Source organism: Leptodactylus fuscus, chromosome 8, assembly GCF_031893055.1.
Source record: "Leptodactylus fuscus isolate aLepFus1 chromosome 8, aLepFus1.hap2, whole genome shotgun sequence".
Taxonomy (NCBI): domain Eukaryota; kingdom Metazoa; phylum Chordata; class Amphibia; order Anura; family Leptodactylidae; genus Leptodactylus; species Leptodactylus fuscus.
The window spans coordinates 4,844,304-4,966,199 of record NC_134272.1 but is presented as its reverse complement, the minus strand read 5'-3'; the positions used below and the strand labels follow the sequence as shown (position 1 = coordinate 4,966,199).

At 44.8% G+C, this 121,896-nt stretch overlaps 1 protein-coding gene across 3 annotated transcripts; it reads left to right on the top strand.

The window, feature by feature from the left end:
- Positions 1 to 388: 388 nt before the first annotated feature.
- PRKAR1B (protein kinase cAMP-dependent type I regulatory subunit beta) lies at positions 389 to 107,616 on the top strand. 3 transcript variants are annotated; one of them, XM_075285082.1, is made up of 11 exons: positions 389 to 449; positions 7,535 to 7,738; positions 19,803 to 19,973; positions 24,600 to 24,691; positions 59,019 to 59,080; positions 63,497 to 63,543; positions 75,817 to 75,975; positions 83,226 to 83,286; positions 88,001 to 88,122; positions 103,824 to 103,905; positions 104,363 to 107,616. In XM_075285082.1, exons 2-11 carry the CDS (start codon positions 7,565 to 7,567, stop codon positions 104,533 to 104,535), a joined length of 1,143 nt encoding a protein of 380 aa, XP_075141183.1. In that variant the 5' UTR covers positions 389 to 449; positions 7,535 to 7,564; the 3' UTR covers positions 104,536 to 107,616. The 3 variants fall into 3 exon arrangements, with proteins under 3 accessions (XP_075141183.1, XP_075141185.1, XP_075141184.1); XM_075285084.1 differs by having other exon boundaries at positions 389 to 458; positions 7,543 to 7,738; XM_075285083.1 differs by lacking the exon at positions 389 to 449 and adding an exon at positions 511 to 578.
- Positions 107,617 to 121,896: the final 14,280 nt, after the last annotated feature.

Genomic DNA, 121,896 nt, shown 5'->3' with positions numbered 1-121,896 from the left:
CCTCAGTGACAGCAGTCTCGGTGATAATAGTGACAGTCACAGTGACAGCCTCAGTGACAGCAGTCTCGGTGATAATAGTGACAGTCACAGTGACAGCCTCAGTGACAGCAGTCTCGGTGATAATAGTGACAGTCACAGTGACAGCCTCAGTGACAGCAGTCTCGGTGATAATAGTGACAGCAGTGATAATAGTGACAGCAGTGACAGCCTCAGTGACAGCAGTCTCGGTGATAATAGTGACAGTCACAGTGACAGCCTCAGTGACAGCAGTCTCGGTGATAATAGTGACAGTCACAGTGACAGCCTCAGTGACAGCAGTCTCGGTGATAATAGTGACAGTCACAGCCAGTAGCAATAACAGAGATGCGCGAAAACGAGGTTGTGTGACGTCACCGGCAGCAGTGTCAGCGCTGGAGCCCGGGCCCCGACACCTCTCCATCCCCGCTCCGGTAAGAGCCGTATCCCGGCCCCGTATCCCCCCCAGTCCTGTAGCCCGGGCGTGTAGTGCGCCCCCCGGCCCCCCCCCAGACCCGCAGCATTCTCCTCCTCCTCCTCCCGTCTTCCTTGGATACCTAACGGTAAGGAGCCCCGTCCTCCTCCTCCTCCATCCCTGGTACACACACATATATATACACACACATATAGACACGTATATACACACGGTGCCCCCTCCCCCCACTACACACAATGTGCACCCGGTATAATAAGCCGCACTGTGCTGACCGTGCAGTGTGCAGTGCGCTGTAAACAACCCCCTCCCCCTCCTATCACTGCACACACATTGCTGCTGCTCCTCTGCTATACATCACGTTATATCTGTACAGGCCTAGCACTAGGGGACACACATGTAGCAGAGCTGACCGGCTATGTGGCCTCCTGTCACACTCAGCACTGCTACATCTGGACACTACACCCATGGCTATTATATTCATGGTGGAGGTGTATGTATACTGCTGTGTACTCCTGTATATAACTGTCGTAACATACTGAAAGTGGGAGCAGGGTATCAAGCAGAGGCATAGGGGTATACAGTATTGTCACACTAGTGATACAGTATACACAGCAGAGACATACAGTCATGGCCAAAAGTATCGCCCCCCCTGCAGTCCTGTCAGATAATCCTCGGTGTCCCCAGATAATGATTACACAGCACAGACTCTTATATAGTATATAAGTGACACAGGGTATATACAGTATAAGTATCGCCCCCTGCAGTCCTGTCAGATAATCCTCGGTGTCCCCCAGATAATGATTACACAGCACAGACTCTTATATAGTATATAAGTGACACAGGGTATATACAGTATAAGTATCGCCCCCTGCAGTCCTGTCAGATAATCCTCGGTGTCCCCAGATAATGATTACACAGCACAGACTCTTATATAGTATATAAGTGACACAGGGTATATACAGTATAAGTATCGCCCCCTGCAGTCCTGTCAGATAATCCTCGGTGTCCCCCAGATAATGATTACACAGCACAGACTCTTATATAGTATATAAGTGACACAGGGTATATACAGTATAAGTATCGCCCCCTGCAGTCCTGTCAGATAATCCTCAGTGTCCCCCAGATAATGATTACACAGCACAGACTCTTATATAGTATATAAGTGACACAGGGTATATACAGTATAAGTATCGCCCCCTGCAGTCCTGTCAGATAATCCTCGCTGTCCCCCAGATAATGATTACACAGCACAGACTCTTATATAGTATATAAGTGACACATGGTATATACAGTATAAGTATCGCCCCCTGCAGTCCTGTCAGATAATCCTCGCTGTCCCCCAGATAATGATTACACAGCACAGACTCTTATATAGTATATAAGTGACACAGGGTATATACAGTATAAGTATCGCCCCCTGCAGTCCTGTCAGATAATCCTCACTGTCCCCCAGATAATGATTACACAGCACAGACTCTTATATAGTATATAAGTGACACAGGGTATATACAGTATAAGTATCGCCCCCTGCAGTCCTGTCAGATAATCCTCGGTGTCTCCAGATAATGATTACACAGCACAGACTCTTATATAGTATATAAGTGACACAGGGTATATACAGTATAAGTATCGCCCCCTGCAGTCCTGTCATATAATCCTCGCTGTCCCCCAGATAATGATTACACAGCACAGACTCTTATATAGTATATAAGTGACACAGGGTATATACAGTATAAGTATCGCCCCCTGCAGTCCGGTCAGATAATCCTCGGTGTCCCCCAGATAATGATTACACAGCACAAACTCTTATATAGTATATAAGTGACACAGGGTATATACAGTATAAGTATCGCCCCCTGCAGTCCTGTCAGATAATCCTCGGTGTCCCCAGATAATGATTACACAGCACAGACTCTTATATAGTATATAAGTGACACAGGGTATATACAGTATAAGTATCGCCCCCTGCAGTCCTGTCAGATAATCCTCGGTGTCCCCCAGATAATGATTACACAGCACAAACTCTTATATAGTATATAAGTGACACAGGGTATATACAGTATAAGTATCGCCCCCTGCAGTCCTGTCAGATAATCCTCGCTGTCCCCAGATAATGATTACACAGCACAGACTCTTATATAGTATATAAGTGACACAGGGTATATACAGTATAAGTATCGCCCCCAGCAGTCCTGTCAGATAATCCTCGCTGTCCCCAGATAATGATTACACAGCACAAACTCTTATATAGTATATAAGTGACACAGGGTATATACAGTATAAGTATCGCCCCCTGCAGTCCTGTCAGATAATCCTCGGTGTCCCCAGATAATGATTACACAGCACAAACTCTTATATAGTATATAAGTGACACAGGGTATATACAGTATAAGTATCGCCCCCTGCAGTCCTGTCAGATAATCCTCGGTGTCCCCAGATAATGATTACACAGCACAAACTCTTATATAGTATATAAGTGACACAGGGTATATACAGTATAAGTATCGCCCCCTGCAGTCCTGTCAGATAATCCTCGCTGTCCCCAGATAATGATTACACAGCACAAACTCTTATATAGTATATAAGTGACACAGGGTATATACAGTATAAGTATCGCCCCCTGCAGTCCTGTCAGATAATCCTCGGTGTCCCCAGATAATGATTACACAGCACAAACTCTTATATAGTATATAAGTGACACAGGGTATATACAGTATAAGTATCGCCCCCTGCAGTCCTGTCAGATAATCCTCGCTGTCCCCCAGATAATGATTACACAGCACAGACTCTTATATAGTATATAAGTGACACAGGGTATATACAGTATAAGTATCGCCCCCTGCAGTCCTGTCAGATAATCCTCGGTGTCCCCCAGATAATGATTACAAGCACAAACTCTTTGGTAATATCTTCAGTTATTTTACTTGCAATGAAAAAACACAAAAGAGAATGAAAAAAAAGTCACATCATTGATCATTTTACACAAAACGTCAAAACTGGTGCGGACAGAAGTATTGGCGCCCTCAGCCTAATACTTGGTAGCACAACCTTTAGACACAATAACTGCGCACAACCGCTTCCGCTAACCAGCAATGAGTTTCTTACAAGGCTCTGCTGGAATCTTAGACCCTTCTTCTTTGGCAAACTGCTCGCGGTCCCCCCTGAGATGTGAAGGGGGCCTTCTCCAAACTGCCACCAAGAGATCTCTCCCCCTCCCCCACAGGTGTTCTATGGGATTCAGGGCTGGACTCATTGCTGCCACTTTACAAGTCTCCAGAGCTTTCTCTCACCACCATTTTCTAGTGCTGACCTGAAGTGTGTTTTGGGTCCTTGTCCTGCTGGAAGAGCCCTGACCTCTGAGGGAGACCCCGCTTTCTCACACTGGGCCCTACATGATGCTGCACAATGTGTTGGTCGTCTTCAGACTTCATAATGCCATGCACACGGTCAAGCAGTCCAGTGCCAGAGGCAGCAAAGCAACCCCAAACCATCAGGGACCTCCGCCATGTCTGACTGTAGGGGGCGTCTTCTTCTCTTTGAAGGCCTCTTTTTTCCTGTAATCTCTATGTTGAGGCCTTTTCCTACTTTAGTCTCCTCTGACCAGAGAACATTGTTCCAGAACGGTTTTGGCTTTCTCAGGTAAGTTTTGGCAAACTCCAGCCTGGCTTCTGTCTGTGGGTAAGAAGTGGGGTCTTCCTGGGTCTCCTACCATACAGTCCCTTCTCATTCAGACGCTGACGCTGGATAGTACGGGGTGACACTGTTGCACCCTCAGACTGCAGGGTAGCTTGGACTTGTTTGGATGTTAGTCGCGGTTCTTTATCCGCCATCCGCACAATCTTGCGGTGAAATCTCTCGTCAATGTTTCTTCTCCGTCCACATCTAGGGAGGTTAGCCACAGGGCCATGGGCTTTACACTTCTTACTGACACTGCGCACGGTAGACACAGGAACATTCAGGTCTTTGGAGATGGACTTGTAGCCTTGAGATTGCTCAGGCTTCCTCACAATTTCGCTTCTCAAGTCCTCAGACAGTTCTTTGGTCGTCTTTCTTTTCTCCGTGCTCAATGTGGTCACACAAGGACACAGGACAGAGGTGGAGTCAACTGTAATCCATTTCAACTGGCTGCAAGTGTGATTTAGTTATTGCCACCACCTGTTAGGTGCCTCGGGTAAGTAACAGGTGCTGTTAATGACACAAATTAGAGAAGCATGACATGATTTTTCAAACAGTGCCAATACTTTTGTCCACCCCCTTTTTATGTTTGCTATCCAATTTGGCTTTTTGACAATTCTTTTTTGGGTTTTCCATTGAAGACAAATTAAATGAAGAAAATACCAAAGAATTTGTGATCTGGAAGAAAATGAGTATTATCTGACAGAATTGCAGGGGGGCCAATACTTTTGGCCAATACTGTAAGTCACATAATAGTCATTAGTATTCATATAGTATGGTGATATATATTATGGTCATAGTGATACAGTAGCGGTTTGGTGTTCACTGTAACATAATAGCCATAATAACAATATAGTATTGTCTGTGACATAGAAGTGACTCATTCATAGCAATGATACAGTAGTGATATAATATTCATGTATATACCTAGTAGTGATACTGTATAGGCATGATAGTGATGTTGGTAGGGACATAGCATTGCTATAGGTAGGGCAGTGATATATACCCTCTTGTATTCAGTTATTATATAGTAGTAATAGTGATATAATGACATGCCAGTGATATTTTCATCATAGTAGGGATAAAATACCAATATAATAGTGACCCAATTTCTGGTAAATCCTTCCCTCTAGATGTGTCACCAGCGATCGGACAGGAACACGATGGCTTTTTTTAACTATACTTGGAAAATTCTATAATTTGCTTGTGGTCACGACCATGTTGTTCGCAGATAGGGAGCCCTCCAGATAGCGTCCTATAAATATTCGGTACGATCCCCGCCCTCCTGTCACGGGTGTGCTTATAATGTTTATTTGTATCCTTGGTCACCTCGGGGCATTTGCCTGGTTTGCAGCTCTAGAACACGGCGGGTTATGGGGCTGTGTAGCAATTGGGTCGGCGCCAAGGGTCCATGTACTTTACTGAGCATCCCAAACCCTACGGGGGTCTCAGAGACTGGAAGCCCACTGGTGAGAACACTGCCGGCATAGCTAAGTCATGTGCTTGGCTATTTATGTACAGAAATATTTCCAATAGATTTCCTATATAATTCTGGCATGTGTTCTGGCAGGAGTTATTGTAAATTTGCCTGGCCGATCCGTCCCCACCCTGGTCTGCCTTGGTCTCCGCCCACTTTTATAAAATCGGTGAGTGGGAACAGAACGAAGGAAGTGGCACAAAAGTGGTGCAAAAAAAATTGTGTACTCCGAACATGTGCCACAACTTTCCATCTATGCTAATAGAATAGTGAATCTCCCCGGTAATTCCCCCCAGTAGTGAATCCTCTCCAGTATTTCCTCCCTAGTAGTGAATCCCTACTAGTAGTGAATCCCTGCAGTAGTGAATCCCTCCTAGTAGTGAATCCCTCCTAGTAGTGAATCCCCCCCAGTAGTGAATCCCCCCCAGTAGTGAATCCCTCCTAATAGTGAATCCTTCCTAGTAGTGAATCCCCCCAGTAGTGAATCCCCCCCAGTAGTGAATCCCCCCAGTAGTGAATCCCCCCTAGTAGTGAATCCCTCCTAGTAGTGAATCCCCCTTATAGTGAATCCCCCCTAGTAGTGAATCCCCCCTAGTAGTGAATCCCTCCTAGTAGTGAATCCCTCCTAGTAGTGAATCCCCCCCAGTAGTGAATCCCTTCTAGTAATGAATCCCTCCTAGTAGTGAATCCCCCCAGTAGTGAATCCCCCTAGTAGAGTAGTGAATCCCCCCAGTAGTGAATCCCTTCTAGTAATGAATCCCTCCTAGTAGTGAATCCCCCCAGTAGTGAATCCCCCCAGTAGAGTAGTGAATCCCCCCTAGTAGTGAATCCCCCTAGTAATGAATCCCTCCTAGTAGTGAATCCCCCCAGTAGTGAATCCCCCCAGTAGAGTAGTGAATCCCCCCTAGTAGTGAATCCCCCTAGTAATGAATCCCTCCTAGTAGTGAATCCCCCCCAGTAGTGAATCCCTTCTAGTAATGAATCCCTCCTAGTAGTGAATCCCCCCAGTAGTGAATCCCCCCAGTAGAGTAGTGAATCCCCCCCAGTAGTGAATCCCTTCTAGTAATGAATCCCTCCTAGTAGTGAATCCCCCCAGTAGTGAATCCCCCCAGTAGAGTAGTGAATCCCCCTAGTAATGAATCCCTCCTAGTAGTGAATCCCCCCAGTAGTGAATCCCCCCAGTAGAGTAGTGAATCCCCCCTAGTAGTGAATCCCTCCTAGTAGTGAATCCCCCTTATAGTGAATCCCCCCCAGTAGTGAATCCCCCCAGTAGTGAATCCCTCCTAGTAGTGAATCCCCCCCAGTAGTGAATCCCTTCTAGTAATGAATCCCTCCTAGTAGTGAATCCCCCCAGTAGTGAATCCCCCCAGTAGAGTAGTGAATCCCCCCCAGTAGTGAATCCCTTCTAGTAATGAATCCCTCCTAGTAGTGAATCCCTTCAGTAGTGAATCCCCCCAGTAGAGTAGTGAATCCCCCCTAGTAGTGAATCCCCCTAGTAATGAATCCCTCCTAGTAGTGAATCCCCCCAGTAGTGAATCCCCCCAGTAGAGTAGTGAATCCCCCCTAGTAGTGAATCCCTCCTAGTAGTGAATCCCCCTTATAGTGAATCCCCCCCAGTAGTGAATCCCCCCAGTAGTGAATCCCTCCTAGTAGTGAATCCCCCCCAGTAGTGAATCCCTTCTAGTAATGAATCCCTCCTAGTAGTGAATCCCCCCAGTAGAGTAGTGAATCCCCCAGTAATTCCCCCTAGTATTGAGTCCCCCCAGTAGTGAATCCCCCCAGTAGTGACCCCCCCCCGTATGTCACGTCATGGATACATTTTACTTTTTTTGGATTATCAAATGCCAGATTAAAGGAATACCCCCCCCCCCGCCCCTCCTCCATTTCCAGATGCGGACACTCAGTAACTCAGACCTTCACTGTCTTCCTAGGCTTACAGCAGCTCGCTCCGATAATCCAAGATGGCTTCTTCATCTTCGTCCAATATAGAAGACGAAAGTTTAAAAGGCTGCGAAATCTACGTGCAGAAATTTAACATCCAGCAGATCCTGAAGGAATGTATTGTGAACCTGTGCATTGCCAAACCCGAGCGGCCCATGAAGTTCCTGAGAGAACACTTTGAGAAGCTGGAGAAGGTCAGTAGTCGGGCGGTGACGTCCTCCATATTGTGTCTGGTTGTGTTGTCAACCCGTTAAAGGGGTTTTGTGCAGAAATACAAAATGTATGGGGGGCGCTGGATGTGTCTGTGCTCTGCCCCCGTAGCACTGCCTGTGCCCGATCTGATGAAAGGTCCTCTTTAACAAATTTTGGCTGTTTTCTGTGAAATTGTGCAGATTTTTATTCTTACTTTGTTTCCCTGAAATCTGTCGACTGCTTTCACTCGGTGTGCAGACTCTAATACAAGGCCGGAGGGGCCACAGTTATATCTCAGGCCCTATAGGACACTATAGGACTGCACTTCTGGTGTCATGTGAAAGACAGGGCTCTCAGCTTTAATATAACACCAAAATCACCGGATTACCTCTATTATTTCCTGTTCTGGGGATACAGAGCGGTGAGCTGGCGGGAAAAGTGCTCTCAATTACCAGGGCAGGAGGGGGCACATGCGCAAAAGAAGAGAATAGGCCAGGACGATGCCAGGCATGCACGCGGCTCAGACGCGGCTGTGGAGGCAGGAGGGGACCCAGCTGACGTGGAAAACTCATCTATCGTGTCTTGTAGGTGTAATATAGCGCAGGAATGACCACCCAGGGACCGTGATCCCGAGGCTCAGGTACCGCCCACCATGACTAGTTCAGGTGGCTCCTAGGATACTGGGATAACTGGGGTTTGGCCATCAGGAATCTGACTCACGGACATGACTCTAAAGTGCGACTCTGGATGCAGGAGCCGCTGGTGATGTTCGAGGGTCCAAAATTAAGTTCCCTAATGCCTTTCTAGTCACTGTGACCAACATTTCAAATACTGTTGTATAGTTTGGTGCATCTTGGTAGATCTAGCTTGAGATAACGTTTTCCTGACATGTTAGACAAGTGGGAGTGGCTTAGCAGGAAAGGGGCATGGCTTAAATGGGCTAAAAAAATAAAAATGCATGAGACTGCTGCATCGTTTTCTGCGGTATTCAGCTGAGGCCAAAATAGACTGATGTGGGTCCCCACGACATGACGTCACCACCGCAGACAAGATGGCAGCCGGCCAGGCCATCGCAGGGTCAGGATCAGTGCAGATTTATGTTATAGGCCTTCCTTGGAGTGTGCATTTAATTTTTATCGTTCAAATGCACAAATTGCTCCAAAATTTTGGTGATAAATTCTGGCTGAAATTCAGCCAATTGATAGGGGGCGGACAATGCAAAGGTACCCCAGCTTTATCACCCCGCGCCAGACACTGTAATAAACCTGGTGCAGTTACACTGTCCACAACCTAACAATATTAGTAAATTTACCCCTCTGAGTTTGTAGGTAAATTCGACTTTTTACTGTCTATGGAGGCTTCTGTCTATAGTATACGGTGAGCAGGACTCCCTCTGCAGGGCATTAGTGGGTACTGCCCCCAATAAATGGAGAATTTGGTGGGTTTGATTCTGATCACACAGTCTCTTCCTGATTTTTGTACGTTCTCCTCTCATATGCCGGCGTGTCCATTCTCTTTCTATTATCGGAACCGCCTCTGCTTATGGTAGAGAGAGCTGAGTGCGGATGTGAACGGAATATGTTGGCGATATAAATAATGGTCACATACCGTAGATGGATAGATATCTGTGCATGCTTCCTCTTTTATGATCTTCCTCTTTTTACATTCCAGTATTGTATTCTCCATGGGGTGTCAGTGAGTAGAGGTCAATGATGTCATGTGAATGAGGAAGTCAGCCGAGATTCGAGGAGACCAGGGGACCAGCACTGTGGGTGACGCACCTTATAGGAGCCAAGATATTGATCTATTGTATCATTGATAGCGTTAGGGCCAGATCTAGGCTTTGTACGTGGCCACATCCGCAGTAACAATGTCATATAATGTGTGAATCTCTTAGGCTGGACAGAAACATTGGATCATGGTCAGCACAGCTCAGTCATGTCAGGATCTGCATTGGATATTTTATGCATGTCCTGAAATGGCAATAGCCAAAAAAGAAACGGAAGACCGTGCTTGATAGTGTTGGACCCCTAATGATCACACATTGATATCTGTTCTGGAGATCTCACCTTCAGGATTGGAAGCTGCTGCAGCTTTATATAACTTTATCAATCCTGACTGTTCTCATCTGATGATATCTCTGAAAGCAACACAGCTAGAACTGCCATCCTGGTGTCCTATGAGAGGAGAGGATCTCAACATGACCCGTCCACCTTCGTCCATTGTACAAACTTCAGCTAACGATAGAGAAACAACAATGGTCATAGCTATTGGCAAACAATCAAGACGAAAGTCATCACCGCTAAGATGGTTGGAGGAAATGTATTCATTATTTATAGTTGCAAAAATGTTGAACTTTTAATTGTCTACAAATGTAAAAAATTGTTGTGTTCTTGAGAAAACCCCTTTAGGCCCGGGCCCCACGGACCGGAAACGCCACGATTTGCCCGCAGCGGAGACGCTGGGGGAAAAATCACGGCATTGTACAGTGCGGGCAAAGTGGATGGGATTCATGCGAATCCCATCCCCACTTTGCGGAAAAGATTGCAGTGCGGACACGCTGCGATTTGTAAAGCTGTTGCAGCTTTGCAAATCGCAGCATGTCAATTATATCTATGGAAACGCTGGCGGCGTTCCCGTAGATATGTTAAGAGAAAGTACACTTTCCACTTTCTCTTAGAAGCGCTGCGGAAAGAACCGCAATGCGTTCATGCAGCGGTTCTTCCCGCAGCGCTTTAGTGCCCCACGTAGCGTCGTGCAACAAAAAAGTGCTGCGGGAAAAAACGCAAATTTTCCTGCGGCAATTTTCACAGAAAGTCTGCAGACTGTGGACTTTCTGTTGTCATTATATCTATGGGGAAACCCACGGTGTTTCTGTAAGTATAATTGGCATCCTGCGATTTACAAAAACGCAACGGTTTTGGAAATCGCAGTGGACACGTTGAGATCTCCAAAACCGTTGCGTTTTTGTAAATTGCAGGATGCCAATTATACCTACGGAAACACTGTATTTTTCCACTATATGTGGAGGGATTCGCTAAAATCCATTTTGCAAGGACTGTAAAACGCCATAGTTTTTGCAGTTTATGCCACATGGTGCCCCGGCCTTAAGTCATGGGTTGTGTGCTACCAGGCTGCTGTGAGTGTATGGCACGGGCGGCGCATGGGGATGTCATTCCTTTCATTCAATGAATAGGAGCCACGGAGCAGGGCCGCATAATCGGACAGGAATTGGACCTGTTCCATATTTTGCAGCCTGGACTGTCGGCCCGCACACACGAATGCGTCATTCACGGTCATGTGTACGGGCCCATAGAAGTGCATGGATCAGTATGCTACGTGGGAACAACCCGGACATCACACTGACCATTCATATAGCGGTCTCCAAGAGGGGCTTAGCGGTGTCTGTATTACCCCCCTGTCCATTATATGCTGTACTTGCAGGTACATTACACTACACCAGGCTGTACAGAAGTGCGGCTGTTCTTTCCAGGGTTGTTTCTGATTCTTTGTTCAATTCCTAAATTAACTTAATTAAAATAAAATGGATTCTAAATGCAGAACATGATGAGGTTGTATAGAATGCCGCCCACAGTATATACTTGGATGGGAGTGATCTGGGGACTCCTGGGCATCCAACCAATATGGGTAGGACTTGTCGTGCAGGGAGGGCAGGTGACTCAGTGAATAGGGCGTTTGTCACAACCATCCAATTTTATCCCAGAATCAAATATAACTCCTGTTTTTGCAGCAGGACAGTCTGTCTTGCTTGTGGGTAAGACGTGTAATACAAATGTCAATAGACTGAGGGCTGGAGTCCTGGGCGGCCCCCGTAAGGCTCTGGATACACCGCACAGCGCAGGTTATTTTAGGATGTCTGAAGATGCAATAATCTGATTTTACTTGAGTCACGTCTCTACAGCTTGGATACATTTATGGTAGCTGTGCCATGAATCCGTGAGGATCCCATCAAGTTCACCAGTTCTTTGCTGCTTTCTCCATACACGTCAGTGGGTAGATGTCCGCACCGCACATTTATTAGACCCCCTAGGGGTAAACTCCAGGGGGTCTGATCACTAATGCAATGCATTGCAATACATTGTAAAAAATCATCATTGTTTTGCAGGCTGCATAGAGCAACCTGCAAAAGAAAAGCACTGCAGACAGGCCGGGGAGCCTTTACAAGGCTCCTGGCTGACATGCCAACGTGACGACGGCCCTGGAGCTTGTTCCAGGCGCTGGCGATCACCGGCAAAATGGTGGTGCCCATGCGCCGCCGGGAAAATGGGCCTCAGCCCTCTCCATTGACATCTGCAGGAGTTACAGAAAGAGTCCAGTGCTCCTCGCCATATTCTTTCCGTCGCTTCCATAGACTTCAGTGGACACATGAACTCTCTGCATTAAATGGAGTGTTACTGGTTTTATTCCATTTCACTATTAGCATGTATTTACTTCTTATGGTGATCTCATTTGCATTGATTTTTAATTAGAGAAATTTTAGTTGCCCATTTTTACTGTATTATGAATGTGGAGCCGGGTCAGTTCGCCCCCTAGTGGTCTTCTAGATTACGGTAATTAAAAATTTTGGAGCTTGTTTTTACCCTACTGATAGATTTTCCCAGGCTTGGACTGGGCCGCAGGTGACCAGATGAATCCTCCAGTGGGCCCCTGAGTCAGCCGGGCCCCCTACCCCATCCTGGCATGGCCCAGGACACTCATTGCACTTCATACAGAAGCCAGGCTGTGTGCGTATAATATACAGGGCAGGTTATATAGAATACTCCCTAGTTTATTTCTATAGCCTGCTGACATATGGAGTGGGCGAGGTGACATCTAGGCCAAGCAGTGTCCTTCCCCCCCTACCTTATGCTATTTAGAATAACGGTATATATTATGTGACAGAGAGACCATTGGGGCCCCCTCAGGGTCAAGGGCCCATATATATTCACCATATCACTATAAGTACCCCCATGGTCCCCGCCACTATATATTCCCAACACTTCGCACCCCACCTTGCTGACGGCGGTCAGACCTCTTGCTCGCCTGGGGCCTGACATTCCTAATGGCGTCCCCATATACAGGTATATACTTTCTGCAGTGCCAACGAGCAGTAATCCAGGAAGTTTGAGCTTTTGCAATTTTCCGTCTTTTCGCCAAAGAAGCGTGCTATGTGCTCGGCGCGTCCGTGGAGCTTGTCTATGCCCTCCCACCCCCCCCCCAAATTACACGGTGCACACCCCAGGTGTAAATGGACAGGATTCGGAGCTATTTAACATGATCTGTGCAATTGAGAGAGTGAGACTCAGAACTGGCTCGTTGTCATGGTAACGTAAGAATAGCGAGCTGTTTACCGTAGAAATATTCCGCAATCGGGTCCACACGGCTCGCCTGATCGCTGATGTCTGGAGAGCTCCTCGTACACGAGCACTACAATCCCTACAAGTCGCCTGTCGCTGCCGGGCTTATGGGACAGCGGGATGTCTTGTGAAGGCAGCGGCCCCGGAGATCGCCGCCATGGCCCTGGAATTCATGGCTGGAAGTTGTACCCGGGCAAGACTCTGCTCAGACACAAGATCCCAGTAATGCTGTTTATTTAGGGTGCTCAGACTCGAGCCGTCGCTGTGTCACATGGTAAGCTCAACTTTTATCTTCATTGTCTCGTCACACGTGTTGCGTGTCTGTGATGTGTTTGGCCGCAGTTGTTGGGCGCCCGGGCTGTGGTCAGCTACCATCCTCCGCTGCTGCTGGTATATACTGGAAGGCTTGCCAACTCCTTGGAAGTTTCCGAAAGAGCGGGATGTTCCTTTGTAATCTCTTGACATCTGTTGTTTAGTTGCTTTTTATGCATTTACATGATTGGGACTTATTTTGGGTATTTGTGACTTATTTTGGGTATTTGTGACTTATTTTGCTGGAACATCTTCAGGCGCCGTCACCTCTCCTGACGTGCCGATCATAGTATATACTTGCATTCCCCAGAACATGATATTTCTCCATCATCTTTTCCTATAACTCTCTATTGTGCTGTTACTCTGTTATTCTTCCTGAAAATATATGAATTCCTTAGTATTGGGTGTTACTGCTCTCCTGGTAATCTGAATGTGTGCCTACATAGACTCATGGGACAATGTCAACCTGTGCACAGGCAGCCTCACCTGGTAACACCACCATGTCAGTTTATTTACAGGTTTCCAGGAGGAATAACAGAGGAACGGGGTATAAAAAGATGCTACAGAATTGGGATATGATGGTGAATACAAATATTTACTAAAACATGAGATTTCACTTCTCAGGGTAAACTGTTTTGTGTGTAGATGAGGGGTAAGACTATTTCTGGTCAGTATATGACTTATATTTTGCAGTTTTAGCAGTCTGCCCCTCTGCAGGCTCTATGTAAAGTCTGAGGAGTCTAGCTGTCATACTCTGCACTCAGTCAGTAGAGGAGAATCTGCTCTACAAATCATGCAGGACATATATAGAGAAGTACTGAACTGGACTCATGTGGATAATGTGCTTTGGTTGTCTTAGAAAACTGCTCCTTAGCTCCAGCATAAGTCTAAACCTTCTGCACTTCCCGTTCATTCCTCCTCCTCTGTATAGACTGTATAGACTCCTTTGTATAGACTTCTATAGAGTCATGTGACCGCCAGTCCATTTTGGCAGGGGGCGTTCAGAGTCAAAGTCAGTTTAGCAGGGGAGGTGAAGACGGGAAACAGCCTGATAAGAACAGAACGTGGCAATTTTCTCTGATAAGACATATTACAAAGTTTCTTACAATCCTCCCTACTATTCATTTATGCAAAATTTGTTATGACAAGAATGTCATGTGACGGTCATGCGGGTTACGCCTGGTTCACACCTGCACCGTTGTTTCTGTCCTTCTAGTCATTCGGGGGACCAAAAAAAAGGAAAAATTGACCCAATCTGATCCTTAAAATGACCCAATTGACTAGAGTGGTATTTGTTGGAAATTCATTTTTTAACTGAAGCTGCTGAACAAAAAAACGTTTCTGTTTGGCAGCACGGTGGCTCAGTGGTTAGCACTGCAGCGCTGGAGTCCTGGGTTCAAATCCTGCCAAGGACAACATCTGCAAGGAGTTTGTATGTTCTCCCCGGGTTTGCAATTTCCTCCCATACTTCAAAGCTGTAGATGTCCGTACAATGTGTCACTGAGCCTGAAGCTGTTAGCTCCGATCCTTGTTTGTACCATTTTATTCTTGCTCAGATCTGCGCTATATTCCGTCTTTTCAAGTTCGTAAATATGTAGAATAGTTAGATGGTTCTTAGCCATGACCATTTTGGTGCACAAATTTACCCATCTTCCAAAATTGTTCTTTTTAGGTGCAGTTTGTATGTCATATTTGATGTGCACTAGAGATGAGTGAGTAGTGTTTGATCGAGTAGGTATTGGATTGAATACTACGGTATTCGAAATATTCGTACTCGATCGAATACTATTAGCTATTCGCAATAAATATTCAATTCAGAACCAGCATTGATTGGCCGAATGCTATACAGTGTATAGCATTCGGCAAATCAACACTGGTTCTGCAGCAGGCTCGTCCTTGCTAGGAGCTGGCAGCTTGCTGTTATGAGGGAGCTTACTTTTTCTCATAGGAATGAATAGACCAGCGTTGATTGGCCAGTGTACAGCATTCGGCCAATCAACTCTGGTTCTGCTGGAGGCTCGTCTGTGAGGAGGCGGAGTCTAAGATCGGACCATAGCAGTCTCCATTTTGGTCCGATCTTAGACTCCGCCTCCTCACAGACGAGCCTCCGGCAGGACCAGCATTGATTGGCCGAATGCTGTACACTGGCCAATCAATGTTGGTCTGTTCATTCCTATGAGAAAAAGTAAGCTCCCTCGTAACAGCAAACTGACAGCTCTCCTGACTAGCAAGGACGAGCCTGCTGCAGAACCAGCGTTGATTTGCCGCAGGCTCGTCTTTGCTAGTCAGGAGAGCTGGCAGCTTGCTGTTACGAGGGAGCTTACTTTCTATCAGTGCAAATGCAAGCGCTGTGCAGTTATAGCACACAGACCCCATAGACTATAATGAGGTCCGTGCGCTCTGCACAGCGCTCCTCCTAAACACTCTCCTCCTGCTATTTGTGGACTTGGTGACTCTCCTTTAGTTGAATAGTGGTTTCCCCTGACACGAGCATTTTTTCCCATAGACTATAATGAGATTCGATATTGATGGGGTTGGTAACCCTATCAGGACATATGGACGTCATACTGGGTAGCCACCTGCTTGGACCCCTTTATGAGCTCGATCAGAAGCCTCCAACAAACAGCGGCCATTGCTTTGGCTGCCTCAAACCCTCCATTTTTTACAGTGTTGGCCATTCATCCGAATATTACTGCGCTCAGGTGATGAGACGGGATCTTCGTGGGGTTGTCTGAGCCGACCCTTTGCGCTGTCCTCAGCTACAAGGTTCAGCAGGTCCCATCTCATCATTGTAGCACAACTGCTAAACCACAGGGAGAAGGGATTACAAATTACTTCTCTGCTTGACCACGCCAGGCCGGCCGCACAATTTTGGATTTCCAAAATATGCTTTGATTGCCGTTTTTAATATCATTTTGTACCGGGTTTCATTTTTCGCCTCTTCTCTCATTTTCGTGGTCACGTTGGGTATCAATTTTTTAATAACTGTGGGGAGATCTGAGGAAAGTCTTTCAACATTGTTTTACGTCCATGAGCAGAAATTGCTTTGACATTTACCCAGGAAATCTGAGTGCGTAATCGTATTACTCGGATCTGGACTGACTCACTCGAGCCTCGCAGATAAATGGTTTATCCAGTGTTTAGAGACAATCTGATCTGCCATATCCTCAGACCCCGCTCTAGGGCGATGCTGGGGTGAAGGAAATTCAGGCTAAAAAAAAAAAGTCAGAATCTCCTAAAATTAAAAAAAAATCCAATAAAAATTAGCAAGGGGTCACATGAAAGCTCTAGAGCAGGGGTAGGGAACGTCCGGCTCTCCAGCTGGTGCAAAACTACAACTCCCAGCATGCATACTTGCTCTGCTGTTCTTGGAATTCCCATGGAAGTGAATGGAGCATGCTGGGAGTTGTAGTTTCACAGCCGAAGGTTCCCTACCCCTGGCCTAGACACAAGAGGGGGTGCATTGAAAAACACAGCTTGCATACTGACCCATTATATTCTATGGCCCCATACGTACGCCTGTGTATTATCATGAGCACCTGTAGGGGGTCCTATTCTTGCTCACTGCTGGAAATGAATGGGCCCATCCATGTGTTGTCCCTACCATGCACACTAAGGCTAAGTTCACACCTCCATTGCTGATTTCGACGAAATAGTTTTAAAAAATGTAATATTTTTCCAGGACCCCAATGATCAGCCCTTTCAAAGGGCCCCTTCTGTGTTTACATTGCATGATGTGATAACTACAAACTCGTCCCATAGAAGTCAATGGAGCACAGATGATGTGCAGTGTCAACAGAGAAGGGGCCCCTTCAAAGGGCTGATCATTGGGGGTCCTAAGAATAGATCCTATCCTACTAATCCTAGGATAGGATTTGTGGGTTTGGATGTTTGTTCCTCAATCACGCAAAAACGGCTGAACGGATTTGCATGAAATTTGCCACATACATAGATAGGAACCCCGATTAAAACATAGGCTACTTTTTATCCCAGTAAATGACGTCACTACACGACCACAGTGAAGGAATGTAGGTTCACACAATACTAAAGGACCTGTGATGACATCATCACAGGTCCTTGAGCTATTCTAGGATAGGATCCTGCTAGGCAGTGGGCGGAGCTACACACTATTTTGTGGGTGGAGCTATATAGGATGAAGCTGGACAGTGTGAAAGCTGAAGAAAATGGAGTCTCATTGAAGATCAGGAGACTACAGAACATGCAGGATGTGTCTGGACAAGAGGAGTATATTGGGTGTAGCTTCAGTGAGTATGACGGGGAATGTGTTGTTCTGCCTCTGATGGGGGAGGGGGGAGAACTTTTGCACATTTCAGCAACATCCAGAACCTGCTCACACACTGACATAAGAACACCCCTATAATCCAAATGGCCAGATGTAGCAGAGCTTAGGCAGCGCTGTAGCACAGCTGAGTACGCTCTCCATATGCAGAGATGTACATACAACTGAGTATGCCGCGCATATGCAGCGATGTAGCAGAGCCGAGACGCAGGAGCAGGTGGATCATCCACAACAGCAATTGGCTAAATATAAACGGCTCAGCACCAACACCAACTTGTAGTCGAAGCCGCGGGCATATGCTAGTCAGCAATAAAAATGAGTTGAAGAACCCCTTTAAAGTCGATCAGGTCCATTGGCCATTGTCGGGTAGGAGGGATAGTTTGTCTCGTTGAAAATCCCGCGGTAACCGTGTAGGACACTTAGTTGCTGCCTTTGGAATTCTGGGAAAAGTTATACAAATTAGTTTTCCTAGTTGGAAACATAATAACCGCGCCTCTACTGCCCCCTATAGGAAGGTAACTCCTATGAATCAATGACCGACTTTCACAGAAGTCGTATGAAATAAGGCTCATAAGCCAAAGCGGAAAATCTCTTCCAAAAGTAAAAGACCCCATGTACAGAAATTTTTGGATTCTTGCCCCTCGACTAAAGAATGCCATCAAACCATCCTGCAGACATTTGGGGATGAGTAAGGGTGCATTCACACGGAGTAAAATGGAGTGTAATTTGGAGCGTTTACGGAGCGTTTACGGAGCGTTTACGTAAATGCTCCGTATACGCTCCGTAAACGCTCCGTAAACGCTCCAAATTACACTCCATTTTACTCCATGTGAATGCACCCTAATTGTTTATTGCATTGTGATGATCTGACCACTAGGGGCGCTGTCGTATTGTACTATGTGTGGGGTGTTGAGTAACTTGGCTGTTTCTACATACATACACTGACATCTATATAAAGGTGTTTACACAAATTTTAGGACTGTTTTCATGTAATAGGGACAGCGTGAGGCTCCTGTTCATATGACATTTACTAGCCGTGTCACTGCTATGTGTGTATATGGCAGATCAGTGTTAGGAGGGGATTGTATGCAGTGTATACAGCGTATACAGTATACAGAGTACGATTAGTGATTGTCTTGTTTTAGTGAATTGTTTATTGTGCTATGTGATGATCTGACCACTAGGGGTGCCATCGTATTGTCCTATATGTAATGTAACTTATATAGGGGATTTCTGCCTCACTATATTCTACATTTAGGTGTTCATAGACATTTTCAGGATATATAGTCTTAGGCTAGGTTCACACTTGCACTCAGCTTTCCATCATTTGAGTCTGCCAGGGATCCGCCATAGACTTTAATGGGGTCTGCCAGGGATCCGCCATAGACTTTAATGGGGTCTGCCAGGGATCCGCCATAGACTTTAATGGGGTCTGCCAGGGATCCGCCATAGACTTTAATGGGGTCTGCCAGGGATCCGCCATAGACTTTAATGGGGTCTGCCAGGGATCCGCCATAGACTTTAATGGGGTCTGCCAGGGATCCGCCATAGACTTTAATGGGGTCTGCCCGGTGTCTGTTGAGTGTCCCAACTTTTTTATACTGAAACCGGCGGAGAAAAAATGGAAGAATCTGCAGCGTAGTCTCTTATGGAGAATCTGACGCAGGTGTGAACCCAGCCTTAGCCTCCCATCGCATCACATTTATTAGCAGTGTCACAACTTTATGTGCTTATAGCAAAAAAGGAATATCTTGTGCCTACACTGGAAGTACCAAAGGCTTTGCACATTCCTCCATATGCTGTATACGGTGCAGTTTTCTGCACGGAAAGTCAGTGGCAGATGTATGGAAGCGTGCTGCCCAAACCTGATGTGACTGGGACCCTAATGGAAGAAGCTGCCGATAACCCCTGTACTGTATTGTGATTATTTTGCAACGTTTAACCCCGTCATGGTCTTACTGAACAGGACATGCACCATATAGCGTTGGATGGGAGTCTTGTTCTCGTTCGCTATCTGCAGGTTCCATAGGATATGCTCGGCCATACTATTATATGGACAGGATATTCATTTACACCTTTGTCATTCTGTGTTTGCAGGAAGAATGCAAGCAGATATTGGCTCAGCAGAAGTCAAACTCTCAGTCGGATTCTCATGATGACGAAATCTCTCCTCCGCCTCCGAACCCCGTGGTTAAAGCCCGGCGCAGAAGAGGGGGAGTCAGCGCTGAAGTGTATACAGAGGAAGACGCCGTGTCTTATGTTAGAAAGGTAATAGAGGGGGGACCTGATGGGCGGTTTCTTAATCTTTGCATTGATGAATTAAAGGGATCCTATCATTTAAATACTTTTTTTTCTAGTTGACACGTCAGAATAGCCTTAAGAAAGGCTATTTGTCTCCTACCTTTATCAGTCGCCTCCGGCCCGCCGGAGGCAGAAATACCAGTTTTTACTGGTATGCAAATTAGTTCTTTTGCAGCACTGGGGGTGGGCCCCAGCACTCAGACAGCACTGGGGGTGTCCCCAATGCTACCAGAGAACTCTCTCCAGCGACGCCTCCATCTTCAACAGCAACCACCTCTTCTGCGTCTTCTTCCAGCTGGGGTCACAGTCTGGCGTCTGCGCAGTCGGGTCTGCCATCGGGACGCAGGCAAGAACCGAGTGCACAGGCTGGCCGGCAGCCATTTTTTTTTTAACCCGCTATACGCGCATGCGCAGTACACTCCTGTAGTTCTATGGAGAACAGGAGCGTACTGCGCATGCGCGTGTAAGCGGCCTCTAAAAAAATGGCTGCAGGTCGGCCTGTGCACTCAGCTTTGCCTGGGTCCCGATGTTAGAGCCGACTGCGCAGGAGCACAAGTCTGACCCCAGCCGCAAAAGAAGATGAAGAGGCGGATGTTGAAGATGGAAGCATCGCTGGAGAGAGTTCTCTCACAGCATTGGAAACGCCCCCAGTGCTGTCTGAGCGCAGGGGCCCGCCCCCAGTGCTGCGAAAGAACTCATTTGCATACCGGTAAAAACCAGTATTTCTACTGAACGGCGAGCCGGAGGCGACTGATAAAGGTAGGAGACAAATAGCATTTCTTAAGGCTATGCCGACGTGTCAACTAGAAAAAAAAGTGTTTAAATGGTAGAATCCCTTTAAAGGGGTTGTCCGGGACTGAGAAAACATGGCTGCTTTCTTCTTCTCAGGAAGTGACATCATGTCCTTTGGTGACATGGTCATGCTGCACCTTAGTCTTATCCATTTGAATGGGACTGAGCTGGAGCATGGCCGTATGATCAACAGATGTGATGTCACTTCCTGTGAAGAAGATGGCAGCCATGTTTTGTAAGCCTGGATAAGTGAGGGCCCCACTAATAAATTAGCAAGTTACACCCCTCATTGGTAATAATGGAGAAGGTCACAGACATCGCCCCCTGCTTACTTTATTATTCTGAATGATCTGATTGTTTCTTACAATTGAAGTCACGAAATGAATTCTATAAAACATCTATGTGTCTATTTTTGTTACATTGTTGCGTTCCGTCTTTTTGGTCTTCAGTCGTTGCTTTACACGGTGGAGAATTTCTCAAGTCTTTCATTACTTGGGACTGGGAGATTAGATTCACATCTTCACATTCCTCAGATATTGTTACCGCACAGAAATACATTTACTGCCCAAATTCAGGTTGCGCTAAGCTTTTGGCTTCTCACCACTAAAAGCGCACTCAGTAGATTTCACCGCACAAGTGTCCGTAATCCAGGAACCCCGTCGTGTTAATCTCTGTCCATTATAACATTACATTGATCCCGTTCCTTTAAAGGGACCTCATTTCTCATAGCTGTAGATGGGCCATTCATCTGGCAGTGGCCTCATGGAAGGTGGAAATTGCCTGTGGAAGGATCCCTTTAAGAGCGGCTTAACCTCTGTCACTGCCGAGCAATCTTATAATCACCCCAGGATATTGCTTTTGTCTACAGAGGAAGGATGCATAGTTTCTCAGACAGTGAGAATTGTTGGATGTCGATGGTAGTCGGATGATTTTCGTGCACGTTGGCATAGAACTTGTTGCCTCCGGGGCAGGTAGGAATTAAGTACAGGTGGCGTCTGATGGAAATATTCAAGTAAAAACAAGTCCGGTATCTCTGGACATATCTCTGCACTAGACCTCTGGGTTATCTTTCTGTTTTGGAGAGGTAGTGAATTATAATTAATCTGTAGGTGAATGTCATCGACCACAGAGCACGGGATGGAGAGAGCCGGGTATTACACAGTGTGAGGAATCCCTTGTAGCCTAAAGGGAATCTCAGGTTTGGAACGAACGGATTGAAACAATATGGCTGAGGGAGAGAAGCTGAGCTGTGTGATATATAGGGGTATAGGATAGAGGAGAGAAGCTGAGCTGTGTGATATATAGGGTTATATGATAGGAGAGAAGCTGAGCTGTGTGATATATAGGGGTATAGGATAGAGGAGAGAAGCTGAGCTGTGTGATATATAGGGTTATATGATAGGAGAGAAGCTGAGCTGTGTGATATATAGGGTTATATGATAGAGGAGAGAAGCTGAGCTGTGTGATATATAGGGGTATAGGAGAGAAGCTGAGCTGTGTGATATATAGGTTATATGATAGAGGAGAGAAGCTGAGCTGTGTGATATATAGGGGTATAGGATAGAGGAGAGAAGCTGAGCTGTGTGATATATAGGGGTATATGATAGAGGAGAGAAGCTGAGCTGTGTGATATATAGGGGTATAGGATAGAGGAGAGAAGCTGAGCTGTGTGATATATAGGGGTATAGGATAGAGGAGAGAAGCTGAGCTGTGTGATATATAGGTTTATAGGATAGAGGAGAGAAGCTGAGCTGTGTGATATATAGGGTGTATATAGGATAGAGGAGAGAAGCTGAACTGTGTGATATATAGGGGTATATGATAGAGGAGAGAAGCTGAGCTGTGTGATATATAGGGTTATAGGATAGAGGAGAGAAGCTGAGCTGTGTGATATATAGGGTTATAGGATAGAGGAGAGAAGCTGAGCTGTGTGATATATAGGGTTATAGGATAGAGGAGAGAAGCTGAGCTGTGTGATATATAGGGGTATAGGATAGAGGAGAGAAGCTGAGCTGTGTGATATATAGGGGTATAGGATAGAGGAGAGAAGCTGAGCTGTGTGATATATAGGGTTATAGGATAGAGGAGAGAAGCTGAGCTGTGTGATATATAGGGTTATAGGATAGAGGAGAGAAGCTGAGCTGTGTGATATATAGGGGTATAGGATAGAGGAGAGAAGCTGAGCTGTGTGATATATAGGGGTATAGGATAGAGGAGAGAAGCTGAGCTGTGTGATATATAGGGGTATAGGATAGAGGAGAGAAGCTGAGCTGTGTGATATATAGGGGTATATGATAGAGGAGAGGAGCTGACCTGTGTGATATATAGGGGTATATGATAGAGGAGAGGAGCTGACCTGTGTGATATATAGGGGTATAGGATAGAGGAGAGAAGCTGAGCTTTGTGATATATAGGGGTATAGGATAGAGGAGAGAAGCTGAGCTGTGATATATAGGGGTATATGATAGAGGACAATGTGGACATTTGTGGGTAATCCTAATGCTGAACACAACTTTTGGTAAAATCTAGTCTGCGCTGAGGATGAAATTCTCCTCTCTGGCTCCAATGTTATTTCCGCCACCCCGGCCACACACAGGACTTGACTCATAGGAGCTATTTTGTACTAAAATCCAATGATCTGTCAGCACAAACATCGCCCTGCGTGATCTAAATGCACTTAAATGGCTCCAGAACATTAGAGACGATTTACAGACCTGAAACGCGGCGAGGTAAAAGCTCCCATGTGGTGCCATTGTTAGCGCAGCCACGACTTACAGAACAAATCCACTTTTCAACAACATTGTACGTCATGTCACACAATGTATATCTACACAACGTCGAGTGACTCCGGAATGGCTTTTTACCTCTCTTGTACCGATGTCATGTGATGTCATGTAACCTGAGGTCAGTGCATTGTGAGGATAGACAATCCATCTGTGCAACTGGCGCGGCCCTGCGGGAGGAAACCAATGCTAAGTTATACTGGTTTTGCACTGGAACCCTCTGTGTGTCAGGACATTTCATACGGTGGAAGCCGTATGTAGTTAGATGTAGGGGGTTGCAATGGCAGCCATATTGGTTGTCAGATTACCTTACCAGTAACGCATATAACCAGGGCTGACAACCCTGATTGTATAGCACATAAATGGCTGACAGCCCTGGTCAGGGAAAAGCAGGAAAGATCCTCCAATGCAAGGGTAGGGAACGTACGGCTCTCCAGCTGTTGCAAAACTACAACTCCCAGCATGCATCCTTGCTCTGCTGTTCTTGGAACTCCCATAGAAGTGAATGGAGCATGCTGGGAGTTGTAGTTTCACAGCAGCTGGAGAGCCCAAGGTTCCCTACCCCTGGTCTAATGCATTAAAGTTTCAGTGATCGATTCCTATGACAGTAAATAAGTAACACATATCCCCCCTACCCCTGTAGCATGGCTATGCTTTACCCCTTACTAAGCTGGCCGTGTAACCCCTTACATAAGAATCTAGAGGAACGATTTCATGCTCCTTGAAGACAGATGCCAGGGAGATAGAGCGATATTCAGTTTAATTATATTCCGCGGCCAGGTAACCTACACGTGTAGCCGCAAACAATAAAATAATGGTTTTCTTATGAAAAGTAAGCGGCATCCCGGGGGGAAAAAAAAAAAATTCTATTAAATCTTCAGGATCTTCTACCCTTATGTGAAATGAGAGGTCCTGCCCTTTTGTCAGCTTGGATACGTTTTGCATTCTTCGCAGAATCGCTCGCTCGTCCATGCCAGGGACATGAAAATAATATTCCTCTTGTGATATTTTCCCGCAGGTTATTCCAAAGGACTACAAGACGATGACTGCGCTGGCGAAAGCCATCTCCAAAAACGTTCTCTTCGCCCACCTGGACGACAACGAGAGAAGGTACGAGGCCCGGTGGCTTGGGTTCGGGTGGGTCTCAAGGGGTTAACGTGCGCACCTTGGGGTATAAGAGGCCGGTTATACCAAAGCTCGTACAGCACGCGGTAATATTGATTGATTTCCTGCGACGCCTGGCAGAGGAATAACGCCAGGATTTATAAACACGATAAACTTCACATTTCTTATAATATTAATAGTTCATAGAAGAAATGATCGATATTCAGGGAATCCGGCAAATTCCTGAAATCCTCACGTCATGTCACTCCTGAGAAGTTACTGTAAGAAATTCCAAGCAGCAACACATCCGCCCGTTTCGGTAAACACATACTGACAGAGGGGGAAGTTCCCTAAATGTTACGAGGGGGTCAGACAGCAGGAGTCATGAGACAGGCAGAACCCACACACCAACGGGACGACACAAACATAGACATCGCTAAGGAAGTGCAGTTCAACCGTCTTTGACCCGACGCGTCCATCTGTGTCCACGCTATGGCCTTTCATGTGTGGAGGGGGGCGGCTGGCGACAGATCAGACTGATGGCTTTCACACGCTGCCTTTAATGAGTGAGCGAGAAGTCAGCGGTGACCTGCGTGACCGAGGCCGACCGACTAGAAGCCAGTAGTTATGGAGGGTCTCGTAAAGAGGACGATTGTTCTTCACTCCATCTTCAGATTCCTCACAAACTGTGTAAACCTTTTTACTGTTGGCTCCTGGAGGGTATTTGTGGTCGGATATTGAGTCAGTCGTCTGATATGAAGCGCCACGGCCCCTGATAACGTAACTGGGCTTGTGAAATTTAATGACATCGCAGCCATAAAGAACCTACATTGGTCAGACTCCGGCCGCTACACGGATCATCCGAGAAGTAGTGAGTGAACTTGAAGGATCTAGGTGAAGGATATAGTCAGTAAGTAGGGCAGTGGAGTCGGAGTCAGGGCTCGTTCACATCTGCGCCCGGGACTCCATTCTGCAGGTTTCCGTTTCCTGCACAAAACAGGGGCAGGAGACGGAAACCTGCCTTCATAGAATGGGCTTGAAAAGTCTCCGGCCGTGAGCGCTGGTGAGCGTTTTATGTTCTCCGCGGCGAAACCGTTTTTTTAAAAACGGACACAGAGTCAGACATGCAGTACTCTGTGTCCGGTTTAAAAACAAACGGTTTCACCGTGGAGCGCATAAAACACTCACCGGCGCTCACAGCTAGACTTGGCATGCATGCAGAAGACGGAAACCTGAAAATGGAGATCGAACGCTGGTGTGAACCCAGCGTCAGGGGTTTATCCTACAGACTCCACAGCCTGGTAGTAAGAGGAGGAAGCGCCACTTGTTTCTTCCATTATACAGTCTCTCCTTAGGTTTTTGGGGTGGTTTGGTTACTGCTGTACCCACTATCTTGAGGACACTTTTTTTGCTCCCTCATCTTCTTTCTTAAATGGGTTGTCAACTATTTTGTGGGGGCCCGAAACCATGCACATCAATGGATCAAACTGCTTTCAGGTCTAAGGCCGGGTTCACACGGAGTTACGTGCCGCGAGATTTGGCACGTAGACGCCGCGTGACCCTTTGCGTGCCGTACACGCTCCCATTCATTTCAATGGGAGCGGGGAGCGTATGCGCCGCGCTAGTTTGCGGCCGTGCATTTATTCACGGCCGCAAACTAGCGCGGCGCATACGCTCCCCGCTCCCATTGAAATGAATGGGAGCGTGTACGGCACGCAAAGGGTCACGCGGCGTCTACGTGCCAAATCTCGCGGCACGTAACTCCGTGTGAACCCGGCCTAAAAAGAAGCAAAAGTGGAAGAGGCCCTGCTCCTAATAAAATCGGAGCTGCACCAGAGCCACCACTATACAGTGGACTAGGCTTCCTTTCCCCGTCTGCTGCTTCTTCCAGGTCAGCTGATCTGTGTAGGGTCCAGGCGTCAGACCCCCGCAGATCACATACAGATGATCCTAACCTATGAATAGGTCATGAATGGGAAGTATGCATTTAGGGCCAGACAACCCTTTAAGGGAGCATTCACATGGGGCAAAATGGCTCGGATTCTGGCGCGACTCTGCGCGGAATTCATGCGGTGTCCAAACGAATGCCATGCAGGATTGCTGCCAGAATCCGCGTGGTGAAATAACCTCCACATAGAACTCTATTGAGAGGCTTTTTAACCGCGCGGATTCTGGTGGCAATCCCACACTGCGTGATTTCCGCGCCATTTTGCCCCTTGTGAATGCTCCCTTAGGGCGACTTTACATAGAGTTTTTGCAGGAGGATTTTGAGGCGGAATCCGCCATAGGCTGAAGCCCCCACGTTACAATAAGTCAACTTTTCTTGTTGCAAATTTTGTTGGAGGTTTTTTAAACAAAACCCAGGACTGGCTACAAAAGGAATAAGGAATATCTAGGAAGCTTCTTACACTTCTCCCTTCTGCTCAATCCAGTCCCGGCTTTGGCTAAAAAAACTGCAGCAAAATCTGCAACAACAAAAATGCTGCATATCCGCAACGTGGGGGCTGAGACTTAAAATCTGCCTACCATTCATTTCAATGGGGGTCAGTAGCAGATTTTTTCCTCTAGCTATGACCTATCTTTAGGTGGATTCCATCTTGAAATCAATGGGATGGAGAGAAAACGTGACGATGCAGCGTTTGCACTAGTGTTTTTTTGAAGCCGAATTTCCAAGTTCCCTTCTATACCGGCCAGGCCTCCAGATAAAGCCTTATTCACACGTCAGTGGTTGTACGCCAAAACCAGGAGCTGGTCAAAAACACAGGACAGGTGCAAACCTTTCCAAGAGCTCTGATATCGGTGCCTGGTTACACACATTGATGCAAAACACTGACATGTGAATGAGGCCCTAACGGGGTTTTCAGGGCAATTTCCTGTGTAAACCAAAAAGTTGCCCAAACAGTGAACGTTGGTCTGACTAATAGGATACGAGGCATTTCCACAATGTGATCTCAAAATACAGCTTGGAATTTGTGTCACGGATCAGTGTGTAAACCGGAACACACTCATCATCTTGTCACGTCCAAAAGAAAGCGACTCCCAGCGCGTTTCGTGCCGCGATGTCTCGAGATTAATGGCCCTAATAGGAGATGTCAGGGCTCTTGGCGGATATGACGGGAGGTTGTTATTTTACACTTTTATGGCTATTCTTTGCTTTAATTGAAGTGCGGAATGGAATTCTTTATATTTCCTTTACATAAAACACCTGCCGTATCGGTAACGTGAGAACGGCCGCAGCTGTGATGTCTTCTAACATGGAGGCGCTCTGACCGACCAGGTAATAATAACATCTGTATTAATCCTTAGCCGTATGGTTAAAGAAGTCCTCCAGCTAAAGGAGTTTACTGACTGATACTGCCGCCTGTGGTCAAGACGAGTATGACACGACGACCGTTACCAGTAACTGCGACCCGTTGCATTCTACACTTATTTTATACCCTGAGGTTATACAGTGAGGTTCCTATTTAGGATTCTCATCTAACCAATCTATAAAGAGTGTCCCATACCCTGGAGGACCTGACACGTCCGTGCATTACATGGACAGCCCAATGGATACCATGTAGTAATTCATTTCTCCTGCAGGGGCATTGTAGGAAATGTGGCCACATGGTGCCAGGATCTCCTACATGGGATCTACTATTGAAAAACTTCCCTTTGTTTTGACCGACAATGGATTGCCCAAAACGGGCATAAAGGGAATCTCCTGGATTTTATTATGGGACGGGACGTCATTGAAGGCAGTCTGGATGTGCCGGGACTATTCGGGACTATGCCATATGCCATAATATCATGAACTCTAGCTGCACAAAACCTCTTTAAGGGCAATTCCTGGGGTATTCTAGGATAATATTGATGACCCATCCCATATATACTGTAGGTCACTAATATTAATTTGGTGGAGGGGTCTGACACCCTGGAACCCCCACCGATCAGCTGTTCTCAGCAGTGGATACACATAGAATGTAGCAGGAAGTAGATAGCGCTGTCTAGTGGCAGAACCGAGTTACTGCATTCAAATGAAAGAGAGCTGATCTGCAGTACCTGGTCTGACCACTACATAGAGAACAGCGCTGTTTGCTTCCTGATTCATAAACACTGTATGTGCTGCTGAGAAGAGCTGATCGGTGAGGGTGCAGGGTCTCAGAGTGCCACTGTTCTGCTACTGATGACCTATCCTTAGGATACTTGTGTTTTTGGGAATGACAACATGTCAATTATACCTGCAGGACATATTTCCTATCACAGAGCTGTGTGCTGCTGTATGGTGCCCGCACGAGATGCCATGTTGTTCCCTAGATAATATACAATGGGTCCAGCCGCTACTTTAGCCCGTCGCAGGCGCTGTATTTAGGATTTCCACTGCATGTTCCTCTATTACACCCTAATATTTTACATATATACAGAGATGACCCCTCAGCCTAATCCTGAGCGATGACTGGAGATTATCCACATATGGCAGCATAAAAACACACTGGATACAGCTACAGTCAGCGCTCTCATCTTTCACATGGGAATTGAGCTAGGATTCCCTGCCTCACGCTTACGGTATTTTTTTTAGCAGTGAGAAATGCCTGAAGTCAGGAAAAGTTCAACAATTCCTGCAATTCTGCTTCATGGCTGCAAAGCGTCACTCTGTTACACAAGTCATCTGCAGAACTGAGCCCGGGATTACCAGGAGGGAAGGAATGTGCAATGTACGAGGGCCGTCCTATAGCGACATACGTCCGCCAGGGACAGGGCTCGGGGATTATATATACTTAGTGTACAGATAATTTGTAAAAGAGGTGACATCCCAAATATGGGGTAACAATGTCAGAGCTGTCGGAACGGGGCCAAAGACAAAAACTCTGCTCGAGCCCTGCCGTCTATTCCTTGCTATTTAGACTTTTCTGCTTACGGTAGTTTTTTTTTGGTCACTTTTCCCCTTTTGGGGTTTTCTATATAAAGTATATAAACGACATTTATAAGGATAGAGACAGTCCAAAACATCAGACCCCTTCCAAACATAGGTCTTACCTGTAGACTCCATGCAATGCAATAAATTGTAAGGTCACGTCTACAGGGCCCCTTAAAGGAGACTGTCAGAGATAACTGCAAAACCCGTGCAAGTGCTTTGAGGGCGGTCCAATTCCCTGAAGTGCTTTCTGCATGGAGCTGCTCAACAGCCCCTCCCCTGCGGTACGGGAAAGCGGTAACAGGCTTCCGATTGGGTAGTACAGCTTTCCCTCAGGGGCAGGGCTGTGGAGCACTTCAGGGTGAAGGACCGCCCTCAGGGCACTTGCAGGATTATAGATGTGATTGTCACAGACACTTAGATGGCTCTCCAGGATCTTGCCTAGAACTGTCAGCAGTTTTGCAAATTCCCTTTAAGTCACTTTTAAAGGGGCGGGATTATAGAATGCACACGACTCGGGACAGGTCTTATTCCTGCCGCTTTGTGGCCCAGGGTCATGGACTTGTACAAGGACACGTTGTTGGCTACACACGACACAATTTCTAGACAATTTGATATTGAATTTCCAAAAATTGTTTTTTGTGTGTTTTTGCTGCTTTTTGTCTTCCGGATACAAATTCCTGACAGGATCCTTCCTCCTAAGACAGCCGTGTTTTCCCACACACAGTTGTGTCAAGCACCGTCAGGTTCAGAGAAGTCTCCCAAACCCAAGCTGATGTTGACCTGAACTTCTCGGAGAACATCTTGTGAGGTAGCGGCTGCTCTTTCATTGTCCTTGGAAAAAAGTAAGAGTGGCTAAGATTTCACCTAACAAAGATGGCCTTTCAGGCCGCTACAACAGCTGGATGGGGCGTCACACACACCCGAGCCTGTCAGCTGCCGCAGCCACATATCCAGACTGATGGAAACTCAATACTTTAACCCTTTGGCGCCACCAATTTTATGTGTTTATAGTATAATGTAATGTTTAGCCTTCTGGAATTCTAGCTTTCAACTCCAGTTTGGTCACAATAATTGGGAAGTCGGGGAAATAATGGCGGCTTGTGAAGTGATCGCACCAGGCCGAGCTGCCGAGGGACACATGTAATACAGACTTTCTATCTATCTATCTATCTATCTATCTATCTATCTATCTATCTATCTATCTATCTATATATCTCCTATCTATCTATCTATCTATCTATCTATCTATCTCCTATCTATCATCTATTTATCTATCTATCTATCTATCTATCTCCTATCTATCTATCTATCTATCTATCTATCTATCTATCTATCTCCTATCTATCATCTATTTATCTATCTATCTATCTATCTATCTATCTCCTATCTATCTATCTATCTATCTATCTATCTATCTCCTATCTATCTATCTATCTATCTATCTATCTATCTATCTATCTATCTATTATCTATCTATCTATCTATCTATCTTCTATCTATCTATCTATCTATCTATCTATCTATCTATCTCCTATCTATCTATCTATCTATCTATCTATCTATCTATCTCCTGTCTATCTATCTATCTATCTATCTATCTATCTATCTATCTTCTATCTATCTATTATCTATCTATCTATCTATCTATCTCCTATCTATCTATCTATCTATCTATCTATCTATCTATCTCCTATCTATCATCTATTTATCTATCTATCTATCTATCTATCTATCTATCTATCTCCTATCTATCTATCTATCTATCTATCTATCTCCTATCTATCTATCTATCTATCTATCTATCTATCTATCTATCTATCTATTATCTATCTATCTATCTATCTTCTATCTATCTATCTATCTATCTATCTATCTATCTCCTATCTATCTATCTATCTATCTATCTATCTATCTATCTATCTCCTGTCTATCTATCTATCTATCTATCTATCTTCTATCTATCTATCTATCTATCTATCTATCTATCATCTATCTATCTATCTATCTATCTATCTCCTATCTATCTATCTATCTATCTATCTATCTATCTATTATCTATCTATCTATCTATCTATCTATCTCCTATCTATCTATCTATCTATCTCCTATCTATCTATTATCTATCTATCTATCTATCTATCTATCTCCTATCTATCTATCTATCTATCTATCTATCTATCTATCTCCTATCTATCATCTATCTATCTATCTATCTATCTATCTATCTATCTCCTATCTATCTATCTATCTATCTATCTATCTATCTCCTATCTATCTATCTATCTATCTATCTATCTATCTCCTATCTATCTATCTATCTATCTATCTATCTATCTCCTATCTATCTATCTATCTATCTATCTATCTATCTCCTATCTATCTATCTATCTATCTATCTATCTATCTATCTATCTATCTCCTATCTATCTCCTATCTATCTATCTATCTATCTATCTATCTATCTATCTATCTCCTATCTATCTATCTATCTATCTATCTATCTATCTATCTCCTATCTATCTATCTATCTATCTATCTATCTATCTATCTATCTATCTCCTATCTATCTATCTATCTATCTATCTATCTATCTATCTCCGATCTATTTCCTATCTATCTATCTATCTCCTATCTCTCTATCTATCTATCTATCTATCTATCTATCTATCTATCTATCTATCTATCTATCCATCATTCACAGCGGTCTTGCATTCGTGACATAAGACCCCTGAGTACTGACCTTCATCTATAAGACATTTATGTCTCACCTTGTGGATATGAATCTGCTTAGATCTAATGTGATGACCGAGGACAGATTTGGCGCGGTTTCAGATTGTCCGGTCAGACCGTATATTACCAGATAAGTCGCCGTCCGTGGCGATCGTGTGAGCATTGCTGGTGTTTTTCCCATTACACTATGTGACGCCTGTCCTGCTCCTGACTACAGGAAAGTCATTACGGCCTAGGTGTCCCCGCCATGTACTGAGTCATGGAGTCGCTTATCAGGGCTGCGGGTGGGTGATATCCTTCCTTCTAGGCCAAGTCTTTGTATATGGCGGCTGTGCTGGCACAAAGAACTTATAATGACCAAATAATGATGTGGGTGAGAGTCGGGACAAGGTGTGGGGTGAAATCAGATAGTACAGGGGGAGAATTGTAGCCTGGTCTAGATAACTACATACATATATCTATTATATTATTGTATATACATACTCCCTGTGTCAGTCTTCACTGTGCTTCTGGTATTCTGTTCATAAACCAATACGACTAGTGGTAGTGTGTATATCTGTGCCATGGTGGATAATATTGTGTAGGGACAGGTCTATGGGGTTATTTTGGCAGCCCCTTTCATCGACATGACAACATTAACATTTATCTTAAGATCCCATGTTGTGTCTTAGTGATTACGACACTGAAAATAAAGCAGGCGAGCGGACGGGCACTTACTGGGCAGCCACCTGCCATGTTTATGGTTCTGGTAAATCTATACTTAGCCCCCGTGTTATACCCCGAGCAACCACAGCTGCTGCACAATATGGCCAGAAACACTAAGACCCTTAAAGACGCAGCGCCTTAAATATTGTATTTACATTTCTCAGGCTTAGACACCTATAAATATAGTTTAGTTGCGCCCGGTGGCGCAGTGTCCAGTTGGTGGCCCGTGCGCCCTATATCAGGCCATTCACCTGTTATTTTGGAGGACACCAACATGGGGAGATCATACAGACTCCATATACATGGAACCCTTTACCGAAGACTCTTTTTTCCTTAAAATGTTCCGTTTTTCCGACATATCCTATTTGCAGGAGCAGCCGCCATGTCGGTGGCCGCCACCTGGGGGCACTGTGCTCATAGTCATCGGGTTCAGGCCGGTGCCAGCATTGCAGCCGACAAGCTCGGGAAGGAATGTAAATAGCAATTATTAAATGTTCTGCTTTGACGGGAACGTATTGAAAATTCAATTTTCTTAGTAATAGCATTCATCCACTAGAAAGAACAGTTTGCATCCAGTCACTGGGGCACAAAGTGGATTTCTGCCGGCTTACACAAAGAGCCGCAATTGTGGCATTTCAGGACGCCTGGACCCGGCATGAAAATATGTGATGGCGATATTTCAGACTTAGCACAAATCCTCATAGCGCAGAGCATTACTATTGTTTTATGGCCGGGTTTGAGCTATCAGTGTAAGGGTATAATGCTTGTTGTCGCTGAGATTTTACTCAATCTTGGCAAATTCTGAGACGGATCATCAGGAAAGTGATAACATTTAACTCCTCGCCTTGCTCAGTTGTATAGAGAAAGTCCTAATCTACCCATAGTAATGCCGAATAGTGCACATGACCCCCCTCTGCATCGCCCCCCAATGAATACACACCTGAAATCAGCTCTCTGAAGCTAATACAGGCCCTAGACCAGACCCCATAAATACAGACTCTAGACCACAAAGACCAAACTAATACAGATCCCAGACCAGACCCTTTAAGTAGAGGCCCTAGACCGAACCCCTTAAATATAGACTCCAGACCGAACCCCTTAAATATAGACTCCAGACCGAACCCCTTAAATATAGACTCCAGACAGAACCACTTAAATATTACCCCTAGTATATCAGCTATAAGATATAAGCTCGGTATAAGGATCGGTCCTGGTATATCAGCTATAAGGTATAAGCTCGGTATAAGGATCGGTCCTAGTATATCAGCTATAAGGTATAAGCTCAGTATAAGGATCGGTCCTAGTATATCAGCTATAAGGTATAAGCTCAGTATAAGGATCAGTCCTAGTATATCAGCTATAAGGTATAAGCTCAGTATAAGGATCGGTCCTGGTATATCAGCTATAAGGTATAAGCTCAGTATAAGGATCGGTCCTAGTATATCAGCTATAAGGTATAAGCTCAGTATAAGGATCGGTCCTAGTATATCAGCTATTAGGTATAAGCTTGGTATAAGGATCGGTCCTGGTATATCAGCTATAAGATAAAAGCTCGGTATAAGGATCGGTCCTAGTATATCAGCTATAAGGTATAAGCTCAGTATAAGGATCGGTCCTAGTATATCAGCTATAAGGTATAAGCTCAGTATAAGGATCGGTCCTAGTATATCAGCTATAAGGTATAAGCTCAGTATAAGGATCGGTCTTAGTATATCAGCTATAAGGTATAAGCTCAGTATAAGGATCGGTCCTAGTATATCAGCTATAAGGTATAAGCTCAGTATAAGGATCGGTCTTAGTATATCAGCTATAAGGTATAAGCTCAGTATAAGGATCGGTCCTAGTATATCAGCTATAAGGTATAAGCTCAGTATAAGGATCGGTCCTGGTATATCAGCTATAAGGTATAAGCTCAGTATAAGGATCGGTCCTAGTATATCAGCTATAAGGTATAAGCTCGGTATAAGGATCGGTCCTGGTATATCAGCTATAAGGTATAAGCTCAGTATAAGGATCGGTCCTGGTATATCAGCTATAAGGTATAAGCTCAGTATAAGGATCGGTCCTGGTATATCAGCTATAAGGTATAAGCTCAGTATAAGGATCGGTCCTAGTATATCAGCTATAAGGTATAAGCTCGGTATAAGGATCAGTCCTAGTATATCAGCTATAAGGTATAAGCTCGGTATAAGGATCAGTCCTAGTATATCAGCTATAAGGTATAAGCTCGGTATAAGGATCGGTCCTAGTATATCAGCTATAAGGTATAAGCTCGGTATAAGGATCAGTCCTAGTATATCAGCTATAAGGTATAAGCTCGGTATAAGGATCAGTCCTAGTATATCAGCTATAAGGTATAAGCTCGGTATAAGGATCGGTCCTAGTATATCAGCTATAAGGTATAAGCTCGGTATAAGGATCAGTCCTGGTATATCAGCTATAAGGTATAAGCTCAGTATAAGGATCGGTCCTGGTATATCAGCTATAAGGTATAAGCTCAGTATAAGGATCGGTCCTAGTATATCAGCTATAAGGTATAAGCTCAGTATAAGGATCAGTCCTGGTATATCAGCTATAAGGTATAAGCTCAGTATAAGGATCGGTCCTAGTATATCAGCTATAAGGTATAAGCTCGGTATAAGGATCGGTCCTAGTATATCAGCTATAAGGTATAAGCTCAGTATAAGGATCGGTCCTGGTATATCAGCTATAAGGTATAAGCTCGGTATAAGGATGGGTCCTAGTATATCAGCTATAAGGTATAAGCTCAGTATAAGGATCGGTCCTGGTATATCAGCTATAAGGTATAAGCTCAGTATAAGGATCGGTCCTAGTATATCAGCTATAAGGTATAAGCTTGGTATAAGGATCAGTCCTGGTATATCAGCTATAAGGTATAAGCTCAGTATAAGGATCGGTCCTAGTATATCAGCTATAAGGTATAAGCTCGGTATAAGGATCGGTCCTAGTATATCAGCTATAAGGTATAAGCTCAGTATAAGGATCGGTCCTAGTATATCAGCTATAAGGTATAAGCTCAGTATAAGGATCGGTCCTGGTATATCAGCTATAAGATATAAGCTCGGTATAAGGATCAGTCCTGGTATATCAGCTATAAGGTATAAGCTCAGTATAAGGATCGGTCCTGGTATATCAGCTATAAGGTATAAGCTCGGTATAAGGATCGGTCCTGGTATATCAGCTATAAGGTATAAGCTTGGTATAAGGATCAGTCCTGGTATATCAGCTATAAGGTATAAGCTCAGTATAAGGATCGGTCCTAGTATATCAGCTATAAGGTATAAGCTCAGTATAAGGATCGGTCCTAGTATATCAGCTATAAGGTATAAGCTCAGTATAAGGATCGGTCCTAGTATATCAGCTATAAGGTATAAGCTCAGTATAAGGATCGGTCCTGGTATATCAGCTATAAGGTATAAGCTCAGTATAAGGATCGGTCCTAGTATATCAGCTATAAGGTATAAGCTCGGTATAAGGATCAGTCCTGGTATATCAGCTATAAGGTATAAGCTCAGTATAAGGATCGGTCCTAGTATATCAGCTATAAGGTATAAGCTCAGTATAAGGATCGGTCCTAGTATATCAGCTATAAGGTATAAGCTCAGTATAAGGATCGGTCCTAGTATATCAGATATAAGGTATAAGCTCGGTATAAGGATCAGTCCTGGTATATCAGCTATAAGGTATAAGCTCAGTATAAGGATCAGTCCTAGTATATCAGCTATAAGGTATAAGCTCAGTATAAGGATCGGTCCTGGTATATCAGCTATAAGATATAAGCTCGGTATAAGGATCGGTCCTAGTATATCAGCTATAAGGTATAAGCTCAGTATAAGGATCGGTCCTAGTATATCAGCTATAAGGTATAAGCTCAGTATAAGGATCGGTCTTAGTATATCAGCTATAAGGTATAAGCTCAGTATAAGGATCGGTCCTAGTATATCAGCTATAAGGTATAAGCTCAGTATAAGGATCGGTCCTGGTATATCAGCTATAAGGTATAAGCTCAGTATAAGGATCGGTCCTAGTATATCAGCTATAAGGTATAAGCTCAGTATAAGGATCGGTCCTGGTATATCAGCTATAAGGTATAAGCTCAGTATAAGGATCGGTCCTAGTATATCAGCTATAAGGTATAAGCTCGGTATAAGGATCGGTCCTGGTATATCAGCTATAAGGTATAAGCTCGGTATAAGGATCGGTCCTGGTATATCAGCTATAAGGTATAAGCTCAGTATAAGGATCGGTCCTAGTATATCAGCTATAAGGTATAAGCTCGGTATAAGGATCAGTCCTGGTATATCAGCTATAAGGTATAAGCTCAGTATAAGGATCGGTCCTAGTATATCAGCTATAAGGTATAAGCTTGGTATAAGGATCAGTCCTGGTATATCAGCTATAAGGTATAAGCTCAGTATAAGGATCGGTCCTAGTATATCAGCTATAAGGTATAAGCTCAGTATAAGGATCGGTCCTAGTATATCAGCTATAAGGTATAAGCTCAGTATAAGGATCGGTCCTGGTATATCAGCTATAAGGTATAAGCTCAGTATAAGGATCGGTCCTAGTATATCAGCTATAAGGTATAAGCTCAGTATAAGGATCGGTCCTGGTATATCAGCTATAAGATATAAGCTCGGTATAAGGATCAGTCCTGGTATATCAGCTATAAGGTATAAGCTCAGTATAAGGATCGGTCCTAGTATATCAGCTATAAGATATAAGCTCGGTATAAGGATCGGTCCTGGTATATCAGCTATAAGGTATAAGCTCAGTATAAGGATCGGTCCTGGTATATCAGCTATAAGGTATAAGCTTGGTATAAGGATCAGTCCTGGTATATCAGCTATAAGGTATAAGCTCAGTATAAGGATCGGTCCTAGTATATCAGCTATAAGGTATAAGCTCGGTATAAGGATCGGTCCTAGTATATCAGCTATAAGGTATAAGCTCAGTATAAGGATCGGTCCTAGTATATCAGCTATAAGGTATAAGCTCAGTATAAGGATCGGTCCTGGTATATCAGCTATAAGATATAAGCTCGGTATAAGGATCAGTCCTGGTATATCAGCTATAAGGTATAAGCTCGGTATAAGGATCGGTCCTAGTATATCAGCTATAAGGTATAAGCTCAGTATAAGGATCGGTCCTAGTATATCAGCTATAAGGTATAAGCTCAGTATAAGGATCAGTCCTAGTATATCAGCTATAAGGTATAAGCTCAGTATAAGGATCGGTCCTAGTATATCAGCTATAAGGTATAAGCTCAGTATAAGGATCGGTCCTGGTATATCAGCTATAAGGTATAAGCTCGGTATAAAGATCGGTCCTGGTATATCAGCTATAAGGTATAAGCTCGGTATAAGGATCGGTCCTAGTATATCAGCTATAAGGTATAAGCTCGGTATAAGGATCGGTCCTAGTATATCAGCTATAAGGTATAAGCTCAGTATAAGGATCGGTCCTAGTATATAAGGTATAAGCTCTGTATAAGGATCGGTCCTACTATATAAGCTATAAGGTATAAACTCATTATAAGGATCAGTCCTAGTATATCAGCTATAAGGTATAAGCACAATATAAGATTCGGTCCTAGTATATCAGCTATAAGGTATAAGCTCAGTATAAGGATCGGTCCTAGTATATCAGCTATAAGGTATAAGCTCGGTATAAGGATCGGTCCTAGTATATCAGCTATAAGGTATAAACTCAGTATAAGGATCAGTCCTAGTATATCAGCTATAAGGTATAAGCTCAGTATAAGGATCGGTCCTGGTATATCAGCTATAAGGTATAAGCTCGGTATAAGGATCGGTCCTAGTATATCAGCTATAAGGTATAAACTCAGTATAAGGATCAGTCCTAGTATATCAGCTATAAGGTATAAGCTCAGTATAAGGATCAGTCCTAGTATATCAGCTATAAGGTATAAGCTCGGTATAAGGATCGGTCCTGGTATATCAGCTATAAGGTATAAGCTCAGTATAAGGATCAGTCCTGGTATATCAGCTATAAGGTATAAGCTCGGTATAAGGATCGGTCCTAGTATATCAGCTATAAGGTATAAGCTCAGTATAAAGATCGGTCCTGGTATATCAGCTATAAGGTATAAGCTCAGTATAAGGATCGGTCCTGGTATATCAGCTATAAGGTATAAGCTCAGTATAAGGATCGGTCCTAGTATATAAGGTATAAGCTCTGTATAAGGATCGGTCCTACTATATAAGCTATAAGGTATAAACTCAGTATAAGGATCAGTCCTAGTATATCAGCTATAAGGTATAAGCTCAGTATAAGATTCGGTCCTAGTATATCAGCTATAAGGTATAAGCTCAGTATAAGGATCGGTCCTGGTATATCAGCTATAAGGTATAAGCTCAGTATAAGGATCAGTCCTAGTATATCAGCTATAAGGTATAAGCTCAGTATAAGGATCGGTCCTGGTATATCAGCTATAAGGTATAAGCTCAGTATAAGGATCAGTCCTAGTGTATCAGCTATAAGGTATAAGCTCAGTATAAGGATCGGTCCTGGTATATCAGCTATAAGGTATAAGCTCGGTATAAGGATCGGTCCTAGTATATCAGCTATAAGGTATAAGCTCAGTATAAGGATCGGTCCTAGTATATCAGCTATAAGGTATAAGCTCAGTATAAGGATCGGTCTTAGTGTATCAGCTATAAGGTATAAGCTCAGTATAAGGATCGGTCCTGGTATATCAGCTATAAGGTATAAGCTCAGTATAAGGATCGGTCTTAGTATATCAGCTATAAGGTATAAGCTCGGTATAAGGATCGGTCCTAGTATATAAGGTATAAGCTCAGTATAAGGATCGGTCCTGGTATATCAGCTATAAGGTATAAGCTCAGTATAAGGATCGGTCCTGGTATATCAGCTATAAGGTATAAGCTCAGTATAAGGATCGGTCCTAGTATATCAGCTATAAGGTATAAGCTCGGTATAAGGATTGGTCCTAGTATATCAGCTATAAGGTATAAGCTCAGTATAAGGATCGGTCCTAGTATATCAGCTATAAGGTATAAGCTCAGTATAAGGATCGGTCCTAGTATATCAGCTATAAGGTATAAGCTCAGTATAAGGATCGGTCCTAGTATATAAGGTATAAGCTCGGTATAAGGATCGGTCCTAGTATATCAGCTATAAGGTATAAGCTCAGTATAAGGATCGGTCTTAGTATATCAGCTATAAGGTATAAGCTCAGTATAAGGATCGGTCCTGGTATATCAGCTATAAGGTATAAGCTCAGTATAAGGATCGGTCCTGGTATATCAGCTATAAGGTATAAGCTCGGTATAAGGATGGGTCCTGGTATATCAGCTATAAGGTATAAGCTCAGTATAAGGATCGGTCCTAGTATATCAGCTATAAGGTATAAGCTCAGTATAAGGATCGGTCCTAGTATATAAGGTATAAGCTCGGTATAAGGATCGGTCCTAGTATATAAGGTATAAGGCTCAGTATAAGGATCAGTCCTGGTATATAAGGTATAAGCTCGGTATAAGGATCAGTCCTGGTATATCAGCTATAAGGTATAAGCTCAGTATAAGGATCGGTCCTAGTATATCAGCTATAAGGTATAAGCTCAGTATAAGGATCGGTCCTGGTATATCAGCTATAAGGTATAAGCTCAGTATAAGGATCAGTCCTAGTATATCAGCTATAAGGTATAAGCTCAGTATAAGGATCGGTCCTAGTATATCAGCTATAAGGTATAAGCTCAGTATAAGGATCAGTCCTAGTATATCAGCTATAAGGTATAAGCTCGGTATAAGGATCGGTCCTAGTATATCAGCTATAAGGTATAAGCTCAGTATAAGGATCGGTCCTAGTATATAAGGTATAAGCTCGGTATAAGGATCGGTCCTAGTATATAAGGTATAAGGCTCAGTATAAGGATCAGTCCTGGTATATAAGGTATAAGCTCGGTATAAGGATCAGTCCTGGTATATCAGCTATAAGGCTCAGTATAAGGATCAGTCCTGGTATATAAGGTATAAGCTCGGTATAAGGATCAGTCCTGGTATATCAGCTATAAGGTATAAGCTCGGTATAAGGATCAGTCCTGGTATATCAGCTATAAGGTATAAGCTCAGTATAAGGATCAGTCCTGGTATATCAGCTATAAGGCTCAGTATAAGGATCAGTCCTGGTATATCAGCTATAAGGTATAGGGATGGGTGTAGAAGGTGTAAGAAATCTCTGGTCATGAAATGATCCTTATGGTGTGAACAGAAGACTCCCCTTGGCTCGGAGGTGCCGTATCTGCCATATCTGCTACAAGCTTATTTGTAGAAGGTTTTAACACTTGACCTGCAGAGACAACAGCGGGGACATCTCCATCCTTAAGGTCCCTTCTGGCCTAATCACTTCCTGCCAAGACTCTAAACCTCTCTCATTTGCTTTGTGTTTGGTGGAGCTGGGAGCCTTCCTGCCCCATTCTGCCCCATTGTCTTGTCTCCAGTTACCTTGTTTGTTTTCTGACTTTGTGACAGAGTCGAGTGCTCTCCATTAACCCCTTCTGCCGGGGCAAATTATATGGCAGCATCTTGGCCTACAGTCCCCAAGGAACTCCAAGTGTAAACAGTTCTCCTCTAAAGATACACTTGCTTGTTGTTACTGTCTTGTTAACATCATTGTTCTGTTGTATAGTCACAGTGCCCGAAACTATCATAAGTACAATCTTGTTCCTTCAGTTTAGGTAACAGAGGACGTCAACAAAAGTGTCCCGGCCATTAGGTGTCCTGCAGTTGTCACCCTTAGACCGAGGATTGCTGTGTATATATGTATACTTTGTATATGTGTATACCCGGCCATAAAGATAATACTAGCATTATAGATATATGGCCGGTCATGGCGCCATTAATAGCTTTAGCACTTGGGCCCAGAAGCCTGTTTTTAGGACGTACGTCCCATTACTAGGCGGCACGGTCGTGTTAATAAGCCTATTTACTTACCAGCGAATACTCGGAGAATCTTAGGTTGAAGAGTAACCATTATGGAGAAAGTGGGAATTCCCTGGATCCGCAGACTCCTTTGTGTCTGAGTTAATTTTTAATGACTTGTGTCTCTGATGTTTTATTGTCTTGTTTATTCACTGTGGCGAATGTGCAGAAAGTGGGGATGGCGGTATGTGCCGAGGACGGAGCTGTGTACTCTGTACGATCCTTCTAATTACAAGTGGCTGCTAGATTGTGAGCCTCGGTGTCACCTAAGTTCTTGCACTCCTTTGGGTTATTGGGTTAAGTTAATGTGTAATTTTTTGTAATTTTTTTCTGTTAAAGTTGACCTGCCACCTACTCAGGACTGATCTCCAAGCAGAGATTTATTAAAGGGATTATCCTTAAGATAGGCTACGGAGTTTAGATCGGCAAGGGTAAGACTGTCAGGACCATTGCAGATCAGCTAATTTCTGGAGCATTGTTTATATGATGGGCGCTGCAGTATTCACTCACTATGGGGGGTATCAACATTACATTTGTTTCCCATTCAAGATTGTGGGATACAGGTGCTGAACCCAAAACCATCACAGCAAATGAGGCGTGCAGCACCCGTCATGTAAACAATGCCAGGAGCTGATCTGAAGGGATCCCAACAGTGGAACTAAAATCAATGACCTATCTTAAGGGTAGGTCATCAGATTGAATTGGTGCATAGGGAGCAGTCTGTATAACAGAGGGGCATAGGGAGCAGTCAGGGAAGTGGGGAGCAGTCTGACAGAACAGAAACCATGGGGAGCGGTTCGTAAGAGATGGGGATCTGGATATCAGTCTATGTAATGGGGAGCAGTCTGTTTGGAGGGGACATAAGAAGCTGTTGGGGGAGTGTGTGGAACAGTCTGTACAAAAGCGACACAACAAGCAGCCGGGGAGTAGGGAGAAGTCTGTACAGAAAGGACATAAGAAGCTATTGGGAAATGTGGAGCAGTCTGTACAGAAGGGACATAACAAGCGGCTGGGGGTAGGGAGCAGTCTGCACAGAAGGGACATAACAAGCGGCCAGCAGGTAGGGAGCATTCTGTACAGAAAGGATATAAGAATCTGTTGGGGGAGAGGAGCAGTCTGTACGGCAGGGACATAAGAAGCTGTTGGGGGGGGGGGGGAGCAGTCTGTACAGCAGGGACATAAGAAGCTCTTGGGGGAGAGGAGCAGTCTGTACAGAAAAGGCATAAGAAGCTGTTGAGGATTAGGGAGCAGTCTATACAGTAAGGATATAAGAAGCTATTGGGGGTGGGGAGAATTCTGTACAGAAAAGGCATAAGAAGCTGTTGGGGAGTAGGGAGCAGTCTGTACAGCAGGGACATAAGCTATTGGGGGGTTGGGAAGCAGTCTGTATGGCAGGGACATAAGAAGCTGTTGGGGAGTAGGGAGCAGTCTGTACAGAAGGGACATAAGCTATTGGGGGGTTGGGGAGCAGTCTATACGGCAGGGACATAAGCTATTGGGGGGTTGGGGAGCAGTCTGTACGGCAGGGACGTAAGAAGCCATCAGGTGAGTGGGGAACAGTCTGTACAGTTGGGGAATGTCTGTCCTCTAAAAAAAAAAAAAGAATTAGAATACAATCTAGTATTTTCTGTTATCAGCCAGGACAGACTGGTAAGGAGGTGACTGTAATATTCTTCCAGGAGTCTGCCTTCTCCCATGGCCCCTCCTTTATCTGACTTCTCTCAGAACCTTTTCTTTCTAAGGATCCAGCAGAGTCTGTAACATTTTACATTCCGACATCTAGAAGGTTCTCCCTAAGCATCTGCGTGATCTTATCAGATCGTCTTATAACGTTACAATTGTAGATCAAGGTATCGCTCCTTTAAGAACAGGCTCCGAATCTATGATCTAAGTTAAGAACGACACAAAAGTAGCGGAATTTGGCAAAATTCCCACACTACAGTCATTGAAGAAAACCATTTGAAGTGTCTTGGAAGTCTTGAGCCGGGTTTGCTGATAATTGATGTTTAACACATGAGAAGACTGGAGATTCGGAAAATCATTGTCTACCTCGCCGGAGATCCATTATAGGGAGCCGAGAGCTTTGTGTGTTTAGGGCTGACAGATACCCTGCAGTCAGATTGACGCGCAGCTTACCCGTGTCACACTTTGATTCATAGATTTTTGTTTAATGGACAAAGAATTTCTTTCTCCTTTGCCAAAGGCCAATTTTCACAGAATCCCCTAAAACTGGGGAGATTTTTGTGTGGCGGGTGGATGGTAGGAGTGTGCTGCATACAAGAGGCATGACCTCATATCTCTGCATGTCTTAAAGGTGCACTGAGACCTTCCCACATGGATGAATCACATCTCCATGTTGTCTCATTAACGTTCCGATCGTCTACCCCTTATGTATTAATAGACTTTCACTATGGAATTAGGGGGTTTCCTGGTATCTTATGACCGCTCCATGGAAAACTCGACACCTAGCAGCCGGCATTCCTCCATTCACTTATATGGGCCCTTCAAGTTCTCAGACGCTTGTTTACAAGTTCAATAAGTTACTTATTATCATCACCTTTTACTTATCTGGTGGCGCCAAATACAACAGGACAGTCCTCGGCATTAGTCCCATAGTAGTAGTAGTAGTGGGCGCGTAAGCACCAGTCACATAAGGTCCATGGATCGCTCTGGGACCCCACACACTTAAAGAAGTCTATCACCAGACCCCAGTATCTTACCCCAGCCCTGCAGATAGATAGGTTACTGTCACCAGAACCAGCATATCACCCCAGCCCTGCAGATAGGTTACTGTCACCAGTACCAGCATATCACCCCAGCCCTGCAGATAGATAGGTTACTGTCACCAGAACCAGCATATCACCCCAGTCCTGCAGATAGATAGGTTACTGTCACCAGAACCAGCATATCACCCCAGTCCTGCAGATAGATAGGTTACTGTCACCAGAATCAGCATATCACCCCAGCCCTGCAGATAGATAGGTTACTGTCACCAGAACCAGCATATCACCCCAGTCCTGCAGATAGATAGGTTACTGTCACCAGAACCAGCATATCACCCCAGTCCTGCAGATAGATAGGTTACTGTCACCAGTACCAGCATATCACCCCAGTCCTACAGATAGATAGGTTACTGTCACCAGAACCAGCATATCACCCCAGCCCTGCAGATAGATAGGTTACTGTCACCAGACCCAGCATATCACCCCAGCCCTGCAGATAGATAGGTTACTGTCACCAGAACCAGCACATCACCCCAGTCCTGCAGATAGATAGGTTACTGTCACCAGAACCAGCATATCACCCCAGCCCTGCAGATACATAGGTTACTGTCACCAGAACCAGCATATCACCCCAGCCCTGCAGATAGATAGGTTACTGTCACCAGAACCAGCATATCACCCCAGCCCTGCAGATAGATAGGTTACTGTCACCAGAACCAGCATATCACCCCAGCCCTGCAGATACATAGGTTACTGTCACCAGCACCAGCATATCACCCCTGCCCTGCAGGTAGATAGGTTACTGTCACCAGAACCAGCATATCCCCCCAGCCCTGCAGATAGATAGGTTACTGTCACCAGAACCAGCATATCACCCCAGCCCTGCAGATAGATAGGTTACTGTCACCAGACCCAGCATATCACCCCAGCCCTGCTGATAGATAGGTTACTGTCACCAGTACCAGCATATCACCCCAGCCCTGCAGATAGATAGGTTACTGTCACCAGACCCAGCATATCACCCCAGTCCTGCAGATAGATAGGTTACTGTCACCAGACCCAGCATATCACCCCAGCCCTGCAGATAGATAGGTTACTGTCACCAGAACCAGCATATCACCCCAGTCCTGTAGATAGATAGATTACTGTCACCAGACCAGCATATCACCCCAGCCCTGCAGATAGATAGGTTAGTGTCACCAGACCCCAGTATATCACCCCAGCCCTGCAGATAGATAGGTTACTGTCACCAGACCAGCATATCACCCCAGCCCTGCAGATAGATAGGTTACTGTCACCAGAACCAGCATATCACCCCAGCCCTGCAGATAGATAGGTTACTGTCACCAGACCCAGCATATCACCCCAGCCCTGCAGATAGATAGGTTACTGTCACCAGACCCAGCATATCACCCCAGCCCTGCAGATAGATAGGTTACTGTCACCAGAACCAGCATATCACCCCAGCCCTGCAGATAGATAGGTTACTGTCACCAGACCCAGCATATCACCCCAGCCCTGCAGATAGATAGGTTACTGTCACCAGAACCAGCATATCACCCCAGCCCTGCAGATAGATAGGTTACTGTCACCAGAACCAGAAGGTCTGGAGTTATATGCTGGAGGATCATCAGCGGTTCCTTCTTCATGACATAGAGAAGTCTGCATATGGTGGCAGAGAGGTGGGCAGGTTGGGGTATGTATTGGACAACCAGTGATAGTCGCCAGTATATGTTGTCCTGTCCAGTCCCTATCACGTTCTTATCTCTTGCAATGCCTGATCGGTTTTTGTACACCTGCAATTGGTTTGCGCTGTCCCCGTTTTCCTTCACATTCCCTTAAGGTCGGTGGAATTTTTGTAGAATAATTTAATTTCGGACACATGTTGTCAATTTTCCCGTAACCACCTTCATGTTTGTGAATTTAAAATAGCATTTTTCTTGTCCGGCTTCTCGTATGCACCTGATATAATGTCACTTCAGGCTTTTAATCTGTCAGGCCATGTATGTGGTATAGGCGGGCACTTGGTTTTCATTATACGGCTAAATCGCCGCACTAAATTTAATAATCGTCTCGGAGCAAAGTTATGTCGAGTTAACCCAGAACACTCGATGCATTGGCTATAAATAAAAATGGTTTATTGTGCTCAACCCAAACACACTGTTTCTAATATTAAAATGAAAGGGAAATTGACGAGAAAAAAAAGCTTTTTATTAAAACATCACATTAGCAAAAGTCATCTGTGAATGTGCAACGTGAAATATGGCAAGTCAGAGGCTCCATGTTGGTCAGTTCTAGGCATATCGGGGCATTGGACTGGTTACCGTGAGATCTATGGCCTGTCCATAGGGACAAAAGATTTTCAGGTTGTCCGTATGGTGTGAGCCAATAACATGGCGGGTGCAATGGACGTCGTATAGAGTAGGAGCGCGGCCAAAAATCAAAGCTCAAGACCTCCTTAGGCTAAATTCACACCAAAGTCATTTATGGCCATGTGGCCTCAATGGTAAAAAAGATCACGTAGCCTTTAGGGTTGAGCGATCGGAAAAGATCGGATTCCCATCAGTGATCGAGTTAATTTCACGATCGCGATCGGAATTCCGATCCCGATCGTTTCCAGCGGGATCGAGGTCGGAAGTTATCTCAAGATCGATTGGGATCGGAAAGGATCGCATTCCGATCAGCGTTCGAACAGATTTCACGATCGCCATTAGGATTGGCTGGAAATCGGATTTTAAAATTGATCCTGAAATCTGAATCCTAGTAGCCTCACTTTTTGGCTGCAAGTCTGATTTTTGTCTCTGTCCAAAAAAGCAGTTGCATGACAGAAATTCCCCAAATGCACCTCGGGAGAGGGTCTTATAAGTCCATTGAAAGCAGTGTTGAGCGAATAGTATTCGAAACCTAGATTCGAATACCTCCGCTCTCATAGGAATGAATAGGAGCGGCCAATCGCAAAGGGGTTAAGTGCTGGCCGCCGGCACCTGCAGCGTGCCGGCCGCTCCCATTCATTCCTATGGAGTCAGGTATTCGAAACTAGAGTTTCGAATACTATTCGCTCATCTCCAGATCTAATCAGTTTTTATGATGGATGACGGATCACAGAAACTGATCACCTGCCATCACTGATGTGATCCCGGCCTTATATTGCACGAGATGTTTAAGACAGTGACATCTCTAGGAACCCATTACCATCATGTATGACCCTGCAGGACAGTATAGTGGGTGACACGTTCCCTTTAGCTCTGTGTTAAAGGGGTTTTACAAGCTGCAGGCTGTTTTTCACCCTCCACCTTTCCCAGGATAGGTCATCATCAGTATGTGATTGTTGGGGGTCCGTCCCCTGGACCCTGCACCGATCAGCTGATTCAGAGCTGCAGCACCCTGGCGCCACCTCTACACAGTGGACATGGACTTTAGCTGCGCCCGGCTCTTCCAGGTCAATAGTTTCCAGGATCAGCTGATCGTGCAGGGTCCAGTTGTCAGACCCCCACTGATCACATATTAATAACCTACCTGGGGGTTGGAAAACCCCATCAAGCTCAGCAAAGTGCAGGAAACCTGAACCATATAAAGACTTCTTATTAATAGAATGAGACAACCTGGGGTTAATGGTATTAATAGCCTTTTGACTCACGGCTAACACCTGATACGTGAGGATTCTGGGATGGAAGATGGTTCCGGTCGGCAGTAGTCACACTTCTACTAAACATGCCTCATTGTCCGAGCCGTGATTGAGGATCACTCACCGGCCGCTCACTTCCTTCCATAGAAATATAGGAAATGGGCTAAGGCCGGCGGTCAGAGACAGGTCACCGCTTATAATAGCCGTCATGTTTATCTGTCCTCCATGCTCGTCCACCGGTGATTTCCCACATGTTGGGCCGATGAGAAGGTATTTCCCAGTAGTTTGCTTTCCGATGACTTTGTCAGCAGCGAACAAAGGATTTCTACTGTTGGAAAACACGCCATATGTGATGACTGCAGCACTTCGGAGGATTCGGCTTACTTCATTTCAGGAAAATATGTATAAATCTTCCTGCAGTCTCGGCCCCAGACGGTCATCAGACGCGGAGCTTGTCTCGTGTTTTCATGCTATCAATGGGAAAAATGTGCTAAGTGCGTTCTTTATCATCTTTTCACATTTTTTTGTGTATTGTTGCGATGAATCCTCAGAGAAGACTATAAAACAGGCTTAGGAACAGGGGTGTAATTACGGGACGCCATGGCAGGTTCTGGAATAGGACCCCCACAGCCTTGGGAACAGACAGAACAGCAGTATACAGACGTGTATTACACGTGTATCTAAAATGGAAAGAACATGAAGCAAATGGTCTCATTATATATATGGAACCGTTTTGTGTCTGCAGCTACTAAACAAATCTTGTGTCTCCATAGTTACAGACTACAAACAGACCTAGCGTGTAGTCTGATCCGGCAGCTGTACTTTCTATCTGTCCTATACCCCTTGCTAATATAAAGGGGCCCTCAGTCAGGAGCCGCCATGACGGTAAAAGGGCATACATTAGTTATGGAAAATCCATAGGAGAATTGGTCATTTCTGGCACCCTCAAGGCTTGGGAGATTGGGGATCCTATGACCTCATTTTGTCTATTAGAACGAGTTTTCTCCCCATAGAAGTTAATGGACGCCTGTTTCTCTTGGCCATTTTTCCAAGGTCTTTCCTTCTGTAGTCTGCAAGGCCCAATCCGTGACACCATAGTCCTGTCTCAAAGGACCAATCCATGACACCAAAGTCCTGTCCCAAAGGACCAATCCATGACACCAAAGTCCTGTCCCAAAGGACCAATCCATGACACCAAAGTCCTGTCCCAAAGGACTAATCCATGACTCCAAAGTCCTGTCCCAAAGGACCAATCCATAACACCAAAATCCTGTCCCAAAGGACCAATCCATGACACCAAAGTCCTGTCCCAAAGGACTAATCCATGACACCAAAGTCCTGTCCCAAAGGAACAATCCATGACTCCAGAGTCCTGTCCCAGAGGACCAATCCATGACACCAAAGTCCTGTCCCAAAGGACCAATCCATGACACCAAAGTCCTGTCTCAAAGGACCAATCCATGACACCAAAGTCCTGTCCCAAAGGACCAATCCATGAACAAATTCCTGTCCCAAAGTGATCTTGGAGGTTCTCACTAAAGACTCCTGCATGGAGAACACCTGACGGACTTCGTGTATGACCACTGTTATTGCGACTTGTCTCTCCAGGGTTTGCGTCCCACCCTGGTTTCTGTCTTTCTTACTGAATTCGAGGACTGAGCAATAAAGAAATGGCTTAATAATGAAATGTAACATCCTTAATATTTGGTATAGCCATGACCGCGTCCTCCTCCTCCGATGGACCAGATCAATGGAGAGGCCATGCCAATGTGACCCTATGGCTAGCCTGTTTCTTCATCTCCTGCCCTGTATAAATAAATCTCCATCTCCGTAGACAGAGAGTATTAAGTAGATCCTCACAACACCGTACAGGAGATGAAGTTGTCACCATCATGTTATTTTCTATTTATAATTTTGGCGAGAGTTTGGCCTCGATATAAATGCCGGGACTGACAGATCTCTCCTCTCCGAGCTGTCAATCTTGAGAGGATATCAGAATATTCACTAATAGACTGGACATGGAAGCCAGCCGAAATAGTCAGGGTTGTATTAATATCTAGTTTACCGGCCCTACAATATATACTATAGTAGACATATTACCTAGAAGGACACCCTGGCAGTGGTCTAATAATGGTATGATCTGGTGGCGGTGACCACTATGTGAGTACACGTCACCGCCAGACACGTAGAGGTGGATCACATGACATTACGTCACATATATGGCCGCACAGTCAGTGGTGTCATGAGACTGTGAGTAAGCCCCAGCAAGGGCCGAAGTGTGTCGGATATTGTAATGGAGCCAACATTGGTTACTAAAGTATATTCCAATATCTATCATCAGACACAAATTTTCCCAGAAAGTTCCCCTTTAAAGGGATTCTACCATTCAAATCGAATTTTTTCTCACTAACACGTCGGAATAGCCTTAAGAAATGCTATTCGTCTCCTACCTTTAGATGTCTTTTCCGCGCTGCCGTTCCATAGAAATCCCGGTTTTCACTGGTATGCAAATGAGTTCTCTCGTAGCACTGGGGGCCAATGGTGCGAGAGAACTCTACAGTGCCACCTCCATCGTCTTCAGGAACGGGGTCTTCACACGTCTTCTTCTGGGGGTTGGCTTAAAACTTCTAGGCCTCGGGTCTATGGCAAAGCCAACTGCACATGCCTGCCGGCCACAAGTAAATGGCCGCTTGTACAGTATTGTAAGCAGCCATTTTCTTGTGGCCGGCGGGAATGCGCAGTCGGCTCTGTCCAAGGCCCAAGGCCTAGAAGTTTGAAGCCAAGCCCTAGAAGAAGACGCGGTGAAGACCCCATTCCTGAAGAAGATGGAGGTGACGCTGGAGAGTTCTCTTGCAGCATTGGGCCCGCCCCCAGTGCTGCGAGAGAACTCATTTGCATACCGGCGAAAACCAGCATTTCTACGGAACGGCGGCGCAGAGAAGACATCTAAAGGTAGGAGATGAATAATCTTTCTTAAGGCTATTCCGACGTGTTAGTGAGAAAAAAATTGATTTGAATGGTAGAATCCCTTTAAGCAGGAACAGACCGCCCTATAAGTGACGACGTTTGAGATACAAGTCCAAGACGAGGTGCCAGCTCAGGAGAGGAGAAGAACTGGCGTAGGATTGAGCAGGTGGAGTTTATGTGCACAACATCTCAGCCTATTTTTTGGGCCAACAATTCATTTCTTTTCGAGTGAAGGCCGAGGAGCGCGGTCACATGACCACAGCACAGCGCTCCGCCGGCCAGCAGGTGGTTTTCCAACATCAGTCCAGATCGGCTTTGTTTCCCTTTGATCTTGTTTTCTTCTTCTTTTATGATCAAGACGGAAGCGTTTATGGAAAAATCTTTTGGCTTCAGATGCAACGTAATCAAACATTTGCTTTGTATTAAAGGAGGATTCCGCGCAGCCTTGAAGTGTTAAACCTCAAGTACAGACTGTTACACGGGATGGATTGCACTTTTTGGGGGGGGTCTTAACACATGTAATAAGTCTTGTGTCTTGTTGGGAACTTCTTTTAAGACTCCGAATGGAAAGTTCTAGGAATGTGTCGCCGATTGTTTATTTATGAAAACCTGAGAGTGAAATGTATCACTTTATTCTAATCTGCTTTTATTTTCGGATTGTAAATTTTTTTAAAATTCTATTTTCTGCTCATGAATATGGGGGCGGCTATCTTGCCTGAGCTTCTCCTCTGTTAACAGCATTTAGTAATCTGCTTTACAGCATGGCAATAGCCTGGAGCCTACTCATTGAGGTCTATGGGGGAAGGGGGAGGAGATAAGCTGTGACGTCATCTATGGTCAGTAGTGATGTCATGATGGGGGTGTTATCTCCGGAGGTGTTATCTTCTTTTGTGATCCTATCTGCTTTTTCTGTGATCCTCACAGAACTGGCAAGTGTTCGTTTATTATTAGGCTTAGTGGGCAGAGTGAAAATTGCAGGATATAGTTTTGTCGTGGAAAAATAAAAATAAAATCATTAAAAAATATTTAAATTCACCTTAAGGAGTAGGATATTTTGGTGACACAGTCTCTTTAAAGGAACATGGCCCAAAAAAATAATATGCTTTACTTTAAATTATTATTTTTTAGCCAAAAAAATGGAATTTGATAATACAGACCTCATGAATAGATATATACAACCAAAATATAATTTGCCCCAACGTTCCATTATTGATGGTCTTGCCTCGTATTATCGGGATGATTTTTGGAAATCCCAATATTTCATTTTCCCCCAGACATAAAGTTTCCTCCAGTTGTTTAATAACCATCCACAGAAAGTTCTCTCACCCGTCTCCTGAATCTCCCGAGTGGTGACCCTGATATTCCTGAATGATTTGGTAGATTTTGTCAGAATGGATTTTATCCATTATATCACATTCCCCTCACTATGGGGGACCCTTTGCAGGACATTGCAAGCGGAATCTGCGGCGAAGTCTCCTACAGAAACGTAGATGTGAACCTAGCCTGACTTTGTGGTAACCTGGGTCCTGATTCGGCTAAGTCCGTCCACTCTGGTGAAGAGGTCGAGGCTGTCTTAAACTCTACCACAGGGGTAGGAAACCTTTGGCTCTCCAGCTGCTGTGAAACTACAACTCCCAGCATGCTCCATTCACTTCCATGGGAGTTACAAGAACAGCAGAGACAGTATGCATGCTGGGAGTTGTAGTTTTGCAACAGCTGGAGAGCCGTACGTTCCGTAGCTTAGGAAACTGCTTTATGTTATCTGCCAGTTTCTGCAGTTTTGGGAATTACTTTAGAGGCAATTCCATTACACCGTACACTATGTGAATACAGGCCTCTCCATACTTGTGGTTGTGCCTGGTACTGCAGCTCACTCTTAGTCAGTGCTCATGGGCCCCAATGGAGATTTGCAGTAGGGGCCCCCACTATAGCTCTCTATGTTCCACTTTCCTTCTTCTTCACACTTGTCAGCTGCAGTTCTGCCCCAGTAATGATATTTCCCCTTTGTATTGCATTCTTAGTATCGCACACACCGGCCCCCAGGAGACGCCGCGCACATTTACTGTCACCGAACTTATTAAAATTACATTTCTTTTAAATGAAAATCTTCACGCGCCTTCGGGTAATGCGCAGGACGGGGCTGTCCTTAAAAACAGTTCCAATATGTCAAGTTAATGATCTGCATAATATTAATATAGATCTGTATAATCCCTCTTCCATTTCAGTCTCTCCATAGAGAAAGGAAAGATCTCTGCCTGCAGGCGGCGCCGCCGCGCACATGAGACACCTTCTATACGTCTATAAGTTGTACATTGTAGGAAGGTATGAAAGTCCCGTAGGAAAGACATAGGAGGTATAACCATAGATAGTTCTAGATGGAGAAGGTAACTCAGAAATTGTCCTCCTACCAGAACCCCCCGAGATCAGCTGTAATCTATGGGGAAACCTGGCTGTTCAGTTTCCCTGCAGCGCCCCTACGAGGTGGATTTAGGTATTACACAATGTCCATTCAGAGCACTGGCTTGTCTGTATCCTCCAGAGAGATGGACACTCCTTATACCTGCACCCAAATGTAGTCAAGAGATGCAATTCCTAAACAAAGGCGTCGGGCACCTTTAAACGTCAGCCAGGGGTGACTTTAATAACTGGTGTGCCTTTAATTCTCCCATTGTTGGGGGTGGGATTGGGTGTCGGTGCTTCACAAAGGCCCCCCCTTCCCTTATGGACATGTGGAAGTTATGCTTAAAGTGATTTCTTTTACATTGTCTGAAGCCGATCAAGAATAAGAGGAAACCTGATCACATGTGAGAGGATTAGGCTCAGGTCTTATGGCCGAGAGCCAGGAAGGGTATTGCAAGTGTATAGACTCCCTAGAGCGGCGTATATCAGAGCTGCCATTTTAACATCTCATGCATCAACGTGAGCAGGCCGTAACACGAAAGACCTGGAACATCTCGCTCTGGGAAGAACATTTTTTATCAAATATTTTTACCCAATTTGAACCTTGGGGTCTTCAAGTCTGTGACCTCTGATTGTAAAAGGAATTTCAACCTGGTTAGGAATAAGAAGGAGCCAAGATGTGAAACAAGCCGCGGAAGGAGCAAATCTGTGCCCAGAATGATGGAGATCTCAGAATAGCCAGGAGCCATGTCTGTCAACAGCCGAGAGGAATAATCACTTCCTACCGAATTCATAAAGATTGTGGAGGGAAAGACAAGTTACTTATTGTCAGACATTACTCATGGAAATGGCAACAGTCTATCATCTATCTATCTATCTATCTATCTATCTATCTATGTCATATCTATCTATTTATCTATCTATATCTATCTATCTATCTATCTATCTATCTATCTATCTATGTCATATCTATCTATTTATCTATATCTATCTATCTATCTATCTATCTATCTATCTATCTATCTATCTATCTCCTATCTATCTATCTATCTATTTATCTATCTATCTCCTATCTATCTATCTATCTATCTATCTATCTATCTATCTATCTATCTCCTATCTATCTATCTATCTATCTATGTCATATCTATCTATTTATCTATCTCTATCTATCTATGTCTATCTACCACATATAGAGGATCCAGATGTTTCATTGGATGTCGTCTGGCCAAATACAGCCGTAACTCGAGGCGTTTACAGATCTATGTATAATATGTAAAGCATTGAGAAACGTGTCCCTGCAATATTCCTGATAAGTGTTCATGACTTAAGTATGAGCCGTTCAGTTGTCTTCAAGTTATGTTTAGGATGTAAAAGTGTAACGTTCTCAGTGTTGGATGTCCCGTAACTGTCAGCGCGTTCTGGTTACCAAACCAGTCTGACTTTTAGGCCAGCATGAAGAGCATTGTCTACCCAGTATTCACCCTAAAGCAGGGATCCGGACTTTGCTGCAATGAGCCCGGCAGTCCCTGCCTCTTAAGATGGGGCTGAGGTTGGAAGACACTGGTCCAGGGTGGGGCGAAGCTTCAGCAGTCTGGATAGATAATGACCAGGTACAAGCTGGTGGTCAGGGCTGGCGGCAAAGGTGCAGAGGTCAGGATCAGGACAAGGTCAGACATGAGTAACAGGACAGGAATAGCAGAACGATATATAGTCAGGAACAAGCCGAGGGTCAGTCAGCAGGAACACGTCAGATCTAACCTGCCAGGAAGATTATTACTCAGGCCAAGAAGAGCGGCTGAGCAGACTTATATAGGGGAGGGACAGGGTGGCTGGGTTGCCAAGTGTGAATGTGGAGATGTCGTCCAAGATAACTGTGGACCAACCTCTATCTAGAGCGTGAGGACAAGGAAAGCCTATTGTGAACAGTCAAGGAAAGCAAGTACCATGGCGTGAGAACCTCAGCCTCGCCTTCCAGTATGTAGCAGCGGCCTCGTCTAGTGATCTGTCCTGGTGACTCTTCAGTATATGATACACATACATGATACATATATATATATACATATGCATATATTATACATAGACTCTCTAATACATGATACATATATATACATATATGATACATAGGCTCTCTGATACATGATACATACATATACATATATGATACATAGACTCTCTGATACTCCGTATGTCTTCATGTTATGTATAGGGGATCAGTATGGCCCAGGTTTGATTGACGCGATCACATGCCAGGGTTTGCCGTTCGGCCGGATCCAGCGCATACACGAGAGCTCGCATCTTGCGTATCTAGTTTTCGTCTTTTCCCTTCGCCCCTCTTGCACCTGTTATTTCAATTAGACGGAGTCATATCATGTGGGATTTATTTCAGGCTTTGTTTCATCCATTTTTAGGGTTTATGTAAGTCATTAGTCGAAAGGAGATTTTTCTGCCCTGAAGTCACAGAAATTCTGAGATTTTTGTGTAACAAATAAAAATGTTGAAGAAAATGTCTATTATATGGTGGAGCGTAAGCCTGGTCTGTATACAGGGGAGGCCTGCTTAAAGGAGAGGTCTGTATAAAGGGGAGGTTTGCTTAAAGGAGAAGTTTGTATAAAGGAGATATCTGTATAAAGGAGAGGTCTGCTTAAAGGAAAGTTCTGTATAAAGGAGAGGTCTTCTTAAAGGAGAGGTCTGTATAAAGAGGAGGCCTGCTTAAAGGAGAGGTCTATATATAGAAGAGGTCTGCTTAAAGGAGAGGTCTGTATATAGACGAGGTCAGTATATAGAAAAGGTCTGTATATAGACAAGGTGTGTATATATAAGATGTCTGTATATAGAGAGGTGGTCTGCATACAGAAGAGATGGTCTTATGGAGAGGCTTTAGTATATATCTCTATGGCACTATCTACCAGTCGGGTTATTACAGCTACTACTTAAAGGGAGTGTCTAATGAACACGACCTCGGTCTCCCTGCACCACTAGGGAATACGGATATTACAGAGGTGCGTGTAAGGATGGGAATATCGCTGTAATCTTCTAATATTGGGTCACTGTCTCATTAGTCTATATAGTCATAGGAAAGGCCAGAGCCCTCGATGTTTCCACCAAACCTTCTGCAGACATCTGCTGTTTTATAACTTCAGCCCTTCAGGAACCAAAGCTATACTTCTATTTGATTGTAAGCTCCCAAGTATCTCACAGCAGATCATGTATTTACAGGCGCCATCTTCATCCCAAGTACTCTAGGGCACATAATGGCTTCTTCCACCATGTAAGTGACAGGTGCACTTTAAGGAGGACAACACTTCTCAACGTCTTGACTTTGGAATGATATCAGATCCACAAAGGATGTGTCAGATGTGACTACTCGTGAGCTGTCAGGAGTCCTGGAGATGCTGCTGATGTGTCACTGCGGCTGAATGAAGGGATAATGCATTCCCGCAGCCCTAGGTCCTGTCTACTTAACAAGTCCAAACAGAATAGGAAGCAAGAAAGCTCCCAGGAGACTCTTCTCATTAAGACGTCCTTCCATTTACAAGTTAGCCTTGTTGCATATGTAATAGATTGGGAGACGTGTGATAATGGAGTTTAGGAGAACTTTAGAATCGGATATCCAGCAAAAAATGGTGAAAAACACATTATATATATACACATGTGCATATGGTGAAGGGCACAGGGAGAAAATACAGAGGTAGTTCTAACCGTGTGCATGTCACCGGGAGGCGTTTACACGGCATGGATGACATATGTGCTGCGGTTAGTGAGCCCGGGCCGCTCATTGGACAGGAATCGGACCTTCATGAGCCTCATACACAAGACTGTGGATTACACAGGTTTATGGGGCCATAGAAATGAATGGGTTACACTGTTGTGTCCATGAGGCCTGAACAACATTTTATGGACCACTTTTAACATATAAATGTTGGGGCCCCTATATATATTCTTAAAGGAGTATGCCCATAGGGCTAATGAGCCATTTACTGCCTCCAAGAGGCCCAAGATCTTCTTTTCTTCCTTGAGGAGGATGTCAGCAAAGGTCCTAGAAGCTGCACCAACCGATAACACGGAGCGAGGTATTAAGGGCATAGGGGACCTGACTGTGATAGAGGGGACTATGGGGAGCAGATTATATGAGATGCAGGGGAGGAACTGGGAGACATTTTGATAAGAACTGGAGAGCAGGACTTGGTTCTCACAGAAGTTCTCGATTGTATCTGCAGGTATTTCCTATTGCACAGCAACCAATGCTAGAAAAAAAGGTCACACTGCGATCATATGATTTATTGAAGAAGGTGCAAGTAAGATAAGGAACAACTCTGACTGTGGAAGGGATCAATTAGTATCCTGTAACAATCCCACTTATGAACTTGATAGGTTATGATGGATATAATCATGAGACATCACCAATGGATACAACCATCAACGCAGGCACCGGTCAGAAACCCAGACGTTTCCTCATTGTGACCAGGTTGTCTTCTTGTGCATACATCGTCCCGGCTTATTTCTGTAAGATAACCTTACCGCAATAAGGAAATCACGGCCGGGCTTCGGACAAGTCTTGGTAATCTATGAAGACAAAAGACTGTCGCCGCTAAGATCGGGATCACATCAGTGTTGTCTCCTAAAGATCATTAGGTATCTTATATGGCAATATAGCAGCTCTATTATATTAAAGGTATATATCAGGACACTATCGTATATGTGAGCCATATACTATATACACCTTCAGAGATTAACCCTCGCACTCTCTTATCCCTGCACAGTCAGTTTTGTTTTGGCACCATCAGTGTGACCCCTTTCTTCCCCCCCAAACACACACACCTGCTAATACCCAGCGGTGGAAGTAATTCTACATTTCCAGGAGGAATAATAGAGGAACAGCACAACATAGAAGATGCTTCAGAATTGTTACTTTATGGGGAATGCAAGTATTTATTCAAACCTGTCAAGAAAGGCGGCGAGTCCTCTGTAAGATCCTCCTGTCAGGTCAAAGTGCCAACACGCTATACTGACGTATGTATATAGGTATGATAGATATTAGCATAGCATATATCAGGATACGGGTGCCTGTGTACGCTGCCGAGTGACATGTGTGAGGATCTCAGGATGCCTGGCAATCCTATGCATCAGCAAAACCGTCCAGGAATGTCCAATGTGAGTGTGCAAAGCGCTCGTAGGGTATTTATTAGGGAGAAAACAAGGGTCGCCCTGGGAGGCAATCCTACAACGCCAGACAGCCTGTCATATTAAATAAAGTTGCAGCGCACTTACAAATGACTTCCACCCCTTGTGTCTCTTGCAGTGATATATTTGATGCCATGTTTCCCGTCAATCACATTGCTGGAGAGACTGTGATATTACAAGGTAAGAATCTCATAAATGGAGCGGAGATTACATAGGACTGCCGTGCGTTCCTTAGGCGGTGCCTCATGGCGGGGGCTAAAATAAGACACCAAACCAGAATTAGCTTAAAGAATCCTTTTAGAATGATGTTCGTAGCCCTTTGGGGAATCACTTTTTACTTCTCTATAAGGGCGCGTTCACGTCGGCGTCCTTTAATCCTTTCTTCTGGTCCGTCTAATGATGGACAACAAAGGATCTCCGAGGACTCCATTGATTCTAATGGGATCCTTCGGGTATTCATTATTTTCTCTCTTACATGTCAGGCTTGCAGGACTTCGTTGGCCGCGATATCAGATGCTCCACAATGGCGCAGACGTGAACGTAGCCTAAAATGGGTGGCGGGAATATTTACCTGTCCCTTATAAATGACAGTAATTGCCCCAAAATGTTAGAATTTGTCAGTTTGTATCGGAGCGCTGTTCCTGCACGCTCCAGGATTATGGGTACTTATACAGGGTAGTGGAGAAAAAAGCAAGATATAACAAATGTATCACAGGTGGATAGCCAAAACCAAAGGTGCAACTAGCAACTGTAACAAGGGGCATGGGGGTAACATCTTTTGTTTGATGTCTTGGCATCCACCAGCAGCCCCTCATGGTGCCCAGGTATCTAGAGTGTCAACCCTTGGTCAAAAGCGACAGGATAGCCCTCAGTACACCCCATCTTTGGTCTATAGAGGTAGAAGGGCTTTGATAAATACCAGACATAGGGGGGCCGTGCAGGGCATGAAGACATTTACGTGCAACATGAGGACATCTAGGTGTGTGGCGAGACCTTTTGTCTTGGCGTTCCGTTCAGGAATGTTAGCAGATAGGCGCACAGAAGTTGAGTCGACAGGAAAGCATGCAGGAAAGGTGATCTAGAGCCTCATTTATCTACCCACAACTTAAGCACATTACGTTTCCCCCCTCAACTTCTGGAGCTGAGTCTTAGAATAGATTGACTCCTGAGATGATCACGTTTCCTCCACATCCATTTACATCGCCCATTCTTGACATGAAATGCAGAAAGCTCCGCTCTGTGGGTTTGGCAGAGATCAGGCTTTAATTATAACAATGTGTCCGGGTCTCGGGGGATCCCGTTATGGCGGTGACAGGGCCTAATATGGTATCCTTGTAACACATAGACCTTCAGCGTTTCCATTGCTATTTCTTCTGTTTTGTCTCAAGGTTACATCACGTTACACTTTTTGACTCCCGACCTTCAGCCAAATTTGTTTGGGGTTTGTTTACATTAGAAATTATTTTTTGAAGGATATTAAGATATCTTAATGCCATTAGTTTTATATGGTTTATTCTTTGGGTGATTGTTCTATAGAAACTTTTGGGCTTTTACCCTCTGGAGTTCTCCATAATTTATTATTAAGCTGGTCTTACACGTTAGAGAGTTGTCCACCAATTCCTTCTCACCAACCTCATACGGCAGAGTGCAAGTATTCTCAAGAGATAGTGGAAGAAAGATGAAGAAGAAGATGCTACTGTGAGAACATGATGAGATCCAGCTGCAAATCCTGCCAGCCAGGAAGACTTAGAGGTTCCCTTACAAACTAGATGGTCACTCGGACAAACCAAAATTATTAGATTGAGACAACATTAATCACCCCAGCCCTGCAGATAGGTAGGTTTCTGTCACCAGAACCAGCATATCACCCCAGTCCTGCAGATAGATAGGTTACTGTCACCAGACCCAGCATATCACCCCAGCCCTGCAGATAGATAGGTTACTGTCACCAGAACCAGCATCTCACCCCAGCCCTGCAGATAGATAGGTTACTGTCACCAGACCCAGCATATCACCCCAGTCCTGCTGATAGATAGGTTACTGTCACCAGAACCAGCATATCACCCCAGTCCTGCAGATAGATAGGTTAGTGTCACCAGACCCAGCATATCACCCCAGCCCTGCTGATAGATAGGTTACTGTCACCAGACCCAGCATATCACCCCAGCCCTGCAGATAGATAGGTTACTGTCACCACACCCAGCATATCACCCCAGCCCTGCAGATAGATAGGTTACTGTCACCAGAACCAGCATATCACCCCAGTCCTGCAGATAGATAGGTTACTGTCACCAGAACCAGCATATCACCCCAGCCCTGCAGATAGATAGGTTACTGTCACCAGAACCAGCATATCACCCCAGCCCTGCAGATAGATAGGTTACTGTCACCAGAACCAGCATATCACCCCAGCCCTGCAGATAGATAGGTTACTGTCACCAGAACCAGCATATCACTCCAGCCCTGCAGATAGATAGGTTACTGTCACCAGACCCAGCGTATCTCCCCAGCCCTGCAGATAGATAGGTTACTGTCACCAGACCCAGCATATCACCCCAGCCCTGCAGATAGACAGGTTACTGTCACCACACCCAGCATATCACCCCAGCCCTGCAGATAGATAGGTTACTGTCACCAGAACCAGCATATCACCCCAGTCCTGCAGATAGATAGGTTACTGTCACCAGGACCAGCATATCACCCCAACCCTGCAGATAGATAGGTTACTGTCACCACACCCAGCATATCACCCCAGCCCTGCAGATAGATAGGTTACTGTCACCAGAACCAGCATATCACCCCAGTCCTGCAGATAGATAGGTTACTGTCACCAGAACCAGCATATCACCCCAGTCCTGCAGATAGATAGGTTACTGTCACCACACCCAGCATATCACCCCAGCCCTGCAGATAGATAGGTTACTGTCACCAGCATATCACCCCAGCCCTGCAGATAGATAGGTTACTGTCACCAGAACCAGCATATCACACCAGCCCTGCAGATAGATAGGTTACTGTCACCAGAACCAGCATATCACCCCAGTCCTGCAGATAGATAGGTTACTGTCACCAGACCCAGGATATCACCCCAGCCCTGCAGATAGATAGGTTACTGTCACCAGACCCAGGATATCACCCCAGCCCTGCAGATAGATAGGTTACTGTCACCAGCATATCACCCCAGCCCTGCAGATAGATAGGTTACTGTCACCAGACCCAGCATATCACCCCAGCCCTGCAGATAGATAGGTTACTGTCACCAGATCCAGCATATCACCCCAGCCCTGCAGATAGATAGGTTACTGTCACCAGAACCAGCATATCACCCCAGCCCTGCAGATATATAAGTTACTGTCACCAGAGCCGGCATATCACCCCAGCCCTGCAGATAGATAGGTTACTGTCACCAGAACCAGCATATCACCCCAGCCCTGCAGATAGATAGGTTACTGTCACCAGAACCAGCATATCACCCAGCCCTGCAGATAGATAGGTTACTGTCACCAGAACCAGCATATCACCCAGCCCTGCAGATAGATAGGTTACTGTCACCAGAACCAGCATATCACCCCAGCCCTGCAGATAGATAGGTTACTGTCACCAGAACCAGCATTCACCCCAGCCCTGCAGATAGATAGGTTAGTGTCACCAGAACCAGCATATCACCCCAGCCCTGCAGATAGATAGGTTACTGTCACCAGAACCAGCATATCACCCCAGCCCTGCAGATAGATAGGTTACTGTCACCAGAACCAGCATTCACCCCAGCCCTGCAGATAGATAGGTTACTGTCACCAGACCCAGCATATCACCCCAGCCCTGCAGATAGATAGGTTACTGTCACCAGACCCAGCGTATCTCCCCAGCCCTGCAGATAGATAGGTTACTGTCACCAGAGCCAGCATATCACCCCAGCCCTGCAGATAGATAGGTTACTGTCACCAGAGCCAGCATATCACCCCAGCCCTGCAGATAGATAGGTTACTGTCACCAGAACCAGCATATCACCCCCAGCCCTGCAGATAGATAGGTTACTGTCACCAGAGCCAGCATATCACCCCAGCCCTGCAGATAGATAGGTTACTGTCACCAGAACCAGCATATCATCCCAGCCCTGCAGATAGATAGGTTACTGTCACCAGAACCAGCATATCACCCCAGCCCTGCAGATAGATAGGTTACTGTCACCAGACCCAGCATATCACCCCAGCCCTGCAGATAGATAGGTTACTGTCACCAGACCCAGCGTATCTCCCCAGCCCTACTGATAGATAGGTTACTGTCACCAGAACCAGCATATCACCCCAGTCCTGCAGATAGATAGGTTACTGTCACCAGACCCAGCATATCACCCCAGTCCTGCAGATAGATAGGTTACTGTCACCAGACCCAGCGTATCTCCCCAGCCCTACTGATAGATAGGTTACTGTCACCAGACCCAGCATATCACCCCAGCCCTGCATGGTATATATAATATCCACTGCTGATCTTGCACCAGTCACACTATTGGCTTATATATTTTGCAGTTATCATTATACTGGTTTATAATACAGAAAAAGTATTCATTCTTTACCATTCAATTTCATTGTGTTTCAGGTGATGAAGGCGACAACTTTTATGTCATCGATCAAGGAGAAGCTGATGTGAGTATTATAATCTGTTTCCAAGTATTTCTGGATTTTTAAGGGCAAATCCAGGCAAAAACGTGAAAGTAGATCGCAATGTTGATGTCTTTCAACTCAAACCTCAGCACTTTCATCTGGCCTGACTCTCCCACATGGACGAAGACGAAGGAATTAAGCTGGAGGCCTCCATACACATGCAATAGTTGTCTGGTCCCTCCAAAATCAATGGGTATGACTAGTGTTTCCCATAGGCCCTGTACACAACTGTAGTCCTGTGCAGGTTCAGGTCGTACACGGATGGCAGCCATGGACCAAGTCAATGCAATAGAAACTAAAGAAATAGGACCTTCTTCTTATTTTGCAGCCAAGTCCTTTGGCTCCCACACAGATCCATAACATATACAGCCATGTACAGGGGGCCATAGAAATGAATTGAATATAGGCTATCCATAATAAGGGACATGGACCACAATGACAGTTGTGTGCATGTAGCCTTACGTGGATGTGGGGATTTACTGACCAAGTTACCATAAAATACAATATGTCAGGGATTCCCAGTGACGGAAATCTGTAAGTAGCCTTGAAGGGACTTTTTTACGCCATACTATGAGCTTGGTATTGGACAACTCACTTTTATATGGTGTTCCCCATGATGATTCCCTATAAGCAGGTTATTTATTAGATCGCCGACCTCCATTTTTGCCCCTTTTTTGTTTTTTTCCAGCCAGCACGGTGATATTATTCCAAGACAAATATTCCGTAACTAATTCCTGTTGTTTAAACATCGCGGCCTCAGAAGGAGACGAACTATTGACTAATGATTTAACAAGCTCTAAAAAGGTTCCTGAGAATCAGTCAATGGTGTTAAGTCCCCTGTTTTACTAATGAGGCCGCCTGTCTATCGGTTTTAACTCCATAACAAAGAGCAGATCATTTTACCTCCAGCTAAGTAATAGAAGCTCCAGGGATAGATCCCGGCACGGAGGAGGCCACCAGGATGGAATGCACCTGAGGGGGACATTAGCAGCCCAGGGAACTTGTTTATTAGCAATTTGTGGCTCATTTCGTCTGAGTGGGGACGGGGATGAACCGTGGACAATATCCTCTGCCAAAACCCTCCTTTACTCAGCTCTGAGCAAGGATATTACTAATGTGTACTGTATGTAACCCCTTCCAGACAATGGGTCACGCTCAGCCTGATGAGTAACTCTGAACATTGACTACTGTCATCCTTTTATGGATCCAATAAAGCTCAACATTAGGAAACCGTATATTTCAGGCCATATATATTGACAGGCCGGATGGCCGACAGAACCTTATGAGAAATGGTCTGCAGGAATTGGGGTAAGAAAATGAGAAGTAGAAGGAAAAACTGGGCAAATTCTAAGATGGGAAGAAGGAAATGTATAAATAGTGGAATGTAACGATATTGGTTGACCAAGTTTGCTTGAGAATTGGCCTTTATTGGGTGTTGGGTGCATCTTGGGACCACTGAGAAATGTGGAAAAAATCAGTCCATGAGGTTTGGAGGGTTGTCCATAGACAGAGCTTGTGTTGGAGAAACCTATAGGAGAAGCTTCATTTCCGGGACCAGGAGACGAGGAGTAAAAGTAACTAATTAGCAAATTGTATTCTTCTAATCTGAGCTCAATTTATTATGACTGGGGTTTCATACGTCAATCTTAATAAAGGCCGGACTGGCAAAGGACTCAACTGATTTAGGGGTAGACTTCCATTATAACGAACACCTAAAAATTGGCTTCCCATTCTCTTCTGCCACATGCCCACAATGTTGTGAGTGAGGCACAATTTCGGGGATTGTGGTGTGCATTTGGTGCCTTTTGCCAAGGCATTTGGTGGAACCTGAACCCCAGAGTGACAGACTGCTGAAACAGCGTTGCCTATAATGGGATCCATTGGGTGTCCATCGTTTTTAAACTGAAACTCGCGGAGGAACTGTTTGGACTTCCAGGAGACTCCGGCGCAGATGTGAACATAGATTTAGGCTCCTCTTAAGAAATCGGAGCTGATTAGTCTGAAAGGGGTAAGGTTTATATTATACTGGACCAACAATAATAGTCTAAGTAAGCCAAAAATATGTCATGATCTGTAGTTCAAAGGGCGAACGTGAGTTATGACAGAAGGGTCAGTGCTGATCTACTTGTATATATTACCTTGTTGCGCACGGATGGACTCCAAAGGTGGCCGATCCCATTACATTATTGGTATATCAGATTAGACATCTAATGTGTATAAGGTATTCGGTTGACGGTGATGTCAGGACATGCTGAATTTTGACATGCCCGATCCTTGCTCACCTTTCCCTATTGAGAATCGATGCATGAGCTAGTACAGCCATCAGCGATTGAAGGGTACGGAACCTTAACGTCAGCTTGTGCCGATGTCTGGTGGTTTTCAGGACGGCGCTATTCTGGGACAGTGCCATTCCCAGAAATCAGTTCATGGCATTACACAATGCGGGCTCAGGCGTCTGTGTCAGCTTCATCAAATTCCGGCAAGAGTTTTTGTTGCTGACGTTGCATCCAGGGTGAGTTTGGAATTGAGGAGTAAGTGTCGCACCTGCAGTCTGAGCATTAGATTGGCCTCTGTGCATTCCGTGGCTTCTGTGGCTTTCCACCTTGCGGCTTGGATCCTGCTCCTCATAGATTTTTCCACTTCACTAACAGATTTTACACATGCCTGAGGCCGATCTAGCAGAGCAGATGACTAACTGGCTTGTTGGAACGCCTTATAAACAAGTTACTGTCCATGAAAACATGGTGCGCGGAGGTTACTGTGGATTTTAACCAACATCGAGCCCTAAGGTCAACCCTATCTCACACCTTACAGATGCATTAGAAGACCATGTACGAGCCAGACCCACCATCAAGGCTTAACCGGAATCATAAAGAAAATCCTCACAGGGCTCCAATGTCTTGTAGGAAGCCTCCCTATAAGATTGGATTGGAGGGCACATCTATGTTAATGCCTGCCGGTTAGGAATGATTGGGATGTTTTTGTAAGTTTGTCCACATGAACGTCGTTCAGCCGTAGCAATAAAACCACCTGCCTAAGGGGGAGTTCACACAGAGTAAAGTGCCGCGTGATGTGGCACGTATACGCCGCGTGAGATTTTGTGGGCTGTATACACGCCAATTGATTTCAATGGGAGCCGGGATCGTATACATGGCGCTATTTTGCGGCCGTGATTTTGTGGTCATGTATCTATCTATCTATCTATCTCCTATCTATCTATCTATCTATCTATCTATCTATCTCCTATCTATCTATCTATCTATCTATCTATCTATCTATCTCCTATCTATCTATCTATCTATCTATCTATCTATCTATCATCTATCTATCTATCTATCTATCTCCTATCTATCTATCTATCTATCTATCTATCTATCTATCTATCTATCTATCTCATATCTATCTATCTATCTACTATCTATCATCTATCTATCTATCTATCTATCTATCTATCTATCTATCTCCTATCTATCTATCTATCTATCTCCTATCTATCTATCTATCTATCTATTTATCTATCTATCTCCTATCTATCTATCTATCTATCTATCTATCTATCTATCTCCTATCTATCTATCTATCTATCTATCTATCTCCTATCTATCTATCTATCTATCTATCTATCTCCTATCTATCTATCTATCTATCTATCTATCTATCTATCTATCTATCTCCTATCTATCTATCTACTATCTATCATCTATCTATCTATCTATCTATCTATCTATCTCCTATCTATCTATCTATCTATCTATCTATCTATCTATCTCCTATCTATCTATCTATCTCCTATCTATCTATCTATCTCCTATCTATCTATCTATCTATCTATCTATCTATCTATCTATCTATCTCTCTGTTCTGTATACATATGAATACATCTTCGCCCTTTGGCACTGGATGTATCCCCGCGTGTCCTGACATCTGCAAGTATATTTGTATCTGCCATACCTTTTTCGCCATGTGGAATCCGTCCAGTTGATATTGGGTGTTTCCTGTTAGTTGATGTTTTGTTATGTAATTGGCAGCTAATATTTTCGGCAGTGGTATTATCTCGGCGTAGCGCCAGCTTCACGCTACATACTGTAGACCTTATCTGACATCAACACATCTACTAGATAAATGTTCAGACCTGTCTCTGACTAAACCGACCGCGGAGCAACTGAACAGACGTGATGACACGGCGAGTCTATTTATACTGCGCAGAACATGGATCAGCGCAGCGAATACGGAATAGTTTATTAGTACTGACTATAGACAGGAGATGTATGGACGGGGCGATGTTTATTAGAAACATAAAATCTATAGAGGAACCGCAATAACTTTATTACTATGTTATGGACAGGACGAGATGTTCAAAAGTGAAGGCCAAAATGGTGACCTAGGCCTCACTAGGCCTCAATTATCTAAACTGTAAGACTGCCCTTATTGCCCATAACAACCAATCACAGCTCAGCTTTCATTTTTCCAAAGCAGTTTAAAAAATGAGAGCTGAGCTGTGATTGGCTGCCATAGGCAACAACAAAGGTCTAAGGCCTTATTGACAATGGCCTGTGACAAACAACCGTGTCTGTCTGTGCAAGTCCCCTGATGTGATGTATTTACATGGCGGCCATTATAGAGCCCACAGATATCAATGAGTCTATTCACATGGTTCTATCTTGTCCGTTTTGACAGCTACGTGATTGAATTCAGTGTGTCCTCAGAACAGCCATGTAATGGACATTGTCGTGTTGTGAATAAGCCATAACTGTTAGTGTATGTTTAAAGAACTCATTCGCATATTGACAAAAACAGTGATATCGCAGTAATGGTGACCGTGAGTCACATGAGGTAAACACTACCTGATTGAGGTGACCATAACCTGCCTATCTATCTATGGGGCGGGGGTGATATGTCGGGTTCTGCTCCCACACTCCCTTTAAGCTGTGCTTACTTGATGCCCGTTCACATTGACCGCAGGGGCCAAACTTTGCAGCTGCTTTTTGTTCTAACCAGTAAAAGGATAATCTGAGCTGTCTCTATCAGGCCGTGTTCACATCTGCATTGCAAATTCCATTGTGTTTGATGGGATATCTAGCCCTGCATACAGCTCTGCTTTCCCATGAGCACAGCTGGCCCTCTGGCACAACATGGCTGCCCTCTTTATTAGGGTGTTGTGTCATCTGTCATAGGGACAGAAGGACGGATTCACCAATAAAGATGGATCCATTCAATGACAGACAACAACGAATCCCCGGAGACCCCCTTGGACTGTAGAGCGATCCGTCAGGTGCTGTTTTCTCCCTGACATCCCCGGACACAGCAGTCTTGTTTTTACACTGCCACGATGTGCATGAACAAGAGAGGGTTAATCATTGATGAATAAAGTAATGATATAAGGAGACGCCGCGCTTGGGGTGGCCTCACCCTTATGGCAAGGCCACTCCATTTGGGGCAAGTCACGCACCCGTTATTTGACGTAACGGTGACATCAGGGGCCTCCTGGACAACTATGTAGTTATAATACATACAAAGGGTTAGTTACACAGTAATTGAGAAAAAGACAAACATTCATTTAGTTCATCCCAAATGATATGACTATATCGGTGAGTTCTGCTGGGAGTTTTAGTTCCTCAGCAGCAGAGACCCTCCAGTCTGACCGCTCCGGCCTTAGATATGTCGCAGCCTTAAGTGACATTTACTTTCCTGTATCTTTTCACACATCTATATGAAAGTACGTGTGAAGGAGATGTGTTGGTGGGATGAGTCCCGGCTTCCTCAACCACTTGAAAGAAGCCCTTGTTAGGACGCAGATGTAGGAACATGCCTGGGACCCTGCTGGCGGCATCTCCCCCCCATGATATTCGCAGCAGCTTCTCTGGTGACCTCAGGAATGGCCTCAGCCACATGAAGGCCGCCATGCACAAACCCAAAGCTTGGCCTGAAAGTGAAAACCATTTACAGTGCAAACATCTCTTCTTCTTCTCCGCTTACATGGCGTCATTACACAACCCTAAGGGCCGGGTGCTTTACAGTGATATACGCATGGGGTGCTGATAGCAGATAAGATCATTGAGGAGGCCTCACATCAAAGCTGGTCTGCAAGGACACAAAGCCCTATCTATGGTCAGCATTGGCCTTCATGTGGCTGACCACAAAGGGATGGACACATCAGAGCTACGCTGGGATCGTACACAGGGACAGAATGCTTATAGGTGGGAGGAAAGATATTGCAAAGATGGAGGAGGACAGAAGTGACCCTGAATTGGGGTTTTACAAGGTAAAATTTGTTATTATGAGGGTCCATTGACATCACATCTAACATAGCTGCTGAAAACAGCTGCAGAGGGAGCGGCCTCTGCTGACATAGGGCTCAATGTTATAAACGCGTTAGCGGGCGTTTACACTAGCATTGGTGTCTGACATCTAATGTCCGCGGAAGATTTTAGCATCGGATACTAGCTGTGTCCGTTTGCAATTTGCATGATTTTAAATGGGACATCATGTAGTGTCCATGGGTGTCCTTAAGTGTCTGTTTACAAAGATGTCCGATTTTTCAAGCAGACAGCAAAATCCTACATGTAGGACACACACGGACACTAAAGGACACCACATGATGTCCCATTTAAACTAATGCAAATTGCAAATGGACACAGCTAGTGTCCGATGCTAAAATCTTCTGCGGACACTAGCCGTCAGACACCGCTGCTAGTGTGAATCCAGCTTTAGTTACTGGCCTTTTTTAATCAAACACAAAAGCAGAAGCTGTCACATTTTTGTGTTTGATAAAAAGGAAAAACAGCAATGGATTTTTTTTTCTTTTTTAACATTGAGCCCCATGTGAATGGAAACCCCTTCTCTGCTGTGTGCTCTGGAAATGACAGAGTTAAAATCATACACCCCAGTTTGCAGGCAGGGATCGCTGTTAAGCTGATGATTGATTTTAAAAATGCCACAAAATAAATTTATAGGAAAAAATGTTTTTTGGGGGTTTTTTTTGCCAATCATCAGCCAATTTGCCCAATTTTTTTTTTTTTTTTTTTTATATTATAAAGTAACTAAACTGCTCCCCGATGGCATAGTTTAGTTATCAAAGGGGCGGTGCAGATCTGGAAAACATGGCTGCTGCTTCTACTTCTCAGGAAGTTATCTCCTGTCCATTGGTCACATGGCAATGCCACATCTCCACCCCTTTAAAATGAATGGGACTGAGCTGCAGCATGGTCATGCGACCAGGGACGTGATGTCACTTCCTGAGAAAGCAGCCGTGTTTTCGAAGTCCTGCACAAGCCCTTTAATTAAAATGATGGAACCGTTTGTAGAAACAATCCCACATGGATCCAACAGCCGCATCACGGCCATCAAAAACATGTATGAGTATGGCCGGCTCTATTGCACTTTTTGACCTCACTTGGCCATCTTCACACAAATGGATTTAGTCTGGCAGATATTTCCCAGACTGTGCCTTGAACTGAGACCCGGACTCCATGCCACCACAGTCATCCATGATACCAGGAGTCCCCGCACCCCTGTGTTTCCCCTGTCCTGTACTGTAACAATAGAGCAGTGGTGATGCGAGGACTCCGGGCATCATGGATGACTATAACGTTGGGCGTCCAGGTTACATCCGGTCCATATCTCCCAGACTAAATCCATGTATGTGACGCTTGCATTCTTGTGTTGTATTAACTCTGTGCTTTCCAGATCAACCCATGGATGCTCCATTCCTTTTACAAGGTTTAGTGAATGAAGTTTTGAACCGTCCATAGGAAAATCTCGTATGTGCCCTAATATGAACGGTCTGCTGTGCTCAGGGGTGTAGCTATAGGGGTTACAGAGGAGCAATGGCTACAGGACCCTGGAGCTGGAGGGGGCCCCATTACACTGGGGCCCAGGAGCTGGAAGTGACGCCTCTGACTGTAGTAGAGTCATTGGATTATATGGTCATTGCACAACCATGTACAGCAAGGCTCTCATAAGAGCAGCAATGGGGGTTATTGCAAATGAACAGTATAAAAAATTTCAGATTTCCGCTATTTTGCTGATTCTTACAACAGGCTTAGGCTATGTTCACATCCACGTCAGTGTCTGGTGTAGAGTCTGTGTAAAATTGTGGACAACAAATCCCTGCAAGCAAGACTTCTTCATCCGGCAGAAAACAGTGGGTACCTGATGGACCCCTTTATAGTCAATGGGGTCCATTGGGATCCCTTCTTGACCCTCATTAGACTGTTTTACTATTGAATCCATTCTTCTGGTCTTATTACGGATCAAAGGACGCGATTGTGAACGCACCCTCAGCCTTCGCTTCCCTTGTTTACTTTTATGTGGGGTAATAGAAGTGACACTTTCTATAGATGCCCAAAATGTCCATCCCAAGCAGTTGCAGTTAATTGAAATTCCATCTGACATGTCCCACGAAGGTCCTTGAGAATTCGCACAACGTAACGTGTGTCTTTTAGCACTTACATGTTACAAGACTGAAGTCATCTTCAGCAAGTAGCTAGCAAACCTTCGCTTCCCGCTAATGTGGCTGGCAGCTTTTGTTTTGTGTTTTTCTCAGTCCTGTCTGTGGTCACATTGGGAATGTGATTTCATGGACTCCGGGCTCCAGAGACTGCCTTTCATCAAGTCCTTTAACTTCACGTTAGTTTGGGAATTTACTTTTCATGTATTTCTGGTGCAACTTGGGCGAAAGGGAAGATTCATTGACTCATCCGATAACATTCCTGGAGCAGTGCTCAAAAAGAGCCAACACTTTCGGGCTGAGCTAACCTGAGACTTCTTTTATGCCTGACTTGAGGAGAGTACAATAGACTTCCTTGTGCCCCAAGATAGCTCTCTGTCATTTCCTAAATTTCATTTTTCAAGTACTTGGAACTCCTGGTATGTGTCAAAGCCTGGGGCATCTTTCCTGCTGACTCCAAATATTTTGGGTGTCCATGAGATTAGCCGACGTCCAAATAGTCTTGTCATGTTTTATGGGAAATTCTAGCCTATCGGTCATACACACGTATGTACTATACACACATTTCACTACAGGCTTCACTTATACTTAAAGGGATTTACCACAAACATATTTAAATCTAGAGAGAATTAAAAGTTAGACATTTTTGCAATTGTAAATATTTAACAATTTTGCAGAATGTTTAAGATTTCCTCTAGCCATCTTAGGGGTGACCTCTGTTATCGGGCGTCAATGAATATGACTGTGCTGAAACGTTCTAGAAGTTGAGGCCTCATTAAAATTGCAACATTTTTATAAGTTCCTATTGGAAAAAATGTTTAACTTCTAATTGTCTACAAATCTAAATATGGTTACGTTAATGGGAAAACTCTTGATGTTTTGTTGACTTTGTATCTCATCATGTAAATAGTAAGATGGATGGGATCAGATTTACTAATAAAAATGCAACAGAATTCTGGTTTTGTAGACACTTTTTGCCCTTCGTGGGGTAGGACTTAATGGGAAAGCGGCAAAACCTAAACACGTTGATGTTGGACTTCAAAAAATTCTCCAAAAATTGACACATTTTTTTGTGGGTAACACATCTGCACTGGAGTCTCCATGGGACTTTTCCCTCCATCAGTTTCAGTTTTTGCTGGACCCCATTATAGTCAATGGGGTCTGTTACACTCCGTGTGTTACCGCTCTTTTAGTAGTCCACCTCTCCATTGTTTGGATCCCCTGCAGGAATGAAATTCCTAGTAAGATGTTGTTCACCCAAAAACTCAGACGAGAGGACAATTGAGGGACTTCCCTAGTTTTTGTGTCGTTTTAGGATGGAATGTCCTGCACAATGTGTTTTCAATCAATAAAATCCACAAGACCCAACTTGTCACCTGCCATTGTTGTTCGCTGTCAATTGGGAAACTTTTGAAGCTCGTTCTCGTCCCATTCTAGAGGCTCCCCTATGTTTGGTACGGTACCCGATGTTACATAGCAGCGATAGATAACTGCACGGCAAGCTTGCTCAATCTTTTTATAGCCTGACATAAGAGGAGGTTTAATGTAATTGGCATCGGCTGCCATTGCCAAGGGAGAGTTCCAAAGCTGACGTTCATTCTTTGGACCCCACTCAGTGAAATACAAATGCTTAGCGGGGTTGCAGATATGTCACATCTACTGACAGGAGAAGCTGATATACGCTCACCCATATTCTTATTCATACTTGACCTCATTTGTCTGAGAGGCCCAACATGCTACCCCATCCTCCAAAACTGATACAGTAATTGTGTCCTCATTTCTTTTAATGATACAATGTATGTGATAATAACAAAAAGTATAAATGTGCGGAGGGTGGACCTTCCGAAATATTTACTCTGCTGGTCTAAGGTTCCCCAGTTCCAGGCCCAATGAACTCCAGTGTGAAATGATCTCTATTAGGCCCAAGGAATCAATACCTCAATCTGACAGTCCATTCTATAGGCCCAAGGGACATTAGTCTCACAGTCCTTTATTTTAGATAGAGGTACCTCAGTCTGACACTCCCTCCATTTCAGCCATGGCCCCCTAGTCTGGCAGTGCATCCCTGTTAAATAATATGAAATTTACAATATTCTCCGGCATACAAAGGGTTAAACTCTCCTGACATCACACTTCTATATTCTGGGTACATGGGTGCGGTTAGAATACACCATTTTAGAAATCTCCTTACATAGCGACAAGATGGAAGGCTACACCCCCTCCCATGAATATAAATGAGTAAGAAATACACATGTCTGGATCTCTTTGGGAAGACCAGGGTGGGTGGTCCTGGCAGGTGGGTCATTCATGGAGGACGTCGGGACCAGCCCAAGTCCATCAACCAGATGACAAGCATGAACCAAGCCGTAACTACAAAATATCCAGATGAAGACATGTAACTTCTCTGAAGATGTAAGGTATTGAGACATTATAATTTTGGACATTCTCCCCATTCCTGTGTTTTTCTTCAAGATTTTAATTCAACTCTACATGTTCATAACAAGCTGACTCCTCCTCTCATGATAAGGCCTCACCACATGTGGTCACAAGTTTCACCGTAATACACAATATTTTACAATCCAAGGTCCTACAATTTTAGGTCCAAGGTACATGACCCTTGTAATCTATCCCTTTAGACCCAGGGTATCCTTGTCTGACAATTCATCCATTAAGATCCAGGCGACCCCAGTTTTGCAATCTCTCCCTTGAGGCCCAACGTACCTCGGTCTGACAGTCCTTCCCATTAGGCCTCAGGAAATTATTACACATTGCTTGCTGGAGAGTCATTTATTTGAGATAGCTGGTGGATGAACTAGTATCTCTCGGCTTGGCCATGAGTGCATATACTGTATTCTGAATAGAGAGAACAATGACGGACACCTGAAAACTAAAGGAACGTACAAGTTAAAATTCAGCATTCCAGTCCATTTGTCCAAGGCATCTGCCATTGGGGAAACATCAGATGGTGGGTTGGTCCGACCAGAATTGGCAAATTGATTCTAATGTGTATGGCCAACTTGACGATTTGAGACCTTGTTGGATCGATGAATTATTACGATCATAGAGACGATCATCTTTTATTGCCCAAAAAATCTTCATCGCCTTCTCAATTCTCAGTGATTGTAAAACTCAATAAAATATAAAAAATAAATCCTAAAAATATGAAAAAAATCTCAAGATTTATTTCTCTGCAATTGAGTGATCTCTTCTTTTTCCAAGATTTTGTCCCAGGAGATGGTGGACTTTTAAAAAAAAAAAAAAAAAAAATTAGTCTGGAAGCCCCAAAGAATTCTGAGGTTAATCGGTTTAGGAGAAAGAAATGGAGTTGGAGGAACAAAGGCCAGGTCTCATCAAAGGCCACCTTAGTCTCCCTTCTTCTATTCTCCGGCTTGCGTTTCCCCTGCCGCCCTCATTACGGCTATCAACGCGTCTCCTTGCTTTCAGGTTTGACAGGTGTAATAAAAGGTCGGAGTTGTGACAGTTCTGCTTGTCGATTCTTTGAGTGTCCAACTCCAGTGCAAAAATAACCCGGGCCCGGTGAGCCGCAGGAGCTGAACATTTCCCAGGGGGTAAATACGACCATTGTGGACTATAGCAGCAAGTGCTGAAACGCGATCCTCAAAGTATGTTGTCAAGCTTTTGTGACCAAGTGAGGAAACTATTAGTCTATTGTTTGGGCCCCTATTCTTTCCCTCAATTCATTAGAAAAAAAAAGATTATTAATAGGTTTGGAGATAACCGAAGACATCAGCTAAAAGCAAACAATTTCCTGCCCCTTAACCCTTTCATCTGTTTCCTTTGTTCAGGTCTACGTCAACGGAGAATGGGTCACCAGCATTGGCGAAGGAGGAAGCTTCGGAGAACTTGCATTAATCTATGGGACCCCAAGAGCTGCAACCGTCAAGGCCAAAACAGACCTTAAATTATGGGGCATCGATCGGGACAGCTACAGGCGTATTCTTATGGTGAGTGGGATTGTCGTTCAAACATTCATTGGTGATCGTCACCATATAGTGATCGTAAAGGGATTGAAGTATCGGTCGTAGGACGTTACCAATCCAGCAGGGTGGATCAGACAAGAAGGGGTCGTATCTGACCATAGGCAGCATCGTATCAGCCATTTTTTGACAATCACTTGACATGTGACTTGTTAGTGATCCTTGCAGGAATGTGGAGTATTTTAGGAAATAAGGGCGCGGTGTCCGACAGCTAGTGTCCGATGCTAATGTCCACGGAAGATTTTACCATCGTACACTAGCTGTGTCCATTTGCAATTTGCATGATTTTAAATGGGGCATCATGTAGTGACCGTGTGTGTCCTACATGTAGGATTTTTCTGTCCCCTTGAAAATTCGGACATCTTTGCAAACGGATACTTAAGGACACCCATGGACACTACGTGGTGCCCCATTTAAGATCATGCTAATTGCAAACGGACACAGCTAGTATCCGATGCTAAAATCTTCCACGGACACTAGCTATCGGACACTGACGCTAGGGTGAACCCTGTTTTAAGAGCTAATGGTCGTAAGACTTGTGATTGTCTTCATATATTACAGGACCAGTAATCCTAAAATGAAAGTTGTCTCCTACAGTTTAGCTATTAATATATTTCGCAGCCTTGTGCCAGGAGATTACCAGAAGTGGCGTTGTTCTTTATTTAAATGCCAAATATATTTTAGGATAACCCATTTAGAAAACCCAGAAATATCCCCTTTGGTAAACAAGGGAAGATAGGGTTCAAAAAACAGAATCTGCTTAGCTCCTTATGAGTAAAGCCGGTCTGACATGTAAGATGGCGGTCATTTGGGCGACGTGGTGACATAGTTGATAAGATTAAGATGAAGACTAGTTGAAGTTGGGAACATCTAGGTCAGAAGCCTTTCAAATGTCAAGGGTCCAGAACTAAAGGTTCCTTATAAAGGTTAGAGCGACTTATAAATGGGCTGAACTGGTGGTGATCAAGTCATGCAAATGTCCAAGGACCTCCGACATCAGAGAGTGAGGTGATAGGGGAATAACGGAAGGCACGCAAGGCCCTAATGGGGTAGTAGGCCTGAATAAAGTAAGGAATACAAGCTGGAAACATAATAGTCCCTATAAGGTAAGGAATACAGGGTGGAACTATGCTCTCCTTAGTCGATATGAGTATGTGTTGATCCCCTAATTACTAGACATTGGTGGGTTTCCCAACAGTTTGGCGTAAATTGGGTAGCCTATGGGATGGGTGCTGGTCTGTGCCTGTAAACGCCCAACAGCCTTGGTCTTGGGGTATATATAGATCAATATGTAATAGAAAGCACAAAGAAACTACAAGTCCATGATCCAGAATAGTATGGACGTGTGCGTGACAGGGCTGTGGAGTCAGAGTTGGGTTACCGCCTCCAACTACAAAATAAAATAAATGGTTTTCCCTTATATTCTGCAATTATAAGATGTTTAGATTGTTTCCATATAAACTCCAGCACTGATATCCAATAACAGGTGTGGCAAGATCCAGTAGCGAATCATCGGCCCCAACATCTTCCCACTGTCAGAACAGTTACCTAGTAAATCGCTACAATGTAAACTTTTGCCTTATAATATTTATTTGCTGCCGAAAATTTCTCATTTCGATCCGCGTCACATGTTGTAAATAATCTGTCAGGACGGGTTCCACTTAGCACGCTCACAATGTTGTAATAGCCCATGAATGTAATATGCTAAATGATTGGTGTTATAAATAGCCTGAAGTTTTGATGCCTTGTGGTTGGCAGAGAAAATCAGAGCAGGATTATCAGTAGACAGGAGAGGAATTCTGAGACGCTGGAGTCCATGCCGAGCCCCGAGTTCTCCTAGCGTGCTCTGAATCTGCAAATAGCAGCAAAAATATGTCGCAAGATGACTACATTAAATCCACAGCAAACAAGTGGGCAGTTCACGTGTCATAGCCCTCTACCTCTGCCGCTGGCCTCTTCTTGAACCAGGACAGAGGGTCCTATTCATCAACCTGCCATGCAAACTCACCTGTAATCAGAAACCCAACTTCCCTCCGTCCGCCACTCTTCATGACCTCATTTTATGCTCAATCACAGCTCTGTACGCAGTATAAAAATGGCTTTGGGTCTCTCGCCCCTGATTACCGGGGGGTTTTCACACCCGTTTATGCCTCCCGGAAAAATATCTGCATTCCCGTTCCTTGTCTGGAAATGCAAAGTCTGGTTACACAGGTGGACAAAGTGAAAAGAGTGGCGCAGTTCCAGGCGTCGCCCATCATGGCGCTGACCTTATGGTTTATTCATGAGTTGCTTTCCACTTCGAGGTCGCTCAGGAGCTGGATGTGGCCACACTCCATACATCAGAAATATCTGATATCCGTCTTATCTCTTCATAATCTGTCCTAGGGTTGGACATCCAGATTTTGAGACCTGGACGGGATATTAGACCTACCGTATGACTCATTTTCCATAGGAATCCAGAAAGGGTTTCTTGTACTGTCTTCTTTACATTGTAACTGACTCTCCGGCTAGACTTTCCACCTACAGCCTATAATGAGATGCTAATTCCATGCAAATTATAACAAATCCCATCTATTTCTGGATATTCGTGTACATACTCTTTCCCTTATGTAAGACGTGTGGTTGGAAAATGACGCCTTGTCTTTACGGTCCCACCAATTGAAAATTGTTTCCCCAACTTGGAACTTTCCAGCTCGTCTCATGACTGTCTTGATGGATTTGTGATATTTGGGAAGAAGACATAGGTTAAACTATTTAGCCTTAAAGCCATTACGCCACAAATAATGTTTATCGTCTATCCATAGGATAGAGAATATATTGCTTATGGTGGGGGTTTGACCACTGAGACCCCTAATTCTAAGAATATGTCTTTTACCTTGTTGTGAATGCAGGAAAATCGGCTGAACCTCTGGAGGACGCAGAACCATTCCCGATCCAGAGATTACCCAAAGTGCACCCCTCGGCTGTACTACATTCACCGCCTGTTTTCAGGATTGCTGGGGGTCTCAGTGCTCAGATCCCCCACTGATCAGCCCCAGTCCTGTGGATAGATCATATATTTCTCATATTATAACCACTATGGGGCTCTCCAACCATAACCACTTGACATATCCATAGGATTATGCCATAAATGTGTGACTGATGCCGACCTACCTCTGGGACCCGGACCTACTTAAAGGACAGGAATCCCCCCCATATTCATACGTACCCCACTTTCTGAAACCTGGTGCTGGCTCCGCATAGGTCAGCAATGTGGATTCCTTAAAAATAGTTGGATCAATCCAAAAACTACCATACAACAAGCATTGGCTGGTTTCTGAATGAGTAGAAAGGAGCCTTGTTGCGGGTGAGGTGAAGGCCTGGTCCTCACCTCTGGGCATGGGCTTGATTGACTGACACTTGGCAAGGAGACTCAGATACTTGGTATTTTGTCTTGGCTCGGTTTCTGAAGAGCTTATCCCACAGTGCGGCAAAGCTTTGAAGATAATCTAACCTCGCAATCTCTGTTTCATAGATACCTTCACACTGGGCCATATGACTTGTCCTCAGTGCACAGGATTGCTGGCCTAAGACATATTTAGTACAAGTCCTTCACACTGCCTCCTTTCAGAGGGTGCAAGTGCTGTGCACTAGGAAAATGATGGGGTGGGGGCAAGTATTGATTTTTTGTGGGCTTCTGCAACCTTTTCAAAGGGTTGACATGCCGTGTGTGCTGTATGGTAATACCTTATGGATTCAAGTGGAAGTCCTCTTAGAACTTACTCTACTTAAAGGGATTGTCTGGCATAGAAAACTCATTTTAATGTTCCCGACTAGGAAATTCTTAATTATTAGAGAGGGGTCCCCCAAAAAGAAGAGTGCCTGAAAGGCATTGTAAAGACTTTATGCACTGTGTAATACCTTCTGCGGCCTGCGGAGGTGCTGCAGAGAAATTGAACTCTTACCATCAGCTACAGGTTATAGGAGATTGGAGGATGAAAATGGATTGTCCAAAGCTGACAATTCCTTTAAGTTTTGCTAATATAAGCAGGACTCATAGACAGGACATGAGATCACCCCTTTAAGTCGGCCATATGTGCATTGTATTATTATCACCCATGCTTGTTGTATCCAGAGATAACACAATCTAATATCGCCTGAAATCCTTCAGTAGTTTCTGTTATATTATGTAATCAATTAATGGCAAATATTGGTGCGGATATTGATACATCATGAATGTGAAACGCGTAAAATCGATCTTCTATCCGTAGGAAATCCTCCCGTATTCTTTGGCGTTATGACGTTGCTTTCCTTCCCATGTGATGTATTTGTCTTTCCTACCACTTAATGCATCTCTCCATTGTTTTCTTTCTCGTGAGTGTCGCCTTCCTCACCAATTAATTGCCCTCTCCAAATCTGCATTGATACATTGAAGCTTTTTTTGCCCCGAAGGACTTTTAAGAGGCTTAGTCCGGGGGGTCTGCAGAGATCCAGTGGTCCTAAGCCTCTTAAAATCTAAAAGCATTCCTGCCCTATTTATAGTCGGGTCACTTCCCTCCTATGTCCAGACAACAGTGAGGAGAATCTCCACCAATTTTTTTGCCCAAATGAACCTTTCTGGTCTCTTCTATAACGCATAGATTATATGACGCCTTAATGGGACGGTGTGAAAGATCTCTGAAAGTGGTATAAAGATAGTCTTGTACTTATATCTATCCTCAGGTATCTATGGGGCACATTCATAAACACTGGCACTGGTAGATAGGTTATAGTCACCAGGACCAGCATATCACCCCAGCCCTGCAGATAGATAGGTTACTGTCACCAGAACCAGCATATCACCCCAGCCCTGCAGATAGATAGGTTACTGTCACCAGAACCAGCATATCACCCCAGCCCTGCAGATAGATAGGTTACTGTCACCAGAACCAGCATATCACCCCAGCCCTGCAGATAGATAGGTTACTGTCACCAGAACCAGCATATCACCCCAGCCCTGCAGATAAATAGGTTACTGTCACCAGACCCAGCATATCACCCCAGCCCTGCAGATAGATAGGTTACTGTCACCAGAACCAGCATATCACCCCAGCCCTGCAGATAGATAGGTTACTGTCACCAGAACCAGCATATCACCCCAGCCCTGCAGATAGATAGGTTACTGTCACCAGAACCAGCATATCCCCCCAGCCCTGCAGATAGATAGGTTACTGTCACCAGAACCAGCATATCACCCCAGCCCTGCAGATAGATAGGTTACTGTCACCAGAACCAGCATATCACCGCAGCCCTGCAGATAGATAGGTTACTGTCACCAGAACCAGCATATCACCCCAGTCCTGCAGATAGATAGGTTACTGTCACCAGAACCAGCATATCACCCCAGCCCTGCAGATAGATAGGTTACTGTCACCAGTACCAGCATATCACCCCAGCCCTGCAGATAGATAGGTTACTGTCACCAGAACCAGTATATCACCCCAGTCCTGCAGATAGATAGGTTACTGTCACCAGAACCAGCATATCACCCCAGCCCTGCAGATAGATAGGTTACTGTCACCAGAACCAGCATATCACCCCAGCCCTGCAGATAGATAGGTTACTGTCACCAGAACCAGCATATCACCCCAGTCCTGCAGATAGATAGGTTACTGTCACCAGACCCAGCATATCACCCCAGCCCTGCAGATAGATAGGTTACTGTCACCAGAACCAGCATATCACCCCAGCCCTGCAGATAGATAGGTTACTGTCACCAGAACCAGCATATCACCCCAGTCCTGCAGATAGATAGGTTACTGTCACCAGACCCAGCATATCACCCCAGCCCTGCAGATAGATAGGTTACTGTCACCAGAACCAGTATATCACCCCAGTCCTGCAGATAGATAGGTTACTGTCACCAGAACCAGCATATCACCCCAGCCCTGCAGGTAGATAGGTTACTGTCACCAGAACCAGCATATCACCCCAGTCCTGCAGATAGATAGGTTATAGTCACCAGAACCAGCATATCACCCCAGTCCTGCAGATAGATAGGTTACTGTCACCAGAACCAGCATATCACCCCAGTCCTGCAGATAGATAGGTTAGTGTCACCAGACCCAGCATATCACCCCAGCCCTGCAGATAGATAGGTTACTGTCACCAGAACCAGCATATCACCCCAGCCCTGCAGATAGATAGGTTACTGTCACCAGAACCAGCATATCACCCCAGCCCTGCAGATAGATAGGTTACTGTCACCAGCATATCACCCCAGCCCTGCAGATAGATAGGTTACTGTCACCAGCATATCACCCCAGCCCTGCAGATAGATAGGTTACACGGAATATGCTGATAGACACACTTTAAGTCTTTGGGAGATTTATTCTCAGGTTTTGCATGGTGCACTGCCCTTGAGGAGAGCCTGGCACAATGCTTATGCTGTACTGTATTAATAAATTGCCCAACCTATGGGAAATGTAAGAATGAGATGCATAAATTTAGGAATCTGTGAAATATAGCAAATAGTGACAATTTTATCCACCTGGTACTCATGGAATGATAAAGTTGGTGTAAATGTGAGACACACAAAGGAATAAAATTTGACCTAAGGGCTAGTTCACACGTGGGCAAAGGGGAGGTTTTTGACAGCGGAATTCGCTTCAAAAACCTCTCCTTTAACATGGTGGTCTATGTAGACCACTAGCTTTTTTTTTCCTCCTAGCGTTTTCCGCCTGAAGAAGCGACATGACCTTTCTTCAGGCGGAAAACGCCTGAAGAATTGCATAGAAGTGAATGGGAGGCGAAAACCGCGCGGTAAAAAAACCGCGCGGTTTTCGCCTGCAGTTTCTATAGCACATATAGGAAAAAAAAACCCTAGCGAAAACCGCGTCAAAAACCTCGTCAAAAACCGCGTGGAATGCAAAAAACAGCGTCAAAAAAACTCCTCGAGGTTTTTTACCTCGCACAAATAAGCTAGGCGGTTTTCACGTGTGAACTGACCCTAAGGAGCCAAGTTGTATGGGCACCTTTCAGGGTAAGTCGTGTACGGGTACTTTGGCTCCTTAAGGACTCCTTTCAGGGACATGCTAAGTATTCTGGGAAAAGAATATGCAAATGACTTGTATGGGCGGTGTTAGTGTTACTGTATCACTAGATTCCCGGGTTACATGTGATGGACCTGTATCTTTTTGTAGGTTTCCTGCTGCTCTAGTTATTGGAGTAACATCTTCTCTGTCTATTTCCCACCGCAGGGCAGCACGCTGAGGAAGAGGAAGATGTACGAAGAATTCCTGAGCAAAGTCTCCATTTTGGGTGAGTGTTCCTCTGTGACGTCACCTTTCAGGCTGTACATAAAGCTCGGTTACAGGAGACCACACAGCGGCCACATAAACTGGCATGGGGGTCCTGCACGCTAATCATTTTATTGGTCGCTGTAAGCTCACATCTGTTCCTGAGGGTTTTCTTAGTCGCTATCCGATCTCATGCACCAAGCCTAAATGATTCTACATGTGTGAGGAGCCGGGGGCGAAATCCTGGGGCTTTAAAGTAGGAGGGGACATAATCCGTGACGCTGTACTTTATTTGAAGTATATGGCGAAACTTGTCAGGTGTCGTTCCTGTTACATGCTTTATATTATTCACTTATTGTTTAATTTTCCGCCTTGAAAGACTCAGTGAACTCAATGGGAGGTGGAAAAAATGCAATGATGTTTTTTGACACTTTTTTGTTGCGATTTTTGGACACAGTCTTTGCAAAAACTGCAAATGTGTTTTTTTAAAGGGAAGTTTCCAGGTCCATACAAAGTGCTGGAGCCAAAAAAATGCAACAAAAACAGTGACAAAAAACGCATCATGTAAAAGAAAAAAAAAATTGTATCAAAAAACCTAATTCTTAAAGCAGATGGTAGGGAACCTTGGGCTCTCCAGCTGCTGTGAAACTACAACTCCCAGCATGCTCCATTCACTTCCATGGGAGTTCCAAGAACAGCAGAGCAAGTATGCATGCTGGGAGTTGTAGTATTACAACAGCTGGAGAGCCGTACGTTCCCTACCCCTGCGCTAGATGGTTGGAGAAAATCTGTAAAATTCTGCAACATGTTTATATTTGCAAAAATGTTTAACTTTTAATTGTTTACAAATTTGAAATATGTTTATAGGAAAACCCCTTTAAGGCCCCACATAGCACATAACGTTTCTTCTATTATTAAATCTATAGGGATGTTTGCAATTCCATAGTATTTTGCAATATTCGGAAATCCAGGGGGTTTTTTTGCAGCTTTTTTAGCCTAACTCACTTTTCCGCCAGGGCTACTTGACCTATAAACCTAATATTGACTTGTAGCTTAGCAGATCACGAACTATTGCAGCCCCCTTAATATTATAATAGACAATTACTCAGAAAATTAGGTTATTAGAACAGAATGTTGCAAATTCTCAAGAATTGGCCAAACTATAACACGAAAGAGGAAGCCGAGCGAGCGACTTGGAGTTCATCATGTGCTCAGCGCTGTACATTGTGATTGATACGAATTTCCTAGTAATATCTCCCTTAACATATTTCACATGCAGGAAGGAACTTGTGGTTTGGGGTCAGATTTTTACTATTTTAAAGCTTTGCAATATTTTCAAAAAGTTTTTGAAACTTTTTAAATTTTTGTACCTGATTGCCCTGTCTGAGGATATAATGAAGGCCATTATTGTCATTACCCCCTGTGTCCCGTCCCACCCCCCCCTCCCTCGTTCACTGATCAATCACCATTAGCTTAAGACAACTACCTGATAAGTGGCGCAGCCCTGGCCATTACCACCGGGCCCTAATTGCTCCGTAGAAGGATTTGCATTACAGATTACATTAGGTTACATGTTACTAAATACGTCGGAGCAAATAGCCTTGGCCGGTGTAACAAAACATCAATGCATCGGCTGCTTAAGAAGCAAACAATTCTCTGCCGGGCTCCGTCATGCTGCCTGACATGAATAATTCAGGAAATATATTCCTGAACTTCTCAAATGGTTCAAGTAAAAAAAAAAAAAAAAAAAACTCGCTACAAAAACTTTTCATGTTTTGACTAATGGCTAATAAATCATGGTTATGTTCTGCCGCTGGAAGTCTTAAGCTCAAACTTCTCTATGACTTGTCCAAACACCCCCAAAATACCAGGAGAGTGTATCCTGGATATGTCAGAAGACGTCTCCACAAAACATTGCACCTGTGTTTAGGAAGCCATTGCTGGAAATGTCCTGGAGAAGGGATTCAGTGAGCACTGGCCATATAGTACCGAGCACTAAACCAGGATCCAAGGCACAGGGTGGCAAGTGGGCTATTAACCATTGGAAGTCTTCATTTCCAAAGACCATCAAGTAGTTTCAGATTTATCCCTTCACTGCCCTAGATCAGTATTCGTTAACCCTTTCAAGCCAAGTACCTCCTTGTGAAATACTTTTCAGCCCCCTGACACTGCACAGGGTTCCACAGGTTGAGAGCCGTTGCCCTAGACCACCAGGGACTTTGCTATTAAAGTGTCGTATAGGAATTAGAAATGTATGGGTTATCCTTAGGATAGGACAAGAATATGTGACTGGTGGGGGACCATCGGGCAGCCCCCACTCAGATCAGCTCTACAGGGCCATACTGTACACAACATGGGGCTGGACACAGTTGACTCCAGTCCCTGTATAGTCCTGCGGGGGCAGTATTGCAGCTCAGCTCCCACTGAGATCAAGGGAAGGAGCCTCATACAACTGATCTGTGCAGGGTCTACCTGTTGGCCCCTACTAGTCACATATATAAGGCATATCCTAAGGGTAGGTCATCACTATATACGTCCCAGAAAATCCCTTTAATTTCTAAGCTACATTTGGACACTCTCCAGACACATGATCCCATATATGTCAATGTATACCATAGAGCTTATGTCATTGTTAGCCATCCAGTGCAAAAAAAAGGAAAAAGTATAGGGTATGCTTTAATGCAGAAAGCGGAACTTGTATCCCCAAGATGGTGTGAACAGCCCTATATGGCACTGAATGGCGTGTGTTGTATGGGCATTGTATGAGTAGTGTCGGCTGTCAGCTCAGTATGGCCAGTCTATGGAATCGGCTTGATGGTAATGGTAGTGGAGGCGCCAAACACTTATGGAAAATCCTATACACTATACTGGCGGAGGGGCTCATTTATAATGGGGTGCCCATCCCTTTTTTAATCCACTGCTGCCAACAAATCTTCTTCCTACGTGACCTCCGGCCCTTTAGGTAACATCATCTTACTCATTATGTGGGCCCATCTGAGACCTTTTAGGAGTTTACTGACCTGTAACCTGAACTGCCTTGTCACCGGGAAGTTCCCGATAATTCAGCCGTCTTTGGTCTTGGGGTGATGCCATACGAGCAGGTTTACAAGACTATTAGATACCTAGAAGATGCCTTGAAATACAGTATAAGTTCTAGAGTTTTACAGCGGCTTCCGCCAGTAATCCTCCTCTAGAAGAGTCCCCGATGGTGAGCGGACACTTCCCATCCTGCTAGCGGTCATTGGGATCCTATAATACCCAAGTGACAAGAATAACTGGGGAAACGTACATGCCGGGAAGACGTTATCACATGGAGGAGTCTCAGATTCTCAGATCATTGTAAGAAATGGTTTAGTCCATGACCTATGAAAGAATCCAGGGGGGTCGGGAGGGTTGGGGGTCACTAAACCAATGAATTCTGGTCAATTCTTTCAATTATTACAAACAATGTCTGAATGTTCCCATATAAATGTTGTCACCCCATAAAATATTTGGTCAATGTGATATGGCCACTTTATAAGGGAATTTATGTGGCATTTGTGGAGTCAGGAAGGACACCTGGCATTTTTGGCTGTGGATCAACCCAACGTGGGAATTGCCAGAGTCGATGTGCTCGTGACTTGTTATCCTGACTGTGCATGTATAGGTGACCCCGGGAATATTACATATTATACACCGTAGATAGCAGTTGGGTCAGCAGCTATTCCATCTGACCTCCTTCTATACATGCATGCTGGACTTGTCATCTAATGTCTAAGGCCACCCATCCCCAAACCTTTTAACCTAATCTCCCAAACGTGAACTTTTTTCGATTCTTACAAACCAAGAAACAATCACCGGCATTGCAATCCCCCCCCAAATACTTGGAAAGATGATAATAGATAGTCTGGGAAAAACCAGGCCCCTTTTTCCTCAGCCTGTGCACCCTCTTAGACATTGCACGTTCCCATGATCGGCCGCTATTTCCCGATCCTACAAGGTGATAATTGACTTATAATTTTCCTTCTGAACAGCTGCAGTAGTGAAAAGGGAAACTCCTTGTAAAATCTTATTAAGTATGGCGAAGGAGTCGTCTTCCAGCTCAGTCTTTCGGCTCCAGGACTGTTGAGCGAATGCCAGGGACGGGGACGCTGCTAAAAACTTTCTGAAAAAGTCCAAAAATACCTCTTCTTGTACAATATGACTTTAGAGGGAGATCCTCTTATCCCACGGCCATGGGATTTCTGACTGCCGGCAGGTGAACCAGCGCATACTCTGCAGATTTATTCGTCATCTTCATAAGAGCCATCAATAAAGTCAGAATTGTTTGCGGAAGGAATTTTTGTGCAACTTTTCACATTCTGCTCCCCATATGGGGGGGGATTGTAGTAGGACCAATGATCCAAGAAATCGGTATCAGCAAGGAACTGTTGTGGATTTATCTTTAGGCGCAGAGACCCCGAGGATATGCCTAATGTATGATGAGGTACAGGCAAAATCTGATGGGGCAAAAACTATCACGACTGATGCAGAACACCAGACATGACATATCATCCCCTTAAGAATCGGGCACTGGGATTTCCACATGGCTGGTTCTTTTGTTCTCGGGAACACTATGCGCCCCCAGAATATTTTGGCTGATTTGCCTCCCCCATTCAGAACACAAGCTGAGCCGAGTGTTCACATGTATGAGGTGGTTGGGGGACATAGCCGTGGGCCATCTAATGTAATCCTTGTTTCTTACTCTCTCTTTGTAGAATCCCTCGATAAATGGGAGCGTCTGACGGTGGCCGATGCTCTAGAACCTGTACAGTTTGAAGACGGAGAAAAAATTGTGGTTCAAGGAGAGCCCGGAGACGACTTCTTCATCATCACTGAGGTCAGTGGGTCTCTTTTTAGGCATTTCATCGTCCGGTAACCCGAAGACACCAATATCAGGAGGTCTTATTATATCTAAGCACAGAATAGGCTAAGATGGGACGTCTTCTACATTCTGCAGATACACAGAGAATGAAGCGGGTAGCAGACAGCTCCGTTCCCCCTGTATTGGCTGAACCGAGTCACTGCAGCTTAGTTCCCATTCGGGGGACTTGGATCTGATCTGCAGTACCTGCTCTGGCCACTAAACAGGGAACAGCGCCGTCTGCTTCCTGCTCCATTCTCTGTGTGTCAGCTGCTGAAAACAGCTGATCGGTGGGGGTCCCCAGTGATGTGATAGTGGTGACCTATCTTAAGGATAGGTCATCAATATTTTTAGCCTGGAAGCCTTTAAATTAACACCTTGTCTTTCTGAAGCTTCTTAAGCTGGCCATAGCTTTGGTAACGTCCAGCTAGCCTTGACTCCTTTAGTAACACAGTTATTGAGCTTGGCCAAACAAGTAGGGAGGGAGATAAGTAGCTGCCATAGACCCCAAATAGGTGGGAACTACAGCTCTAAGCGTCATGTTGTCAGGAGACCCACCCAAAAATGTCAGGATCTGCTGACGAGTCTTTTAAAACCTATAGTATCTAATAGAAGGTCCCTCATTACCATAGGGTGCAGGACCGGACAGTCTGTATGAGCACATACATAAGCATCTACATGGGCACCTATATGAGCACCTACATGGGCCCCTATGTGAGCACCTACATGGACACCTATGTGAGCACCTACATGGGCCCCTATGTGAGCACCTACATGGGCCCCTATGTGAGCACCTACATGGGCCCCTATGTGAGCACTTACATGGACACCTATGTGAGCACCTACATGGGCCCCTATGTGAGCACCTACATGGACACCTATGTGAGCACCTACATGGACACCTATGTGAGCACTTACATGGACACCTATGTGAGCACCTACATGGGCCCCTATGTGAGCACCTACATGGACACCTATGTGAGCACCTACATGGACACCTATGTGAGCACTTACATGGACACCTATGTGAGTACCTACATGGACACCTATGTGAGCACCTACTTGGACACCTATGTGAGTACCTACATGGACACCTATGTGAGCACCTACATGGGCCCCTATGTGAGCACCTACATGGGCCCCTATGTGAGCACTTACATGGACACCTATGTGAGCACCTACATGGGCCCCTATGTGAGCACTTACATGGACACCTATGTGAGTACCTACATGGACACCTATGTGAGCACCTACTTGGACACCTATGTGAGTACCTACATAGACACCTATGTGAGCACCTACATGGGCCCCTATGTGAGCACCTACATGGGCCCCTATGTGAGCACTTACATGGACACCTATGTGAGCACCTACATGGACACCTATGTGAGTACCTACATGGACACCTATGTGAGCACCTACTTGGACACCTATGTGAGCACCTACATGGACACCTATGTGAGCACCTACATGGGCCCCTATGTGAGCACCTACATGGACACCTATGTGAGCACCTACATGGGCCCCAATGTGAGCAACCACTTGGCCCCTATGTGAGCACCTACATGGGCCCCTATGTGAGCACCTACTTGGCCCCTATGTGAGCACCTACATGGGCCCCTATCTGAGTACCTACATGGACACCTATGTGAGCACCTACTTGGACACCTATGTGAGCACCTACATGGACACCTATGTGAGCACCTACCTGGACACCTATGTGAGCACCTACTTGGCCCCTATGTGAGCACCTACTTGGACACCTATGTGAGCACTTACATGGACACCTATGTGAGCACCTACATGGGCCCCTATGTGAGCACCTACTTGGCCCCTATGTGAGCACCTACTTGGCCCCTATGTGAGCACCTACATGGGCCCCTATCTGAGTACCTACATGGACACCTATGTGAGTACCTACATGGACACCTATGTGAGCACCTACATGGACACCTATGTGAGCACCTACATGGACACCTATGTGAGCACCTACATGGGCCCCTATGTGAGCACCTACTTGGCCCCTATGTGAGCACCTACATGGGCCCCTATGTGAGCACCTACTTGGCCCCTATGTGAGCACCTATACAAGCAGTTCCTCCAGTAGTGATCTTGCTCTTTGGATATGGAAATTATGATAAAACTGATAATAAATATTCCTGTCAGAACCATGGACAGGGAAATCATCAGACCTGGAGATTTTGCTTCGCTGGAGTTTGCACTTGACACAAATTCCGTCCATTTTCCTCCGATCACACGACGCGTCCGCTCTGTAACCGATTTGCATTCTGTCTATTGATTGGTGCTTGCAGGACTTTGTCCCTGGGGCTGTTTCAGACGTATTTTTGGATTTTAATATACCGTATAATATAAAATAATAGGAGCTTTTGTCATGAGCACGATACCGGGGACATAAATACGCACATAATAGGCAGCTGCGATAGCGGTTTATAGTTACGCCAATACGCCGGCTGATGATCTGTTACTTGTTTCCATAGATTACAAGGATCTGGCTTTAATGAAAATCTGTCACGTGCTGTATAAGCCTCCATTTTTGTATCAGCACTCAGGTCACAAGGTGTAGTTGCCGACCACTATATATAGAGAGATGACTAAGACCCGTGTCCGTAGCCTAAGGTAGTCATTTCTTCTCAATCCGTTCCAAGTGTTAGATTGTCTCGGGGTGGGGCGTGGGGGAGGGGGGGGAGATCTCCAGAATTAATGGTCACAGTATGAATGATTATGATGTGATTTGGCAGCCAGTGCCAGGTTTTAGAGAAACCGTTCCCTCACCAACTTTAGAGGTTCTCGCGATCCACCCCATTTCCATGGATATAAGAGCAACACAGGCTGGCAAGGAAAGCGCTGATGTGGCACGGCTCCAAATCTCAACAGCTGTTCCATTAAAAAAAAGTTGGTAACTATTTATGTGCGTTGCCAATTTTCCACGCTGCTTTATCTCTTGATGAGGCGCCTGTGTAAAGGAAGGGGAAAGAAATCTGCGAACACTTGTACGTCCTATACCGAGCGCCCGAGTCAGCCATCACCGTAGGCCCGAGCAGATTCTGATCAAGCAAATGACCTGAGTACCTGATAAAGATGATCTCATAAGAGCTGAATTTGTAATAAGAAACATGTTGGAGCTTGCGGATAGATGTTGATACAAGAGCATTCTTAGATCATGAGTCTTTCTGAAGCTAATCGCTTGCAGACTTCTGTATAAAAAGGAGCGGGAGTCTCCAGGGTTCACCGTCGGTGTGTTTGAGCGGAGATTAAATGTCTTCAGGACCAGTCACATACAGGGTGTCATGGGAAGATGGTTTGACAATGTCAGGGAAGAACATTGGATTCCTTCACATTGCTTTTATACGCACGGAGTTGGCAGCAACATCAGTCGTGGGGTAAAATGTAATATTTATTTCACGCAGGGATTATTTATTTGAACATGAACTATATGGAGGTTTTCGGCAAATCAAAGACGTGTTTCAGTAGGTGGTAAATGCAATAGATTGGAAACTGGATCATGAACTTCTATATCAGAAGCAGAACTAGAGGAGGAGGAGGAGAGAGGTCGCCTGGATCCTGCAGCCTGAAAGGGCTTCTCCCAAGAACTTCACCAGATTCAGATTTGTAGACAATTAAAAATCTAGAACATTAAAAATTTTGCAAAGTTTTTAAAATTTTCTGTACTCAGCGTAGCGGTAACATTCTGTTGTCTTTACTAATTACCATTGGATATAACCATGAATGCAGGGAGTCACTATGGTCCGACAACTCCCCAATGCAAAATCTACCTTGTGTCACTTGCAATAGTGGTTTATTTTATGTGACATAGGGGTATATTGGGCATTGTAGGACGTATATAAGGCTGTACATAGGAAAATAGCAGCCAATTGGATCCTGCCCTATTAGTGGTAAGGCTTCTACTACTCATTACAATGGCCAACCTTCATTTCCTCCATACAACTTTATGTCTGTCCGGGGATGGCAGGATATTAGGCCATGAATCAACAGGGTTCCATATTTTGATTTTGGGACCACTCAAGAACAAGACAGCGTGAGTCTCTAGGGCTATAATCACACCACCTTGCTGATTCTTGGCCGTGTCTTTTCTTTCCTGGATCCAATGACTTTCAGTAGTTTCCGTGAAAATGACCCATGCGTTACTTGTTCCCGGCTCACTCGCCCGTGAGCTTGGGTAGTGTGTATAGAGCTCGCAGAATATATTCTTCCTCCCTACACAGACTTATGTGCACACCTTCTCTTCTATTCTACGTCTTCGGCCTACGGTTAGTCTAAAGTGTTTAAATCTCGCAAGAAAGGAGAAGTGAGAGGAAATTTCAGACAGTTCTAGATCTGATTTCCCAGTGAAGTTCACACAAGCAGCTCCTTCTTTCCCAGACTGGACAGATGTGGAATGTATCCGAGTCCAGGGTCACGGGATTATCCCATATGAGCTTCCTGGCACAAGGAGGAAAAACTTTTAAGAGCCATGCAATGGTTATTGTCATAAAGAATTACATTCTGGCAGGCGGCAGCCACAACAGATGTGCCGTCCCCAACAAAGACATGGACACTTTGCAGGATTCCTCTTGTATTCTTACTATATTTATGTTCTTGCTATAGCGTCTTGGCTATATTCTTGGTGTAGCCTCTTGTTGCTATGCTGTAAGTTGCTTCGCACGTTTTTTGGAGATTGACAATGTAATATACAGCACCAATGATAAACCAACACCATGTAATACAAATAGATATTAATCATTGAGATTTAAAGAGGATCTCTCACCATCTCCACCAACTCCAACTCCTTACGTCCTTCAGCAGGCGCCGCTCCTCCTATTCTGGCCTTGTTGGATTTTTTACCCATCACCTACCATTTTTTCCCAAGCAGTCATTGCTGATAGTTTCAGCTCAAGCACAGTCTCTGTCTCTGTCAGGTAGGCGGTCCCTGACTTTCTAGTTCACTGCACATGCCCCCCCCCTGTGCCCTATTTACCTCCCCCTATTGAGGAGACATGCACACTTTGGCCAAGCTTACATGTGTATGGGTGGCCAAAAGGAATAGCTGTTGGTTGAACAAATTTTCATCCGGCAGCCATTTAAAGTGTATTTTCAGTCATTTTGATTACTTACATATTTTATATTTTTACATCAAACAGCAAGGCTGTAGAGTAGGTCACAGCACTGCCAAGTAGGACACGGCACAGCCAAGTAGGTCACGGCACGGCCAAGTAGGTCACAGCACGGCCAAGTAGGTCCGGGCACGGCCAAGTAGGTCACAGCATGGCCAAGTAGGTCACGGCACCGCCAAGCAGGTCACAGCAATGCCAAGTAGATCACGGCACCGCCAGGTAGATCACAACATGGCCAAGTAGGTCACGGCATCGCCAAGTAGGTCACGGCACTGCCAAGTAGGTCACGGCACCGCCGGGTAGGTCACAGCACGGCCAAGTAGGTCACGGCACCGCCAAGTAGGTCACGGCACCGCCAGGTAGGTCACAGCACGGCCAAGTAGGTCACGGCACAGCCAAGTAGGTCACGGCACCGCCAGGTAGGTCACAGCATGGCCAAGTAGGTCACGGCACTGCCAAGTAGGTCACGGCACCGCCAGGTAGGTCACAGCACGGCCAAGTAGGTCACGGCACAGCCAAGTAGGTCATGGCACCGCCAGGTAGGTCACAGCACAGCCAAGTAGGTCACGGTACCTCCAGGTATGTCACGGCACCGCCAACTAGGTCACAGCACGTCCAAGTAGGTCATGGCACCGCCAGGTAGGTCACGGCACAGCCAAGTAGGTCACGGCACAGCCAAGTAGGTCACTGCACCACCAGGTAGGTCACGGCACAGCCAAGTTGGTCACGGCACAGCCAAGCAGGTTACGGCATGGCCAAGTAGGTCACGGCACTTCCAAATAGGTCACAGCACTGCCAAGTAGGTCACGGCACCTCCAGGTAGGTCACGGCACTGCCAAGTAGGTCACGGCCCTGCCAGATAGGTCACAGCATGGCCAAGTAGGTCACGGCACCGCCAGGTAGGTCACAGCACCGCCAAGTGGGTCACGGCACTGCCAAATAGGTCACGGCACCGCCAGGTAGGTCACGGCACCGCCAGGTAGTTCACGGCACCGCCAACTCCTTCATGGTCAGACAGAAGTTGTAAAGATCCTCCAATTCATAAAAAAATCCAGTGACTTTATTCCTATGAAAGTAATTATGTAACAATCTTTGTATCTAATTACACAATATTAATAACTCTATAATATCTTTGAAACTAATTCAGCTTTTTATTATGAAGCCGGAGTCAGTAACTTTTTTCAACAACCGATTCCAAAGTTCGATTTGCTTCCAATGAATCAGATCTTTCGGAAACAGATGTAAGAAGTAAATCTTTGTTCCTGGCCGTGTCCTTAGCTTAGGGAACAAACCTAAACATCCCCCTTGTGCAGCTTCTAATGTCTAAAGATTAGCACTGTGGATGTCTTTGGGCCGTGGCACGGGGCCTGGACAAGTTGGGTTACTATGTATTTGTTTTCCACTCTGGCGAATGAAGCGAGTTTGTGTAATTGTGTGTGTCTCCATGTTCACGGCATGCCGGGGTCTTTTCCAATAAGGATTCCCCCTCAGGCCAATCCCCCAGGGCACAACTTCTGAATAAAGCCCATTTGTTACAAGAACAAGCACTTGGCCGATCAGCTGTCTGAATCTCATGGCAGAATTTGCCCATAAAAAGTTTACGGCTTTCCAAGTAGTTACATTGTGTGATTGTTTACTACATCGCTCCTCTAATTCTGTAACCTGGAGAGGACCCCTCCTCGGCATTGCCCGCGCCCGGCGGGACACACATACGGGCTGATTAATGGAGGCCTGGCCCTAGGCACACTCGGCTATCACACTGACAATCTCCTGAATACACACACGCTCATTAACTATTCATTAGCCAGATAAAAGCTGTCAAGGAGGAAGCTCCTAAAGGCCCCAGCGCCCACCGTCAGGGGGTGACACCCGTGCACCTTTACTGACATGACCATTTAACCCCGTACCCTTGCATTGTCCTCAGTATCTATTCAAGGCAGGTGATCAATGGCACACACGTGGCGCAGGCAGGACCAGGAGCCCGATGGCCCTACTGCCAACCCCCCATTATATAGAAAAATTATAACTCCCCAAACAACTAGATTCTAGAGTTTTATATCATCCTTTTAATATGGCATCTGATATTCCATTAAGTCTGATCATGGGGCGCTGGTTTCCAATGGGGCTTAGGAGTTGGAAAAGAAACCACCAATATGGACTGCGACGCCTTCATATAAGGCTGACAACCATGGCCAGTCCAATAAGTCACGAAAAAACTTGTGATTGATTCTTATGACAGTAAATATGTAACAAATTATGTAATGAATTAAATATCAGCAATGATTGTACAATATCATCTCAAATAATTCAATTCAGGATAGTTATGGACTCCAAGTCTACGACGGGGGCATTTGGCATTTTACAAGCCCAGCGGAGAGAAACCATTAAATAAAAGCAATGGAGCTTCCGGTTAAAGGGATACTCTAGCCAAAACCATGTCCTAGATAGGTGAGAAATGGCAACAAATCTGGTGAAATCGGACACAACTCTATCGGAGGGAATTGTCATGGATTGGTGTCTTCCTCAAGAACCAAGATGTGAACAGCGGGGCGGGGAAATGGCCAACGGGCTATGGAAAGGGCAGTTATGGGAGAACATAACCCAAGTCTAGGGTTGAGCCCATCTTGAGATTTCAGGATTGTTTTTCGATCATTTTCCAGCCCACTGCGATCTTTCCCAATCGCCCAACCCTACCCAAGTCCTTTTGTCAGGGTGACCTTGACCCGCACCATAGACCCCCGACGTCTTCATGTTCCTTCCTCCGATATTCTCAGCCTTACTCTTATTATTTACTGCCTACACTTGATATTTTCCTCGTAGTCACTTTGTTTATTTTTGCGCTGGGATTATTCCCTTGGTGACTCTGTTTGGTTCTCGTTTTTCGGCCTTATCACAGACACGGGCATTTCACAAATGATAATCCATTCTATTTGCTTTTTACGTTGACTCAGAAGACATTTTTGGCTTGGCTGATGAGAATAGGAAGATAATGAGCAGCTTTGTGTGGGGAAGGAATTCTTAAAATGCAACATTTTTTTTCACTTCTGCTTTTTTGTTCCTGGCTTGCCTATGGATGTGTCTGAAGGAGGAATAGGAGGGCAGGGCTGGCACGGGGCCACAGGGCTCTGGAGTTGGCACATGGACTGTAAAACCTGGCTTCGGAATAGATGCTGAGTAGATTGTTTTCCCACACAAGTCCATAGCTGGTTCTTTGATGAATGCCAACAAGCTAGAAAATGAAGCTTTATACATGAGACACCTGCAAGGAACCTGTGGCATCCCCTTCCCATGGTATAGGCGGCGTACAATACAAGGTAACCCTTTCATTATCAGGAGGATTAATAACCCGGGATTTTGTGGTGTTAGATTTCATCCAAGGGAAACATAACCATCATAGCAGACAATAAACAATGTACATGGAGTAGGAAGCCGCCATCTTAATGTATTGTCCACGTAGTTGGCAACTGAGAGGCAGGTTTCATATTCTTACCTCGCTGTTTTGGCGAGGGAGGGGGAGGCTGGCACCTCGCTAATTTGTCAAACAGCCCCTGACAATTTTTCCCTATAGATCAAGATTGGACTCGGGGACATCTAATATAGTCACATTATCATAGTTTTTGTGGTTTACACCATGGGGACCGTATATTGGATTGACATGATCCTCCCTATGTTGTTAGTGTACGGGGTTAAAACATTTGATTGACCCTATTAGATAATGTTTATATGATGGTGTTCCCCATTTGGGGCCCTCACCTATTAGCAAGTAACTTGCACATCATTGCTTTACAGATATTCCATTGATTTGAACAGGCTTTGTGTAATGCTTTATTTAACCTGCGGGGGCACTATTGGGAAATTGAGTACTTGCTTCCAAGTAGCCACAGATCATGGCTGATCACTGACGGTCCCATAAGAAGTACAACCTAATATAGGGGACTCTCAGCATTGTTACTGTCTGGGTCACACAATATCTACTAAGCAGATTTGTTGTGGTGAAGCCTTAAAGGGATTCTACCACTAAAACAACATTTTTTCTAATTACCACGTCGGAATAGCCTTAAGAAAGGCTATTCATCTCTTACCTTTAGACGTGGCCTCTGCGGCGCTGTTCCTTAGAAATGCCGGTTTTAAACGGTATGCAAATGAGTTCTCCGTAGCAATGAGGGCGGGCCTCAGCACTCAAACGGCGATGGGAGCGTCCCCACTGCTGCTCTTTCCAGCGACGCCTCCATCTTCAGCTGCAACCCCGCTTCTTCTGTCTTCCTTCTCGGTCCAACTTCCGACGCCTGCGCAGTACGCTCCTGTATTGAACTACAAGAGCAAGAGCAACCTCCAAAAAAATGGCCGCCAGCCGCAGTATGCTCCTGTATTGAACTACAAGAGCAGCCTCCCAAAAAAGCGGCCATTTTAGGGAGGCCGCTCTTGCTCCTGTAGTTCAATACAGAAGCGTACTGCGCAGGCGTCGGAAGTTGGACCGAGACGGAAGACAGAAGAGGTGGGGTTGCAGCTGAAGATGGAGGCGTCGCTGGAAAGAGCAGCAGTGGGGACGCCCCCATCGCCGTTTGAGCGCTGGGCCCGCCCTCATTGCTGCGGAGAACTCATTTGCATACCAGTTAAAACCGTTATTTCTAAGGAACGGCGCGGCGGAGACCACGTCTAAAGGTAAGAGATGAATAGACTTTCTTATTCTGACGTGGTAATTAGAAAAAAATGTTGCTTTAGTGGTAGAATCCCTTTAAGGAACTGCTGCAAGGCAGGAAGGACACTGATGTTTGACCTTGAGTTAATAGGGAAACATGAAAGGCTGACCTTGGCGGGCAGAAATCTTCATTGCATGAAAAAGACAGTATGCAAGATAGAGATAGCTGCAGGCTCTGTATGGAGTATACGTATGGGGCTCTATATGGAGTATATGTATGGGGCAAATGGTGCAAACAGCCAGGGGACATGTAGACTAAAGATTGGAGCTGCTGCTACTAGAAATGGAGGGCCAGTACAACACACTGCCACTTCAAGCAACTGATCTGTGGGGTTCCCCAGTGTCAGACCCCCCCATCAGTATGTAATTCCTGGAAAACCCCTCGAACAAGCCCAGATCTTTACAGCTCTTTCATAGTTGCTGCTCCACTGATTCCGGCGCAGTTGGAACTTTTTTCTGTAGCCCTCGCCATTACTGAGCAATCAGTGCAGTTAGTTTTAGTTGCTGATTTGGTATCTAGTCTCTGAACTGTCAGGAGGGCGGGGTCAGGCAGGAGCAGACAAGAGGGTGTGATTCTGAGCTCTAACACTGGCTGCCTCTGATTGGAGCTCAGAATCACACTCCCTGCCAGATCCCGCCCACTTGACATTACAGAGCTTAAATAGCATACGAGGCACCAAAAATACCAGCGCTTGTTACTCAGGAATGGTGGGGGCGAGAGAAATAATTCCAACGGTGCTGGTATCAGTGGAGCAGCGATTGATGGAGGTGATGGAAGATCCTCTTTGAGTCGTCTCTTCTTATCCACACGTTCTCCTCTCTTCCTGAGTAACAGGTGTCTTTTTCCCGCTATACTACTTTGTGCTCCACGATGTTTGACGGCATAGAACGGCCATTATATTGTGCGCTACAATCACTGTGGGATTGCTGAGTCCAGTATCGAATGGCACATGTGGACATTTCCCGCACGGCCTCCTGGCCGTGTCATCTCACATGTGCTCTCTGCTTACATGTCTGTGCCAGAAACAAATCGCTGTGAGTTTTGGGATGCCCATACCCAGCCTAGCAGGAGCCGCATTGGTCTGGGCAAATGGACAAATCTCTGCAACAGTCTATTAAAATTATGTGTGGGAAGATAAAAGAAGCTCCAGCACCGCTGTCTAGTAACCTATGGAGGACGCGAACCCCGGGGGGCTCGGGTTATTTAAAGGGGTGCTGGGAATGTTGTGGATCTGCTGAATACAGGTTTTAGCTTCTTACATGCAATCTGTCTGCTTTCTTGCAATATCACTATTCACATTGTGCTACCGGTCTCCGGATATATCTTATGTCCATGCAGAGGAATGAACTCTCACCCAGCGGCGGGTGGAAGGTCCAAGTGAGGGAACCCCATCTATAAGTCTGTACGCCCTAGTAGGTCATATGGACAGGGGTTGTATTCATGACACAATCCCTTGAAGATACAGCAGTAGTGCAGTGCAGGGGCCTTAGTAGTAGTGCAGTGCAGGGGCCTTAATAGTAGTGCAGTGCAGCGGCCTTAGTAGTAGTGCAGTGCAGGGGCCTTAGTAGTAGTGCAGTGCAGGGGCCTTAGTAGTAGTGCAGTGCAGGGGCCTTAGTAGTAGTGCAGTTCAGGGGCCTTAGTAGTAGTGCAATGCAGGGGCCTTAGTAGTAGTGCAGTGCGGGGGCCTTAGTAGTAGTGCAATGCAGGGGCCTTAGTAGTAGTGCAGTGCGGGGGCCTTAGTAGTAGTGCAGTGCGGGGGCCTTAGTAGCAGTGCAGTGCAGGGGCATTAGTAGTAGTGCAGTGCAGGGGCATTAGTAGTAGTGCAGTGCGGGGGCCTTAGTAGTAGTGCAGTGCAGTGGCCTTAGTAGTAGTGCAGTGCAGGGGGCCTTAGTAGTAGTGCAGTGCAGTGGCCTTAGTAGTAGTGCAGTGCAGGGGGCCTTAGTAGTAGTGCAGTGCAGTGGCCTTAGTAGTAGTGCAGTTCAGGGGCCTTAGTAGTAGTGCAGTGCAGGGGGCCTTAGTAGTAGTGCAGTGCAGGGGGCCTTAGTAGTAGTGCAGTGCAGGGGGCCTTAGTAGTAGTGCAGTGCAGGGGGCCTTAGTAGTAGTGCAGTGCGGGGGCCTTAGTAGTAGTGCAGTGCAGGGGCCTTAGTAGTAGTGCAGTGCAGGGGGCCTTAGTAGTAGTGCAGTGCAGGGGCCTTAATAGTAGTGCAGTGCAGGGGCCTTAGTAGTAGTGCAGTTCAGGGGCCTTAGTAGTAGTGCAGTGCAGGGGCCTAAGTAGTAGTGCAGTGCAGGGGCCTAAGTAGTAGTGCAGTGCAGGGGCCTTAGTAGTAGTGCAGTGCGGGGGCATTAGTAGTAGTGCAGTGCAGGGGCATTAGTAGTAGTGCAGTGCGGGGGCCTTAGTAGTGGTGCAGTGCAGGGGCCTTAGTAGTAGTGCAGTGCAGGGGCCTTAGTAGTAGTGCAGTGCAGGGGCCTTAGTAGTAGTGCAGTGCGGGGGCCTTAGTAGTAGTGTAGTGCAGGGGCCTTAGTAGTGCAGTGCAGGGGCCTTAGTAGTAGTGCAGTGCAGGGGCCTTAGTAGTGGTGCAGTGCAGGGGCCTTAGTAGTAGTGCAGTGCGGGGGCCTTAGTAGTAGTGCAGTGCGGGGGCCTTAGTAGTAGTGTAGTGCAGGGGCCTTAGTAGTAGTGCAGTGCGGGGGCCTTAGTAGTGGTGCAGTGCAGGGGCCTTAGTAGTAGTGCAGTGCGGGGGCCTTAGTAGTAGTGCAGTGCAGGGGCCTTAGTAGTAGTGCAGTGCAGGGGGCCTTAGTAGTAGTGCAGTGCAGGGGCCTTAGTAGTAGTGCAGTGCAGGGGCCTTAGTAGTAGTGCAGTGAAGGGGCCTTAGTAGTAGTGCAGTGCGGGGGCCTTAGTAGTAGTGCAGTGCAGGGGGCCTTAGTAGTAGTGCAGTGCAGTGGCCTTAGTAGTAGTGCAGTGAAGGGGCCTTAGTAGTAGTGCAGTGCAGGGGCCTTAGTAGTGGTGCAGTGCAGGGGCCTTAGTAGTAGTGCAGTGCAGGGGCCTTAGTAGTAGTGCAGTGCAGGGGCCTAAGTAGTAGTGCAGTGCAGGGGCCTAAGTAGTAGTGCAGTGCAGGGGCATTAGTAGTAGTGCAGTGCAGGGGCATTAGTAGTAGTGCAGTGCGGGGGCCTTAGTAGTGGTGCAGTGCAGGGGCCTTAGTAGTAGTGCAGTGCAGGGGCCTTAGTAGTAGTGCAGTGCAGGGGCCTTAGTAGTAGTGCAGTGCGGGGGCCTTAGTAGTAGTGTAGTGCAGGAGCCTTAGTAGTAGTGCAGTGCAGGGGCCTTAGTAGTAGTGCAGTGCAGGGGCCTTAGTAGTGGTGCAGTGCAGGGGCCTTAGTAGTAGTGCAGTGCGGGGGCCTTAGTAGTAGTGCAGTGCGGGGGCCTTAGTAGTAGTGTAGTGCGGGGGCCTTAGTAGTAGTGCAGTGCGGGGGCCTTAGTAGTGGTGCAGTGCAGGGGCCTTAGTAGTAGTGTAGTGCAGGGGCCTTAGTAGTAGTGCAGTGCAGGGGCCTTAGTAGTAGTGCAGTGCAGGGGCCTTAGTAGTAGTGCAGTGCAGGGGCCTTAGTAGTAGTGCAGTGCAGGGGCCTTAGTAGTAGTGCAGTGCAGGGGCCTTAGTAGTAGTGCAGTGCAGGGGCCTTAGTAGTAGTGCAGTGCAGGGGCCTTAGTAGTGGTGCAGTGCAGGGGCTTTAGTAGTAGTGCAGTGCAGGGGCCTTAGTAGTAGTGCAGTGCAGGGGCTTTAGTAGTAGTGCAGTGCAGGGGCCTTAGTAGTAGTGCAGTGCAGGGGCCTTAGTAGTAGTGCAGTGCAGGGGCCTTAGTAGTAGTGCAGTGCAGGGGCCTTAGTAGTAGTGCAGTGCAGGGGCCTTAGTAGTGGTGCAGTGCAGGGGCTTTAGTAGTAGTGCAGTGCAGGGGCCTTAGTAGTAGTGCAGTGCAGGGGCCTTAGTAGTGGTGCAGTGCAGGGGCCTTAGTAGTAGTGTAGTGCAGGGGCCTTAGTAGTAGTGCAGTGCAGGGGCCTTAGTAGTAGTGCAGTGCAGGGGCCTTAGTAGTAGTGCAGTGCAGGGGCCTTAGTAGTAGTGCAGTGCAGGGGCCTTAGTAGTAGTGCAGTGCAGGGGCCTTAGTAGTAGTGCAGTGCAGGGGCCTTAGTAGTAGTGCAGTGCAGGGGCCTTAGTAGTAGTGCAGTGCAGGGGCCTTAGTAGTAGTGCAGTGCAGGGGCCTTAGTAGTAGTGCAGTGCAGGGGCCTTAGTAGTGGTGCAGTGCAGGGGCTTTAGTAGTAGTGCAGTGCAGGGGCCTTAGTAGTGGTGCAGTGCAGGGGCCTTAGTAGTAGTGCAGTGCAGGGGCCTTAGTAGTGGTGCAGTGCAGGGGCCTGTAATAGGAGCTGAGACAAGGCCACAAACCAATGAAGCAATGAACAGATGGAGATGGATATATAAACCAGCCTGCAAGTGCACCAGGAGCACGGCCTGATTTCCCAGATTTGCATACAGACTTCCTTAAAGGGGTTGTACAGGACTCTGCCTTCTTCTTCTCAGGAAATGACATCATGTGCATTGATCACATGACCCTGTTGCAGCTCAGTCCCATTCATTTTAGTGGGATGGAGACACAACATTGCCCCTTGTGACCAATGAATTCACTTCCTGAGAATGCAGCCATGTTTTCCCTGAACAATCCCTTTAAGTGATCTAGTTCCCATCTGTGATGTGTTGTGTCCTGTATGTACTTGTTGTATGTGACATCTCCAAGGATCCGCCAGGTCAGGGATTACACGGAGGATATGTGCTATTTATTAATCCACCGTCATTCATTGCCCATCACTACTCTCATATACCGCAGGTCTAAGGGGCCGGAACCTGGAGTTGTATGGACAGTAGTAATACATTCATAATACATGCATATGCTGTATGAAATACAATGTATCATATTCAATGCGTCACATACAATGTATCATATACTCATTGAAAAAAATCATCACAACCAGATAGAAATTGTTGTCAGATTGTTGCAAAACTCAGGGCGTAATAGTGCTTCCTTGCCGTTTCCCTATAAATGGCTCTCAGAGGCTACTCTTGGGTAGTGTACTTCTTGGTAGAGATTGTTGACTACTAGACTTGGCAATACGAGGCACAAGGAGATATTGGGCCAGGTTCTCAGACTTTGAGAGGAGGAAGCAGGATGGTTGTAGGTTGTTCTGACCTAGCACTTAGGAGGTGTTGGGAGCAGAGGTCACATGAGGTCACTAGAGGTCACATGAGGTCACACACAAAGAACAGGCTCCAGATGGCTCAGCGATATGTGCAGGACATCGTCATGTAAGGGCAGGACAACTTCCATTTTTCAGCAGGATAATGCTCACCCATATACATCAACACTTCCTTGGTCCGCCCCCATTTGGTCCAATTTATTGCCCTTCCATTATGTATGGGATGTCAGGATTGGCAGTCTAGGAGTCTGCAGGATACCATACAGAACCCGTATACCCCCATGGCCCGTTGTATGTCATCTTGTACCTTACAGGGTCCTAGAGCCTCCTTCTAATTGCACAATTTACCCCCCAAACTCCCCCACCCCCTCTGATATTGTCTTCTCTTCCATATTATCATTACATTCACGTAGAAGGTTCATTTCATTCCAACAACTCTTTTCTTGGTGCGGCATTATTTTTGTCAATGAGCGCATTTCATGCCCGCTATATCCTCTTACTACGTTCCAGCTCTTAGTCACATGTACGCATATACTGTAGTCAGATCGTACTTGACATATGTCCATACGTATCCTCATCATGTCAGCTGAAGTGTTTTTATGTCTGGTTTCTCGCAGGGCACAGCATCTGTTCTGCAGCGCAGATCAGACAATGAAGAGTACGTGGAAGTGGGCCGACTGGGACCCTCAGACTACTTTGGTAAGATGGATTCAAATTGAAGTGTAACCCCTCCCCCCACCTGTCCAAAATCTAAGATGTACATATATTATATACCTCCACAGGAAATCTATGTCATGCAACAGTGAATCCCGACCTGTGGATCTCCAGCTGTCTAGAAAGTGCAATTCCCATCAGGCTCGGACAGCCAGGGGCAGTAAGGGTCTGCTGGGAGTTGTAGTTGTCGGGCCACTGCCCTAGAAACATTATTCCCATCCCAATAACAAATGGATCAGGCATGTTGTAATCCAGTATGCTCGGACCTTCTTACATCTGCCCTCAGGGAAATCTCAGGCGTTCCCCATACACATTAGATGGGTGGCTGCCGCACATATAACACATATGTAACATGTATGGTCAGGCTGTAGTTTCGTTTTTGATACATTTTATTTGGAAGTCTATATATGTGACATATCACGTCTCCTTTGTTTGCTTCCAGGTGAGATAGCATTGCTACTGAACCGTCCCAGAGCTGCAACAGTAGTTGCCCGGGGTCCACTGAAATGCGTCAAGCTGGACCGTCCGCGCTTTGAACGAGTCCTTGGACCCTGCTCGGAAATCCTAAAGAGAAACATTCAGAGATACAACAGCTTCATCAGCCTCACTGTGTAATATGCTCCACTACGGCCCGATTCTCATGGCTATTATATGGGCACATTTCAGCCGCTGTAGTGTGATTGTGAGCCCCGGACCCCCCACCACAGGTTCTGGTGACCCCAGCTTATATCACCACAGGGTCTTAGGGTGACCTAATGTGGGATCAATAGAAGTGAGGGGTCCTGGGCCTGGAGGCCAAAATATGGAGGCTGAAATGTGGCTGTATTCTGGCCATCCGGGAGCGGCCGAAGGCTAATGCCATCTCTGTGTTACCACGTGCACTCAAGTCTGACCTGTGCAGTTCCATAGCTTTATAAATCAGAGGACGTTGTGCATTCAATGTGAATTTTTTATGGTCATGATCTAAGTAGTTTCAGTAATGACACACACACGGTCATACATGATAAGACACACATGGTCATACATGATGACACACACTGTCATACATGATAAGACACGTTCATACATAGAGTCACATGGTCATACATAGTGACACACACGGTCATACATGATGACACATGATCATACATAGAGTCACATGGTCAAACATAGTGACACCCACACGGTCATACATAGGGACACACACATACGTTCATACATAGGGACACACATGATAACACACACATATGGTCATACATAGTGACACACACACATGGTCATACATGATAAGACACGGTCATATATAGTGACACACATACGGTCATACATAGTGACCCATACACGGTCATACATGATGACACACAGTCATACATAGTGACACACACACAGTCATACATGATGACACACGGCCATACATAGTGACACACACGCATGGTCATACATAGTGATACACACAGTCATACATAGTGACACACGGTCATACATAGTGACACACACAGTGACACACACACGGTCATACATGATGACACACGGTCATACATAGTGACACACAGTGACACACACACGGTCATACATGATGACACACGGTCATACATAGTGACACACACACGGTCATACATAGAGTCACTCGGTCATACATATGGACACACGGTCATACATAGTGACACACACACATGGTCATACATAGTGACACACACATACATGATGACACACGGTCATACATACAGCACTTGATTTGGGGTGTGTTTTCTTACCAGGAATTTTCGGCTTCGGGGTCACTCTCTTTATAATCTTAGTGAAAAGATGAGAAAATGAAATAAAATTCAACTGCAGGGTGACAAATACATTTTGTGAATGGGTGATGGGATTCCTGTATTTGGGGTCAGACGCCTCTAAGGTCGGGGACAGACATGTCACTATTACTATGTTCCCATCATTACATTTTTTTATAAGTTGACCTGTGCCGTGTAATTGTCCCCTACGGCTTCCTGTACTTGATCCGTTCTCTGGGACACTAGTGCATTGGGGAATCAGCAATTCCTAGTTAAATGCCATTTAGATGGACATTATAGGACTACTGTGATCGGCACCCCTACTGATCAGCTGTATGAAGGGACCCAGGCGCTCCACTCAGCTCTTTGGCCTTTCATTACTTACAAACCCCTTTAAAGAGGACCTCTCACCTCCTCCAACAACTCCGGCTCTTTGCATATTACCCTCTCCAGTGATTCCAGCACAGTTGGAATTTGTTCTCTAACCGCCACCATTCCTGAGCAATCCAGTATGCTCATTAGGATCTCTACTGTCAAGTGGGCAGTCCTGAACAGGAGCAGAATGCCAAGGACCGCCCACCTGACACTAACAGGAATGGTGGGGGCTAGCAAAGAAATTCCAACAGTGCAGGAATCGGTGGATTAGCGGCTATAGAGGGATGCAGAGGTGAAAAGTCTGTATATTTTACTTTAGATTCCGCACTGAACCTTTTCTTCCCCTCCAAAGTTCTCTCTTGTTACGTAATAGGACTCAGACGAGCATTATGGGACCACAGTTAGTTGAATGTATCCTCCACTAATACCTTATACTGGGGTTTGCTTTTTTTACTCCTTCAACTGGTTTTCAATCCAAAGATGCTTCTGTCAATCAATCCATTCGGTATATCCATGGACGATTCATAGACCGCGACGTGGGTGAAACGTAGAGCCCTGGCAGGTCCGTTCATAGGACATCGGTTTAGTTCTAAGCTAGATAGATATCATGGGGACAATACACAACAGATATTTATAACCGTACCCATCATGGCGGCCTCCAAGGGCGTCGTACAAGGGGCGCCCTATGGCCCTCAGCTCTATACTATGGGGTCTCCTTCCAATATTCAGCAAGTTATATGGATTTGTCCTCCATGGTGGGACTTGGTTGGTGGGTGGATGATGTAGCCATGTCTTGTCTTGCATATACCTCGAGGCTCAAGTCTTTCATAGATCTCGCTTTCTTTATAGTAAATTCTGGACATTTTTGAAATATTTAGTTGATCAACGTGAATGAAAATGAAAATCTGATACAAATTATTCCTCGTAAATTCCTTTAATGTTTTCCAAAACTAACCTTTATCCATAACAGTTTCCTTATGGTAGATGGAGGCGACGTAGGACGAGGACGGGCAGCGTAACCTGTTACTTTACTGTACCGGCTGCTTTTCAACCCTGTTTTGTAATTGAAACTTTTAGGTGTGGTCTCTTGTGTCTGAAGTAGAAGCCCCTCCCCCCCTCACGGACCTCTCAAGTAGTGCTTTTGTATAAGTTTTATAATGTCTATGATCAGCCCTTACAGCTTTTTGTACATTGGCTTGGCTAAATCAGACGTGTTGGAAAGACTTTGCTGCAAGCATGCAAGGCACCACGCCGACCAGCATCATGATACATTCCTTCTATACATATAATGTATGTCCCATCAACCTCATGTCAAGGGTAATGACACTTTAAGGGTTCTTGTCCAGTAGGTTTTGGCTTCCTCGGAACCAACAGACACCACCAAGATGGTCACGAGATACTTCTTGGTGACTGGTTGAGCCTTAACCCAATTCCATTGCAGTCATAAAGGTGACGGGACGTGCAAGGAACCCAAAGTGGAATTATTCTGTAAAAAAAACAAGTTTGGAAGATTTTATTGCCTTTTGCTTAAGCTCAAGACAATGATATATTTGACAATAAATGTCTACTCTGCGATGTAAGGCGAGTGCGGCTCTTTTGTTCTAGTTGTTAATGCAAAAAACTGAATCTGTGATATAAATACAGCAAATCCTCTGCAACATAACAAGTGTATGAGAAGATCACAGGGGTCCAGAGCAGATCCTCAACAGGTTCTTCAGTATCTTACAACCTTTGTGTATTGTCCTCTAAAATGGACCTGACACCAGGTCTGAAATGCCCAATGAGATCCATCATCTGATAGGGGTCTATTAGTCAAGTGGGTGGTAACACTGTGGGTTCTCTGGGGGCAGGGTCTGTGTGTGCTGTATGTCATGCATTGTTATGGAATGACTGAACGGATTTGGATAAACGGAACACCAAAGCACTCACATGCGCTATGTCATTGGGTTTGTCATTGGGTTTGTGCGGGTCCATGGGGAGGAACACAGTGTAATATCCTGAAAAACACATTTAGCCCATATAGGTGAGCCTTGGCTATGGATATGAGGCTTCTGGAAATATAGCAGCAAATCTAGAATACAGAGATCCTAGGAGAAGACAACTAGACTGATTCCTGTAAGACGTGGACAAATCCAAATCTGGAATCAAGAAGACTCGATGGAGTAGAGAGACAACTGGTAGCCATTGGGGATGGTCATGTGATCGATGTTACCCTCAGCCATCTGTGCTACACACTTTGCAATTTGGCTTTCCTATATTCAGCGGCGCTTATGTAGACAGTCATCGGTGGTGCGGCTTCTTATGGTGTCCACTGAGCATGTGCAGAGAGGACCTGACTGAGTGACAGGACTCAGTTGTGAGTTTCCATCAAGGGAACACTTCGCTATCACTTTTTCTGTCAAGCCGACCTAACAAATAAAGATTAGAGGAAATTGTAGGGCCTCATTCACATGTTCATAATCCTACTGATGGAGGGACCTGGTTTTCATGGCGTGGTGCTCTCTATGTTTTGCACAGATCCATAAACTATCACGACTGGTCTGCAAAATTCCGTTGACCTCCATTGTTAAAGGCATTAAAGGGGTTATCCAGGGAGTAATAGGGGTAACCAGTGCATTCCCTTGGTCCCCCGGTGCCCCATTCATTATCTATGTGGACGGCTGCAGGGGAGGCCCGAACTCTTGTTCCTCTGTCTCCCCTGATGATGACTCTGACTTCTCAGTCATGACCAACTCCCCTCTACTCAATGGAGCGACGATCTGAGCAGAGGGGAGTCGGAATGGGAGACAGAAGAACAAGGGTCCTGGCCTCCCCCACTGCCCTCCAACAGATAATAAATGGGGCTGCGGGCTCCCAGTATTTATTAGTTATATGGCGTGACCGGTGCAGCAAATGGACTAGTATGGTATGATGCATGTGGTGTGTCTGATGTGTGAATAAGCCCCTTCTGTCAGGGCTCGTCTCTGTACACTGCCTCCTAATCACTGACTGTAATATATATGTACAGCGCCCGGAATGGCTGCGTATACACAACACATGAGTGACTATCTGGGGAGTGCATTGTGTTACGCTCTGTTTATAATATGGTAAGTGGTCTGCTGTATACCAGACATGGCTCCCACCTGGGTGGTCTTTGGTAGCCGGACCATTACTATAAACAGACCAATCACTTCTGTGCTAGACATGTTGCAGAGATGGGCGCAGGCTTTGTTGGGCCGAATATTTTTAAAAGGTTCATTATAATTCAATACGTCTCCTGCAGTTTTCGGTTACATTGTTGATTGTCTTGTAATTGACCTCATTGCCACCAGCTTGGTCCAGGTGTCATCTCCTCGTCTATTATACAGTCGTCCAGGAGTGAAGGGGAGATCCAAGAACATCTTCATTTCCACTAGTGAAATCTCCTGATATTGAGAACATTTCCGTTCATGCGATTTCCTAACCAGCAGTCGCACATTGACTCGGTCGAGCATTCGTGTGTTTTTGCCTGGAAGAAGGGAATTACCTGCTGTCAGACACCTCCGGAGGTAACATCTCCCCTGAGAACTAAAAGATCAGGCATGTTCAAAATTCAACCTGCCCATCCTTCCTCCCCTGACCTATGAAGGTTATAGATTGGTTGAGCAATACTATACCTATATTAGATCCTTGACCTAAGGGCTCATTCACATTACAGAATTCCACGGCTGTGTCCTGGCCCTTGTACTAACGGCCCCATTAGATTTGGATGGATCTAATCACATGACAGTCCATGTGAACGATCCAAGAAAAAAGAGAACATTCCATTTCTCATGTCTTTCTGGGATTCCTGAAAACAGATTACCGGTGTACACTTGTTGGCGAAAACATATAAGTTCACACAAATGAGTGTAAGTCTATTCTATAGGACCATCAGTACATAGCACTGGGCAGATTCTATAGGAAGCCAAATCCCCGTCTTGGTGGCCGCCATATGTTCTATTCTACTAATACGTCGTACAATATATACCTGTATACATATTCATATATTTCTTGGTAACTGAACCTATAAATATTTAATATCTATCCATTTATTCTGCATTCCCTGTCAGTGACAAGCATTCATTTATTCCTCTACCCGCTGACTTAGGGTCATGTAAGCAGAATCGGAGAATCCGCCCCTCCCCCCATACCTTATTAGTGATGTGTCAGTCTGCACATCAGAAGAATTTCCATAAAATCCTTAGAAATCCTCTAAATTCCTCTTGGCCTTCCTTGGTAGAATGTATGTAAAGTAAAGAGAGTTGTCAACATCGGAGATCAGAGACCACAAGAAATATTTTCCTTTCCCATAATAAAAAAAAATTGGAGAAAGTCTGAAGTGTCAGACACAGCACCTGGGGTTACTGTCATGAAATCCCTCAGTCGTAGCCTCTGCTTGGAAAAAAAAAACGCTAAGATTTACATTATAGATGCGATTCCTCAAGGCAATAGTGCTGGAACGCTGACAGCAGCTGTGCTTCCTGGAACACAGCCACCGAGAGCTGCGCTTTATGGCAGTCACTTAAAGGGCGACTTAACCTTAAATACACGAGGATGTGATGTGAAAAGGAATCTGGTAAAAGTCACAACCCCACAGTGTAGGTGCGTATAGGAGTCATTGTATTGTATATGAGTGTGTATATAGGAGTCATTGTATTGTATTGTATATGTATATATGAGTCATTGTATATGAGTGTGTATACTGTATATGAGCTATTGTTACTTTTAAAGGGTTCCTGTTATATTGACTGTGCGGTCCTATCTGCCGGCTGTATATTATAGAGTGGGAGGAGCTGAGCAGATTGATGTATAGATTATGGGGAAAGTTCCAGTATAAACATCAGCTCATTCTCGGTTAAGGAGTCCAGTGGGCGGTACTACTGAGCGACTGACAGCTAGCTCTATGCACACTTATGTTTGCCATACAAAACTTTGCAGAAGAGGAGAACAGACAGGGGGACAACAGAAGAGGTGCACAGACAGGAGGACAATAGAAGAGGTGCACAGACAGGAGGAAAATAGAAGAGGTGCACAGACAGGAGGACAATAGAAGAGGTGCACAGACAGGAGGACAATAGAAGAGGTGCACAGACAGGAGCACAATAGAAGAGGTGCACAGACAGGAGGACAATAGAAGAGGTGCACAGACAGGAGGACAATAGAAGAGGTGCACAGACAGGAGGACAATAGAAGAGGTGCACAGACAGGGGGACAATAGAAGAGGTGCACAGACAGGAGGACAATAGGAGAGGTGCACAGACAGGAGGACAATAGGAGAGGTGCACAGACAGGGGGACAATAGAAGAGGTGCACAGACAGGAGGACAATAGGAGAGGTGCACAGACAGGAGGACAATAGGAGAGGTGCACAGACAGGGGGACAATAGAAGAGGTGCACAGACAGGAGGACAATAGAAGAGGTGCACAGACAGGAGGACAATAGGAGAGGTGCACAGACAGGAGGACAATAGAAGAGGTGCACAGACAGGAGGACAATAGAAGAGGTGCACAGACAGGAGGACAATAGAAGAGGTGCACAGACAGGAGGACAATAGAAGAGGTGCACAGACAGGAGGACAATAGAAGAGGTGCACAGACAGGGGGACAATAGAAGAGGTGTACAGACAGGAGGACAATAGAAGAGGTGCACAGACAGGAGGACAATAGAAGAGGTGCACAGACAGGAGCACAATAGAAGAGGTGCACAGACAGGAGGACAATAGAAAAGGTGCACAGACAGGAGGAAAATAGAAGAGGTGCACAGACAGGAGGACAATAGAAGAGGTGCACAGACAGGGGGACAATAGAAGAGGTGCACAGACAGGAGGACAATAGGAGAGGTGCACAGACAGGAGGACAATAGGAGAGGTGCACAGACAGGGGGACAATAGAAGAAGTGCACAGACAGGAGGACAATAGAAGAGGTGCACAGACAGGAGGACAATAGGAGAGGTGCACAGACAGGAGGACAATAGAAGAGGTGCACAGACAGGAGGACAATAGAAGAGGTGCACAGACAGGAGGACAATAGAAGAGGTGCACAGACAGGAGGACAATAGAAGAGGTGCACAGACAGGAGGACAATAGAAGAGGTGCACAGACAGGGGGACAATAGAAGAGGTGCACAGACAGGGGGACAATAGAAGAGGTGCACAGACAGGAGGACAATAGAAGAGGTGCACAGACAGGAGGACAATAGAAGAGGTGCACAGACAGGGGGACAATAGAAGAGGTGCACAGACAGGAGGACAATAGAAGAGGTGCACAGACAGGAGGACAATAGAAGAGGTGCACAGACAGGGGGACAATAGAAGAGGTGCACAGACAGGGGGACAATAGAAGAGGTGCACAGACAGGGGGACAATAGAAGAGGTGCACAGACAGGGGGACAATAGGAGAGGTGCACAGACAGGAGGACAATAGAAGAGGTGCACAGACAGGAGTACAATAGAAGAGGTGCACAGACAGGAGGACAATAGAAGAGGTGCACAGACAGGAGGAAAATAGAAGAGGTGCACAGACAGGAGGACAATAGAAGAGGTGCACAGACAGGAGGAAAATAGAAGAGGTGCACAGACAGGAGGACAATAGAAGAGGTGCACAGACAGGGGGACAATAGGAGAGGTGCACAGACAGGAGGACAATAGAAGAGGTGCACAGACAGGAGGACAATAGAAGAGGTGCACAGACAGGGGGACACTGTGACTGTTTGATATTGAGATTCAACGCAAATACAGTTAGCCCAAAATTATAACATTGCTGTCCCAGTATTGTGACATCATTTGGTCCTCAGCCATTAGCTATGACATCACTGTTGGTATAATCCATGTTCTATGACATCACTAATATGTTTCTATGACATACAATGTGATGTTTTGTACCTTCCTATCAGACATTCGTAGATATTCTAATATTGTGCCATCGATGCCAACGCTCTCTCCTAGGTTATGAGATTGCAGGTTGCAGTCAACAAGTGGTTAACCACAAAGCATCACAGAGGTAATTAGGATACAAAATATTTTCGATGTGACCCGTGATGACGTTATACGGTCGGGAACCAGAACAGCGCCGCGTTGTCCGTGACAGAAATGACTTGTGACAATAATAGTGAACTCCTGGCTCTGAAGTCTTCCAATGTCTGCGGCCAAGGGAATCGCTGACGAGCCAAGCGTCGCCGTTACGTCTTTTTATCCCTCTTGTTTTTATTTTCCAGCTAATTTTTTTAATTGACTGTAACAAGTCGTCTTGGAAGATGTTTGTTTGCTTAGAGATGCTATGGTAACGCTTTCCACCATCTTGAGTTTGCTTCATGCAGAAACAGCTTGTGTAAAGATGTGTCGCTCCCGAAGCGCGCCGCTGCTAACGTCTTATGGCGAATACTCAGGAATTCATTTGGAGGATTTATATTCTTATTATAAACCACTGAAGCCGCAACCCAGAGACTGAAACATTCTGTGCAATAGCTAAAGGGGACCTCTCGCCCTCCGGACATGTCTGTTATAGTAAATGCAGGGACTGCCCATGAAATAACAACTCATTGGCGTAACAATCAGGCCCGAATGGGGAGGGGTCCGCAGCATCATGATAGTGGTCCGGGAAAACCTTTCATCCTGACCGCTGCCCCCTTATAAAGATCCCAAGTGCTGGAGGTGCCATGTTTACAAGGTAGACGTATACATATATATATATACATAGACATGGGGCTGGAGTAGGGCCTCTGCTGATCATCTGTTTGGAGGGACTGAGCACTTATGTGAGTGCCGTGACCCCTTCACTATTTAAATCACACACTGTCCGTTCTATAATGGCCCTGCAATGTAACTACAGCCTCACCCTATAGACACGATCAGGATATAACGACATCACATGATGGTGTGCAATGTAGTTAGTAAAGAGATCACGATGCTCACACAAGCAACACGGCACCTTCAGACAGCTGATCAGCGGGGGCCCCGGGTGTTAGAACTCCACTGATCTATTAATGATGATCTATCTAAGGGAGCCTTCACACGATGTAACGCTGCGCTCATTCTGATTTCAATGGGAGTGCACGTATGCCGGCTCCCATTCAAGTCAATGGGAGCTGCTTTTTATGCGCTCATTCTGAACGTGTTTTTACGATCAGAATGAGCGCAGCGTTACATCGTGTGAAGGCTCCCTAAAGGGGTTGTTCTATCTCATATCTATCTATCTATCTATCTATCTATCTATCTATCTCCTATCTATCTATCTCCTATCTATCTATCTCCTATCTATCTATCTATCTATCTATCTATCTATCTATCTATCTATCTATCTATCTATCTCCTATCTATCTATCTATCTCCTATCTATCTATCTCCTATCTATCTATCTATCTATCTATCTCCTATCTATCTATCTCCTATCTATCTATCTATCTATCTATCTATCTATCTATCTATCTCCTATCTATCTATCTATCTATCTATCTATCTATCTCCTATCTATCTATCTATCTATCTATCTATCTATCTCCTATCTATCTATCTATCTATCTATCTATCTATCTATCTATCTCCTATCTATCTATCTCCTATCTATCTATCTCCTATCTATCTATCTATCTATCTATCTATCTATCTATCTATCTATCTCCTATCTATCTATCTATCTATCTATCTATCTCTATCTATCTGTCTCCTATCTATCTATCTATCTATCTATCTATCTATCTATCTATCTATCTATCTATCTATCTCTATCTATCTGTCTCCTATCTATCTATCTATCTATCTATCTATCTATCTCCTATCTATCTATCTATCTCCTATCTATCTATCTATCTATCTATCTCTCCTATCTATCTCCTATCTATCTCCTATCTATCTATCTATCTATCTATCTATCTCCTATCTATCTATCTATCTATCTATCTCCTATCTATCTATCTATCTATCTATCTATCTCCTATCTATCTATCTATCTATCTCCTATCTATCTGTCTCCTATCTATCTATCTATCTATCTATCTATCTATCTATCTATCTATCTATCTATCTCTATCTATCTGTCTCCTATCTATCTATCTATCTATCTATCTATCTATCTATCTATCTCTATCTATCTGTCTCCTATCTATCTATCTATCTATCTATCTATCTATCTCCTATCTATCTATCTATCTCCTATCTATCTATCTATCTATCTATCTCTCCTATCTATCTCCTATCTATCTCCTATCTATCTATCTATCTATCTATCTATCTCCTATCTATCTATCTATCTATCTATCTATCTCCTATCTATCTATCTATCTATCTATCTATCTATCTATCTATCTATCTATCTCCTATCTATCTATCTATCTATCTATCTATCTATCTCCTATCTATCTATCTATCTATCTATCTCCTATCTATCTATCTATCTATCTATCTATCTCCTATCTATCTATCTATCTATCTATCTATCTATCTATCTATCTATCTCCTATCTATCTATCTATCTATCTATCTATCTATCATCTATCTATCTATCTATCTATCTATCTCCTATCTATCTATCTATCTATCTATCTATCTATCTATCTATCTATCTCCTATCTATCTATCTATCTATCTATCTATCTATCTCCTATCTATCTATCTATCTATCTCCTATCTATCTATCTATCTATCTATCTATCTCCTATCTATCTCCCTATCTATCTATCTATCTATCTATCTATCTCCTATCTATCTATCTATCTATCTATCTCCTATCTATCTATCTATCTATCTATCTATCTATCTCCTATCTATCTATCTATCTATCTATCTATCTCCTATCTATCTATCTATCTATCTATCTATCTATCTCCTATCTATCTATCTATCTATCTATCTATCTATCATCTATCTATCGCCTATCTATCTATCTATCTATCTATCTCCTATCTATCTATCTATCTATCTATCTATCTATCTATCTCCTATCTATCTATCTATCTATCTATCTATCTATCTATCTATCTATCTCCTATCTATCTCCTATCTATCTACTATCTATCTATCTATCTATCTATCTATCTATCTCCTATCTATCTATCTATCTATCTATCTATCTATCTATCTATCATCTATCTATCTATCTATCTATCTATCTCCTATCTATCTATCTATCTATCTATCTATCTATCTATCTATCTCCTATCTATCTATCTATCTATCTATCTATCTCCTATCTATCTATCTACTATCTATCTATCTATCTATCTATCTATCTATCTCCTATCTATCTATCTATCTATCTATCTATCTATCATCTATCTATCTATCTATCTATCTATCTATCTATCTATCTCCTATCTATCTATCTATCTATCTATCTATCTCCTATCTATCTATCTATCTATCTATCTATCTATCTCTCCTATCTATCTCCTATCTATCTCCTATCTATCTATCTATCTATCTATCTCCTATCTATCTATCTATCTATCTATCTATCTCCTATCTATCTATCTATCTATCTATCTATCTATCTCCTATCTATCTATCTATCTATCTATCTATCATCTATCTATCTATCTATCTATCTATCATCTATCTATCTATCTATCTATCTCCTATCTATCTATCTATCTATCTCCTATCTATCTATCTATCTATCTATCTCCTATCTATCTATCTATCTATCTATCTATCTCCTATCTATCTATCTATCTATCTATCTATCTCCTATCTATCTCCCTATCTATCTATCTATCTATCTATCTATCTATCTCCTATCTATCTATCTCCTATCTATCTATCTATCTATCTATCTATCTCCTATCTATCTATCTATCTATCTATCTATCTATCTCCTATCTATCTATCTCCTATCTATCTATCTCCCTATCTATCTATCTATCTATCTATCTATCTATCTATCTCCTATCTATCTATCTATCTATCTATCATCTATCTATCGCCTATCTATCTATCTATCTATCTATCTATCTATCTCCTATCTATCTATCTATCTATCTATCTATCTAGCTATCTCCTATCTATCTATCTATCTATCTATCTATCTATCTCCTATCTATCTATCTCCTATCTATCTATCTATCTATCTATCTATCTATCTATCTATCTCCTATCTATCTATCTATCTATCTATCTATCTATCTATCTCCTATCTATCTATCTATCTATCTATCTATCTATCTATCTATCTATCTCCTATCTATCTATCTATCTATCTATCTATCTCCTATCTATCTATCTATCTATCTATCTCCTATCTATCTATCTATCTATCTATCTATCTATCTATCTCCTATCTATCTATCTATCTATCTATCTATCTATCTATCTATCTATCTCCTATCTATCTATCTATCTATCTATCTCCTATCTATCTATCTATCTATCTATCTATCTATCTCCTATCTATCTATCTATCTATCTATCTATCTATCTCCTATCTATCTATCTATCTATCTATCTATCTATCTATCTATCTATCATCTATCTATCGCCTATCTATCTATCTATCTATCTATCTATCTATCTATCTCCTATCTATCTATCTATCTATCTATCTATCTATCTATCTCCTATCTATCTATCTATCTATCTATCTATCTATCTATCTATCTCCTATCTATCTATCTCCTATCTATCTATCTATCTATCTATCTATCTATCTCCTATCTATCTATCTATCTATCTATCTATCTATCTATCTCCTATCTATCTATCTATCTATCTATCTATCTCCTATCTATCTATCTATCTATCTATCTATCTATCTATCTATCTATCTCCTATCTATCTATCTATCTATCTATCTCCTATCTATCTATCTATCTATCTATCTATCTCCTATCTATCTATCTATCTATCTATCTATCTATCTATCTATCTATCTATCTCCTATCTATCTATCTATCTATCTATCTATCTCCTATCTATCTATCTATCTATCTATCTATCTATCTATCTATCTATCTATCTGTATTGGAACACTTTCTATAACTAAATCCCGGGGTTTTCCGGAATGTTCTGATCAGATCAGGGATTGTCGCCCCTTCTCAGCCCTTTTTCTCTTCTACCTTTATCCGGATACACTTTTTGACAGTGGAATTTATTAAAATAACACGATTTGGAGCCGCAGCAGGAAGCGGTAAATTGGGCAATAAGGTGAATAAGTTCTGTCCATAGACCCAAATAGAACTTGATTTTGCTTTCTCCACCAGGTTTACTGAAAATTCAAATTTTTTTGGGAGAAACCAAATTCCTTCTGTTCCCGTAAGTAGAACAATGAACATTCTGCAATAGTGAGAGGAGTGAGGACAGTGATTCATGTGGATATTACAGGGCTGGGATTTTGGCTATTTCTGGTTTTTATCCTCATTGAGTTATTTTAAAATGTCTTCTTTCCGGATGGAACCAAATTTTGGCACCGGGATGTCTCTTTGTCTTTATAGGGATATGTACCCCCCCCCCTCATCATGTGCTATTTATAATGCTGTGTCTTTGGGCTCTCGCGAGCCCCAGCGCTGTCTCTGCACCCCATAGAGCTAAACCTGTGACACTAGGAGGTTAAAGGGGCTCTATCAGCAAAACTATACTGCTAGAGCCCCAGATATGAGTGAATAGGCTTTAAAAAGAGGCCATCCAGGCACCGCTAATGTTATATTAAACTACCCCCCCACCCCCCTCCACTGTTTTAAAATAATACCCTATAAAAGAATATGATAATCATACCGTATCGTGCACGCTGGGCGGGCATGCACGGTCCCTTGTCATCTTTAGCCACGCCTACATCTTCTTTCTTCTTGCAGCGATGTCCTTGGGTCCCGTCTTCCTCGTCTTCTTCGTCTGGCGTCATTGCTTGTAATCCCGCGCCAGCACAGTAGGGTACTGGATACATTTATGTTTTTCCCACGCAGCAGAAACCGTAGCGTTCTACAGTCCCTGCAAAATGACTAGCGAGTCCCATCCGCACCTTGTGGAAAAATACGTGCAGCGGACATGCAACCATTTCCAAAACCGTAACGTGTCAGCATGTCAGTTATACCTATGGAAGCGCCGGCGGTTTCCCTACAGGTATAATGGAGGCAGAGGCAACCTCTGAAGACTTTCTAAAAGCGCTGCGGGAAGAGCTGCAATGCGATGCCGCCACAGTTTTTCCCGCAGCCCCTTTTTGCTGCAGGACACTGTGCTGGGACTTGGCCTTAAAGGGGTTTCTAACCTTTGACATTTGTGTAATATCCATAAATACCTGCTAGGTGGAGGAAAGGTTTCCGGACAATGAGGATCCCCTGACAGCGCAGATCTACCTATGTAGCAGTGTTCATAAAGTTCTATCGTGTCCGGCAATATGTTGCCATTCTATTTTGGATTTCTTGCGTGTGCTACTTTGTTTTTCGGCGGCGGCAGCAGCAGCAGCAGCAGCGTTGCTGATTTTATCATCTGTCATAGTGATCGATGGCATTCTTGGCGACTGGCTTATGATTTATTCACAGAGGATGTAGTCGGCTCATCGGAGTCACTCTGCAGACTTCCTCACCCAGGCGGCACAACACAAGGATTGTGCAATCTCTAGCAGAGAATAGGTGGGACCTCTGTGATGTCTGAGCGGTGATGGGGATTGGATTTGTATTTCTTGCATCTGCTAAAACTATCAGCGATAACCTAACATCACACATAATGTATTGCTATACGGCGCAGGAACAACATTTTGTAATTTGCACAGACCTGTAAAATACGAAAACATCTGCGGATCCCGTTCTGTCTATTTATACAATGTAACATATTAATTCTCATCACTGAGTGTCCCAGCTGGGCTCATGCTCTGATCTTCTATCTAACAAACCCAAACTCATATCCATTATAGTCAACTTCATAGCAAGCCAATTCACCGATCGCTACCTACAGTGCTGCTACCCCTAGTTGTTGGGTTTCCCATCTCAGGATCACGTGTAGCTGAAGCCAACGGAAGTCTGTTCCCCAATACATTGCTTTATCTATCTTCCCATATTGTTCAGATACTGTCTCATCAGTGCTTGCAGCTTTTGCCCAGGTTTCAGACCACCTCTGCTGTCTAGCTGTAGTGGTCAGGGATGGTAGTGATGTTGTTCCCTGATCCCAACCACTCCACTTTATTCTACTCCACTCCACTTTACTCCACTTCACTTTACTCCACTCTACTTTATTCCACTCCACTTTACTCCACTCCACTTTACTCCACTCCACTGTACTCCACTCCACTTTACTCCACTCCACTTTATTCCACTCCACTTCACTTTACTCCACTGCACTTTACTCCACTCCACTGTACTTCACTTTATTCCACTCCACTTCACTGTACTTTACTCCACTTCACTGTATTCCACTTTATTCCACTTCACTTTACTCCACTGCACTTTACTCCACTGCACTCCACTGTACTCTACTCCACTTTATTCCACTCCACTGTACTCCACTTTATTCCACTCCACTTTATTCCGCTCCACTTCACTGTACTCCACTCCACTCTACTTTACTCCACTCCACTTTACTCCACTCCACTTTACTCCTCTCCTCTCCTCGGCTAATGGAGCCTTCTAGCAGCTCTGCAAAAGGCTAAGGGCTAGAACCTTGCTTGATCGGGGACTGTTATCTCTGTATGTAAATCCCATTATAACAGTGTGCAGTACAGTCTCTGCAGCATGCTGGTGGCCTGATCTGTCCATCATACAGGATGTGTCCACCTACCAGCTTGTCACTGAAACCAGGAAATGCAGGGGAGAGGAGACAAAGCAGAAGGAGAAACACTGAAAAACCTCTTTAAACAGTCCAGAGAATGAGAATGTGGGAAGATTGAGCGAGTGTGAATCTGCAACTATATCTCCTACAAGCAACTCAACTATCCATGGAACTGGGTTGCAGAAAGATGGCAGCAGCTGCTCTGGACTGAAGTATGGACTGAAATATTTGGCTGTAACAGAAGGAGAGGGGTACAACCATGAGTGCGGAGCATGCTGGAGGATCCTTGCACATTGGGGCCATATTTCAGTAAATGGAGTTGGGGATTTCATCAGAATGAATGGTGTCCTCAATGCAGAGAAGAACAGGTAGATACTGATGCAGCCAATCCTAATAATCTCCTCTGGTGGTCCTATGATATGAGACACTATATGGCGGTATCATTTAGTCTAGTATCACACCCAACCTTAATCCCCTGGGAACCATATGTAAAGTAGCTGTTGACCTCAGCATCTCCCAGAATGGCTTCATTGTATGAGCTTCTACTCTTACTGTAATCTAGTAGGAGGCCAATTAAAGATTGTGTTAATGTCCTTGATATCCCTGCTGGGAAGGGCCATAAAATAGAAAAAGATGTTTTTCTTTCTGCAGCTTTGTGTGTTTCGATTTACCGGGCAAAGCTGCTAATTTCTGGGAGGATTATGGTTGTGCGCGCCCGGAGAGGTCTTACTCTTTGTTGACATGATTGTTTTATTGAGTAGACTAAACTATGATGTCAGTTATGATACGGCCGAGCTGCCGGGGCCTTCTGGGAACTGAACCTTGGTTGGAGCAGTGTATTATTTTTGAAGATTAGGATAAGATTTCACATTCATACTGTGGTAGGAAACAATTATTTGTGTGTACAGACACGGAGAGAAGTGCTGAGATAATGGGCAGCCGTCCAACCATGAAGTAAACTTGACAGTAACTACAGAAGTTCAGGAGGACAAATGTCAACAAGTTTCGTGGCCATCTCTTGGAAGCCACACAAGAAAGGATCTGCGGGGTCTCGAGACGGCGACTTATCTCATAGGAATGTATCCTGACTTCTGAAGCCATCGGCACTGCTGTCCTGTGTCCTGTGTATGGTCCAGGCAAGCGGAGGAAGATACAAAAATATAACAAAGT

Bases quoted from the DNA above. Each gene is read 5' to 3' on its own strand.
- PRKAR1B (XM_075285082.1), top strand. From the start codon at position 7,565: ATGGCTTCTTCATCTTCGTCCAATATAGAAGACGAAAGTTTAAAAGGC. The intron at 19,974-24,599 runs GTAATAGAGGGG...ATTTTCCCGCAG, and splicing joins CCGTGTCTTATGTTAGAAAG to GTTATTCCAAAGGACTACAA. The intron at 103,906-104,362 runs GTAAGATGGATT...GTTTGCTTCCAG, and splicing joins GGGACCCTCAGACTACTTTG to GTGAGATAGCATTGCTACTG.